Source organism: Eschrichtius robustus, chromosome 13, assembly GCF_028021215.1.
Source record: "Eschrichtius robustus isolate mEscRob2 chromosome 13, mEscRob2.pri, whole genome shotgun sequence".
In the NCBI taxonomy this organism is placed as follows: Eukaryota; Metazoa; Chordata; class Mammalia; order Artiodactyla; family Eschrichtiidae; genus Eschrichtius; species Eschrichtius robustus.
Genome location: NC_090836.1, coordinates 97,719,367 through 97,860,661, shown reverse-complemented (window position 1 = coordinate 97,860,661; position 141,295 = coordinate 97,719,367). Strand labels below are relative to the sequence as shown.

The following is a 141,295-nucleotide window of genomic DNA, read 5'->3' as shown; positions in this document are numbered from 1 at the left end:
AATCCAGAAGGTGTCTCCTCTGTGTCCAATTAGAACATTTTTCATTTGAAAATGTACTGTTGTCCGGGAACAATGGTGTGAGGCAGCGCTGTGCTGCTCCTGAGAATAGAAGCAGTGGAAGGCGTCTGAGAACAGTGGCACCTCTGAGCGGCACCAGGTGTCAGCAGGAAGGACTCTGTAATTAATTTTTAAATTTGCTATTATCATGCGTTTAGGCAGTAGGCTGACGTTTCGCTTGGTTTTGACCTTTAAAAATGTTACAAGCAATATCAGCTTTTCTCCGATGTGAAGGACACTGACCCAGAGGCTATAAAAACCACAGCCTCGTGGATTGGCATCCTTCCTTTTAAAGATTCCTCTCTTTTCCCTTTATTTTACTTGTCATCTATATAAAGCAAACCCACACACACATAACCTTTGTTTTCTGGAAACGAGGTGTATGTTTCCATCCCTTCATTTTCCATTCCCAAAGTGTCTGTCACACCTTTCTTTTGGTGGTAAAATATACATAACATAAAGTTTCCCGTGTTAGCCATTTTGAAGGGTATATTCAGTGGCATGACGTACATTCACATGGTTGTGTAGCCATCACCACCATCCATCCCCTGAGCTTTTTCATCTTCCCAAACTGAAACTCTGTGCCCATCAAACACTTAAGTCCCATCCCTCCTCCCCCAGCCCCCGACACCCACCCTTCTACTTTCTGGCTCTATGAACTTGACTCCTCCAGGTACCACGTATGAGTGGCATCATATCAGATTTGTCTTTTTATGACTGCCTTATTTCACTTAGCAGAATGTCTTCAGGGTTCATCCATATTGTAATGTGTGTCCGAATTTCCTCCCTTTTATAATTTTATTTATTTATTTATTTTTGGCTGCATTGGGTCTTCGTTGCTGCATGCGGGCTTTCTCTAGTAGTGGAGAGCGGTGGCTTCTCTTGTTGCAGAGCACGGGCTCTAGGCGCGCGGGCTTCAGTAGTTGTGGCTCGCAGGCTTACTTGCCCCGTGTCACGTGGGATCTTAGTTCCCCAACCAGGGTTTGAACCCGTGTCCCCTGCATTGGCAGGTGGATTCTTAACCACTGTACCACCAGGGAAGCCCCAGAATTTCCTCCTTTTTAAAGGCTGAATAATATTCCATTGGCTGGATAGACTACACATTTCTTTTTATTTATTTATTTATTTATTTATGGCTGTGTTGGGTCTTCGTTCCTGTGCGAGGGCTTTCTCTAGTTGCAGCAAGCGGGGGCCACTCTTCATCACGGTGCTCGGGCCTCTCACTATCGCGGCCTCTCTTGTTGCGGAGCAGAGGCTCCAGACACTCAGGCTCAGTAGTTGTGGCTCACAGGCCCATTTGCTCTGCGGCATGTGGGATCTTCCCAGACCAGGGCTCGAACCCATGTCTCCGTGCATTGGCAGGCAGATTCTCAACCACTGTGCCACCAGGGAAGCCCCAACCACACGTTTCTTAAATGGTAAAAGACCCTTAATGGTTAGTGGTTACGCCCTGTTTCTCAGTGTAGAAAGTGTTGTCTCTGCACCTGATTTCATTTGGTCCCCAGCAGTGTTTGGAGATGGACGTGATTAGTCTGTCTCAGATGTGAGGAGCCAAGTCTCGGAGACGCTCAGGCCTCGGACCCAGGCCACCCTGATCTCAAATGTAAAAAGCAGAACTTATGCTTTGTTCGGGCTGATGTTCACTTTGCCATTTTATTTCTCTCCTCACATATATTCATTCATCTGAGTTTCCAGCAGGGGCTCAGACAAGGTCAGGGTGTTAATAGACTCTCATCTCAAAAACCTTTTGAGAAAGAAGGAAAAAAACCCACCCCAATCCCAGTGCCTCTGCTGTGATCTGCCAAGTCTAACTCCCAGTCTTCTTTCTTTTTTGTTTCACATCTTTATTGGAGTATAATTGCTTTACAATGGTGTGTTAGTTTCTGCTTTATAACAAAGTGAATCAGCTGTACGTATACATATATCCCCATATCTCCTCCCTCTTGCGTCTCCCTCCCACCCTCCCTATCCCTCCCCTTTAGGTGGTCACAAAGCACCGAGCTGATCTTCCTGTGCTATGTGACTGCTTCCCACTAGCTATCTATAGTCTTTTTATAGGAGAAGATTATGATGATCGTGGGGGAAACACAGCAGAAGGAAATCTCTTATTTGCATTTAAAACCACGCAGGTGAGTCTGGGTCAAGGCTGGGGCAGAACCACACCAGGCCGGGCCAGGCCGGGGAAGCCGGGGAGGTGACAGTAGCTGCTGTTGGCCGAGCACCCGGGGCAGCAGGTCCTCTGCTGGGGCCTTTGGTCCCGTGTCTGACGACAACCCCACAGCCGGGAACATCTGCCCCCATCGTGGAGACAGGCAAGCAGGAAGCGACCCGGGTAAGGACAGCTGCAAAGTCCACGTTCTCCGGCCTCATCCTCAGCTCCTCTGCTGCCAGGCTGGAGAGAGGAAGGTGAGACCACTCCCCAAGTCCACCTTCGGGCAGGGGGACCTGTGACAAAGCTCAGGCTGGGGCTCCTCCCACTGCTGCCACCACGGCAGGGCCTGGGGACCCTCCTCAGGGACAGGACTCCAAATGTCGCCCCACCCCGCCCCACCCTGGACCACCTTCAGGCAGGGAGGTATTGGTGGTGGTCCTTAGCGCCGAGATATTTCTTCGCCTGTTCTCAGTAAACTGTGGACATTTCCTGAGTGCCTCTGCTACGTGCCAGGCTCAAGGCTAGGCACCAAGGCACCAAGATGAAGATGACCTTGTCTGTGACCTTGAGGGGCAGACTAGAGACAGCCGTCCCCTACCTGTTACCATACAGTGGTGCTGGGTGAGGGGCTAATTCTGCCGGGGTGGGGAGGCGCAGCACAGAAGAGATGTTGTTGAGCCGGGTCTACGAGGCTGAGCCCACCAGGTGGAGGCGTGGGGTCCAGGCTCCACAGGGGGCACAGGCTGTGCGTCGTGCGTGGAAAGTCCGTGGTGAAGGGCCGGCTGGTGAGTGACAGGAGGTGTTCTGGGAAGCAGGTGGGTGCACCATCCGTAAGACCCTGAAGACAATGAACACAGGACTTGGGACTTTCTCTTGCAGGCAGTGGGGAGCCAGGAAACATCTGTAGGGGGGAATCAAGGGCTCGTCAGCGCCTGGTGGACAGACACAGGGGAGCCGCTGGGAAGGAATGGGCAGGCTACTCCCCCTCCTCCCCCAGGGCAGACAGGGCGCCAGGATGGCGCCTGTCACGTCGTGGAGGCTTCTGGGGAGCAGATGTGTCCTCAGGGGCTTCGGGCCCTCAGATCAGCGTGTCTGTTAACAGCTGCTGCGTGCCTGGACTGAAAAGTCTCCGCTCACCCAGCTCATTGAGGGCTGGCTGGCTACGTCTGCAAGATACCGCCCGCGGCCGCACAGTGGGGAATGGAGGCTTCAAAGGAGGCAGAAAGGCCTAGCTGGCCGGCCCAGCCTTCCAAGGGAGCTTTGGCATGTCATGAGGGGTGTGAGGCCATTCTTTCCCCGACCAGCCTGCGGAGGATGCTGAAATGTCATCAGAGGCTCATTCCTCTGACATGAGGTCTTTTCTTTCCAAGCACCAGCTTTAGAGGTGCTGTTCAACTTGGCCGCTCTCATCAGCTGTGCGGTCATCGGCAAGCCCCTTAAGCTCCTTGAGCCTCGGTTTCTGTAAGGAATTGACCAGTTTCCTCGAGAATGGTAAGACCTACATCCTCCAAGGTTGGCAGCAAGGGGACACTTCCGGGGGGGATGGGACAACTCTCCACGGTTCACTGATCCCTACTGCCGGCCACATGAACACACGCCCCCGTTAATGCTCTGGTGAGGTGGACACTGCCCTTGAACCCACAGACTGGACTAGGGTGACAGCAGAAAAGCAAATGTGACTATGAAGAGACAGTGAATGGACACAACACAGCCCAGTCTCTGGGTTCAGACGTCCTGTTCTGCTTGAACAAGTTCCAGAGGGAAAGAGCCCCGATGGGCACCAAGTTCTGACTTCGTGACTTTCTCTCCAAATCTAGGTACAGTGACTTCACGTGGGTAGCTTGAAATCGGCCATAGCGGAATTATTTATGCCATGGAAATTGGCCAGCACTACACAGCAGGACTTTTTTTCTTTCTCCCCAAAGAGCTGTTGGTTAAATATTTATTAGTACACCACTGGTTAGTCCCACGTGCCCACTCTCTGACCCAGAAATTCCACCTCTGGGTAAAAAGTAAGAGAAAAGAGTCCAACCATCCATCCAAAGACAAGGGCAGGAATGTTTGAGCTGCCACATTTATAATAAAGCCACATTCATGAATAAACAAAGAGTAGAAATGGGCCGATGTCCACTGGGAGGAGAATGGGTAAACTGAGTCACACCTGTACAATGGATATGCCTCGGAGAGAAAGAGGGGCAAATGTTTGATACACGGCACTCAACAGCATGGATGAATCTCACAGACTTTATCTTGTGTCTCACAGAAGTCAGACACAAAAGACTACATTGTATGATTCCATTTATATGTTCAAGAACAGGCAAAACTGGTATAGAATGATAGAGGTCAAAACAGTGGTTACCTCAGTGGGGGGGGGGGCAGGGTTGGGATTGAGTGGCAAGGGGCAAGGGGGCTCTTCCATATTTTGATATAGGTGACAGTTACACGGGGGTACATATTTGTAAAACTAAATCAAGCTATGGTTTAAGATTTGTGCACTTTGCACGTTACATGCCTTGCAGGTAAAAAGTAAAGACTGTGTGTGTGTGTGTGTGTGTGTGTGTCTGTGTGTGTGTGTGTGTGTCTGTGTGTGTGTGTGTGTGTGTGTGTGTGTGTCCTCCTCCTTCCTAGCTCCCAGGGCATCTCAGCCCCCATCTCCCAGGAGTTCAGACCTTCCTTAAAGCGCAGACTTAAGAAAGATCACCTCCTGAGTTCTGGTATTCTGGAACACGCCGCCCAGGCTCACCTAGCTAGGATGTTCCAAACTCAGGCTCTAAACCTACTTCTTCCACCCAGGATCTGTGATGCTCTGGAGAAGGCAGACCTGGGGCGCACAGCGGAGGTCTGAACCCGCCTGGGGAGGGTGAGGCCGGAGGATCCGGCCCAGAGGACTTGGGGCTGCAGAACTGTCTGAGTCAGTCCTGGGGACTCAGGAGAGAAGGAAGTCAAGCCTTGGGAGGAACTGGAGATGCAGCAGAGCCAGGTGAGGCCCAAAAGTGTGCTCAGCATCCCGCCGGGCCCCTGCCTGCACGAGACCTCAGACGAGTCTCCCAAGCCCTCTGAGACTCCATTTCCTCATCTGTAAAATGGGGATGAAGATTTCACAGGCCTCTTACTTGGATCACAAGAAGTGATATGAGTGCAATACCAGGCAGAGTTTTAGGATGTATGGAAACACTATATGTGCTCAAGAAATATTAGCTGAATATGTTAAATCTAACAAAGCACACCCCCCCCAAAATAGATGAATACTAAATACTCCTGCTTAACCAAGCCCAAGGGTCCCAGGGGTTGGGGGGTGGCCTATTTGTGCAGGAAACTCCCTCCCTAAAGCCCTGAAGAATAAAACGTTCTCATGCTTATCCTGCTTTGCTGTTACTTTTATTAGAAATCATGAATTCACCAAATTCCTCCGGCTGATGCTCTGACCCTATTCCACAGCCAATGCCCAGCTCAGCAGGACAGCTCCCAAGCCCACCCCGCAGTGTCTGCTGGACCTGTAGGGAAATGTCTGCAGTCACCGAGTGGCCCTGGGCGGGGCGGGGCAGGGCGGGAGCGCCGCAAGGAGAGAGCAGCCAGGCCTTCTCCCCAGCCCCCTCCCCTGCTTCCTTCGGACCCCTTCTTTCTCAAGGGCACCAAGTGATCAAGTTCATAATGCCCCAAGCTTCTGCCTGGTGAAGACACCTTTAGAGGAAACAGCAAATCTTTTCTGCAAAGCCTCCACCTCCCAGGCCATGTGCAGGCAGGGCATCGCTTTAGGGCTCAGGCCCCCAGACAGAGCAGGCCACAGACCCTGCCCGGCAGGCCTGGGGGTGGGGGTCACTGATACCATCCCTAGCCAGAGCCAGCAAAAAGGCTCAACCTGCTCTGTGCCGCTCATCACAGAGGGTGGGGTAGGGGGTGCGGGTACCCGTGGCCCCTGAAGCCCTCTAGGGAAGGCAAATGCAAGCTCTCGGTCCCAGCCTCCCAGGCCTGTGCTGCTGGCTCTGGGGTCCTAAATGGCCAAGTCCAGAGCCAGGGCTGGCCAAGAGGCCTGCTCGCCCTGGTGTCTGCTGTGTGTCTGGGCCCTGAGCATCTCGAAGGCTAGCGCAGACTGGGACCAGACTCTCCAGTCACCCTCTTCTGACCGCTGGTGCGGCGCCCAAAGTGCTCCACCTGCTTGTCTGTGTCGTGGGGCTCCTCTAAGTGCTCTTGACCTGTGACCTTCAGAGGAGCCAATGAGATGCTAGGTGGCAGGGCCCAGCGCCAAACCAGGCACATGGCCGTGGCTGTCACGCTCACATATGTCTAGTCTGAGTGCTCGTGTTGGTGCAGTTATTTCTGCTGCCCTTCCCTGGTCTGTGCGCCCTGGGCCCGGCTGCACCACCGTGGCTCAGACCCTACCTGGCTGGTCGGCGCAGGCTGGCCCGTCTCCTGTCCTCCCTCAGCCCCTGCCCTGAGCCCAGGGCTGATGCCGCCTGCACCTGCTGGCCACCCCGTCCTGCACACCCCGGAGGGGGCCGACCCCCCCCCGACTACCTCCCCCAGAGCCAGCCTGGGCCCCAGTCTAAACCAAGGTCACCCCGCCTCTTGTTTGAGGGCAATTTTTTTAAGAATCGTCACATTATTAGCAAGCAACCTTCTCCTTCCTGCCAGAAAGAAGCTAAATAAGTTTGTTGTTATTTTCCATCTTTAATAACTGCTTTTCAAACTGAGACAGAAATAAAATGGAAAAAGCAAAAGGGTTTAGGATCAGTAAGATGTCCTTGTCTGCTTCCCAGCCTTTGCCACGAACATTTCTACACCCACGCGGGGTCACACCCCACCCGCCCAACCCTGCTTTTTCTTACACCATCCTGCACACGCTCTTCTTCATTTCACAATGCCCCTTGCAGTCCTTTTGTTATCAGACCGTGTAGATCGACTTTATTCTCGCTAATGGCTCCTGGGATTCCATGGTATGAATGCTCCATGGTGTATAGTGTTTCGAACCCATTTTGATGGAAATTTAGGTGGCTTCCATGCTGTACTAAATATCTTTGTGTACTTATGCCAGTAATTCCATGGAATAAATTCCCGGAAGTGGAATTGCTGGGTTGAAAGTCAAGGCCTCTGTGGATATTTCGTAGTGACTGCTCCCCGGGGGTCAGCCGATAGCCTGCCAGGTGTCCTGCGCTGGTCCTGCCCAGCCTGCCCACCTCCCCCTGCCCACGAGCTCCAATGCAGGCCTCACAGCCAGGCCCACCCACATTTGACAGTCATTCATTCACTCATTCATCATTAGCTTCTCTGGCCGGCCTCGTGCTAGGTGCTGGGGATGCTACAAGGCCTGGCCTTGGATTAAATCCTCCTCATCGGTTAAGTCTCCTGGAAGCCCTCCGTGCCCTCTTCCTGGCCCTGCACCTCAGGAGGGCAGAAACAGCTCCTCCTGCCCACGGAGAATGGAGCCCGCACACAGAGTGGGGCAGGAACCCCGAGAGGCCAGGAGAGGTGCCCTCCCTCCTGCAGTAAGTCCTGGGGGATCTCCCTGGATCCTGACAGCAGACTCACTAACTCACTTTATTTATACTGGCTCCGAAGAGGTTTGCTCCTGGGAATTCCCTGGCGGTCCAGTGGTTAGGATCCTGCGCTTCCACTGCAGGGGGCCCGGGTTCGATCCCTGGTCAGGGAACTAAGATCCCGCAGGCCCCGTGGCGCGGCCCAAGAAACAACAACAATAACAATAACAAAAAAAGAGTTTGCTCCTTCCGACCCAACAAACCCTAGGGTGCTTCCCTCCTCTGTGGGCCCCTGGGGTGGAGACCCAGCTTCTGGTTCTGCGTCCCCAGCACCTAGCAAGTGCTGACAGTCATTTTCAAGGGCATCCACCATGACCCTGTGAGGGAGCACGTGCCCCTTTGAAATCAGGACACTCAGGCCAAGAGGGTCTGTGTTTTGCCAAGAAATAACAGGGTCATGGTTTCAACTCGGGTGTTCGCTGAGTCCGACTGTAACTGCTTCCCACAAGGATGTTATTGACTCGAATCCAGCAATCCCTCCACTTGTACCAAGTTTCCTCAGAGCTCCAGTCCGACCCCCTGACCTAGGTATGCGCCCTGGATCCCCTGTGTCTTATCAGCAGAGAGGTTGGGAGTTGCAGGAGTACTAGCATTTCTGAGAAATGGAAGGAATGCAGATAACGAGGCAAATGCACTTGCACGAAAGTGCCAGGCTGTACAGCACGGTGCCGCCCTGGGATGGCCCCAAGGGTCCCTGGGCTCCTGAGAGCCCCTGGGGCTGTGCCCCAAGTCCTTTGTGGGCCCCTGAGGAGGAGGAGGAGGTGACAAAACCAGCCCCGCTCGGGAACACGCAGGGTTTACTGTCCCTCAGAGGCTCTTCTGTGTTGGAACAGGGCCCCAATGTGGCTAGGGCTTATATAAGTCAGAAAATTCAAAAGTTTTCTCCCCATGTGACATTTCACAACCTCGCTCCCGCCCCTCCTCATGACAAGAGCAGGGACACTTCCAGGGAAGACAGAAGCATTCAAGGCCCATGTGACCCTTGTCCGCAGGGACCCCATCTGGTCCTTGTCATCCCCTCCTCATGGGCTCTGAGAATCTGGGGTCTATTTGCCCAAGGACATCCTGGTGCCACTTGGGTCCTCCCCAGGCCTTCCTGATGAGAACATGTGATGAAAACAAAATGATGTGATTCTGGGGTGGGTGAGCTGAGGGGACCGGGGCTCTGAGAGCTGAGCAGCCCTCTCCAATGGATAAGACAATGCCGGCTGAGAGCAGCTATAACCGAGTGGGATCTGGGAGAAAAGCCTGCTGGCCGAGGAAATGGGCTTCAGACCCCTTTCACAGGAGCAGAGAGCCCAGCGCTGCTCCTTCCCTCCCTCAGGGCCAGCTGGTCTCCAAGGAGGGAGGTGACAGGGCAGGTCCCAGGAGCCGAGGAGCACGGGGCCCTGGGAGCCCTCCGGCCAGCCTTCTCCCTCAGGATCCCAGCCAGTGCTGGTGCCCGACCTCAGGAAGTTCTGGGCAGCTGTCTTATGCTGGTTTGCAGGTTCCATCTTGGTGAAGTTAGTTTCTATCTGCATCAGAGGCCCCAGGAGTGACAGAGTCAGGTAGCCTCGTGGGCTGGGATTTGGACAGAACTAGTGTTCCTGGAGAGATGGGACACTGGGGTCAGACAGATCCAAAACAGGCGATGCCATGACATAGCATACTGAGAGGGAGTAGGGTTTTGCAGCTCCAGGAGGACTTCCTGGAAAAGGAAATACCACAGACACTTCTTTTTTTTAAAAAAAAAGACTTTTTATTTATTTATTTATTGCTGTGTTGGGTCTTCGTTTCTGTGCGAGGGCTTTCTCTAGCTGCAGCAAGCGGGGGCCACTCTTCATCGCGGTGCGCGGGCCTCTCACTATCGCGGCCTCTCTTGTTGCGGAGCACAGGCTCCAGATGCGCAGGCTCAGTAGTTGTGGCTCACCGGCCCAGTTGCTCCGCGGCATGCAGGATCCTCCCAGACCAGGGCTTGAACCCGTGTCCCCTGCATTGGCAGGCAGACTCTCAACCACTGCGCCACCAGGGAAGCCCCCACAGACACTTCTTATAAAACCGGTAGTCACTCTCCAGCAAAGCCCAGGGAGTTGGGGAGGGGAGAGCATCTAGGCATCCAGGGACCAGCATAAGCAAAGATTTGGGGGGCGGGGGCAACATGAACCAGGTGGGCTGCTGTAGCTAGCATGGAGTTTTGAGACAGGGTACGGAGAGAAGGCTGGAAGAGTGGGCAGAGGGCAGCTGATGTTAGGGAGAGGGAGTCCTGTGCCAAAAGCACTGGGGAGCCACCAAAGGTGAGGGGCTGATGCAGTCAGATTCATTCATGCTTCGCATAGATCCCGTGGGTCAGTGAGGAGGGCGAGTGAGGGGACCCCGTGAGGTCCAGGGGAGAGATGACAAGGGGACCCGGCACAGAGGTCTTGGCGGCAGCAGAAGGACCCCAGAGACATTTAGGAGACAAAGTTCTCGGGGCCTGAAGCTCAGCTCCCTTCAGCTCAAGGCCTGAGCAGGGAGAGCTGGTGGCCTGGGCAGGTCCCAGAACGGAGGTGGGCTTCATCCTGCAGGTGGTGGAGGAGTGGCAATGAGGCGGTCCAGGGCGGGAGCCCAGGGGAGCCCATTACAGCCAGAGCCCAAGGGAGGGAGAGGCCATTAAACGTGTTCACTAATTTAAGATCAAGTAGAAGCTTCTCTAATGATCGCTACAGGCTGCCCCGGAGGCCTGGCTTCCGGAAGTCAGGGTTCTGCTTGTCAGCTCCAGGTAACAGCAATTCCATTCACATATTATAATCTCAGGCCTAAGCATCTGCTTTCACGTTCAAGAGACAGAAAATAAATGGCCCTTATCGTTTCCTTGTATCTGGTGTCACCACCAAAGCTGCACATAGAGGGCCCTGAGCTGCTTTTGTACCTTGTTTAGTAGGCACTTCAAGACCTTTCTCCAGGAAGAAGACACATCTGAGCTGAGAAATGACTCCTAGTTTAGCATAGTCCAAATCCACAGGACCCACGTAGGGGCGCTCACCCCTCCAATTAGAACCGCAGGGCGAGCCTCCAGCAGGAGCGATGGCATCGGTGCCCCAGGGGGCAGGAAGTCAGCAGGGGGGCAGCCAGCCTCTCTCCGGATGACCGGGCGGGGTGTTGCAAGAGCAGGAGAGGAAAGGGTGGCGAGTGAGGGGGGGCTGAGGGCCAGGCAGCCTGCCCGGCTCTCACTGAGGACCCTCGGGGTTACTCCGGGCAGGGTGATGATCGCCAGCCAACAGGGAGGACGCTGTGGTCCAGAAGGAGAAGACACAGCCCCTCCACCAGCACCCGTGGGGAGGCTGGGAGGGCCGGAGGCCTGCTCTGTGATGGGTGAGGAGATGGGGGATCTTAAAGCCACCACACAATCCAGCCTCCTAATTATAGACCTAGGTCCTAGTCTATCTTTCAAAGTAATGAGAAATCTTGTTTGGACGCATTGGCGGTTTTTTTTCTTCATTTTTTATTACTTTCCCCCAAAGCCTTTCCTGAATACAAATCTATATGGGGAAGGGACGTGGCTTAGTGTGCTGTCAGCTCTGCAGGTCCCCTCCGGGGAGGCCGAGCTCGCCCAGGAACCGGTGCTGACCTGAGGGTCTGTTCAGGAGGTGGAGCTGACACTCACACTTCTTTCTTACTCCCCATCTGCCAAGCACCAAGTTTCATGGGTGAATAAAAATCCCACAAGCAAACAGTTCCAAGCGCTGCCTTCTGACAGCAAGAAAGTTGCAAAGACAACAGCAAGGCTGTTCCAGAGTGGAGGGCTGGAAGGGAGGGGAGGCCTGGGCAGGGAGGGGAGGAAAGGATGGGGAGCGGGGGCAGCGGGAGGGGTGGGAGGGGAGGGCATTGGGGGGGCAGGAGGGCAGGCACTGGCTGCTGGGGTCGGTGAGGCCTGCAGGTGGGAAGAACTTTCCAGACCAGGTCCAGGATGGCCAGACTGTATAGGGAAACAGAGGTCAAAGCAAGTTGCTGTCAGGGTGTGGGGACTGTAGAGACCAATCGTTTTGCACGAGGAGGACATCCCTGCTTCACAGCCCAGTGGCCTTATCGGGACCCAGGAAAACAGCCCATGCTGGTGCTCAGAAGAACCTACCAAGGGCCAGGCTGGACCCCTGTGGAAGTGGGTATCAGGCCCCTGACTCCTTTTTCCGGGAGAGACCGGGGGTGGTGAAGCAACTGGTCTCATAACTCATGACAGTGCAAGATGCGTGGCCTCGCACATGGTGGAAGTCAGGGTTCGAACCCTATCTGCACTCAGCAGCTGAGGAACCCAGGGAGGCGAGGCCTCACGGCAGCCTTCTCACGGCAGCAGAAGGGGAGAACTAGTTCCTGCCTCCCCAGGAGGCGTGCTGGAGGCTGGGCGTGAGGGAGGGCTCCCCCTCCGCACCCCAGGCCTGCCGCCCCCTCCTGGGCTCCCCGAGGGCACCCCTGCCCCGCACAGCGCAGCCTGGGCGCTGCATCGGAGCCTGAGTCATGGGTGTTCCCCAGGGCCGGAACCACCTTGGCACGTGGTCCCGCGTGGAAGGAGGGGCGGCACCCTAGGGACCGAGCCACTCAGGGGAGCTGTGAGCGAGCTCCAGGGTGTAGACGCTCCCCCAGGCTCTGGGATGCGGCTGAGAGATCTCTGGAAATGCTCTGCTCCCGAGGATATGGCCACGTGCCGAGGTCCCCATAGGTCCAGCTCCCCTAAACAGAAAGCTGGGCTCTGACACGAGCCTGCGTGGTGGTGGTGTCTGAATCTCCACCCTGCCGGGTGACCCGGGCCCCCCAGGGCGGCTGCTGATGCCTGCCTGGTCCCCCACGGGCAGAGTAGAGGGCCCAGGCCACACCGAGCTTCCCTGTCAGAAAGCTGTCACTCTTTGGGCCCCCATCCCCTCCTGGCCCCAGGCAGCCCCAGAGCTGTGACCCTCCCCTGCTCAGGCGGGGGATGCAGGCCAGGTCTGACCCGCCTCGGGATGGGGGGGTCCAGGAGGAGGGCCGTCGCACAGCCAACTGTGCGTCTGGAGAAGTGGCCTCCCCAGGGCCCCGGGCCTCTCCCCGGGCACCTCCCACGCCCGGTGCAGTAGATGCCCCAGGCTGCTCTCCCTGCCAGAGCCAGCTTCAGCCCCGACGGATGTCACAACCAAGACACCTTTCCTGAAATCGGCTCAGTTTCAACCCGTTACTCCTCATTACTCTCCTGAACGGCTCTGTGTAAAGCTTCTCCTCCTCCACGTTTGGTTCGTGCCCTTCAGAGGTTTGCAACGGGACTCATTTCTTGGCCCCGGGACAGACCATCGTCTCCTTAATCTGACCTCAGAAATCAGCCACCTGGGCATCCCCAGCGGCCCCCACTGCCCCCTCCAACCCCCGAGTCCTCTGGGCGCCTCTCAGGGCAGCACCCGTCCAGACTTCCAGCCCCTCCAGGCGAGGGACCGCTGCCCCCACGTGCCCTGCCCCCTCCTCCTCCCTCCCGCCCCACCAGGTGAGGGCTCCCAGCTGCTCCCGCAGGAGTCCGCCCGCAGGCTGGCAGCTGCCTCTCCTGTCAGCAGGGCCTTCTCCCGGAACCGGGACGTCTTAAGCTTGTTGGGATCAATTGCCCGTGGCGTTCCGCCTAGCCCCCCTGCCAGGCACTGACAGCTTCAGTGGTGGGGAGGAACGAGGGCTTCTCAGGACTCTGAACCAGTCCCTAAGGGACATGGCCTTCAGGGTGGAGAATGAAGCGGGATCTGGAGGAGGAGGGGGAGTAAGAAGCATCCCAGAGCCAGTGACCTTGTATTTAGAAAAAGCCACAAGGCTGTAGGCCCTGGGGAGCCCTGTGAGGGGCAGCAGGACCAACAGAGTCCGGTGCCAGGCCCGGCACACAGTGGGCACTCAAGAAGGCCTGCTGAGGGGCAGAGGAGGTACGGCAACTCTGGTGAAGGGAAATGGGGTGTGTGTGTGTGTAGGGTGTGTGCATGGTGTGTATGTATGGGTTGTGTGTGTGTATGTGTGTCACTGATTTCTTGGTGTGGACAAGTCCCAGCCTTCTCTATCTTTGACTTGAACCCCCATTCAAAGACCCACTGGCTGGAATAGACCCTTTAAGTTTATATAGTGAGCAGTTCAAAGAAAACTGATTGAGCATCTGCTCTGTTCTGAGCAGGCAAATGATGAAAATGCAGCGGTAATGATGAAGACGCAGTCCTTGCTTCATGAAGTGTGTGTGCATTCTGGAAGGCTTCCTGGAGGAGGGGTGTTAACCTTGCAACAGACCAGAGAGACTTGGGATTATTAGACTAGTGGTTCTCAAACTGGGGTCTGAGCCCAGCAGCACCTGGGAATTTTAGAAATGTAGATTCTCAGGCCGAATCGGACACAGATGGTAAAAAGCCCTCCAGGTGATTCAGGTGAGAACCACTGGGCTGGGCCGTGGGAAGACCAGCACCGAGGGAACCAGATCCTGGGAACTCTCTCCTTTGGCCAAGAGTTTGGGGCCTGAATGCATTTTCCGGGCTCCTGTCCAGGTGCTGAATCATCCTGCAGGTCAACAAAGTGTGCACCTGGGGTACGGGCAAAGCAGAAAGCATTTCTCAAAGAATTTGATATTTAGTATTTCTCCAAAGGGCATCAAAATCGTCATCCGGAAGTACCAGAATCTTGGACATTTTGTCCCCCAAATTAGACAGTGTTAGGATTGCTCTACAAAGGCAGTGTAACTTCAGGCTTTCCCACACATGGACCATCTCTCCGCCCCCTGCTCTTGCCCCCAGGGACCCCCTTCCTTCAGGAATCACCTTCCTTTAGATGTGGGTCTCGTGAAGGGCCACTGTGCCCCTCTTGGCTTTCTCTGAAGATGTCTTCATCCTGTTCTTGAGAGATATGTTTACGTGTTACAGATTCCAGGCGGACAATTAATTGACCCGTGTTTTAGTCTTTGATGATATTGGTTTCCAGGCTCCTAGCCTCTCTCACTGCCGTTAAGGAGTTTGCCTTCCATCGAACTGCCATTCACAGGTGGGTCATTTTCTCTTCTCTCGGCTTCTTGTAAGATCTCCTCGCTATTCTGCATCACTGTGACGGGTCCAAGTGTGGTTTTTTGTTAATCCCTTGCTTAGGATTTATTGTGCGCCCTGAACTGAAATTCATGTCTTTTATCAGTTCCGGAAAATCCTCAGCCATCGCCTCTTTGAGTAATGCCTCCCTCTCCTGTTCTTTGTTCTCTCCCTCTGGCCCCCCCAAGTAGCTGCGCATTTATTTCTCACCCCAACCTTCTCGTCTTAGCCTCCATCTCGTATCTTCGGTCTTTCCCTCTGTCCTGCGTTACGCATTCTGGTAATTTCTTCTGCTCCATCTTCTAGTTCCCTGATTCCCTCCTGAACTGGGTCTACTTGCTATTCCTCCCTCCCATCTGTGGAGTTTCGTGTTTCAGTTATTACGTTTTTCATTTCTAGAAGTTCTATTTGGCTCTTCTTCATATCTCTCTGATCACTTTTTTAGCCTTTTCCCCCCCTTGTCTGTGTTCTCAATTCTTCTTTCTTGAAACATTGTTAACTTATTTTTTTTTTAACATCTTTATTGGAGTATAATTGCTTTACAGTGTTGTGTTAGTTTCTGCTGTGGAACAAAGTGAATCAGCTATATACTTATTTTGATTCTAGTTCTGATCATTCAAAACTAGATGAAATCTTTTCATCTAGTTTTGCATGCATGGTTTCTGCTGACTCTGACTCATCATGGATTGTTTTCTCATGTGTTTTGCAATTTGACACTGTGGCCTGATGATATTCTGTAGGCACCCAGGAGGACTCAGAAGACGTGGGTGTGCTCCGGCCATGCGCCCCGGGTCTATCCACCCAACACCACTGTAGGTTAATTTCTTGGCTTGGGGTTTTCTGGACCACTGATCTCACAAATTTGAACCCCAAATGCTAGCGAAGTTCAGGCTAAATTGACACGTTCTCAGGAAGGAATCTTTTTATCCTCATTCATTGCAGAGCCCCGGACAAATGAATGTCCTTGTTATCTTTCTTTGCCAGAAGGTTGGTTCTTATAGCCCACCCTTATGCTGAGGGTACCACCTTCGAGTGTCCCAGCTTGAGACAAGGATCTCACTTCCCACTCCCAAGCTCTCATGAGCTCTAGATAAGATAGTGTCTGCATTGCAGTTAAAACCAGAAGTTCTAGGCTCCTGTTAGCAAACGCCTCAGGGCATCCAAAGGTCCGCATTTGCTTCTTGTTCTGGTGTCAGCTCCCACATCATTACTGGCTCTCAGGAATTTCCCTTACTTTCTTGCCAACTTAGCTATGCATTGAATAAAGAAGTTTGTGGTAACTGAACCTGCATTTTTAGGTGCTATTATAGCAAGAGTGTCCCCCCAGTGCCCAGGGGATCTGACTATAGCAGAAGAGATACTGTTCACCAAACCATTTCTTCTTCCTTTGGGGCTCACACCTAGACCACATCCCCAGCCCCCCTTGCAGCTAAGCATGGTGACATGTCCAGTGGGACCATTTCCAGGTCAGGCCCATGAAAACCTCCCACACGATCCACAGCGGCAGATGGCAGAGCCACAGGATGGATGTGCCTGCATCCCTAATCACTGCTTGAAGGAGAACTGCCTACCATTTCAGATGTTAGATGAACAGGAAAAAAGCCCCTGGGACTTAGGGGTTTATCTGTGACAGCAGCTAGCGTTCCTTAACTAGTCCACTTGTCCACAATTTGCCGGAATTAAAGTCTCACTTAGAACTGTCCCACAGTTTAGTATCACCCACATAATCCTTTCACGCCTTAGGGGCTTCAAGGGTATTTATCTGGCCTGGCTCTCAGGAGGCAGGACAATGGGTCACAGAGCCTGAGGGGCTCACTGGAGTTGCAAATGGGATGATGGTTTGAGAAAGATCCCCCTTCCCTTCCCTTCCCCGCCTTGTCACCGCTATGTGCCACGCCCTACGCTGGCCACTAAGTCCCAGGCACGGCCCTGCTCTTGAGGAGCTCCTGTGTACTGGGGACACAGATGCAGATACAGGCAAGCCTGGGACAAGAAGATGATGGTCGTAGTAGAGTGAGGGGCTGTGATGACTCAGGCAGTGGCCCATTCAGACTGAGATTCCAGGGCCTGGCTGGGCAGCACCTGTCACAGGGACCCCGTGGTCCAGGTCACTGGAGACAGAGAATCAGGCAGGCCTTTCCCTGATCCAAGCAGGCAAGATTCCAGAGGGCAGCACAGCCTGCCTGGCAGGGAGGGGCCCGGGCATGCTCTGGAGGTGGACACATGGCCCAGAGCCAGCAGGACTTCGAGGCCACCCTGGGCAGGAAAACCTCGTTTCCACAGCCCTTAATGACACCTTGCTTGGTCAGCTGGCGACATTGTCGAGATAGCGCCTACAGTGAGACATCAGGCCAGGGGATGGGGCTACTGGACCCCATCTGAACCCCAGTAGCCCATGGACCCCATGGGCTACTGGACGGCTCACAGCCTGGAGGGACGAGGAAGGGCCCCCCGCTGGGAAGCAACACCCCCTCCCCTCCTCTGCCCCTCCCAGCTGCTGGTAACAACAGTGTCCATAGCCCCCCAGCCAATAAGAACACAAGTCAATTTTATGTGTCAATCTGGCTGGGCCATGGTGCCCAGACGCTTGGTCAAACACTATGTAGGTGTTGCTCTGCAGGTACTTTGTGGGTGTGATGACATTTCCAATTGGCTGACTTTGAGTAAAGGAGCTGGCCCTCCATGATGCGGGTGTCCTCATCCAATCCGTTAAAGGCCTTAAGAGCAAAGACTGAGGCTTTCCAGAGAAAAAAGGATTCTGCCTCAGGATTGGAACACGGACGTCCTGCCTGAGTTTTCACCTGCCCTTGGGATTTGGGATTTGCCACCTCCCACAGTCAAGCAAGCTGATTTCTTAAAATCAGTCTCTCAATTCCCCTCTCTTTCTCTCTCTCCCCTGCCTCTCGGCCTTCTCAGCCAAACCACAGTCTCGAGAGCTTCCTGTGCACCAAACACGGAGGGGCAGCCCTTGTCTTTCAGTTCCTGGTGGGTCTCGCAGGGGATTCAGACTCATATACGATGCCAACTCTGACATATCCCAGAGGATGGGATCCCAGACGGAGGTTTGGGGAAGATGGCCCAGTCTGGGAAAAGCCTTGAGGGACAGACAGGCTGAGAATTCTGCACTTTGCTCTGGAATGTCATGCCGGCCTCCCCACATCCATCCTGGGCCTGACTCTCACCCACCCAAAATAAAATGTCTGAGCGCACCCCACACCTGGGGGAATTGTCGGAACGGGAGGGGGTGACGGCAGGGACGGCCCGGCCTGGCCTCGCTCCCAGAAGAGTTTAGCAGACAGAGGAGCCCCGCATACCCGCACCGGGGCTGCAAACTTGCCTCAGGAGATCGATGGTCACTGGGCTGCACCTGCTCAGCGTTCACTCCACGGCCACAGGGAGGCCAGGCTCCTGGGAAACAAAGTGCCACTTAAACACCCATCATCTCCTACTCCCCTCCCGTCCAGAGCTCCACAGGTCATAAATTCCAGAGGGAAGAGGAGGCCGGCACTGGGGGCTGCGGTCACGACCCAGCTGCATCTGTTGCTGCAGATGAAGGCCCCGTGGGAATGGGGTGCAAAGGGTCGCCATCAGCCCAGGGCATCCCTGTCAACCCCCCACATATCCTGCAGCCTGGGCCAGCCCTCTGACCGTGATGGGGACTATTTTGGTCACTGCCCTGCATTCCAGAGAAAAGTGCTCCTCCTCTGCTCCTTCCTTCTCTGGTTACCCCACCTTGGAGTAGAGCCTCTGGGTTTTTAGGGTTAAAGAGCAGTGGGACAGCTGTGAACACAGGTGAACCCAGTAATTAGCTGTTAAGAATACTCAGAAGGGACTTCCCCGGTGGCGCAGTGGTTAAGAATCCGCCTGCCAATGCAGGGGACACGGGTTCGAGCCCTGGTCCTGGAAGATCCCACATGGTGTGGAGCAACTAAGCCCATGCGCCACAACTACTGAGCCTGTGAGCCACAACTACTGAAGCCCACGTGCCTAGAGCCCGTGCTCCGCAACGAGAAGCCACCACGATGAGAAGCCTGCGCACCGCAACGAAGAGTAGCTCCCGCTCGCCACAACTAGAGAAAGCCCACGCGCAGCAACAAAGACCCAACACAGCCAAAAGTAAATTAATTAATTAATTAATTAATTTAAAAAAAAAAAAGAATACTCAGAAGCCCACAGACCACTGGGAAGTGTAGTTCATTTTCACTTACATCTTAAACCCTGTGGATCCAGCCGGAAATAACACAGACCTCGGTGCCGGCTGGTCATAGCTGGAATCCCGGTGCTGCCCCTGACTGGTGGAGGGCCCTGGGCTGGTCACTTCACCGTTCTGAGCCTCCATCTCCTTGTCCACAGATGTGGGGATAATAACATCCTCTTCACCAGGCTGCCATGAGGGTGAAGGGCCACAAGGAAGCGCTTAGCCGGCATCCGGCGCTCTGTGCCCAGACCCCCAGCTCCACCTCTGTCCCTGCTTGGAGAAGCTTGTGGGGACACGGGACATGTAACAACTAACACGATTCCGGGGTGAGAGGCAGGTGGGGGGGTCAGAGAAGGCCGGGAGGGATTTCAGGTGGGGAAGAGCGTGGGCAAAGCCCAAGACAAAATGTGGGCTTTGTAGGCATTTGAGGGGCGTTTCCTGTGCCCCTTGATACTTTGAGAAGTAGGGGCTTGGAGGCTTCATCTCAGGCCAGGGCTCCAGATGGACCGAGCGGCCTCCCTCCTTGTGAGGGGAGGGGCGGGGGTGAGGGCCCCGTGGAGCCCTGGGGCTGTGAGGCCTCCTCACCTCTACAGCAAGTCGCGTCCCCTGTGGGATCTGACCACGTGGGAGTGAGGCCCCAGAAGCCCCCAGCCGAGTGTGGGAGCCGCAGAGGAGAGGAGGCCAGCCTCTAAGGAAGGATACGTCTCCCCGTCCTGAGCTACCTACTGTGCGCCAGCCCTGGTGGAGGAAGCAGGGCCACAGAGGTGAAGTTCATGCTCTGAAGGGTCTCACAGTGCATTCCACAGCTTCTTGTGGCTACAACACGGAGCCTGTGCAGAGCTGCCCTTGAGAAACATAGACACAGTGACCTGATCCCACCTGATGCAGCAGTTTCCATCTCCACTTCAGAGACTAGGAAACTGAGGCCCAGAAGGACGTGACACCTCTAGACTGACACAGCTCAAACCTTCTGAGTACTCGGACCCGGGGAATTCCCAGCTCTGTGGCTTCCTCATTGCATGACCCTGATGGAGGCACTCCCACGTGCCTTGGTTTCCCCATCTATAAACTGGGAATCATCACTGCTTCCTGTGCACTGGCCCTAAGAATGGGATAACACACGTGAAAGAGCCTCATCAGATGCCTAACATAATAAACCTTGATTAGAATTAGTATCCAGACCACAATGCTATTATTCTAATTTTCTCCCATTAAGTACTCTGTATTTGCTAAATGAGTGATTTTTTTTTAACATTTTATTATGAAAATTTCAAACACACAGAAAAGTTGAAAGACTTTTTAGTGAACACCCAGATACGATAACAGTAGAATTCTACTGTTTACATTTCGTAATACTTGCCTTATCAATATCCATCCATCAATCCATCTTATTTTTTGATGCATTTCAAAGTAAATTGATGATATCAGTCCAATTCCCCTTAAATGCTTCATAGTTAACTGTTTGAGAGGTGAAATTTACATACAATGAGATGCACAAACCTTAAAAGTCATTTGCATATAAACGTGTAACACAAACTTGTATCAGAATTAAAGACATGATTATCATCCCAGAAAGTTTCTTCGTGCCTCTTTTCAGGCAGTCCTGCCCCTACTCCAGGGAGGCAACCACTGTTCTCCACTATAGGTTTCCGCTATAGGTTAATCTTCCTGTTGTAAAATTTCACATAATACAGGACATGATTTCATAACACAGTACAGTATGTACTTGTACCAGTTATCTGTGGCTGCATAACAAATTAGTCCAAAATTTAGCAGCTTAAAGCAACAACACCTAAGATTTCACAGTTTCTGTGGGATGGGAACCTGGACACGGCTTAACTAGACCCTCTGGCTTGGGGTCCCCTAAGGCTGCAATCTACACACTGGCTGGGGCTGCAGTCTCATCTCCAGGCTCGGCTGAGGGAGGTCAGCTTCCAAGCTCACTGGAGTGGGGGTGGGCAGGATCAGTGCCTTGGAGGTTGTTGGACTCAGGGCCTCGTCCCCCCGGATATTGGCCTGAGAGTGGCACCTTTCAATCCCTCGTCACGTGGGCCTCTCAAAGGGCAGCCCACAGCATGGCGGCCAGTTTCCATCAGAGCACGGAGGTAAAGGGTCAAGAGAGGGCAAGAACGATGGAAGCCAGACTTTTTGCCGACTGCTCTCAAAGTGACATCCTGGACTTCCCTGGTGGCATAGTGGTTAAGAATCCGCCTGCCAACGCAGGGGACACGGGCTCAAGCCCTGGTCCAAGAAGATCCCACATGCCGCGGAGCAATTAAGCCCTTGAGCCACAACTACTGATCCTGCACTTTAGAGCCCACGAGCCACAACTACTGAGCCCGCATGCCACAACTACTGAAGCCCATGTGCCTAGAGCCCATTCTCCGCAACAAGAGAAGCCACCGCAATGAGAAGCCTGGGCATCACAACGAAGAGTGGCCCCCGCTCACTGCAACTAGAGAAAGCTGCGTGCAGCAAGGTAGACCCAACACAGTCAAAAATTAATTAATTAATTAATAAAAAGAAGTGACATCCATCACTTTTGCCATATTCTATCCATTAGAAGAAAGTCACTGGGTCCAGCCCACAGTCAAGGGGTGGGGACTGTACAAGGGCATGAGTACCAGAGTCAGGGTCACTGAGAGCCATCTGAGAAGCTGCCACCACGGCACCCTTGGGCAAGACACCCAGGGCCTGCCCATCACTAGCTGGGAACGGCCCTCCTGGCTGCTCTTTCTCCAAATGCCCCTCTGGCTCCCGGAGATGACCACAGTGACAGTGCCTGTGTCCCTTGGCGTGGCCTCCTGGGTAGGAAGATGCTCTTCTCCGTGGTTGCAGGTGGCCTGGTTCTTGTCCCAAAGCTGACTGGGGCCTTGAGCTCCTGACCTTTGCCTCTCCGTCCTCCTGGAAGGAGCGTCTGGTGCGGAACACCCCTTCGGGGAGCATGTAGCACGGGGTGCCCTGGGGTGGGGATGAGAACTCCCCCAGCTCTGCATTTAGCTCTCCTTTCCTTGGGGACGGTGCTGGCCATTTTCAGCACCAGCACGGCAGGCTGTCCCCTGATTTGCCCAAGAAGCATGACCCTGGGCCATGGTCACTCAGTGGTAGGACAGGGACGCTGACCTAAGTGCCCTTCCCATCACCTGAGACACAGGAGGTGGGAGTGCACTCAAAATGCACCATGTGAGGAGGAAAGAGCACAGAATCAGGCCCAGGCCGTGACTCAGCCCTCAACCCACGTGGAGACCACAGCACCCTCCTGCCACAGACTGTGAACACAGAGAGCCTGGGGTGGCCGCCTGGCCGGTGATGTGCTTTCTATTATTGCAAGTATGAGGGGGAAACGGGCAGGAAATCAGCAGAGAACCAGAGATGGAGGGAAATAGGACAAGACAGAGAGACAGAGATGGACAGAGAGAGACAGGCAGAGACGATACACACAGATGGGCAGAGGGAGAGGGAGAGCAGCAGAGAAGACAGAGGGACCAGGACGTGAGGCTGGAAGGCCCACGCTAACGGGCTGAAATGCAGTGAACGGGGGTGTCGGCAGCAGCACGGGGGGAGACCTTCCTCCCAGTGCCCTGCATCGCCCAGGGGAGACTCAGAAGCCTCATCCTCAGGAGCTTACATCTGGATCATAGCTGAGTAGACCCCAGGAGCTGCCAGCCTGGCCCCGGCGGGACACAGGGACCCCAGGCAGCTGTTCGGGAGAAGATCAGACCCGACCCCTGGGAGCGGGCACAGCCGGGAAGGCGCTGCAAACCCACGCACACCGGACAGATGGACGGGTCAGTGCAACGTGTGTGGAGGGAGGCTTCCCGGCCCAGGAGCTCAGAGAGGCCCGAAATGCCACTTCTGTGTCCTCGGGGGTTGTCCCCACCCAGGGATTTGCCTCAGCGGTGTCCAGGCCTTAGAGACCCCTTCCCCTCTCCCCACCCCACCCCCCGAACTCGTGAGCCGCATGTGGCCCTGGGACGCTTCGGCCGGGCAGGTGCTCCACACGGCCACCCCTCCTGGGGTCAGACCCCAGTCCCGCCGGAGCAGAGCTCAGGACCCTCTGCTGGAGCAGCGGGGCAATGCCCCCTCCCCACCCACCCCCCTCCTCCTTGCTGGGAGCTCTCTCCTCCTCCCTACCCGGACTCTCCAAGTTCTCCTTTGTGTTTTGGAAATAAAAGTCAGGAAGTCTTGAGCGGCACTCATCTAAGCCGCTCGCCTCCCCTGAGGCCAGGAGGCCGGAGTGTGCTAAAAAGAGAGGAAAGGAAACGAAGACGGGAGAGGAGAGGCAAAAATCTATAGATAATATATCCAAATATTAGCCAAGCCTCACACAAAAGCGAGGAGCGGAGGGGGCAGTAAAATGGTGCGGCTGCTGTGGAAAACAGCACAGCAGTTCCTCAAAAGATTTAACACAAGATTACTATACGACGCAGCAATTCCACTCCTAGATTTGTACCCAGGAGAAAGGAGAGATGTTTGTGCACCCATGTTCACAGTAGCACTATTCACAACAGCCAGAGGTGGAAACAACCCAGATGTCCAACAGCAAATAAACAAAATGTGGTGTATCTGTATTCAGCCTTTAAAAGGAAGGAAATTCTGACACACAGATGAGCCTTGAAGACATTATGCTCAGTGAAATAAGCCAGTCACAAGAAGACCAATACTGTATGATTCCACTTATATGAGCTACCTGGAGTGGTCAGCTTCGTAGAAAGAAGAATGATGGGTGTCGGCAGCTGGGGGGAGGGAGAGGGGGAGTTGGGCACAGAGTTTCAGTTTGGAATGATGAAAAAATTCTGGAGATGGATGGTGGTGATGGTTGCACAACCTAGTGAATGTTAATGCCCCTGAACTGCACCTTTAAAAATGGTTATAATGAAAAGAGAAATGGTTAAAGTGGTAAATTTTACGTTATGTATATTTTACCATACACACAAAAAATACAAAGCTAATTTTTTTTAAAAAGTGAAGAGCTGGGACTTCCCTGGTGGCGCAGTGGTTGAGAATCTGCCTGCCAATGCAGGGGACGCGGGTTCGAGCCCTGGTCTGGGAGGATCCCACATGCTGTGGAGCAACTAGGCCCGTGAGCCACAACTACTGAGCCTGCGTGTCTGGAGCCTGTGCTCCGCAACAAGAGAGGTCGCGATAGTGAAAGGCCCGCGCGCCGCGATGAAGAGTGGCCCCCGCTTGCCGCAACTAGAGAAAGCCCTCGCACGGAAACGAAGACCCAACACAGCCAAAAATAAATAGATAAATTTATTTAAAAAAAATTTAAAACAAAAAGTGAAGAGCTGATAGTCATCAGAGGGTGGAGACCACCTGGAGTTGCAGGAAGGTTTCTGTAGGCAGTGACACCCGAGTTGGGGCTTGAATGACCAAGTGAAGGGCAGGGAGGCGGCGGGGACGTCATAGTGGTCGGAGGGTGAGGACCAGAGCACCAGCAGGCCTCCGGGCAGGGAGCCATGGAACAGGGTGGGGCAGGCAGAGGTGGGCTCAGAGGGCTCGGAGTGAGAACAGATTGCAGGGGCGAGACTGGCAGAGAGACTGCAAGCAGGCTTCCAGGAGGACCAGGGCAGGGTGTGGGCCCCGCTCCACCGCTCTGGACCTGGGCAAGTCACCTCATCTCTCTGATAGGCTCGGCAGACTTAGCAATTAAGAATTTGAACTTAAAGAAAAGAATCTGAACTTCAGACAAACCGCAGATAACTTTAGTGTAAGTATGTCCCCAGTATTGTATGGGACATACTTGCACTAAAAAATTATTCGTGGTTTATTTGATATTCAAATTTAACCGTGCGTCCTGGATTTTATCTGGCAGCCCGACTCTCTGAGGGGTGGCCAGTGCATTTGCATGGCTGTCTACCTCTTGTCCTTCAGGCCCTGGCTCAAAGGACTCCTCCCCAGAGAGGCCTCCCCTGACCACCCCTCCCCTCACTCACTCTCTGTCACATCACCTGGCCGTAGCCTTCTTGGCCCTCGTGGGCTCTAAAACAACCCCACTCATGTGTCTGTTTGCTGTCTATTTTCTGTCTCCCCCTCTGAGATGCAGACCCATCCATGCTGTATCCCCAGCACCTACCACAGGCCTAGCGCATAATAGGTGCTCAACAAACATCTATTGAAAGATGAAAGTGAGGAGCCATCAGGGAGGGGAGTGAGAAGATGTGGGTGACGTTGGGGCACTATGCACTTGCTGATTTTTCATACCTCACCACTCCCGCTGGTGACTTGTCCCCTCTCCTGTGAGGCTCAGGGCTGACTAGGGGACAGAGCTTCCCTGGGCCCAGCCCGCAGGTGGGGCCTGGAGGTCTGCACCGGCCCAGCCCAGCCCAGGCTGGCCGCCCCTCCCCACAGGACCAGCCTCCTATCCACAGACTCCTAGGGCAGCCCTGTTACCATGGCAATGGCAATCCGAGGTCACAGCACTGGAAACCAGAGGATGCTTCCCTCCTGGAACGCCACCTCCAAGTCAGAATCTAATTCTCACTACAGTCATGATAGTGGTTTTGCATAATCGTCCATATATTAGTACCTAACATGCCAGTGTTTATTTGGTTAAAATTCATGGATTCAGGTCTAAATAAAAAGTGCTGATGGCCGAAGTTTTTCATTCTCTTAAAATGTTCTTGGTTTTTTTTGTTTTTTGTTTTAAAGTCAGTCTTTCTCCTTGACAGCAGCTTGCTTTTAATCCCATTATAAACGGGTAAGGGAGAGGAAAACAAAGCACGGCTCTGCTCCCCAGGGCCCCCCACCCGCACCCCAGCCTCAGCAGCAGAGCTGGACGCTAGCTCCCCGGCCATGGAAGGGGCGGTGTGGGTCACCGTCACCCCTGGCATTGCCTCCCTGTGTGACCTGGCACGTGCCATGCCGCCTATCTGGGCCTCAGTTTCCTCAGGTAGAGAAATGAGGGAAGGGCTTAGTTAGTCTTGAAAATCCCTTCTGCTTCCAAAACATACACATGTAGCTGAGACGTGCTGAGGCTCAACCAGGCACCAGGCTCTGGGCTGGGGGAGGGACCGTGGTTGCAGTCCTCCGACTGACGCAGTGTGATGGGGGCTCAGGAAACAGACAAGGACATCGGGGAAAAGCGTTGGTGTGGAGGAGAAGTGGAAGCTGGGGGGCAAAGACATGGGGCAGCCAGGAAGCCTTCCTGGAGGAAGTGACGTTTGAGCTGAGGCCTGAAGTGATAAGTAAGAGTTAGCCAAGGGATGGGGAGAAAGGGAACAGGGAAGTCTAGTGGGTGGGCCTCGTCCTATAGGACACCGGGGAAGAGGCGTGGGGTCGGCAGCACACCGATGGTCTGCACAGTGAGAGAGACTGACAAGGCCTGGAAAGGGTGACGAGGAGGGGCCTGGCCCCAAGGCTCCTGTGAGAACCAGGAGGCAGGGACAGCCTGGGGGCTGGGAGGGAGGAGAGAGTTCCAGAAGGAGGGAGGGTCCTAGTGACAGCTGCCTCCACAGGGCTCAGCAGGGTGAGCTGCGGGGCTGAGGGACGTGGCCCTGGGGGTCAGCAGGGAGGGTTGGGAGGGGATGAACGTGTTTGGATGAGGAGCTTGGGTCGGGGAGCAGGAGGGAAGCAAGTGTGAGGTGGGCCTGATTCAGGCCAGGGTCCCTGGTAAGGGAGGAGTCGAGGCTGGGACCCAGCCTTCCAGGGAGGGATAGGTGTTGGGGGACAGCGATCTAGAGATTTCGGACACGTGAAGTCCAGCAGGTCTGCCTCAAGGGGCTGGAGCAGGGGGTCTCCCCAGGGAGCCAGGGCTTGCTGCACCCTTCGGCCATGAGATCCTAGGCTGGGCAGCCAGACCAGGTCTCACAGGTGAAGAATGAGGCTCAGGCTGGGGCCTGGACCTGCACTTGGCCTGCTCTGTGGACAGCCTGCCTTGCCTCAGTTTCCTCAGCTGAAAATGAGGGTAACACCCCTCTCTGGACGGAGGCAGGCCCGTGGCCGGCACACGTGCACCCGGTGCGTGCACAGCAGCCCTCACCAGGTGTCGCCTCTCTCCCTGCCCCCACTGCTCTATCTACCGTGAGGCCGATGCCCAGGTAGAAAGGCCTTGGAAGGGCTCCCCTCTAGACACCCCGAGCAGGGAAAACATGGTACTCCGAGCAGCAGGGCTGGCAGCTGGGAGCGTCCATGTGGGTACCATGCAGAGGGGCCTAGACAGCTGCAGTGATTTCCCTGTTATCTGCCAGAGCTGCAGGGGCCACCAGAAGGGGATCACAGAGCAGAAACGGGGAAAGCAGGGGCGAGCGGACAGGATCACGCAGGGCCAGGGTTACAGGCCTGTCTGTGGGGTGGCCTCCGCTCACCTTGTTCTCCAGAGTGGGCGGGGCCTCAGAGAGGGAGGTGCAGTGTTGGAGGTCACACGCGATATCCCCGTGTCCCTGCCTCGGCCATGCCGAGACCCCGGTCAGCCCCTGAGGAAAGACAGCACACACCGGGGGGATGGGAGGCCCAGAAAAGGCTGGTGAGGACCAGGCAGGCCCTCTAACCACTAACTTGGCTATTCTGTTCCCACAGCTTGTTGACATCCAAGTGACCAGTCTCTGGACCTCTCTGGGCCCCTGGCCTCATCTGAAGGGCGGCGATGAGAGTACCCTTCCCAGGAACGAAGCTGCAGGGAGCTTAGCCCGAGGCGAGGTTTTGCTGCATGCCCAGCCTTCATCCCCTCCTTCCAACAAGCGCACAGCGGTTCTCCTTGACAGTTCCTCCCTATCCTGCTCTCAGGCCATGATGCAGGTAGGTCACCCCCATCCCTGGATCCCCGAGTTCAGACCTGCCCAATCAGAGCATGGCACGTACCCCAGTCAACCTTTGAGATTCCGTGAACTTTGCCAGACTGTCAGGGAGAAGAGCTCTCTTTCATCTGGGGATAGGCAGACAGGCCCAAAGCCTGGGCTGCTGGTGGCCGCTAGGAGTGGAGGGAAGCAAACGCAGAAGGAAGCAGAGCCCAGAGGTGGAGAGAAACTTCATCCTAGCAACATAGTTGGAGCTCTTGATCCAACTGCACCTGAAGGCAACGCTACCTCTGGACTTTTTAGCTACTTGAGCCACTAAGTTATTTCCTTCTTGTTTCTCACTTTCCTCCCTCCCTTCCTTTCCTCTCTTCTGGCTCTTTCTTTCTTTTGTTCTCAATTTCATTTGAGTTGGGTTTTTGTCCTTTGAAGCCAAAACAGTCCTGAAAATACCTATAGTATGATTTCAGGAACAGTGCCAGGTGAGTAGACTATTACTCTCTGTGACCCTCTCACCCAGGTCCAGCATCTTAGCTACAGAACCAGAGTGCGAGAGCCAGGCCCTGCTTCCTCCCCAGCCCAGCAGTCCCCAACCCATACCCTGGCCATGAGAGGACACTTTCAGGGGTGTCTCTAAGTCCCAGACACCCCAGGCCCCACAGCGTGGGCATGATGAACACATCACCACCCCACCCCCTAGGAAGCCCCCCAACTCTACACCCACCCTGCTGGAGAAAGAACAGCACAGACAACATGGAGAAATTCTGAAATAAGCTTCTGGGTTTTATTCAAAACAGCACTGGTGGCAGCTGCCGCTTGGTTTCTCTATCCCGGGCCATCTGGGCCAGCAGGTACCAGCGCCATCAGCAACTAGGAGGGAAGTTTATTCACACCATAGAAACTGTACAGCGACTGGGAGTGCGATAGTCACAGCAGCAGGGCTGGGTCGAGGGCTTCCAGGAGGAGGCGGCCTCTGTCTCCTCCCTAAACCCCAGCACGGCCCGGGCTCTGCCAGGAACACTGATTATTGCACAGAGACAAAAAGAGCATGTGTATCTGGGCTAAACAGCGGCTTCTAAGACCCCAAGCCCTTACACAGCGCAGCAAAGGGGGCCAGAGGTGGCCCTGGAAACAGAAAGCTCCAGTGGGAAGATTTGGGGGGAAGACAGGCAGACAGGCTGATACTGTGCACACTTCGTCCACTTTTAGGGGGCTGCCTGGTGCAGGAGGAGGCCCAGCAGGGGACAGGAAAAGGGTTTGGCCGGGTAGACTATGCCCCATCTGGTCTTGGGTCCCTTTGTACAGGTGTTGAGGGGCCCACCAGCCACCACTCTGCAGAAGCCTGCAAACAGACAGCTTGGGGTGTCCAGCACCAGGGTCCCCACTCTCCGCAGGGCCAGGCCATGTGGGTTAGGGTAGGTTTGTGCTTTTGTGATGGACAGGCCACAGGATCAGGGAGGGCCGAGGGGCTATTCACCCAACCCTTAGCCATTTGGGCTTTTCCTGGCCAGCCAATCACAGCTTCCCTGGTCTCCCATCGCCTGTAGCTCCCAGGAAAAAGGCCAAGTGCCTGGGGTCAGCATTTGGGACCCTCCAGGAGCCAGCCCCATCTCCCACAACTCCCTCAGACAAAGCTTCTATCTTCTGTGTTCAGCTATTCCCACCTCCAGACACACCCTGCTCTGTCCAGCCCTCACACCATTGCTCAGGCGATGCCTGGATCACTCTTCCCAGTGTCTGCTTGCTCTGGGGTCACTCAGTTCAGGGTAAAAGGATGGCTCTGTGTCAGACTCGCCCAGGATGTGTTCCCTGTCCAGCCACTTCTAACCCGGTGACACCAAGAAAGTCACTTCCCTGGTCTGTGCATGGGGCAGCAGTGCACACGGCTCAGGGCCACCGTGCAGAGTAAACAGGATGACACCTGAGCCCAGAAGACGGAAGCCGCTGACCGGTGTCAGATGCCATCCCTTTGAACGCCAACCCACCCTCTACACACGGTCCTCTCAGGTCCCACTGGCCACCCTCCGGCCCCCAGCACACACGTCCCTCCAGGAACACGCTGCCGTGCGCAGCCACTGTGTGCCTGGCCTCCCCTCCACCTCGATGGCTGGGGCCAGCATGGCGCTGGGAGGGAGGGCGAGGCAGAGCCGGGCAGGCTACCCGTGCCCTCTTCTTCCCCAGACGAGCGGGCGTCCCCCGTGATGAAACCATGGGCGTGGCAAAGGCAGCCAGCGCAAGGCTCTCTGGAGCAGGCAGGCGGCTTGGGACTTGGGGCCGGCCTCCCTCACCAGCCAACAGGCCACCGGGGGCAGGAGGGGACGCGACCCCAGGCCCAGCCAACCTCCCACCCTGGAGGCTCCCGTCCTGGGAGGGAGCACAGCGTCTGGGGATCGCCTTGTGTGTCCTCATGGCGACCCCTCGAAGAGGACTGCCCACCACCACACTTCTGGGCGAGGAGAGGGAGGCTCCAGAAGCGCGGGGGCAAGTCCAGGTCTCAACTCCCCCGCTGCCAAAAGAGGACCGCAGCCAGGCTGTGCCTTCTGAATCCACCCGCTTTGAAACACAGGGTCACTGTTTCACATTCCAGGTACTCAGGTGCTGGCCCCCCCAACGGCACCCTAGCCTCTTTGCTGCCCAGGCCCCGGGGGATCCTGGGGTGGCCCCTTCACCTCCCTGGGCCTTGGTTTCCTCAGGTGTAAAGTGGGCCTGGCAACCCTTCCCCCCACCAGCTCTGGGGGAAAGGCTTTGCAGGCCACATTGCCCTCTCCCTGTGCATGATGCCCAGGCCCCAGGGGGCCCTATGCTGCCCAGAAGACACCCAGAGCCGGTCAAGCAGACCCTCCCCACTTGCAGCCCAGCCCAAAGCCAGACTCTTTAAGGTCAGGGTTTGGGAACAAGGTCAAGGGCTCCTCAGTGGGGCCCAGCTGAAGCCACTGAGACGATCTCACACAGGCAAAGGGCCTGGTTACTCCTGAAGCACAGTGGGTCCCAACTTGCAGCCTTTCCCACCCCATGACCCCTGCGTGTCTGCAGACCATTCCACCACCACATCCCAACCTTCTTCAGACTGACTTCAAGTCCATTCACTGCTCAAAAACCTAGCCTTGACCTCAGCAATATGTCTGTGAAATCATGGGTTCAGTGTACTGTTTTTTTTCTAATAACTACTAAACTAAATGCACAACTAGTCAAATAAAAAAATACCTGTCCATGAACCCATTTGGGAAGCATTGCAGCTCTGGGAAAGTGGGGGTGATGGGTATGAAACAGAGACCCAGAGACAAGCAGCGGGAGGAGGAGGGAGGATGTGGTCTCCAGGTGCCAGGCTGGGCATCACCCCTGCTTAGAATCCTGTCAGATCTGCTTTACCCTGAACTCCATGCAGGGTGGGGAGAGGGGCAGCAGAGCAGCTCAGGGGACAGGGGGTTGTGAGGGGACGGGGGGTACAACCTCCTGGAATGGCCGTGGCTCAGGGTCCACCTGGGGAGTAAAAGGCAATAAGTAACCAGCCACTGACTGCCCGAGCCCAGGAGCTCCAGGGGCAGCCCGAGCAGCACAGACCAGGCGGGTTCCCTTGACCTCCAAGCATCTCATCTGCTTAACGCCTCCACCTTTCCTCCCCCTCCTGCAGCCTTGCTGCCCTCAGCCCCCTTGGGGCAAAGCCACCTGGGCCGGGGACCTCACCTGAGGCAGAGGCCCCTGCCCAGCCTCGGAGCCGCCCTTCCCCCCACCCCTGCCCTAAAAAAATATGACTACTCACCCCTGGTTTTTCTAAAGAAAGACATCTAACTGGTTGACTAAGAGAGTTTGTGTGCTCTGGGGCATCTACAAAGGACTGTCACAACAACTAGACGGTCGGGAACAAGACAGACACCCCAACACCTAGACGGGCGGGATCTTAGCAGCGTTTCTTCTTTAAAGGAAAAAAATGCACCCTGAATTCCACCTCTTCTTCTGGGCCTGTCTCCCCGGCCACGGGACCCTGGGAGGCCTGAGAGCCCTCTCCAAGCTACTCTCAGCCCAGGGGAGACGCCAGAAATCACAGCTGCCAACGCCCCGGCAGGACCTTCTGCCCTGGAGTGGGTCTGGCCTGGGTCCCAAACATCAGGCCAAAGCCCCATCTGGGCCCGGACCCGCACTCCCCAACTTTAGCACTTTCTGGAAGTCATAAGCTCTCGGTAGAAAAAATAAATATATATATATGTCTGTCTCTATGTATATGCATATGTATACACGTATATGCACGGGCAGGACCACGCTGAGCCCATCTGAGCCTCGGCAACCCGGACCCTGCTCCTCCCCCAGCCCCGGCGGCTCAGCGCGGCGCCCAGGTCGCGGACGAAGTATTGCTGTCTGCCCCTGGCTCCTGAGGTAAAGAAGGTGAGACGGGGCGGGCGAGCGGGCGGCGGCCCTCATCTCCTCCCCTGGCTCGCGGCGTCCCCGGGCTGTGGCTCCCCCCGCGGCGGCTGCGGCTCGGGCGCCCAGGGGCCCCGGGCGGCAGCCGGATCGGCCTGGCACGGCGGGTCCTTGCGGCGATCGGCGGCCCAGGAGGGGCTGCGGGCCAGGCCTTGGGACCGGGCGGCGGCGCGGGGGCGGCCGGGGCCGGCGGCCAGGCTGCTGGTACTGCTGAACCTGCGCGCGGGCGGGAGGCCGGGCGGCGGGGGCGGCGGCCCGAAGAGGGAGGTGAGCGAAAGGCTGCTGAGCGTCTCCGAGTGCTCGCTGCCCGCGCCCCCGCCGCCCCCGTCGGCCCGGCCGCCCGCGCCCTCCTCGTCCGACGGGTCCATGGAGTCGTGCTGGGTGCAGCCCGGGCTGGTGGAGCCCCCGCTGCTGTGGCTGCGCTGATGCGCCCGCAGCCCGCGCAGGCTGAACGGGCCCCGGCCCCGCAGGCTCGGGCGACGGCGGGCGGCTGGCGACGGGCCGGCGCGGAGCCCCGGGGCGGGCGCGGGCGGCCCCAGGGCGCGCCGCGGGCTGTCGCTCAGGGTCAGGCTGTCCTCCAGCGTGGTCTGCAGGCTGCCCGCCGAGCTGCTGCGGCTGCCCTCCAGCGACGTGTTGCTTCCCGTGGCCTGCGGGGAGGTCACAGGGGATGGGGGACCGCCCGGTGTCCCGCAGCCCGCCCCTCCCGGTGACACGCGGGCACGCCCAGCCCTCCTTCCAAGCCCTCAGGAACTCCCTCGGATCACACGCGCCATCCCAGGCTTCCCCTTCGCCCTACCACCACCTGTCTGCGCTCCTGGGTGGCCCTCCGACCCGGCCCCCTGCCCCACCCCACTCCCTGACCCTCGGGGACAGTCGGCGTCATCCTTCTCGGACCCCATCAGACCCTGGCCCCCGGTGGCGGCGGCGTAGGCTCCGGGCTCACTGGGGGTAAAAGCCCTTGGGCCCCACCCCACCCCTCTGGGACCTCACTTCCCACCACCCTCCCCCTTGCTCACCGGGGTCCTCCCGGCCCAACCACACTCCCCTACCCCCACCCGCACCTCTGCTCTGGCTGCCGCCTGGAAAGTTCTTCCCGGCTGATACCCAGCCGCTTCACCCCTCACAGCCTTCCCAGCCCCTCCGCGCCCCCGCTCCCTGCACAGCGTTCCTCCTGGCCCGTGTCACTATCAAAGAGACTGTACTTTCCATGCATTTCTTTTGGTGTATCTTCTCTCCTCCCACATCCCTGCAACGCACTAAACACTAAACTGTAAACCCCAGGAGGCAGGGATTCTGTCATCGTGCCGCCCGCTGTAGCCTCCAAGCCTAGCACACAGCCAGGCGCGCAGCTGGGGTCCGCAGTCACCAAGCAAGCAAACGACTGCCTGGGCCCTGGGCCCCGCCCTCCCTCCGCCGCAGGGTGCCTCTCCCGGAGACCTGGTCCCTTCCCCCAGCACCCGCCCACAGAAGAGGGACCTCATGTCCGCTGACCCTAATCACACCCCAACCCCCTCAGAGCTCCACCCCACCCCCTGCAAAGCCTCCCAACGCCCCCTCCTCCCCATCCCCTCAAGCTAGAGCCCATGACCTTCCTTCAGGGCCCCCCCCCCCCCGGCCTGGGCCCGCCCCACACTCTTCTGTCCCCAGATGCCCTAGGACCCGGCCCTGCCCACTTTATCAGCCTCTAGGGCCACCTCCTCCCTCAAGTCTCAGCACTACCCCCTCACTTTCCCAAGTGCCCCCAGCACTGCCGTGCCCCGTGCCTTTGGCTGGGCCCATCCCCTCCTCCTCCACCTTGGACTTAAGGGCCCCCTCAGATGTCCCCTGACAGGGGAGCTCTCAGAGCTGGGAGGTGCCATACCTGCTGAAGGAGGGTGCAGTTGACGCTCGGCAACCGCAGGGACGCCCAGGAGCCCTGCAGGGCAATCTTGGGGAGTGTCCCGGCATCAGCGCCCTTCTCCTGTCCTTTCTGGCTGGCGGCCACAGCAGGGTGGAAGAACTCGGCCGGCACGGGCAGGAGTGGGCTGGAGGCATCCGGGGAGAAGGGGCTCGGGGGCGCTGCTGGGTGGGGGGAGAAGAGGGGGCTGGGGAGCAGGCTCAGGCCCCTGAGGGTGGCTGGCAGGAAGGGGCCACCTAACAAACTGGCTGTGAGACCGTGGGCTCCCTCTCTGAGCCTCGGTGTCCCCTTTGTGAAAGCAAGAGAGGAACCCCAAGCCTGCCCGTGTGAGTCCTGGGAGGGTGGGCACTAAGCAAAGGCACAGGTTCTGGAGCCAAGCAGACCCAGGCTCAAGGCCCCCTGGGCTCCTTCCTCTGTGAAATGCGGACCAGCTGCCCACTTCGAGGAGTGGAGAGAAGGCTCTAAGAGCAAGAGGCAGCTGTGGAGCTCCCAGCCCCGTGCAGAGCAGTGCTCTCTGTGACAGTCACCCCCCCAGGTCCTGACACCCAGGAGGTCTGGCCAGGCCTGGGGGCCCCCCTAGGACAGCAGGCAGGATGGCAGAGCAGACAGAGTGCTGGGGATGGAGAGGGGCAAGGAGAGGGCAAGGGGGAAATGAGAGCTGGGGCCGGTCTGCGGGGGCAACCTCTGTCCACGGTCCCCTCAGTGCCTTCCAGGATGAAGATGGAAGCTTGAATGTCCCCAGGTAGGGGGATTCCTAATGTATGTCTTACTATTTAAGAAAAATGCTAATGAATGGTTAGGTAAAGAAGATGGGATTTCGTTGGATCAGAACAGCTCTTGGGTCCTGTGCCCCAACATTTGTTTCAGGAAGTCTGGGGTCTTGGCCCCTCAGCCATCATGTCCAGTCCAGAGGCCGTCAGCTTTAGGGAAGGTCCTCAGAAAAGTCACTCCACCCCCAGCTCCTGGAAAGCGCTCAAGGCCAGGCCCCCCAGAATAGTACTTGGGGTGCGCTCAGGGTCTGGAGGCCCCTCTCCTGCTGAGCTCACCCCTCTGCCCCCTTCCCCAGCCAGTGCTGTGAAGCCAGATCCCATCACCCTCCAAGGGGACTGGAGGTGAAGGTAAGTCCATGATGGACCAGTCAACTGAGTCCTCAGTCCTCCCGCCCAGAGCCCAGCCACAAGCCCAAAGCGCTAACAGAGGATGCTGAGGGCGGGGCTTTGTATGAAAGGGCTGTTGAGGACAACAGGCTTTCTGTTGTTCAGCCACCTTGTGTGACGATCTGTGGGATAAACACCTCTCGAATTCAGCTCTAGGAAAACCCTTCAATAATTAGGCAGCTTTCGTTCTGCTTGATGAGCTGTGTGCCAACGTGTTTCCTCTTTCACCACAGCTCCTGGGACACTCAGCGTGAATCTTCCACTAGCCTAGACTTCTGGTATAATTATGATCTCATTTCTCTGTATTGTTTGACTCCTGATCTTCTGTCATTGTTCTATCAGGCCTGAGATTCCTATCTTTTATTATCAGTTATCCATCTGGTTCTTTCTGGACTCAATATAATAGTCTAGGCAAAAATACCAAGGAAAAAACTCAGCCCGCCCCCTCTGAAGCCAACACCCGAGATCAGGGCTGTGGGGAGCGACGGGGCTCCTACCCCTCACCTTGGCTGCTCTCGTGTTTCAGCCAGGACCGGACGGGGTTGAATGGGATCGACTCCATCTCACACAGGAAGTTCTCCGGGCCCGACGAGACGGCCGTGTTGGATAAGGGGAAGAAGCATTCACCCAGGTCCCCTACCCGCATCGGCTCAGGCGGGTCCGGCTCACCCTACGGAAAAAGAGAGGTGAAAGGGGCAGGATGGTGGAGGGGGGACAGCCTGCCACAGCTGCTTTCATGGCCCTGCTCTTCAGCCCTTTGCTTGGTCGCTCTCACTGCCTGGGAAGGCCTTCTCGCCTCCGCCACCTGGCCAGCAATCATCATCTTCCAAATCCTGGGTGAAAGGGCCCCGCCTCCAGGAAGCCCTCTCTGATGTCCCAGGCAGGTAGCAGTTTCCCACTCACTCCCCTCATGACTCTGAGATCCTTGAGGGTCTTCCTTGTCTCTGTAGCCAAGTGCCTAGTTCAGACCCTGGCCAGTAAAAAAGCCAAGTCTAGGCGGGTAAAGGCACCAGAAGATTGGCCAAGCGGCTGCAGGGCCTCCCTGTGAGCATGACCCTGGGCAGGTCCCTTCCTGTGGCTGAGTCTCCGTTCTCACAGCCATAAACGAGAGAGTAACCCCTCCTTCTGGGGCCTGGCACCCAGAAGCTGCCAGCCTTCCTTCCTGGCACTCCCTGGGCCCTAACCCTTCTCAACCCTGCAGCCCAAGGCGACCTCTGCACAGTAAGCTCCTCAAAAGCTGCCTCAATGTCCCTCCCAAGGCAGATGAGCCCCCTACGAACTGTTCTTTGAGTCCTAATAAAACAGCACCCATCTAAGCCCAACGAGGCCCTAGAAACTGTGCACCCCAACATCCTGTGTGGAAAACAGTGCAGGGGTGCAGGAGATACAGGAAGGGGCTGGGGATGGGTGGCAGGAGCTGTAGGAGCTCTCAGCTGTCAGGGAGGGGACAGGGGGGCAGGGAGGGGCTGGGAAGATCCACTCCCCCCATCCCAGCCTTCCTGGAGCTGATGGAGGACAGCCCTGGGGGGCAGTGGTGCCAAACCCAGGCTGCCCCAGGAGTCAGGGGTCAGGGGGACCGAGGCTCTCTTAGGGCAGGGCCACTGCACCCCAACCTCAGGCCAGGGGCTCCCTCTCTCATCCCCGAGCTGGGGCAAGAACAACTTGGCCTTGAGGTCACAAGCCAGGTGGCAGACCTCCCCTGCCCGGGTCTGCAGGATCAACACAGTGGCCCTTCGAGCCCTCCTGGCCTCCTCAGACTGACCACCTCAAGGGCAGAGGTTGGGGACCAGCCCCAGGGCTGGCTTCCCTGCTCTGCCTTGCCCGGCTGTGTGACAGGACAAGCTAGCTCACTTCTCAGAGCTCTCATGTCCTCACATGTGAAATGGAGCCACATTATCCCTGCCACACAGAGCTGGGGAATGGACACACTGAGTGCAAGTAAAGTCTGGCACACAGTAGGTGCTTGCACCTGTTTCAACTCTTCAGCCTTACGGCCCCCTTGTAAGTTTGGTCCACCAGGCACAACTCCCATTAAATGGATCAAAAACATCCAAGGCTACAGTGAGTGGCCAAGGCCACTTGGATGCTATGATTGGAGCCCTGGCTGGCCTCGTTGCTGTGTGACTTCAGGTAAATCACTCCACCTCTCTGTTCCCAGCCCTCATCTGATCAACAGGAGATGAGGGCCCAGCACACAGTGGGTGCCACTTAAATGGTGAGCCAGGAAGGAGCAGCGTTCTGGCACAGCAGGCAGAGGCCAGGCTCAAGGACAGATCCGCCTGCCCAGGAGCCCACTGGGCGCTCACCTTGCTGTCTCTGGGGCCGGGTGGGCAGACTGCGGGGTCCTCCAGACTCAGGTCATCGCCAAGCAGGATGGACGAGGACCTGTCTGAGTTCAGGGAGAAGGCCTCTGTCTCGGCCAGCTGCACCTGCAGGGAGAGGCGGCAGCGTCGGGTCACCCCTGGGGCGGGGATGGGGCAGTCCGGTCCTCCAGAAGGACGCAGGGCAGGGGTCAGAGAGGACCAGAGATCTGAGCATGGACAACATGTCCACCCTGTGAAGGGACCCAGCCTGGGCAGCGGGTGGGAGACGACACGAGGGTGTCACAGCCAGCAGAGTGCCAGGCCTGGGCTGGGCCGGACAGCAGGTGAGCTGCCGTGAGCTGTGAACCAAAGCTGGTCTGCTTGCCCCCAGGCCGAGTGCCACTCGAGGCTGGCTGGGTCTGACTCACCCGTGGCCCTGTGCAGGCTACCTGTACGTGCAGAGGTGTTTGCAAGCCCGGAGGACCCTGGGGAATTTGAAGCCACTTCAGGCTAGGGGGGTTCCCAGGGGCTGGAACACCCCTGGGGAGGAGCTCAGGGCCCCACTGGGGAGAGGGGAGAGGGCCCGCCTGAGCCCGCACAAGACAGGCCCAAGGCCACTGGACGCCCTGGGATGCCCATCCGGGAAACTCTGCCTGGAGTTTGTCACAGAAAAGGCAAACTGCACCAGAGGTGACACATGGGCTTCCTGCTGGCCCCAGCAGCCCACCACCAAGATGGGCCCTGTCTGAGCACCCACTGTGTACAGACACAGAGAGGGGCCTCGCAGCTCCTGAGGCCACGCCACAGGCCTGCACTGAGCGGAGGGACAGGCCAGCCCAGGCTCGGGGAGGCAGGTCTGCCACAGCCCCCCGGGGCAGCGTCGGACAAGTCGGGCCAGCCAGGCCTCCGCCCAGAGCCGCTCTCCCCTCCGGCTGGCCCCCCACCCCGAGGCCCCAGCTCCCTCCGGGGCTGCCACTACCTCCTGCTTGTCGTGGTGACACTTCCCGCAGCTGGCCGGCGAGGAGTAGTGGTGGAAGATGGAGCCGGACAGGTTGTCGATGATGGTCAGCTCCCCCTCCAAGGAGTCCTTGATGATTAAAGAGACGCTGTCCAGCCACAGGTTCTCCTAGGCGGACGGGGACGGGGTGGGGACAGGCGGGATTATCGGCCGGGTCGGGACGGCGGGGTGGGCGGGCACAGCTGCCCTCCTGGTTCTCTGCCCGTGGCCTGGGCCCGACCCCTCATCACAGGGTCGCCCCTTCGGTGGAGCTGAGCAAGTGGGGCCCGAAACGACAGAGCTTTCTGCCCGAGGCCCCCGGCCCAGCTGCCCTCCCGGCCCTCGGCGACCCCGCTGCCCTCTCCGGGCCCCGCCCACCTGGGCTGGCGAGTAGCAGTTTCGGATCAGGCGGCCCTCGGCGTCGCCCGCGCTACGCGCCCCTCCTGGCCCGCAGCCAGGCACATGCGCCCCCGGGGAGCCAGCGGGTGGCCGCGGGCCGGGGCCCAGGCCGTGGGCCATCTCCAGCTCGAGCTCGGCGTCCATCTCGGCGTCCTCCTGGGCCTCCTTGTTGCTGTCGTCCAGGTGCTTCATGAGCACGGCCACCACCACGTTGATGAGCACGAACTGGGCCGTGAGCACGAAGCTGACGAAGTACAGCGGCGACACGAACTGCAGGCTGCTCAGGCAGCTGCGCTCGTCATGCGTGCAGTCCCGCAGCGTGTCCTGCGCCCGGCGGGGCGGGGAGGCAGTGGTGAGGCCCGGGGGCCTCCAGGCACAGGCCTCATCTCTGTCCTCACGAGCCCCTCCCCACCCAGTCCAGGCCAGACCGCGGGCCAGAGGCGGGGAGCCTGCGCTGGGTGATGGGCAGTGAGGCCAACGCCGAGGGCCTGGCACCTGGAGGAGTGGTGCCCGGAGCCCCTGGCCCTGGCCATGGGCCCCCAGTCCCCTCTGGCCCTGGGCGGAGTCCTGTCCCCTAGAATCTGAGCACCGACCCCAGAGCAGCACTTAGGGGCGGACAGAGACGCTAGCCTCATCTCCACCTCACTGTGCTTCAGGGTCCCGGGCAGGTCCCTCTGCTTCTCTGTGCCCTGCACCCTCCTCCCGTGTGCGATGGGGCGCTGGGCAGGCAGAGGGCCCGGGAGCCCTGGCTGTCAGGATCCGGAACCCAGCCCAACTCTCCCTCCCCAGCCCACCCACGTGTACCTTCATGATCCCGTTCCAGTTGTCGCCAGTGGAGACCTGGAAGAGCGTGAGGAAGGCCATGCCGAAGTTCTCGAAGGTGGCATGCCGGCTCATGCCCTCACACGGGTTCTCGTCATTGCACACTGGAAGGAGAGTGGGGTCAGCCCGGGGCGCCCTGCACTGCTGCCTCTCGGCCTCATCTCAGAATCCCCACGGCAACCTCAGAGGTGCGTGCGGACTGTGCCCAGCCCACAGATGGAGAAACTGAGGCTCGAGGAGGTGGCACACAAGCTGGGACTCAAATTCCGGTAAGCCTGGCTCCTCCCTCCACCCAGGTATCAATTCCTGAGAGAGAGGATGGGGTGGGTAAGGGCCAATGCCCAAGGGAGCCCCACTTTCTGGAGTCGGCTGGGCTGGATGTGGGCTGTGTTGCCCTTGGTCTGTGCCCCGGCCACTCTGCCTGCTGGGGCGGCACTGGCTCTGGACGGGCACCGGCAGGTGGAGCCAGAAGGGGCAACCCTGAGAGGCCAGACAGTTGGGGGGCCCCAAGTCGGCGGTCCACTGCACAGGCCTGGGTGTGCCTGCGGACCCAGGCTAGCGTCTCTCAAAAGCTCCTATTCACACTGGGAGGGGCATGTGGATGGCTGAGGGTCGCCCATCCATTCCCCCCCAGGCTTGCTCTGGGGGCATCTCCCCAATACAAAGACCTTGACGGGACAGTCTGGTGGGGGAGTGTGTCTCAGGCCTCCCCACCCTGCCGAGGCCCTCCACCAGACCTGTTCCACGAACCCCTCAACCCCAGGCCTGCTTCAGGCGTCACTCACCCAGCTTCCCAAAGAGCTCCACTCCCAGGGCAGCATAGATGAAGAAGAGCAGCATGAAGAGGAGGCCCAGGTTGCCCACCTGTGGGGACAGCAGGTGGGACTGGGCAGGGCCTGGGGAGGTGGCGGGTGGCAGGCTCCAGGCAAAGGACCAGCCTGAGGGTCCGGGCAGCTGTAACATTTCACCAGGCCCTGTGTCCGTGTCTGCCACCCCCGCACGACCTCCTGGAGGGCGGGCCAGGTCCGGCACAGAGCACAGGACAATAATAAAACACATGTGGAGCCTTTGCTGTGAGAGGCCCAGTTTCAAGCACTCCACATTCATTACTGCACACAGGGATCTATGAACTCTCTTTTACCTGCATTCTTCAGGTGAAGAAACAGATGTACTGAGAGGTGAAGTACTTGCCCAGGGCCACATCGCTAGTAAGTGGTAGGACTGGGATCAAGCCCAGCAGGCTGGCCCCAGGGTCCATGCACACAGTCGCTACACCTGTGTGTGGTTAGTACCATCCCACAGATGAATGGAGAGAGAGAGGAAAGGAAGGTGCAGCAATATTGCCACCCCCTCCACGAAGCCTGCCTGGATTCCTTCAGGCAGACCAGGATGCAGTCTGACAGCATGAGAGTAACTGGTGTGTCCCTGTCACTGTCTCTGCCAGTCTGGGAAGTCCTTGAGAGCAGGGACATGGCTGGATTAATTCAGATCTGCTTCCTCAGGCCAGCACGGGCCCCGGCCACAGAGCGGAGTGAACATAGGAATCATGCAAGACTGGGGGCCCCAGAAGCCTCCTGCAAACGCAGCCACCCCCATCCCACAGCTCCTGTGGGAGAAAAACACTGTAGATTCCAAACCTATTTCAAATCTATCCATAGTCCAGAGACCGCCTTTAACTCGTGTTATGGATGAGATAAGGCTCAAAAATGTTCCTGCCCTAGAAATGAAGTATCTCCAAGAACCCTCAGAAGACCTGCATGAATAGAATCCGAAGATGTTTGCATTAACTGCTGAAAAATAAACCACGTTAATCACAGACTCCTAATGCTTCTCTGCTGCAGACAAGGGTTTCCTTCCGATCTGTGCTACAATCACACCAACAGTGTCTGACTAATTAAATGATGCTTGTTCATTAATGAAACAAGCACTCATTGAGTACCTCTGAGGCCAGATGTGAGGCCCTGACTGCCGAAAGGAATCGGCAGGGCCTGAGCCTCAGCGCAGCTTCCCACCCTGTGCGGGCCCAGGTCAGCGTTTCTTCGACCTCACCTTTCCTACCAGCTCCCCCTCTTCCCTGCCCTCAGCATCTCCGAGTCTGCATGGCTACAGCAGCCTCCTCAACGGCCTCCCTCCCTCCAGCCTCTCCCTCAATCCATTCTCCTCACGGTCACCAGAGCAACCCTCTTAAAGGCAGCTCTGCTTGAGGCCTCCCTTATCCAGACCCTCCCGTGGCTCTCACTGCCCACAGGACAAAGCCCAGGTTTGCTGTCTTGGCATCTAAGGCCTGTGTGATCCTGCCATGCGGACCCCCTCCCAGCCTGATTTTCCACCCCGACTCCAACCACACAGAAAACAGACCCCATTTGCATATTCTGTTTCCTCTGCAGGGAAGACCCTCTCTCTGTCTTTGCCTGGAAAATGCCTCCTCCCCACCCCTCAATACCCAGATCATGGGTCACCTCCTCTGAGAAGCCTTCCCTGATGCCTCCTCCCTCTGAGTGCCTGAGGCAAAGCCTGGAAGGATGGGGCTGAAGTTTCATTTTCATATCACTTTACATAGAACCGAGGAAATGTCCAGGGTCAGCTAGTAGATGGTGAGGAGTAAGCCCCTCACCCCAATATCACACGGTTCTTGGCACACGCATCTCTTAAAGTATAATTACTGTCACGTGTCTCCTACTTGAGGCTGGGACCTCCTAGGCATCTCCACGTGCCCTGTGCCAACTCAGGGCTGGCCTGGGAGCCACCCTAGGATGCCCAGGGGTCAGAACAAGGGGAAAGGGGGAGGGGCAGGGGCAAGGAGGCCAGGCAGGCTGGGGGCACACACTTGCCACCCCCATTTCCATCCTTAGCAGACTCTTACCTGGCACTGCCTATGATCCAGGTACTGTTCAGTGCTTTATAAGCTTTAACTATTTTAAACCTCACAACACCTCTTTGAGGTAAGCGCTGATATCATCCCCCATTTCACAGGCAAGAAAATCAGGGCACGAGAGACTGAGTCACACACCCAGGCTCTCACGGGGGATGAGGCTTTGACCACAGGTCAAAAGGGCTTGAGTCTGGGCTCCCACCCACTTCCTGTCTACACCCCACCCCCCCCAAGCCCAGCATTCACCCTCCGTCTCCCATGTGACAAATTCCTCTGAAGAGATTTCATGTTAGGAAAGACCACAGCTCTCTGAATGAAGGCCCTTGCTTTCCACCCAGACCTGCTGTAAGCCGTGTCACTTTCCCTTTGCAGCTAGGCTGCTGGGAAGCTCACACCAACCTCAGAAACAGAACTCATTAACATCCTTCGCCCAGGTTCCTGAGAGAATTAGCTTTGCTTTCACCTGCCCCGGGCTGTTAATCTTTTATCCTCGTTTTTAGCATGCTGTATCCGTGCCTTTTTCTTTGAGACACTTAAAGTTCCTTAAGACTAGGTGAGTCATAATGAATAAATGAATGTATATGAGGCTCACCTCAGAGTGAGGTGAGACCACACTGAGGGGAGGGAGAAGGGGAGCCATCAGTAGTCAGGACAGTCGGGGAGGGGGAGCCTGGGACTGCAGAATTCCGAGGAGGATGAAAGATGCACCCTCTGTGGCCCTGACCCACCTCCCTTCCGCTCACCAATGTGGGGGGCTTTCCTAACTTCCCAGGGTTCTCACCCAGGTCAGGGTTCCATGCTGTCCCCTCCTAGAATGTCATATCTGTCACCTCTCCATCCACATCACCACCTCTCCTACCAAGCCACCTTACAAGGTCAAGCTCAAAGTGCCCTGACGCCTTCCCTGATTCCCCAGTGTGAGGGCCTCTCCCCACACCGCCCGGAGGCCTCTGTCTTCTCCACCAGGCTGGTGGCTCCCGAGGGCAGAACATGGGTGCTCAGCGGCCAGCCCAGGGTCCGGTACACAGCAGGCATGGGCAAGCGCTTGGCGAATCAGGGAGAAAGAAGCAGAGGGGACCCCGCCCATCTCTCACAGCCCCTGGCTCACATTTGCTTCTCTGGAGGTGGGACTCTGCCCTGAGTCCGGGAAGGTCTGGAGAGAAGGGGAGTCAGGGCCCATGCCCCCCAGGGCCCCAGAGAGGGTCCAGAGGAGCAGCTCTTACCTGGGGCAGAGCTTGCACCACGGTGTCCAGCAGGGCCCGCATCCCTGTGGCCATCTTCAGCAGCTTCAGCACTGTGGGTGACACCCAGCCCAGCCCACTCAGCCCGGGCCAGTGGGGACAGGCGTGTGCACGTATGTGCTCGTGTGTGAATGCAGGAGAGTGAGAAAGTGGAGGAGCGTGAAATCAAGGATGACAGCTCTGCGATGCCGTACTACAAGCACGTGGGTTCAGCTGAACAGGGCGGGGCGGGGGGGTGGGTGCAAAAAAACATGTGTGCCCAAGGTCGGGGCATCGGTGTAAAAAAGTCCAAGAGAAGGGGGGCAGGTACAGTGGGAATGGAGGGACATTAGGTGTGTGAGTGCGTAATTCACCACGATGAGGCCACGATGACCGACGCGTGAGTGGCCCTGGGGTCTCTCCCTTCCCCTCTGGCTGGAGAGGGCCCCAGTGTTACTGCTGAGTTTCTCCACTGGCCCCCGCACCACTTCAGAATCTGGGGGCAACAGGCAGGGCAGGTGGAAGGGTGAGCACTAAGGCAGGAGCTTTTTGAAAGAAGTGTGAGGACAGCCGTGGGGAGAAAGGGAGGCTTCCGGGAGAAGAAAGAGGATTTCAAGGAAAGTGCGTCCCAGGCAGTGTTGGAGAAATGCTGGTGAGGACCCAGTGTCTTCCCAGCTGCACTGGGTTCCGTTCAACCCAACCTGAGACTGGACCGCAAGGATCAGGGTGTTATATGGAGGGGGCGTGCAGGGTGCAGTACAGAGCTGTCAGGACGAGGGTGCGTGTGTGCCCACGGGATGGTGGGTTGAGTGCGTATCAGGTATGGGTTCCTCCTGGCTCCTGTTCCCCTGCTCAGCAGGAGGCCCATGCTGCCCCGCAGCCCTCCCCCACCTGTCCCCACCCGGTGCCCGGCCCGCCCCTAACCCCGGGCAATGCGCAGGACCCGCATGATGCGGATGATGGTGGGGTTGATGGGCAGCGCCGCGTTGATCTCGATCTCCTCCAGCGTGATGCCCATGACAGACAGCAGCACGATGGCCAGGTCCAGCTGGTTCCACCTTTGCGTCCAGGCAGAGGAGGGCAGGAGTGAGAAGCAGGGTGAGAGGCACTCGAGGTTAGATACGCCCCAGCTGGGAGGAACTTCCCAGCTCTCCACCCTCCTGCCATGGCCCAAGGGGATCCCTAACAGCCCCTCCAGACCCCAATGGTTCCAGCTCCTTCTCTGCCCCCCACAGCCTCTGATCCCTCAAGCAAGAGGCTGACCAGGCTAAATGAACATCTCTGGCCTCTGCAGGGAAAGAGGAATGGGCTCTGACTCCTAGGTCTGAATCTTGAGCCAGATGCTCCCCCTGTGTGGCCTTGGGCTAGTCCATCAACCTCTCTGGGCCCAGTGTTTTCCCTCTGAAAAGAAGGACTAGCATAAGGTATGCCCTGCTCTGCCTGTGGGGTATGGAGGACCCACAAGAGATGAGCTGAGGAGGGCTTGGCAGAATGCCCTGCACCCATCAGGGCTGTAGGCAGCACACACCTGGGGTCCCTGGCCATCAGTGCCCAGACACTTATTGGTTCCCCTCCTCCAGCTGCTCCAGGCTTCCCCAGAGGTCAGGACTGCTTCCCCATCCTGTAGCCCACTCTCTGCTGCCCCAGCCCAGCTGCTCACCGGTCCTTGAAGAAGCGCCTCAGACCAAATGCCACCAGCTTCAGCACAGCCTCCAGCACAAAGACAGTGGTGAACATGTAGTTGCAGTACTTGAGGGCTGTCTCCAGAGACTGCAGGGGCAGCAAAGAGAAGCATGATCCAGGCCCCATGACCTGTCCCCCACCTTACTCCAGCCAGAAAATCTCTGCCTTTTAAGGGGAAAATTTACTCCATGCACATTTAATGCAATGATTTACATATCTACTTTTATGTTTTCCACCTTACTTAATGTGTATGATTTACTTTACATTGCTGTTTTCTTTTCCTTATTTCTGCTGGCTTGGTCCAATTGCCACTCTATGGAGGCAGTATGGGGTAATGGTTAAGGGTTGTGGTTAAGAACCAGACTGCCTAGATTTGAATCCAGACTCAGCACTTACTCCTTATTCACTGTGTAACCTTGGCAAGTCACTTGACCTCTCTGGGACTTAGTTTTCTGATCTATGAATTGGGGATGATAATAGCACCCACCTCAGAAAGCTGCTATAAAAATTAAATGAGGTAATAGCCCAAGACCAGACAGAATAAATACTTGGTAAATGTGAACTATTATTATTCCATTTCTTCATGTTAATTTAGAAGTTCTACAATTACTGTTCCATTCCACCAATGGTTGCCTTCCTTTTCCCTGCACTCATAATATTCCTCTCCTACCATTTAAAATAAGATACTAATTCCTCATCTGGAGCCTCTGCTCTCCCCTCCTTCCCCGACTCCAGTAAGTCTTTAAGAAGACTTGCCCCTACGTACCCCTCACGTGTCCCTCAAGCACACTGCCTGCAACTAGCTGGGAACTGGTCACCTCTCCTACTGCAGTGTTTGCCCCCAGTGGTCCTGCCCCTCCCCCAGGCTCCATATGCCCCATTGTGGTGGAGCCAGCTGGCAGGCCTTGAATGCAAATCAAAGTTCCAGTCCTGCCTCCACCACTCACTGGCTGAGTAACTTGCACATGTTTTACCTCTCTGAGCCTCGGTTTCCTCATCTACAAAAGCCTCCCCCAGACACACCTTAGGATTGCCGTGAGGATTAGAGAGTTAATATCCGCAGTGTGCCCTGCAGAGTCACACTGAACATACCACAGCTACTGTCACCCATGTTCAAGGCTGGGTCCAAATGTCATCCCTTCTACCCTCACCCCCGCCCCACCCCGCTCACCAGGACCGAGTGACCTTTCCCTCTCACTCATCTGTCCTACCAGGCCCTGCGCCTCCTGAGCATGGGGTCGGTTCAGACCCTGCCCGACCCCATCCCTGGGGTGGGGTCTTGCTGAGGACCCAACCCCACCACGTGACCTCGGGCCAGGGGCCAGGCCAGGCTCACCGTGGGCTGATTGTAGTGCTCCAGGGACATGGTGACCACATTGAGGCAGATGATGAAGGTGATGAAGATGTCCAGGTAGTGGCTGGTGCACATGGAGTGGATGAGCAGCCGCGTGGGACAGTAGGTGGCATAGTAGGGCAGCCGCTGGGCCTCTGCAGGGGGTGTGGTGAGGCAGGGGGCAGAGCGGCACAGACCACAGAGGGTAGGGGCCAAGGTGGGGGCAGAGCACACGGAGGGAGAGGTGGAGGGGAGGGAGGAAGCAAGGGGGAGAGGCGCCAGTCCACACCAGGCCCTGGGAATCAGTTAGGTCTCCTCCCCCAGGCCAGGGCGCCTTGAGGGAAAGGGGTAGGATGTGAGGGAAGGTGGCAAAGGGGGCACCGATTCTCCCCATGGTGCCCATGTGGGGGGTCCGGTCTGCTGGGAGCAGGATAGGGATCCCGCAGCTCGGGGCGGGGCATCAAGGCTCTGCCCTTGCCCTCTTCCTGGACTGAGCTGCCAGGGCCTCATTCAGGTGGGCAGTGGGGTCACCATCAGACTCCGGGTGGACACCGAGAGGAGTCAGGTCACCTGGACAGGTGGATGCTGGGGGAAGGGCAAGGCCAGGGGCCTGGGGGCCATGTTCTCTGTTCCGTTCTGGCTCCAAAGGCCCAGCAGCTGGGGTCACGCCCCGGCCTCGGCCCCTGAGCCCCGCCCCCCACATCACCCACTCACTCCGGCGTTTCTTCTCCAGGCGCCGCAGCCGCTTCTCCTCGCGCCGCCGCGCCTCCTCGGCCTCCTGGTGCTGCCGGCACTTGTGGAAGTTCTCCACCACGACGCCCACGAACATGTTGAGCACGAAGAAGCTGACGATGAGCAGGAAGGAGATGAAGTAGAGCAGCATCCAGGGGTTGTGGTTGGGCACGGGCTGCGGGGACCAGATGGGGCTGAGGGAGGCTGGTCGGGCACCGGGGGGGCCCACTGTGCGGGGCGCGCCCCACCTCGCCGAGCCTCCGTGCAGTGGGGGCACCGGCAGCAGCCTCCTGGGCAACTGGGAGATTTGAAGGAGGCAGAGGTAGGAAGTGCCCACCCTGCTTGGCACAAGTATGGTGCTCAGCAAAGAGAGCCCTCCCCTTCCCCGCCATCTGTCTTCTTCCTCTCACCCACCATCTATCCATCCCCCAACCACTTATTCATCCGTCCACTCGTCATCCGTCCATTTATCCAACCATTCATCCACTTATTCATCCATCTAGAAACAAGGCAGGCAACAAAGCAGCCAGCAGAGGAGAGAGCGCAAGCCTGATGGAGTCTGTGCGTGCGTGCGAGTGTGTGTGTGTGTGTGTTGGCAGGGGTGGCAGGCAGGAGGGTACAGACTAAGAAGTGGAGGAGGATGTCTCCACGTGCTCTGTTCCCCCCACATCCCCAAGCCCCACCTCTACCTCCAGCTCTAGAGTCTACGGGGTGAGGCCCAAGAGGCCAAGAGCCCGAGACTGCTTACAGGCCTAGGCGCTACCCGCAGCCCCGATTCCTGCACTGAGTGGGCCCTGTCATGACCAAGAGCAACTCCCTGCTCCTTCTCCCATGACCCCCACAGCCATGACACTGCCAACCCTGGTCAGCCACGTGTCTTGCCTAAAGTCCCAGCCTAGCCCCAGAGGGGGTCCGCACTCTCAGGGGGATCTTGGGAGCGAGGGTTCAGGCCTCCTCTCGGGCCCAGCCTCCTCCCTGACCCCTTCCACCCTCCCACTCCCAAATCCATCCTCACCCAGCAGCCCCGGGAAGTTCCCGCAAGCTCACCTCGCTATAACCCGTCCACTGACACCCACTGCCCTCAGCTACGCTCCACCCCCCGGCAGCATACGCAGGTCTTCCTGACCTTCCCACCCTGCTTCCCCGCGCCACCCGCCTCCTGCCACTCTCCCTCCACCTCTAGCCCTGGCCCTGGCCTCAGGACTCCCTGAGCACGCCACTGTCCGGCCCAGGCCTGCACCTGCCGTCCCCAGAGCTGGCTGGCCCCCGGCCTCCTCCCACACACTCAGTTCTCCACACACGGGCTCTGCAGCCCTCCTGGCGGGGCCAGCTCGCAGCGCTCGCCCTGCACAGAGCGGGTTTGTTGAGGCAAACAGAGCCGTGACTTACACCAGCCAGGCAGCGGCCCTTGTGGGGCAGGGTGCAGGCCAGGGCGAGGAGGGGCGGGCTGTGGCTGACAGTGGGAAACACCAGCTTCAGACCCCGGGGCCCCAGAGACACCGTGTCCCTCCCCCACTGCCCGGCCCGGACCTGGCCCAGCCACGCCCACCTGCTGGTCCACAGCGACCGCGTCCAGTCCATTGTACATGATGTTCACCCAGCCGTCCTTGGAGGCCAGCACGAAGAGGGACATCAGGGCCTGGAACACGGGAGGAAAGGGTACAGGAGCAATGGGCGCGGGCAGTTCAGGCTGCATCTGCCCCCGCCATAGCTCTGGGAGGCAGAGGGACACAGAGGCCTTCCCCAAGTCCAGGGCAGAGCTGTGTCCTCAACCGACAAACCTTTTCTGAGGATGCACTGTGTGCCTGCCATATGCCCTGCAGGCACTGCTGCAAGAGAATGAGCACGGGACCGGGAGTCCTGGGCTCCGGTCTCAGCTCTGAAATTAACTGCACAAGAAAATTCATGAGGTCTTTTCCTCTCACCCACATAATGGCGCTAACACTTCAGTGACTGCCTGCCATGCTGGCTGGGAGGGTCAGCTGAGACTTTAAACTGGAAGGTTCCTGACAAACATGTGGGGCCCTGCCACCATCACTCCAAGGTTGCCTCTGGCACCTGAAAACAGGAGCTTGTCAGAGAAGTCAGGACCAGCCCAAGCTCTGCCTCTCACTGGCTGTGTGACTTGGGGCAGGCTCCTTAATGTCTCTGGGCCCCAGCTTCTTTGCCTGTAAATGGCAATAATTGCCCCAACTAACAGATTTTAGAAGCAGAGGTGATCCCCAGGAGACAGCCAGCCAAGGCTCCTATACAGACGGCAGGCCGAAGCATCCTCAGGATAGGTCTCCTGCCCTGAACTGGCCCCTCCTTCCTACCCACCCAGGGCACAGACCCATCCTCTTCCCTTCCAGGCGGGAATGGTGCTGAGGGCTGCCCAGAAAGGGCTCAGGCCCAGGAGGATGGCAGGGCAGGGGACATAGAGGGAGCCCTCCCTGCCAGGCAGGCACACGAAGCCCTCACACACCAAGGGGCAAATGTCCCCGTGAGCCCCTGGATCACAGAGGCCTGCAGTACAGAGAGCCTGGGACCTTGGAATCACAGACCTGCTATCACTGTCCCCAATTACAGACGAGGACACGGAAGCACAGCGAGGGTCAATACCGGCCTGAGGGCACACTGCTGATAAATGGCCCTACAAGGAATCCAAGGCTTCAGGCCATGCTGTAACCTCCCACATGGCTCTGCAGGCTGACAACACCCTACTCAGGGGCCCCAGGGCATCAGCCTGGCATCAAGCATGCCCAGAACGGGAGAGAGCTGGGGACGCTACATAGGAGCCAGGCCTGGGCCTGGCGCTGAGGTCAGGGAGGCAGGAACAAGATCATAAAGGGCCCCCCGTGGCTTTCCCTCAGCCTCCTGGAACATCTCTTTTAAAGCATTGTCTTAGGACTTCCCTGGCAGTCCAGTGGTTAAGACTCCGCGTTTCCAATTCAGGGGGCGCGGGTTCGATCTTTGGTCGGGGAACTAAGATCCCACATACTGCGTGGTGCAGCCAAATAAATAAATAAAACTTAGAACAAAATAAAAAATTTTTAAATTAAAAAAATAAAACATTGTCTTACCAACCACTGAGTTGTAAAAGAACTTGAAAATGTACTACTTCTGCAGAATCTGGAGGGGCGGGGGGTAACTGGGACCCAGTTCCTGACCCCATTTCCCGACCACTCGCTGCCCCTCTGAGGCCCCACAGCTCCTTTCCCAGGGGCCCCGGGGAGTGGAATCCCTGGTCATGGGGATGAGCGCTTCAGTGGATACAGTTGGACGGTCCTCAGCAGAGAGGCCCGGGCCCTGGGCCACCCAGAGTTGGATCCGTGCTCCCTTCCTGTGTGAACTGGGGAAGGCACTCCCAGGCTGGTCATACCCAGCCACCTAGGTGGGCCCTCAAGAAACAGGAGCAGTTTGGGGGTGGGGAGAGCTCTTTGGAGGCAGCCAGCTGGGGGCTCTCATCTGGGACACTACCCAGATGGCCGAGCCTGGAAGGCCCCCAGGAGAGGGGACCAAGGGCAAAGCAGGAACTGGGCAGGGGCCTGCCTGCCAGCTAGAGTAGGGACCAGAGGAGATGGGTGATGGGAGAAGAAACCCACCCTGGGCCAGGAGCTTGATACACTTTAATCTCTGCCACAGCCTGTATGGTGGCCTGTAACATTCCCATTCTACCAACAGGGAAACTGAGGCTCAGAGAGGCCACACCTACAGTAAGTGGCAGAGCCAGGATTCACACCTGGTCTGACTGACTCCAAAAATGCCTGTCAGGGACCCCCGGGTAGGGGGTGGGGGCCAGGAACCAATGTCCACTAAAGCACTTCCTAAATGCCAGGCACCTGCTGGACACTCTGTATTCAGGGTCCCTAAGCCTCACGCTACCTGTGAAGTGAGTTCTACCCCTACCCATTCTGCAGAAAAGGAAATCAAGGCTTGCAAAGCAGAAGCCCTGGCAGGGGAGGACTGGAGCCTGGTCTGTAATCCCAGGGCTGTCGGCACCAAAGAGCTGTCACCCCCGCCCCCCACCGGGGATGGGTCAGGTCAAGAGCAGAAGGGGGCACTCACCTGGCCCAGGTTGTCGAAGTTGTACTTGTGATGGACCCAGCGGTAGCTGGCGGCCACGCAGTCGGAGCGGTTGGTGATATTGCGGGTGTCTATGCCCAGACAGTGGTAGAACTTGCCCTTGAAGAGCTGGGGGTAGGGACACGGGTCACGGGGTTAGTGACCGTCTTGCCAGTGCTCCCAGGGGGTGGGGGGGGAGCGCAAATCAGAAGAGGGCCCCGCCCCTCGGGGTCACTTCCTCCTTGTACAGCCTGAGCCGACCACTCCACCCCACTGTCTCTCCAAGTCCCCCAGCATGAAGCGAGGCTGCTCGCATCCCATCTCACAAGTGAGGAAACTGAGGCCCAGCGGTGTTAGGCAATTTTCCCAAAGTCATTTGAGGTTTAAGAAGTAGCAGAGCCAAGCTTCACACCCTGGTCTGTCTGATTCTTAGCTCTTCCACAGACCCCAGAGATCAGACACCAGTACCCACACTGGGGACTCGGGCAGTGACTCCACGCGAGAAAGTTGCCTGTACATCCCCGAGAGACAGAGAGAAGTAAGGGGACCCTCTCTAGGGACCCAAGCCCTCTCTACGTCAACTGCCCGGAAGGGGCAAGGCCACTGTCCACACAGGGTCCACACCAAGCCCGTTCTGCGCAGGAGGCCACGCTGTGAATCTCTCAGCAACCCCAAAGGACACCTGTGCATGGGGTTCCTCCAAACCTACAGCCCCAAACACAGGACCAGGTGGGGAGCCTGGGGGCCTCAGCACCGGGTTCAGACCCTCAAGAAATAGGGTCTCAGCAGCAGCTCAGACCGCAGAAGGCCCAGGTCATTCTGGCCGCCCCCCAACACACCCTGCGATCTGCCCCACTCCTCGCTGTCCAGCCCTGAGGCCTCATTCTGTTCCTGGGCTGGGCCCCAACCCCAAATCTGAGTCAGCTCAAGGCCCTGCCTGGGTCAGAGACCCTCCGTAACCCCTACCCCAGAGAAGCCAAGCCCCAAGTCCTGAGCTGCCATTCCAGGTCTCTCCCCACTCGGCCCGGCTCATCTCTCCATGCCAGCCGCAGCCCCGGGGCTCTCTCTCCACACGTGCCCTGCTTGGTCCCGCCTCCCCACACGCTGCCCATCTGCTCCTGACACACCTTCCCCCCACCGTGACCTGCCCAAACCTCCTGTTTTTCAAGGCCCAGTGCCAAGGCCACCTCCTTCAGGCTGTTTTCCCCACTGTCCCCAGCCCACCCCTGTGCTCCCATTTACCCAGCCTGCCTGGCAGTCAGCCATTTGGGCCGTGTCTGTCTCCCTCCCTGGAATGGGAGCTAGCCGCTGGCAGGGACCATGCTCCACCAGGGCCACCTGGCACAAGGTCTGGAGAGCTGGGCAGGAGTGTGGAGCCTCTCCCCCGACTACAGAGCCCACCCCGTCCCCTGCCCAGCCTGGGTGCCCCTCACCTGCACCCCCAGGATGCCGAAGATGATGAAGAAGGCACAGCAGATGAGGACAATGTTGCCGATGGGCTTGAGGGAGGAGATGAGTGTCTCCACCACCAGCTTCAGGCCAGGGGCCCGGCTGATGACACTGCAGGCAGGAAGGGGTCAAGGGTACCGTTAGCCGTCAGCCAGGCCCGAAAACAACCCCTCCTTGGCCCAGAGTCACCAGAGCAGAGGCTCCCAGGCTCCAGATCTATATGAACAGCAAGGCACTGTGTTTTCACCCCAACCCCTTGGGATCCACACCACACCCTCCTCTAGGTATTAACGCCCAGAGATGGCAGTGAGCCACCAAGGACACACAGGGAGTGGGTAGCAGTCCTGGGGGCCGCCTTCAGCCCCCGCCCTCCAGCACCTGCTCCAGGCTCCTCCCCCAGGAGCAGGGCCCACAGGCGTGACCCTGGCCCTGCTCAGCTGGTGCTCGGCACTCGCTATGGAGGACTGAGTGGGTGTGGATGGCCGGAGTGAGGGGTCCACTTAGACCCTGGGGGCTTCCTTGGACAGTGCAGGGATCCCCCATCCTCGGATGCGAGGGTCCTCACCGCAGGGGTCGCAGGGTGCGCAGGAGCCTCAGGACCCGGAGGACCCCCAGGATCTTGGCTCCCCCGGCCGAGGCCAGGGACACCACGATGTCGATGATTGACACGAAGACAAGGAAGCCATCCAGCACATTCCAGCTGCTGCGCAGGTACGCCTGCTCACCGAAGTACAGGCCCAGCGAGACCACCTGGGGGAGGGGAGATGGGCGGGGTTAGCTAGACTCCTCAAGAGGGTGGAACGAGATCAGCTGGGCGAGGGGCCCCGCCCCCTGTTCACCCACCTGAAGCCCTCTCCCCATGGCCAGGCCCCCCCCCCCTTAGGCGGGACCCCTGCCAGAGTCAGGTAGGTGTGGGAGAGCCGGGAGCGGGTGGGCTGGAGCGGACACGTGCCCTGCCACCCCCTCTGAAGGCGGGCTATAGGTCTCCCCCTACCCAGGGAGCCACTCCCTGAAGCACCCCATTCCCTCCTCCCTGCACATCTGGTTAACCCAATTCGAAGCCACGTGCTCCGGGAAGCATCCTAGATGGAACTCTCCCCCTGTGCCCTGCACCTCCAGCAGGTACCTCCACGACACTGGAAATGGGTCGTGAGCTCCTGGGCAGTGGGCACGAAGCTGACTGCATACCGCCTTCCCCAGTCCCAGGAGCCCAACCCAGGGGCTGGGACCAAGTGGGGGTGAGCCTCCAAGGCCACCTGCGGAATGCTGTTGAGGGGCAGGTGAGTGACAAGCTGAGCGGGGCTGGGCCAGGGCCTGGGGCCCCAGACAAGGGGGAGGAGAGGTCCCAGGGGAAGCCAGGTACCTTCAGTGTCATCTCGCCCACGAAGATGGCTGTGAAGATGTAGTTGGACACAGTGAGGAAGATGCGTTCCTGAAAGAACAGGGAGGTGCCATGGATCCAGGGTCGCCCAGGATTGGTCAGCCTCTGCCTTCAGCCAAGGGGCACCCAGGAGAGGCTGCCACTTCACGGTCCAAGGAGGCGGCCCCCTCTCCAGAGGCAAGCTCCCGGCCACATCTCCCTCCATGGCATCCGGTCTCGCTGGGCTCTCCAACCCTCTCAGCCCAGCATGCTGTCCCCCAGCAGGCCCTGGGGACCTGTCCCTCTGCCTCATTCCTTCCACCGCCCGAAGGCCCCAGCCACTCACGGTGCTGCCGGCCTCAATCTGGGGCCGCTCCAGGGCGATGGTGATGCAGTTGAGGAAGATGAAGGCCAGGACGACATAGTCGAAGAGCTTGTGGGCGATGATGGTCTGACACAGGACCCGGCACCTGGGCAGGGTGGGCAGGGGGCCACATGAGTGTCAGTTTGCCCCTTACCCTGGCCAGGAGGAAGGCACCAGGAACACATGAGAACCAGGATGGCCTAGAGGAAGCTGACCCTTCTTTTCTCTGGCCACACAATAGGTGGCGGCTTTAGGTCTCTGCTCAGGATGCCCACCTGAAGCCACCTCTGCTGACCACCCTGCAAGCTCCTGGCACCACAGGGTGAAGGGCACCCGCCTAGCCCTGGCACTCAAAGCTTTCCAAACACTGGCCCAAATCTCTAAGCCTTGTCCTCCAGCTGCGTGGACACATCGTCTGATACCCTCAGCTTCTGCCCCCAGGCCTTCCCTCGGGCTGCTCCCTCCACCTGGACCAGCCTCCACCTCCTTACCACCCCTTCTTCATCTACAGAATGCTGTCTGCCTCCAAAGCCCAGCACAAAGGCCTCCTCCCCCAGGAAGCCTTCGGATGCCCCCCTCCAGATGGAAGCACCCCAGGTTACTGGAAGATTTATCCAACCCGGTGCCCAGCACAGGATGGCCTAGACTGGAGGAGATGCCCCCACACGAACCCCTCCCTCCCCTGCAGACCCTCCACTACAGGGCCGGGAAGGTCCTCTGGGGTGTGGGAAACCACCCGCCCGCCCCCCTACCTCCCCACCCGCGCCCCGCCAATGGCCCTGCTTGGCTTGGCAGAAATCTCTCCCTCCTAGATGTGTCAGCCCCCTACTCTAACCCCACCCCGAGCCTGGCCCTGCACACCTGTTCTCGGGGGAGAAGAGGTAGACAGACCAGTCCTCACGGACTTCGCACCAGTCAGGCTTGTAGACGTCAATCATCTTGCGGACGCGGAAGCACAGAGTCTGGCAAGGGGAGGACGGCGTGCTGGCGGGTCAGCGCTGCCCAGAGCCGCTCATCTCCACCCACCCTGGCCATCCAGCAAAGTGGGGCCACTGGATGACCTCTGAACTCTCCCAGCAAGACCAGAACCCTCGCCCCACCCAGGGCGGTCAGGGAGGGCTTCTCTCCCAGGGGCGGGCCCAGCTCAGAGGTGGGAAGTTCCGGCCCCGCCCCCTGTTCGTCCACCTGAAGCCCTCTCCCCATGGCTAGGCCGCCCCTTAGGCGGGACCCCTGTCGGTCCCTCCCACTCCAGCGCTGCCCCTCGACCGCTCCCCGTTGCGTCCCAGCTGACCTCCTCGTGGTCCCCTCCGTGGCCCCTAGAGCCTCGCGCACTCACGTAGTCCATCTCCTCCTCGTCCTCCCCGCGATCCCGGCGGTCGTCCATCTTAGTGAAGACATCCTTGGCGATGCTGGGCATCCTGCCATTGCAGTCCTCGTGCCCGGGGGCCGGGCCTGCCGCCCTCCAGGCAGCCCGTGGGTGGGTGCCCACAGCGGGCACCAGCTCGGCCAGGTCCACCGAATCTCTGGTGTCGAGGGACAGCGTCCGGCGGTGGTGGCGGTGACGGTGCGCCAGGTGGGGACCATGCTGCGCTTGGTGGGCGTGCGGGGCGTGCAGGGGCGCGGCGCGCAGCGGCCCCTCGTCCCGGGCACCCTCGCAGGCCCGGGCGCCGCTGCCGCGCTCCGCCGCCGAGAGCAGGGACTCGTGCTCCGCCGACGGTGGCTTGTGCTTGAGGCTGTTCCAGCTGGAGCGACGGCTGGCCCAGGCCCCACTGCGGCCCCACGGCCCGTGATAGGAGCTCCGAGAGCTGGACTGGGAGGAAGCCCGGGGCTCCGGTCAGCGCCACCACACACACCCACGGTTGTGACTGAAGGGAGCCTGCACACCCGCTGAGGCCCAAAGAGGGCTGCCCACCTGGCCAGTGGGTGACAGAAGGGGCTAGACCCCAGGGGTCCTCTCCCTGCTCTGCCTCTCACTCCATCCACATCTACAGACACATGGGCACCTCCACTGTGTGGCTATGTCCCTCCTGCCACCTCCCTTCCCTTGATAAAGGTACAGCAAGTCACGGCATCTTCCCATTTTACAGGAAGGGAAACTGAGGCTCAAGAAGGGCTGTAACTTGGTCATGGTTACAAAGTGTGGCAGTGGCAGCGGCCAGATACAAGCTCAGCTCTGCCCAACCCCAAGGCCCAGCTCTTAACCCTACACATTGCTGCTAAGACAAAAACCCAACTCTCTACACCAGACCCACTGGCACTACTCATTCATTCATTCACTCATTCCTTGTTGCCAGGTCCTGCTCTGTCCCTGGGCACCCAGGAGTGCAACAGACATGGTCCCTGCCTGGTTCTGGCTGGGCAGTCTGGTGCCCTAAGCCTAGGTACCAGTCTGAGGCTGGACTGGCAGACACTTCTTCTCAGGGTCCCTCAGCACACACCCAGCAGGGAGCAGCCATCCAGAGCACCCCACGAGGACTCACCAGGGAGCGCTGGTCGTAGCTCACCCTCCCCAGTGACATGACACTGCTCTTGCGGGAGCCCAAGGCCATTAGCACGGGGTCTGGCTGCAGCGAGAGGCGGGGGGCGGATGCTGCAGCCCCAGTGGGGCCCAGATGTCCACCCAATGGGAGATTGGGGTCCAGGTGCCCGTTGGGGGTCATGGGGATTGGGCAGAGCTTGGGATCTGGAGGGTTCGGATAGAGACAGAGGGAGGAGCAGACAAGAGGACAGAACAAGAGCAAAAGAAGCCATGAGACAAAGAAACAGACAGGGACAGTAACAGAAATGAAGAGTTTTTCTGGAGAGACCTCCTCCACCAGGAAGTCCTCCTGCTTGGACCCCATCACATGTGCCTCCCCTCTGCCCCATTTGCAAGGCTCTCAGCTTTATTTTTGGATGAGTGGATCCCTTGCCTTCTGTGTTCAGGGCCAGCTCCGAGCTTCACCCAACATAGGAACCTCACTCCCATGCCCAATGCAGGAAGAAGGCAGAGCCTGGTTAGCCCGGTTACTGAGAAGGACACAGCATGGGCTGGGGAGGTTTCTTCCAAGCTGCACAGTGGTGCTAAACAAAACCCAGGCATCCTGAGGCCCAAGGCTCTTCGCTACAGGCCAGCTGTATGGAGGGGTGAGGGTGGGCTGCATCCACCCCTGTGGCTAGAATTCAGGAGAGCCATGAATGTCACTGACCTTGGAGATTTAGCAATTCTTTCAATTATAAATGTAAACAACAAACCATAGAGAATGAGCAGTCCTGGAGCCTTGGCGAGGGGAAACCAGATGCTGTGCCCTCTGCCCACCTAGATCTGGGGAAGAGTCCTGGCCTCCTAGGTGACGAGTGGAGGTCCGTTTACCTCCGCCACTGTCCAGGCCCTCCTGGAGCTTGTCAAACTCCTCCATGTTGGATGAGCTCTGGTCCTCGTCCGAGTAGGAGCGATTGGCGTCGCCCTGGGAGACCGTCCCTCACATTGGAACGAAAGTCAGCTTAGCCCTTCCCTCCCTCCTGAATTTTTCAATGGGTGTTTTCACACTCCCCCATTTTACAGATGGGGAAACTGAGGCTCAGAAAAGGGAAGCGAGAAGCTAACAAGGACCTAGGCCACAAACCCACATCTGCCTGATTTTAAGTGTCCCCAAAGCCTCAGAAAATGAAGGAGGCAGGATCCAGAATCCCAGATCTTGGGGACTTTAGGATCTCAGAGATGGAGAAGCCTAGGCCTACACCCCTGGGGGAGAGGCAGGGATCCTAGATGCAGACCCCTCCCCCCACTTGCATGCTTCCTGTGATGGGAAGCTCATCACCTCACTGGCAACCCCCTCCTCTGGAGACCTGTCGCCTGCTAGATGTTTGAATCGCAGTCCTCCTCCATCCAGACCACCCCCCGCCCAGTCTCGTGCAGGCCCCAAAGGGGTGCTTCCTCCACCAGGGCCACAGTCACCTCCGCCTGGAAGCCCTCCACCAGGATGGCCACCAGCAGGTTGAAGAGCACATAGTTGCCGAAGGTCATGAGGGCAACGAAGTAGAGGGAGGCCCAGGGGGAGGTGGAGGCCATGCCATTGTAGAGGACGACGTTCCAGTCCTCCTGGGTAAGGATCTGTGCGGGGAAGGGGGATGACAGCTCAGCCCCTGAGTATCTCCAGGCCCCCCAGCCCACCGGGTGCTCTAGGTGCAGGCACGCCGCAGCCCATGAGCACCTAGAGCACCCTCTCACACACGCTCGGGCACACCCAGGGTCCTCGAAAACCATGGCCCTAGCTGGGGGCAGAGCCGCAGAATCATGCACGTGCGCGTGTGTGCGCGCACACACACACCCCCACACACACACATATACACACACACACACACTGCTCTTCCTGCTGCCCGGCCTGCCCACACCCTCGAGGCCTACGTCACACACTCCTGCCCTGACATGCGCTCCCCACTGACCCGTGCTCCCTCCTGGCTGCTCCCCAACCCCATCCTCTCAGCACCGTATCCCACCACCCAGGGCACAAGCCCACCCTGCCTTCTCCCCTTGTTCCTTCTGCCCCCACCACACCTGTGTGTACACACCCACTCAACCACGGCCACAGTACACGGGAGGAAACAGTCTCAGGGAAGAATCCTAACCCCACAGTCTCAGGGCAGGAGCGAGGGGGCGGGGACGGGCGCCAGGCAGTCAGTCCAGCTCCCAGAGCCAGCGCTGCGTCAGCCTGGCCACTGGAGGCCGGGGTTGAGGGGCCTCCTTGCCAGGCCACTGCTCTTCCCTGGATTCTCTGAGGCTGGGGGCACCTCCAAAAAGTGATCCTGGGAGAAATCCCTTCCCCAGACACCCATGGACACATGCTGGGGCTCACCTGGAACACCGTGACGATGGCCCACAGCAGGGAGTCAAAGTTCTTCCGGTCAGGGACTGTGTCTCCCGTGTCCGTGCGGAGGCTGAATTTGCAGCCAAAGATGTGCATCCCAAGGATGCTGGGGGAGAGACAGAGGTGGCTCAAGGGACTCACACACACCGAGCTCTCTGCCCACCCACCTTGTTTCATTCTCAGAACAACCCACTAAGATGGGAGGGGCCAGTGTTGGTCCCATTTTACAGACGTGAACACAGAGGCTCAGAGGGGCAGTACTCGCCCAGAGCCATAGGGGATTAAGTGATGGTGCCAGGATTCGTATCCAGGTCTGGGGTGTTGCCCGGAGAAGCTCAACCAGCCACACTCCCCAGGTTCCTGCCCACGGGCCTGGCAGGCCCCACAGGTGTGGCCCCAGGGTGGGCGGGACTCACCTGAAGATGAAGATGAAGAGCATGAGCAGCATGCAGAAGGTGGCCACGTTGTCCATGGTCTTCATGAGCACCACGAGCTGCCGCCGCAGCGCAGGCATGAAGCGCACCAGCTTCAGCACCCGCAGCAGCCGGAAGGTCCGCAGCACCGACAGCCCGCCGTCCGCCTGCCCCACAATCTCCCAGATGCTGCGGCCCGCCAGGCAGGGGTGGGGAGGGGAGAGAGGCAGGAAGGGTCAGAGGGAGGCCGGGAGGAGACGAGGGCAAAGGAAGAAGGAGAGGCCAGGTGGGCGGAGAGATGGACAGCTTCCGTTCATTCACTCATTCATCCAACAGGTATTGTTTCACAGGTCACTGCATCTCGTGGCACCCTAAAGCCAGGGCTCTGAACCTGGATTCCATGGACCACCCCCCCCGCCCAAGAAGTCTATGGCCCATAAATATCACTGACCTCTTTTTGAGATTTAACATTCTTTTGATTATGAACGTCAACAACAAACAGCAGAGAATTAGCACTTCCTATGACCTTGTGGCCAATCGAAATCACTCATATTTTTCTATCACATGACAGCCGATACAGATGTTTCCAGATATTATTTATGCTCATCCTTTCTTTGGAATGATGGTAGTCACGGACCCACTGCTAGATCTTGCTATTTAATGAATTAATCCAGAAGTACATATATTGCTAAATCACAAATTTTCAAATATTTTGATAACTGCATTTCAGTGTAATTAGCTTCCTTTGATCTTATGTCCTTCATTTACTGTCTGGGGTCAGTGCATTAAATCCCCCTCCCACCCGGCTCTGTTTCTAGGCCCACAGGCTAGGGGCGGGGTTGCGGCGGGGGCGGGGGGGGGGGGGGGGGGGCGGCACCTGATGATGACAATGATGCTGTCGAAGATGTTGTAGGGGCTCCGCAGGTAGTCAAAGAGCCCGAAGGCGGCCAGCTTCAGCAGCATCTCCAGGGCGAACATGCTGGTGAAGACCACATTGCAGATCTCCAGGATGTTGGTCAGCTCCTCGGGCTGTGGGGGTGTTGGGGAAGGGATCGGGGACCCGGTCAGGCCAGAGGGCAGCCGGGACACCCATCAGCTCTAGAACCTCCGGGGAGGCCCGGCTCTGCCACCCCCGGCTCCATGACCTGCAGGTCAGTGTCCTCGCCGGAGCTCCATCCTCCCCCTGCACTTGGCCTCAAGAACCTTACAACTCTGCCTCATCTCTGCTGTCTTGAGAGGTCCACTGAGATGGGAACACACGGGGCTAACCTTCCACAAAGTTGGCAATGATGCTGGTACTGCACGCTAAGGGCCACATTATGATACCCATTTTACAGATAAGGAAACTAAGGCTCAGAAGCCAGCCAGAGGTTACATGGCTAGACACAGAGCAAGACAAGAAGGCAAACCAGGGGCTGCGGAAACCCCGTTTGCCCACGACCCTAACCCATTTTGGGAGCACGTGCAGGACCTGCCCTGTGCACTTCATAGGCGTCATGCCACTTAGTCCCTCACAAGAGCCCATTATGCATATGAAGAAGCAGGTTCAGAGAAGGCCAGCCCCCTGCCTGAGACTGCACGGTTAGTAAGGGGCAGAGCCAGGGTTTGAACCCAGGCAGCCTGGCTCCAAGTCTCCACCCTTAACCCCTTCCTGTGCAGACTTCCCTACACAGCCTTCCCCCAACCTCGTTCCTTCCTTAGCAATGGCCATCTCAGGATTGTGGGTGGCTGGAGACCATCTGCCCTGTGAAGGGAGGACAGAGACCGTGCACCTACTGTGCGCCACCACGGCTCCCAATCCACCTGACCACCTGGTCAGTGGGGCTTACTTCGCCCGCTTCTCAGAGGAGGACACGAAGGCCCAGAGAGGTGAAGGGTCAAAGTCACCAGCTGCTCAGAGGGAGACTGGCCCCTCTGGCCGCAGACCCAACCTCTGCCCCTGGAGCTGTTTACCTGCTGGTTATTAGCAGTAGGTGACACCCCTGCAAGTGGGACCACCCAAGGAACCCCAGTGTATGAAACAGGCCACCCTGTTGGCCACGACTGGGGGTGGGGTTCCAGGTCCTCCCCCCAACAGCCCGGGCCTCAGTTTCCTCATCCAGAAAACGAGGGGATGGAGTAAGATGAGGGCCATACGAGGCTCCAGCCCCTTCTCTCCCCGCCCCTCCCCCAGCCCTGGCCCCGCCAGGACTGGTGAAGTTCCTGGTCTCTGCTCACCCTGAGCCAGGTTGTTCCCGCCTGAATCACGGAGAAGGGAAGGGCCATTTGTTAGGCCTGAACGTGTGCCCGTGTTGAGCTCGACCCCAACACAATTACTGACAGTCAATCTGTGAGGCCACTGTTAGCAACTCCATTTTACAGATGAGGAAACTGAGGCTCAGAGAAGGGAACTGCCTTGCTCAGAGCCACCCGGCAAGGCTGTGGCAGAGCCACCAAGTCAGACTCCAAACTGCTCTCCCGGTATCCACACCCACACCTCCCCAAACTATTCCATCCATCATCCACTTGTTCTTCACTGCATGCACCCCACAGGTCTCCCAAGCATCTGTCAGGGGCTGGGCTTGTGCTACCCAGGGTGGGCGGTGGTGAATGAATCAGCACATTCTTCCTGCCCTTGAGAAGTGCAGGCTCCGCTGGCAAAGCCCATCGCTCAAGTTAACAAACCACTCAGCAGTGATAAAAACAGAGGGAACTAGAGGGTGGTTTGGGGGAACAGGGCAGTGGAGTCAGGAGCAGCTTTCTATAGGAAACGATATCTCAGCGAGACCTCAAAGCCGAGAGGGGGAGTGGGTGACAGGGAGAAGAGAAGGTTGTCCAGGCAAAGGGACCAGCCCGAACTCGAACTCGGGCTGGGAGGCGGGAGAGTTCCCAGCATCAGCACCGCCCACCCCAGCCCAGCCCAGCCCCCGCACCAAGCAACAGGGCCTCAGGCGCCTGACTTTGATTCCACTTGGGCCAAAGGGAGAAGAGAAAAAAATAACAACCCAACCCTCCCGCTTCCCTCCTGGTGCCTGGGAAATCTAATAAAACTGCCAGCTCCTCTCAAGGCCAGATAAAAGGAGAAGGCACCATTTCCACCTGTAATTACATCTGACTCACAAAATGGTCCCAAAAGGGGAGTGGGACCCTGAGAGAGGCCCCCAGTGGGGGAGGGGCTGAGGCCCGGCATCCCTGGCTGAGCCAGGGCCCAGATGCTACTCAGAGCCACCAATTTCCTAGCCTTTCAAAACAGAGGTGAAAGATTTGGACGCTGACAGGCCGTAATGGCAGTCACCCTGCTCTGGGCCACACGCACTGCACACACACTCCCGCCCACCTGCAACTGATGCGGAGCCCGCAGCTTTGCTCTCCCCAAAAGGTAGGTCACCCACTCGCTCCCCTCCTCCCTCGCAACAGCTGTTTCTCTAGTCAAGCGCACACCTGTTAATCTTTTTCTAATGGACCATCCATCACTCCTGCGAGCATTTTTCTGAGAGAGACAGCGAGTGGGAGAGAGAGATTGACAAATACAGACACGGTGAGTGAGAGACCAAAGGGGGAGGTACGTGGAGAGGGACAGGGCAGCCACGAGGGAGATGGACAAAGAGACACTCGAAAGAGAGGTGGACCGATAGACAAATATAGACCCAGGGAGTGAGAAGCAAACGCAGGGTGTGGAGAGACAAGACAGAGAGAGAAAAACAGAGATAAACACATAATGAAGGACCAAGATCATGACACTGTGAGTCAGAGACAGAGCCAGAAAGTGAGAGAGAGCAGGCAGACAGACAGACAGACAGGCAGAGACTGCAGAGAGGTGGCTGGAGATGGCAAAGACCCACCCCATGGAAGAGGAGGTGCCGAAGGGCAGAAAAACCAGGTTAAGCCAGAGGCAGGAGGATAGAGGGCCGATGAGGAGGGGCTGCAACCTGAAGGTGAGGCCAGAAGCAGAGGGAGACGGGGCAGGGGCGGGGCCAGCTCGTCCCTGCTGGACGCCAGGCTTGGGAGGCCCAGCTGCCCAGCCTCTGGTCATTTCTGCAGGGCCAGATAAGGGCCCAGCTGGGCAGGGGTCTCTAAGCTGCCCCCAGGAACCCCTTGAGCCCAACATCATCCTCATGATAGCAATGGCAGCTGGTGTTGAAAACACCTCCCATGTGCCAGGCGGTGCTAAGCACTTTCCACGGATTATCCCGTCTAAGCTCAAACATTACCCTATAGTATCCCCATGTTACAGCCAGGAAACCTGAGGCTCAGAGAGAAGTGACTGTCCCTGGCCACAGCCAGGCAGTGGTAAAATCCGATCTCAAACCCAGGTCTCCTCCCTCTGGCCCGCCCCACCTCCCCGTGGCCTAGGTGCCTTCATCTGCACTACTTTTCCGACTTCAGGCTCCAGTTCAGCACGGACATGTCACTGGCCTGCTTACAAGCCTTCCATGGCTCCCCACTGCCCTAAGGATAAAGCCAGTCTCAGGACCCTTCCTTCATGGACTGACAGCCCCTGGCCTCTTGGGCTGTCTGCCCTGCCCCGTGTGCCCATCCTCCTTTCGTAGGGATGCCCATGCTCCTGGTGCCTGCATCTGCCCCTCCTTTGTCTAATGAAATCCCTGTCGTCCTTCAGGATCCATCTCGAGTGCCATCACCTCCAGGAAGCCTTCCCCAACTGCAGTTCATGTTGGTGTCTCTCTCCCCTAAGTCCTCACAGAGCTGGGGAATGTCAGGTACTAAGCCACTCCATCTTCCTCTTCCCAGAGTCGCCCCAGATCTGGCTTGGCAGTGACTTGATGAGACTGCTGAAAAGAGAATAAAGCCTGACCCTCTTTTTGTTGTCCGACGTGGTGAGCATCCTCTAGTTCCAGGACAGCCTTGTGCAGCTCCGGAGGAGTCATGGGCCAGGACGGGCGAATGCTGGGAGAGGGAGGGGCTGAGAGAGCCTGCCCCCAGGAGCAGTGCCTCCCCACCCACCTCCCGTCGGCTTCCTGGAACCTCCGATTCAACCTCAGCGTCTCAGCTTCTCACCACGTCACGCTGGGCAAGCCAGTCCGCCTCTCTGAGCCTCGGTTTCCCCGTCTGCCCAGTGGGGACAAGACACTCACCCCGCCTGCCCTGGGGGCTGCCGAGAGGATCACACCGGGAAGATATGTGACAGCAAATGATGACAGAGAAATCTGGCTGCCCAAGCCGACCCCGCCCACCTGCCTGTCACGCAGCCTCAGTCACAGACTGTTCTGGGCCCACTCCCCTCCAGGGCTATGCCGACTTCAGCACCATCTGACCACCCCATGGGTCACACACAGGCCACTGCCTGGCTGACCCCCACTTTCCCCTGTCACCTCCTCCTAGGCCGGTCCCTGCAAGGAGTAGCTGTGGCCACAAGGAACCTGGTGACACTCCCTTGTGATTTTGGCAGCCGTGGCCACCTAAAGGCCACGGGCAACCACAGTCTCACCCCTCGTTCGAGCACCTGTGACCACAGAGGCCGGGGTGGCCCCACTTCACAGATGGAGCAGGAAAGCAATGCCCAGGCTCTGTCCTGCCCTCACCGCCGGCCCCCCCGGCCCCCCACCCGGCGGCCACACCAAGCTCCCTGCCGGCAGGGGCCGCCACGATGCCTCCCTTCTGCGGTCACTTGCTCTGCGGGAGGGGGGCTGCGAGCGTTCACCGGCCTCTCCTCCCGCTCCCCCCCTTTTCTCCCTGCCCCCTGGCAGCCCTGGGCCACCTCTCTCTGCAGGCACCGCCTCAGCGGCTGCCCAGAACAACCTCAGGGGCGGAGGGCTTCCTGCCAGCAGCGTCTGGGAGCTAGGGGCGTGGAGCAGAACTTCCCGCGCCCCCCACAAGCAGGCCCTGCGCAGAGCTTGGCCAAACAATGGCTGCCACTCGGAGCTGCTTTAAAGAGAGTATTTTTAAAATTCTCCCTCCCCCTCACTTTTTCCTTAATTAATAATTTTTTGAGGCTCCAGACGGCAGCTGGTAAACTTACCCCAAGGGTGGTGGTGTAAGGCTCCAACAAAAGATTCACAAATCTTTCCTAACGAGTGGGCACCTACGATGCGCCAGGGTTCTTGATGCATCGAACCCTCCCAGCTACTCTGGGAGGAGGGGGTCCGTGTGCCCATTTCCAGATGGGGGACACTGGCCGAAGGAGGCCAAGTGACTTGCCCAAGGCCACCCTACCAGTCGACAGCAGAACCAGGGATGGAGCCCAGACCTGGGGCGGCGGATTGCAGCTCTCTGGCGGTGGTCTTCAGAGTGCGGCCGGGGTTGGGGGGCGGAGGGGGGATGTTAATACCTGCCTTGAGGATGGTTGTGAGGACTCAATACACCAGGCTGGCTCGGGGCCTGGCGCTTAGTAGGTGCCAGGGAGCCGATCCCTATGACGGCAAGGGCATGAAGTTAGGGCACCTGCTCATGGATGAGGAGCCAGGGAGGATCCTCTGAAGGGGCAGAGAGTGCCTACTGAGGGCAACCCAGTGGGGGGACCAAGAGGGGTCCCACGGTGCCAGAGAGAAGAGGCTCCCCCATCGGGAGGCTAGAAAGTTTGCCCAAAAGGACGTGGCAGAAGGAGTGAGGGGGGACAGGCCAGGCAGGAAGACCCTGAGGAGGCTTGGGCAGGGACCATAGCCTGGCCTGAGGCTGGGGCTGCAGAGAGAGGGGGAAGCTGGACCCAGAGGATGGAGCCACCCAGGCCACCGTGTTTTGCCGTGGAGGGATGGCTGAGAAGGCAGGAATCAGTAGTACACTGGTAAACGGGCCTCTGAAAAATAGCCCTGATTTGCAGCGTATGTCAATTTCCACGGTGTAAATACTCCCACCACGGCCAATTTCAAGCTACCAACTGTTTATAAGGATGGGCTTGCGAAATCCTTGAGTATGAGGAAATTGGCTCTTGCGAGCTGCTTCCACAAGCCGCTGGCAGGGGTGGGGCTCAGGCCCCGGTGCAGCAGGACTGTGACACGCGCCCTTGGTGCTGCCCCACCCAGAAGCTAGAGCCAGCACCCCAACAGCGCAGGCTCCCTGTGGGGCCTTCCCCGGGGATGCTGGGCCAGGCAAAGGCCAGAAGGCTGGACCCTAGGCGAGGGGGTCCAGCCTGCCTGTCTCACCAGCTTTACCCTGCAGAAAGCCTCCCCAGCCCTCCCCAGAGACACTTAGTTAAGCCGGAATAAGTGGCAAACAGGCAGCTCCGAGCAGAGCGTGGCGGCAGCCCCAGGGGTCGCATTTAAGTGAATTGAATGAAGCCTGTGCCTGGTGAGCGAATGAAGAGGGAAATGAGAGTGTGGCCCACCACGGGGCACGGGGCGGGGGGTGGGGGGGCTGCAGAAAGAGGGCCACGGGGAAGCCAAGGAGGCGTCGAAACCCTAAACTCTGCGGTGGTGTCAGTCTTGCCACACAAAGATGTGGGTTCAAATTCGGCCCCTGACTGGCTATGGGACCTTGGGCCAGTGACATCCCCTCCCTGGGCCTCAGGGTCACCAACTGCCAGATGGAGTGCCTCATAGGAAAGGGGTGCAGGTTAAGGGAGGGACCCCACCTAGCAGCTGGGGGACAGTGGGAGCCAGAAAATGATGTTTTTCCAAATGGATCCAGGGCTGGACTTGTCCAGGCTGTCACCCGGGGTGCGACCTATGGATTGGGGACATCTGTGCGGACCCCCCAGAGCCCTCCATCCTGTGTCCCCACAAATACCCTCTTGTACACATCCTCCCTGTGCTCCTGCCACTTCCCAGGAGCCATGCCCTCCTCCATGTGCTATCCCCCCTTGGGGACCCTTTCTCTGAACTCATCTCACCTGTGAATCCCCAGCAGTACCCCCGATGGCCTAGGGGGCCTGGGACACACCAATCAACGCAGCCAACACCCTCCCTGCGCCCCACGCACCCAGAGCTGAAGACAGAAGAAACCACAGGTTTGGCCAAGAAGGGAGATGGGGGACAGCCTTTGCAGGGCAACCCTGGGGCCCCTCAGTGCCACGGGGCTGCGGTGAGGCAGGGAGTAAGTGGGGGGCGGGAGGGGCAGGAGGGCGTCCCACCTGCGGAAGGTATCAATATGTCGCAGGTGGAGCACGAAGGGCCTTGAATGTCAGTGGAAAGGTCTGCATTTTGTGCCAAGGTCAGTGGGGGCTCTGGAAGTTTGGGGGCAGGGGCACTCCCAGCCTCTGGAAAGACCACTCCAGCCATTTTGGAGAGAAGAGGCAGGAGGGTCACATGGAGAGGCGACAAATGGAAGTTAGGACTCTGCAGGGACTGGCGGGGGATGGGTTGTGGGGGACCTGGTGTCCACGCTGAGAGGCTCAGAGGGAAAGGAACCACATCCCCCTGTTCACACCCCAAGGGGCCATTCGGTCACTCGTTTACCCTGAGCTCCGCCCCCTCTGTGCCGGGCCCTGGGCTGGGCACTGAGGTCACGTGGCTGAAGGGGACCCAGGTGAGGGGAGGACAGACAGACAGCGGGTGTTCGACAGGCCCGGGCTCACCCGTGCCGGGCCCCCCCGGGCCCCGCCCCCCGACACTCGCCTGCTGGTGGTGCTCAATGCCCATGCTGACGGTGTTGACCAGGATGGCCATCATGATGCCCCGGCTGAAGTACTTGCTCTCCACGATGCCCCGCAGCTTGGCTCGCGTCTCCCGCCACACGTCTCCGCACAGCCAGGCAGCCCCGTCCGCCTGCCCCTCCTCGTCCTCGTTCTCCAGCTCCGAGGAGGCCCCATCCTCACTGCTCCGGGCCCCGTGCCCGCCGGCCTCGTCCTCGCCGCCGCCCGAGCCCCCGGAGCCCGAGCCCTCCTGGCCCGAGTTGCTGCTGCCCAGGCCCGAGGGCCGCCGGCCCGCCTCCTGCTGGCAGCGGGGGCAGCTGGCGGGGTCGGAGGCCAGAATGGCAGAGATGGGCTGCACCAGCGTGTGGAGCGTGGAGCCCGGGGGGCTGTGTCGGGGGCACGGCTCTGGAAAAGAAGCCGAGGGCGGGCTTGGTGCCTCGGGTCCCGCAGGAGGCGGCCCCCGCGCGCGCTAGGCCCGGCCCAACCTGGGTTACCACTCGCGTGTGCCCACAGGGTCTGCCTGGAACCCGCTAGCCCTGCCTGGAGGCCAAGTGGCTCGTGGTTCCTGGGGAAGCAGCTTCACCCTCTGGGCTTCGTTGGCCCCCGAGGAAAAGCGGGGACCGGGAGCACCCACACACCGGGGCCATGGGGCGGATTCTGTTGGTTAATACGCGGCATGAGCCCAGAGCGGTGTCCTCGCCCTGTCACTTCCTGCCCCGTGGCCCCAGGTCGGTCACCGAAAGACCCTCCAGGAACCCCAGGCCCTCCCCACAGTCCTGCTTCAGGACATCATGGAGCTCGGAAAATGGCTGAAAAGGCCGTCGTGGAGGGGAGACACCCCTCAGAGGAAGCCAAGGTGGCCTCGGCATTCCTCAGTTCTCCTGCCCGTGTGGGGGGCCTATCACCAGGGAGGAAGGGGGCAGGAGCCCGGGCAGGGGCAAGCCCTTGCTCTAGAAGCACCACCCCCTACGACTCCCCCCCCAAACCCTGCACAGCTGAGTCAGGGTTAACCCCGGGAGGGGCAGGAGCTGTCATCCCCCGAGCTGCCCAGGGAGAGTGCGAGAGGCCGGGCCGGTCTTGGACCCACGTCCTGTGATCTGTGAACCATTTCAAACAGGTGTCAGAGAGGCTCTTTCTGGATAGTTTGGTTCCTTCTTTATATTTGTCTGTGTTTTCCTAGAATACGCAGGTTTGGCTGGCGTAGCAAAAAAATAAATAAATAACGTTAAAGGGAAAGAAAAACCTGTAATGTCCACCGTTCATTTCCACACTTGCTTCTGAACACCCCCCTACGTCTGGACAAGGCTCTCTGACTCAGTCACCCTCTAGACCGGTAGGGCGGCCAGAAGCCCAAGGGTGGGCCACCTCAGTGCTGGAGGTCACGGCAAAGTCCTTCCCAGCCCAACTGAACATGGGGCTGGGCCCCCTGACACTTGTTTCCCAAGGAAGGGAGATGGGGGAGGCACGAAGGCCCAGGGCAGGGGGCACGGCCTCCCTCCAGAAGCCTGTCTAGGGCTTCTCTCCACGTGGTTTCCACGGAGAGGGCGATGGGCGGCAGCAGGAAGCCCTGAGCTGTAAACACCCCTCTCCGTGTCATCCAGAAACACGGGGTGCCAGCCTTGCCTGACCCCAGCTCCCCTGTCCACGTGCTGGGCCAGCCCACGGGCCACCTGGAGCCTCCTCCAAGACCACGCCTGGACGGCTGGCCCCCAGGGGCGGCTGGGCGGCAGCTCCGAGGATGAATTCTCCAGCTTGCCTCCGAGAACCTCAGGTTCCCAGAACGTGAGACCTGCAGGGGCAGGGCCTGGGGGTGGCTGGCTCCCACGGCACACGGCCTCATCCTCGCTCCACGGCGGGGAGCCGGGCCGTCCACCGTCACAGCTGCGCCTACTCTGGGCTGATGCCGGCTGACTTCCTTGTGGGCACCGCCTGGGGGCAGGACTGGGCCTGGGGTGGGGCCCACCTCCTGTGGCCCTTTGCCTCCTCTTATGGGAGCGGTTCACGTCCCCCTAGAGGTGGGCTCAGCAGAGCCTGCAACTCTGACGTCCCCAATGCCGAGCTTTTGTCACTGACACGCTGTGTGACCTTAAGTGACTCCCTTCATCCCTCTGGACGTTAGTTTTCCCATCTGAACACTGAGGCTAATATTACTCACTCTGCTCCCTTCGCAGGACTGTTTTCTAGAACAGATGAGAAAACGAATGGAAACCCCTTTTTAAGCCTACGCTGCTAACTCTCTGGAACCGTCTACAGTCGAGCAGGAGAAACGGCCCCAAGGCAGGAGCAGATCACAGTGTTCGTGTGTCCCCAGCACGCCCTGCCTCTCTCTGCAGGGCTGGCCGCGGCCCTCTCATTCCAGCTGCCCGACATCGCTGCTCAGGTGTGCTAGCAAGCAGGCAGGCGGCCACAGGAACCCATGGGGGATCAGCGGGGTGAGAATGGAGACAGGCTGCAGTGGTGGAGGGATTTTATATATAGTTTCACAAGACTACGGACAGGCTATTGTTCATTCTTTCGAGCGTGGCTCCCAGGGCGGAGCCCGAGTCCCTGTGCCCACATGGGATCAGAAGAAGATTCCTCCAGGGCAGGGCTAGGTCCCCCAAGCACAGGGCTAGCCCAGGCCAGGCACCAGCAGGTGGTCAGGAAAGGGGGGCAGGGAACCCAGGGGTGTGGATTGGAGCTGCCAGGGGAAGATCCGGGTTCTGAACTTGCTGGATACCTCTGCTTGTGCTGGGAAGACAGGGCACGCTTGCAAACAGTGCTGTTTCTGAGTCCCCAGCTAGAGGCACACGAGGCCTGCGCGGGGCACCCTGGAGGCCAGGGGAGGTGGGCCACTTACTGTAGTGCCTGGGCTCCTTGACGTGGGGCCCGGGCTTGGTGGAGCCGGGTGCCCCCGGGGCCTGGCGCCGGCTCTGCAGGGCCTGGTAGAGGCCCAGGGCCCGGCGCTTGGCCTTGCGCAGGATGTGGCAGACGTACTGGAAGATCTCCTCGTAGCAGTCACCAGGCTCGGCGTAGCTGGCCACCGTGCTGGAGGACAGGTAACGTTGCCGCTGCTCCAGCATCAGTCGGTGCTCCCGCTGCTTGGTCTCCGAGAACTGGGTCGCTATGACAACGAGGCACAGGTTGATCATGAAGAAGGAGCCCACCTGTGACCAACGGGAGGAGAGGACAGGGACAGAGGGGACGGTGGGGTGAGAGGAGGTGGGGGCAGGGGTGGGAGGGTGGGAGAGGGAGACGGAGAAGGAGAAAGAGAGACGGGGAGACGGCGATGGAGGTGGAGGGACGGAGGCAGGGCGAGAAGCAGAGGGATACAGAGGCCGAAAGGAAGACAGGAGGAGGGGCAGGGGCAGATCCCAGACATGGAACAGGGAAAGAGACAGCCAGAGACAGGGAGGTACAGACAGACAAGGGCAAGGAGGGACACCAAGGGAGAGTGAGACAGGCTCAGAGAGGACAGAAACGGAGGGTGTGGGAGGCACAAAGTGACAGGGGCGGGTGGAGACAGGGAGAGAGGAGGGGAGGGCGGAGCGCCCAGAGAGACGGAGAGGCACGGGCACAGATAGGGACAGGAAAAGATCGCTCAGGCCTTGCTCTGGGAAGAGGCCGGGGCTCAGGACAGCGGTGGCCCAGGCAGCTCCCCAGGCCCCCCTGAGGCCTGCTTCCAAGCCCTCTCCCCTCAGGCCCCTAGGCCTTGGCCACGGCTGCCCTCCCACCTGGGACATCAGCGCTGAGGGCAGGGAGGGAGGCACAGCCCCCCTCAGGCTACGTGGGCCCTGAGTCCCACCCCAGCCCTGCCCTCACTGCGGCCTTGACTTTGGGCCTCCAGACAAGAAAAGAGAAGCTTCCCTCAGAAAGGGCTTAGTTGGGCGTCTTTATCCGGGCTCGGATGGGGTGGCGGGGAAAGGCTCCCCGGCTAGTGCTAGAAATTCTGCCACCTTGAGTCCCAGGGCCCAGCTCCAGGGGCCACCACAGGCAGAAGAGCCCCAGTTTCCAGAGGCAGCTCCTCCCAGGCACACGCTAAGCCTTGAACAGACTCTCGCCTGCCAGAGGGAGGGGGCAGCGTGTGTTTCACCCTCCTCCAGGCTGCCTGCCAGGAGGTTCCTGTAGGCCGCAGCCCCGGCCACTGATCCCCCTTCCTTCCTCTCCCTCACAGCATAGCTGGGGAGCTGGGGCTCAGGAGGTGGGGACGGGGACGGGGGGGCTTCCTGGCCCAGAGGACTCTGGGAAAATCCCCTGCCTCTAAAGTAAGAAGATGCCTCACTCATTTGCTCTCTCCGCATTTCCTGGAGACCCGCTCGGCAGGCGTGTGTGAGGGGCACGGGCCCTGCCCGCTGGGAGCTCACACCTGGCGGCCTCTACCCAGCCCGCCTCTGTGGCTGCTGTCCCTGGGTAACTAGGCAGCTCCCCATCCCCTCTGCACCTCCATTTCCCCATCAAAAACATACGGCCCGGACGAGCTTAGGACTTCTGCAATCAGAAGGAGCCCTGGGGACCTGCGTGCAAAGGCCGAGGACCCCTCACCGGCTGTGTGGCCCAGGCCAGCCACCTCGCCTCTCTGGGGCTCAGAGTCCACACCTGGGAAACAAGCAGGTGACCCTGCGTGGCCAGGGTTGTGAGGGTAACAGAACGGCACGGTCACTCAGCCTTTGCTCGCTGGATGCGTCCCAGCACCTGGAAAACTCACCATCCTCAGCCTCCTGCCAGCACCCTTTCTCCCGTGACAGGGCCACCCGGGGCCCAATAATCGCAGCAATAATAGCAGCAGGGCACATTTATTGAGCATGTACTGCATGCCAGGGGCTGTGCAGCCGCAGGCTCTGTCTCCTCTAACCCTCCCCAGGGCCCGTGAGGCAGGTGCCGTTACTGTTCCCCGCTTCACTGTGAGCTCAGGGAGCTAAGGGTCCTGCCCAGGGTCATGCTGGGTGTTACCAACCCCGGATTCCACCCCTAAGTCCATCAGGAGAAGCAGATGAAGCGTCCTCCAGCCTCTCTCTGGAACTCAAGGCTCCTCTCGCAACCTCGGTGGTTCACAGTCCCCCCCACTGCAGGATTCTGTCTGGCTTCAGGGTCTCTGTGAGGCGTCCCCTGCCCAGAAGGCTCTTCCCCCTCCAGCCTTTAAGGCTCAATTCCGGCATCACCTCCTCCAGGAAGCCTCTCACTTCCCCTATCCCTTCTCCAAGCCGGGTGAGAGGCCTCCTGTGGGCTCCCTCAGCCTCTTGGGCTTCCTTCTGTGATGGCTCCTAAGATGCAGTCTGGTACCTGTCTGCTGTAGCCCATCTTCCCCCACAAGACTGTGAGCTCCCAGGGGGCAGGGAGGGCCTGACTCACTGCTCAGTACCCAGCACGCGGCTCAGGGCCTGGCGCAGAGCAGGCTTCCCTGAATGTGCTAGGGAATGAACAAGCCAGTGGATGGACGGCAATGCTGAACAAAGCCTGGGTCCCTCTCTTTCTATCTAGGGTGTCTCCTCATGGGTCCAAGGCCCCAGCACCCCCAGGAAGGCATGGAAGCTAAGCCAACAGCGGGGGTGTCTCAGGTCAGCTTGTCCTGAGCCCCCAGGTCAAAGTCCCAGCAGCCCAGGATGGGGTGCTGCCCCGAGTCCCAAGCGTGCTCTCTCCCACGGCCAGGAAGCCAGAGATCCCAGCCCTGCAGCAGCAGGGAGCCAGCAGCGACTCTCCCAGGAGTGAATCACCTTGACATCTGGGGACTGTGCTATGGCTGAAGCCGCAGTCAGGCATGACAAAGTGGACGAGCTCGTTCTGGGGAGACTGTGCAGGGGAAGGTGGGAGGGGCCGGCCAGACAGGGGGCCCTCTCTGGGGGCGGAGAGAGCACCCCTTCATCTCCAGGTCTCCCCCACAAGACAGAGCTGCCCGAGAGCTGGGAGTCCCTCCGAGAATTTCAGGGAGTTCTACCAGCTCACAACCAGGCTCAGCCTCCCCTCCAGACCCTGCCCGGGAAGCAGCCCCGGGCTTCCGTTTCACAGCATCTCATCTTCCCGCCCCAGGAAACGAGGGAGGTGCTGGAGCCCTTGAGAAGCTTCCATCCTGAGGCTGCATCCCTGCTATGGCCATAAAAGAATGTATTCCCAGAGACTACGAGGCAGAGAAACACGCAGGAGCAGCGGGTGGACTTAAACGCCCAGAAATGAGAAATGAAGGCAATCGGGAGTGATGGAGGCCTCCACAGCCACCCCCGATGAGCTCCCTCAATCACCTGCTGCTCGGCTGCATTTAAAAACTGCCCCTCCTGCTCTCTCCCACTCAGCTCTCCGGGCTCTGAAGGGGCACCCTGGGGACTCCCAAAGACCCCCGCCCCCACTCTGGGGTCCCCTGGCCCATGGGTCCTTGAGCTTGCCCAGAGAGCCCCAGCTCCCCTGACACTTACTATGATAAGCAGGATAAAATAGATGAAGTTGTAGAAGGAGTGAGCATCCATCACGTAATACATGATCTCCACCCAGCCTTCCAGAGTGATCACCTGCAGCCAGGACAGAGCAGAAGAGGAGAGAGAGCGTGAGGCGGCTGAGCCTCCAGAAAGGCGGGCAGCAAAGGGAGTGCCCCAGACAGAAGCCTCGCCGCGTGCCGGGACACTCTACACACGTCCCCTCTCGTACTTCTCCCAAGGGCTCCACCGGGCAGCCATCCTCATCCCCAACATGCAAGTGAGGAAACTGAGGCTCAGAAGGTCAGGACACTTGCCCAATGCCACACAGCCAGGAAGGAGTGGACCAGGGACTTAACCTGGCCCCTCTCGCTCCAGAACCCCCCACCTTCCAGTCTTCCACACCAAGGCAGGAGGACTGGAGGCAGGGGGCCCTGAGCCGCGGCTCCAGCTCCCCACCCCGGGCCACTCTCTGAGCCTCGACTGCTTCTTCAGTGTGTGGGATTAACAGAGCCCACCTGCCAGGCAGGGCTCTGTGCTGGCGCAGCTCAGGTGAGCCCGGGAGGGGGGCTGTGAGAAGCCTGGTGTGACTCTGTCCCCCATGCACTTTCCCAGAGAGGAAAGCAGAGGAGCCTTGGGCGAGACGAACGCTGGGCCCCCCCAGCACCGCGGTCTTGTTCGCTCCTGGCAAATGCACAGAGCATTTGCCAGGTCACTGCCACCCACCCTCTCGTGGCCGAAGGGTCCAAAATCACAGCTGCCGGGCTGTGATCACATCACGCCTTGCAGCTCGGAATTCTGTGACCCTGCTGCTCCCCAGAGCAAAGCGTGCCAAGCAGACCGCTCAGCGGCTTCTCAGCCACCGCCCTCTGCACCTGCCCCTTCCTGCCTTCTGACGACAGCAGGAAGGCAGCCTTGACTGAGCACTCACTGCACACTAGGCTCGGCTCGCACCATCTGGTTTATTCTTCTCAGCCACTCAAGTGTGGGGGGGGGGAGCTGTTATTACCCCCATTTTAGAGATAAGAAAACTGAGGCACAGAGACATCAGGCAATACACCCGAGGGCCTACAGCCCTTTCTTCGAACGTCAGTTGCTCTGTCTCTAACATGGGCATGATAGTGCCTGTTGTGCCAGCAGGACGGGTACATTTCAATGACATGGGTGGCAAACCCCCAGCACAGAGCCCCGCCTGCCAGGTGAAGCTGCTCACCCCACCCCTCCCCGGCCCCAGCCCCCAGCATGGCGGCCGGTGCCAGGCCCGAGGGCCCCACCTGGAAGATGACGATCCAGGCATAGCCGATGTTGTCAAAGTTGATGGCGCCCTTGTGGGGGTTGGCGCTGCCTGTGCGGCACACGTTGTAGTAGCGGTTCCAGTTGACGCAGAGCCCACTGGCGTTGAGGTCCTGGCGCCCCGCCCCGAAGTCATAGACGTCGTCCTTGGACAGGCAGCACTCGCGGCCCTGCTCCTTGAGCGGGGGGATCTCGTGGCAGCCCATGATGCCGTTGTCCCCCGACAGGGAGCAGATGAAGGGCATCTCGTCGTCCTCCTCCGGCTGGTAGTAGGGGGGCAGGGCCACATCCCCTTGTCTGTCCACAGGTGATGGTGGGGAAAGAGGAGAAGGGGAGGGGTCACTGCCACACAGCATGGCAGGACTGGCCCAACATGCCACCATCGCCTCCAGGCCTTCGCACATGCTGTTCCCCCTGCCTGGGACACCCTTCCCCACCTCTGCCATGGTCACAGAAACTCCCACCTGCCCACTGTGGGCAGTTTCAGGGTCCCCCCACCACCACCAAGAGGGAGCCTTCCCTGGGGGAGCCTCAGGGAAGACTGGGCCCTGCACTCACCCCCATTATTGCTCTTGGGGAAAATGCACCCAACTCCCCTGGGAGGCTGGAGCTCTTTTAGGGCAAGGACTGGGTCTCAGCATCCCTAGTACCCACACACTGTTTGGTCGGCGCAGAGTAGGTGCTCAATATACAAATGCTAAATTTTACTGATGCAACAGATTAAGGTAAGATACCTTCCTGCCCCACCCTCTCCCATCTATGTCACCTTGGGCTGGTCACTTCCCCTCTCTGGACCTCAATTTCTTCATCTGTAAAACAGAGATGACAATGCCTGCCCTGCCCATCCCGTAGAGCTAATCTATGATTCACTGCAATCCCAATCAAAATCCCAACATGTTTTTGTCTATGAAACCTGGCCAGATGGTTCTAGGATTTATATGAACGGGAGAATAGTCAATACAATTTTTTAAAAGAATAAAGATGAGTGGAGCGCAGCCCTACAGGAGAACAAAATACTCTACAAGTACGATTATTATTACAGTGTGGTATTGCAACAGGAACAGAAAGATTTGTGGAACACCACAGAGCACAGGGACAAACCCAGGTATAAAAGAGAAATTAGTATATTATAGAGACACCTTTTGCGGTCCATGGAGAATGGAAGGACTAGTCAGTAAATGGTGTTAAGACATTTGCTATCCATTTGGAAAATAAAAAAGTTAGATCCTTACCTCACACCATAAACATGTCTTGAAGACATGGTATCAAAAGGAAAAAAGAATGTCTATTATCTCATCATTAATTGTTTATATTGATTGCACACTGAAAATAATAATATTTTGGATATATTAGGTTAACTAAAATATATCATAAAATTTAAAATAGTAAACTGGTGCATTAAAAAGCATAAATGCAGCAAAAATAACCACAAAAACATCACAAGAAAATATGACATATTTTTGTTAACTCAGGATAGGTAAGGCCTTCTTGTATAAGACACATAAAATCCAAAATCTATAAAGGAAAAGGTTGACAAGATTGATTATATACAAAATTTCTATGAGACAAGCAATAGTATACAAAATAGGCAAACTTTTTCCATAAAGGGCCAAATAGTAAGTATTTTTTTGCAGACCACATGGTCTCTGTCCCAGTCATGCAACTCCACCATTATAACATGAAAACTGTCATAAGAAACAAGTAAACAAGTGGGAATGGCTGTGTTCCAATAAAACTTTATTTACGAAAACAGGCCGGAGTTTGCCATCCCCTGGGATAAAGTATTTGCAACGTATAAAACAGATAAAAAATAACCATCTAAAGCATATTAAAATCTCCTATAACTCAATAAGAAAAAGAACCCACTTGGGGGGGGGAAGGACAAAAGAATGGAAAATTCACAGAAGAAATCAAAATGGCCAACATACAGGAAAAGATGCTCACCTCACTAATCACAGGAAAATACAAACAAAAATAACAGTGAGATCATTTTACATCCATCCCAACAGCAAACACTTCAGGGCTGATAATATTGAGTATGGGGTGAGTGCAAACACGCTAATAAAACACTACTGGTGGGAGTGTAAGTTGACATGACCTTTTTAGAGGGCAATTTGGCAACAACATCCATTAACAATTAACATGTGGACATCCAACCCAAATACATATGGTCCCCTGACAGTTTAATAAAGGCACTACTGCAATTCAGTGGAGAAAGGATGGACTTCTCCATCAGTGGTGCTGGGACAATCGGTCAGCCATATAAAAAATGAATCTTGACCCCAACCACAGGTCGTACTAAAAATTATTTGAAATGGAATATAGACCTAAATGTGAAAGATAAAAACAAGAAAGCTTCTAAAAGAAAACACTGGAGGACAGTTGGTAACCTCGGGTTAGGAAAGGATTTCTTAAACTGGATACAAAAAGCATACTAGGAAAATGATTGATATCTGGTCTTCATTACAACTGAGAGCTTCTGTTTATCAATCAAATGACACCATTAAGAGAGTGAAAACAGAAAAAGAACAAAACGAAAAAAGAAAAAATTTTTTAAAAGAAAAGAAAAAACAAAAACTATAAAGGAACAAAAAAATTTTTAAAGAAATAAAAAACAAAAAAACAAATAAAAAATATTTTAAAGAGTGAAAACAGAAGAAAAACAAAAAGAAAAAAAATTTTAAAGACAATAAAAGAAAAACAGAAAAAATATACAAAAGAACAAAAAGAATTTTTTATTTAAAAAAAATAAAAAACAAAAAGGAAAAAAAAATTTTTAAAGAAAAAGAACAAAATTTAAAATATTAAAAAAAAAAAGAGAGAGTGAAAACAGAAAACTTAGACTGGAGTCAAATATTTGCTATATATATATATATCCACCGAAGGACTCAAATCCAGAATATAAAGGTCCGCTACAAATTTATAAGAAAAAGAAAGGCAATCCAATTTTAACATGGCAAAAGACCATACAAACACTTCACAAGAAGATACACCAATGGCTGATAAAACACACGGAAAGGTGCTTATCACCACTAGTCATCAGGGAAATTCAAATTAAAACCACAATAAGGCACCATTGCACTCTCACTAGAATAGTAAAAATTAAAGGACTGACAATTCCAAATGTTGCTAAAGGATGTAGGGCAACTGGAACTCTTAGACTTTGCTAGCAAACATTTAGTGCAACCATCCTGGAAAACAGTTTGGCAAAACCTACTAAAGCCAATAAACATATGCACTCCCTTAACCCAGCAATTCCACCCCTGAGAATTTACCCAAGAGAAGGAATGGCCATATCCACCCAAAGACTTGGACAAGAATATTCATGAGCCATAGAGCCAAAGAACAAGAAACCACCCAGATCAACAGGAGAACGGAAAAACACATAGTGGTATATTCACTCAGCAGAATCCTCACAGCAGTGAAAAAGAAGGAGGGACTTCTCTGTGGTCCAGTGGGTAAGACTCCTCGCTCTCAAAACATGGGGCCGGGTTCGACCCCTGGTCAAGGAACTAGATCCTGCATGCATGCTGCAACTAAGAGTCTGCATGCCACAACAAAGATCCCCCGTGCCACAACTAAGACCCGGTGCAGCCAAAATAAATAAATAAATAAATAAATAAATAAATAAATATTTTTTTAAAAAAGTAAGTAATCTAGAGATGATTTTTTTTAAAAATGAAAAAGGAAATACACAAGCAACAACTTGGATGAACCTCACAGACACTGAGACAAAGATGCAGACACAAAAGGTAACGGCCTATGTGATTCCATCTAAAGAAACCTCAGAAACAGGCAAAGGGAATCTATGGTGATAGAGATTAGAATAGTGGCTACTTTGGGGTGAGGGGGAAGGTTACTGGGAAAGGGCAGGAGGGAGCCTTGCTGGGGACAGTAAGTTTCTCAGGGTAGATTTACAGGGATGTACAACCCAGGTAAAACCTCACCGAGCACTTAATAGCTGTGCCTGCTACTGAGTGTAATTTATACCTTAACCAAAAAAAGTATTTTAAAAAAATGGACACGGGGGCATACCTCGTTTTTTTTGAGATTTGCTTTATTGCGCTTCTTACAAATTGAAGGTTTGTGGCAACCCTGTATCGAGCACATCTATCGGTGCCATTTTTCCAACAGCATTTGCTCACTTTGTGTCTCTGTCACCTTTTGATTATTCTTGTAATATTTCAAACTTTTATTATTATTATATTTGTCATGGTGATCTGTGATCAGGGATCTTTGTTGTTACTATTATAACTCACTGAAGGCTCAGATGATGGCTAGCATTTTTTGGTAATAAAGTACTTTTTAATTGGGGTATGCTCTTTTTTTAATACTATTGCACAATCAATAGACTACAGTATAGTGTAAACATAATATGCACTGAGAAACCAAAAAAGTCATATGACTCACTTTATTGTGGTGGTCTGGAACCAAACCCGCAATATCTCTGAGGAATGCCTTACATTTTGGCTAGGAATTATGAGTCTAGCCATTGATCACAAAGATCGCAAGCATACACAATGCTCCCTGCAGGCTTGCATGTAAGAGCAAAAACTTGGAAACCACGCAAGGTCCATCAACAGAAGCTGGCTCGCCAGCTTCTTATTCATTCGTGGAATAAGAAACACTGATGAAAAACACACTCAAGACACGCTGCCAGAGCAATTCTCATTTTTAAAACCTGTCCGGGGTGTAAATAGTCGTGTGTGTGCATTAATGCCTAGACAGAATCCGCAAGAAGGGACCAGATGCTTTGCAGAGGACACCAGACCAGGGCTCAGATTCCGGGCCCTGCCACTTCCTAGCTGGGTGACATCGTCCTGATACTGTGCTCATCAAGAACACTGCAAATGACCATCTGGGGTCTCCTGAGGGGCTCATGTGCCTGGCAGGCTGTTTCGTGCACACTCCCTGGGGGGCAGTCACGGCAGGCTTTAGAGTCAGGGGAACCCATGTTCTAATTCTGTCTCTCACTTTGCCAAGCTGGGTGCCCTGGAGCAAGATTCTCCTCTCTCAGCCTCAGTTTCCTGGTCTCCACCTGTTATCAAAAGTCAAGCATCACCTCCACGGCCCCTGTCACACAGGAGCGCTTCATCCTTGCTAACCAAGTAAATAAACTGGTCTAGAGATACCCAACAACCAAGAAACTAAACTCACAAGTGACATAACTTCAGACAGAGAGAGTGCCAAGAAAATCAAGCAGGATAAGGCAATAGAGGGTCTGGGGGAGTGGGGTGGTGAGGGAAGGCCTCCAGGACGAGGCGACATCGGGGCTGAGCTGGGATAATGAGAAGGGGGCCATGTCGGAATGACCTAGAGAAAGATCCATATGGGACGGAGGGGCCTGGATGAGACCTGAACCCAAAGCTGAGAGCTCATACCTACCCGTCTCCATCTTTGAAGGCCAGACCAGGAGAATCAGGGTCGACCTCTCCTGCTGCCCCGGGCCCTGACTCAGGGGCCACCTCTTCCAAATGACTGACACAGTGAGGGCACCCCTGCCCCCCACGGGGCTCTTACCCACAAGGGTGCCCCGTCCCTGATCTACCCAGGTACCCTGCTGTTCACGCCCACAGTGATGGGCGGGTCAGTCCCTTCCCCAGGCTTCCCCCTGGCTCTCCAGCTTATCTCCATCCCCACAACCAACAGTCAGGCCAAGAGGGAGGCCCAGCCCACGCCTGTGCAGTGTTCCCAGGGGCAGGAACTGTCCCTCCTGCAGTCCTCGCTCCCCAGGGGCAGGAACTCCTCCTTCTGCGGCGTCCTTGGCCTGAGCACGGGCTGGGCAAGAGCTGCCACTTGGATGTTTGTTGAGTGACAGGATGAATGAAAACGCTTTTTTACTTCAGTCTCCCTGGGGCCTGGCACACAGCAGGAGTGCACTAATGCATATTAGTGAAACAAAATGAAAATATAGTCATGTCCAGATACATATGGGCATGTATGCACACTGAAAGACGCTGCTTATGCCTTGTCGCTGAGATTCTGTAGATGTCACATTTCTCAGACAACTCAATGCAACTCCTCCAAGAGCCAAAGCTTGATTTCTGTTTACATAGCTTTGGACAATCATCTCTCTGAGGAGTTGCTCACCCCACTGCTTTTAGACGCAAGTGGGCCACATGTGAGCTGACCTTTCCCTGATGACTCAGAGTCACTGATAGGAGTGTCTGTGCTGTAATTAGAAAGCCAGGTTCCATGTCTGCTTTGAAGGTTTTCTGTCTCTTTGGTCCTTGTTGTCATCACTTCTGCTTGGATCTTAACTGCCCTTTCCCCTCTTACCCGACCTCCTTCTCGTTTGCTGTTTCCACTCTTTTGGTTCCAATTCCCAAGTAAGTTAAAACTATGTGTTAAGTAAGAGTCACTAGGTACTGAATTAGCAGCTAAGGGCCTATCTTGGACTGGGACTTGGTGACACCGATTTTGAGAGCTCAGAGGACTTCTGTGCTCATTCTGGTGTCCAGCCATTCATGAGAGACCTCCCACCAACTCACCTGGGCACGTCCCTTAATCTCTCTGCACCACTGGAAGTAAGGACTGGGACCAGGTCTCGATGTGGAGACCTTCCTAGCCCGGAAACATTCAGCGCCACTGCTCCCCCAGCTAAAGCTGGCCAGGAGCCTGGGGCAGGGGGGTACAGGGTGGGGGTGGGACTGCACTTACATGGTGACGTTCTCCCCCAGGAAGCAGCGGTTGCGCAGCAGGCCCGCCCAGAGCTGCACGCCGATGATGCCAAAGATGAAGAAGACGAAGAAGCAGAGCAGGAGGACATTCCCCAGCATGGGCAGTGTGTCCAGAAGCAGGTTCACCAGGATCCGCATACCTGAGAGAGGGAAGGGTGGAGGGATGGGCAGACAGGGGCAGAGGTCCCGGAGAGGACAGAGGGAGAGCGGGGTTAGAGCAACAGAGAGGGGCCAGTGAAAGGAGAGGCGGGACATATGGGCAGGGGCTCCTTACTGCCCTCAGCCTGCTCAGTGGCCACCAGACAGACTTCCTCCTTGGTACCCGCCCCTCCCCCCAGAGGCCATGGAAATGGCTCTGGGCCCCACGACACTTCCACTAGATTCTGGGTGAATAGGCAGGCATTTATGGAACACCTTTTATGTGCCAAGTGCTCTTCTGGGTAATGCACAGATATGATCTCCTTCGTGAGGGTGGTAACATTATCCCTATTTTATAGAAGAGGCAACTGGAGGTTCCTAGAACTGAAGCTACTCGCCCAAGGTCACACAGATAGGAAGCAGCAGGGTCTGGATTTAAACCAGGTGTCCTGACACCAAGTTAGCACTCTTTCCACAACCCCCAAGTACCCGAAGGCCTAGGACTGAGGCCAGCTCATCTCCCTATGCCCAGCACCCACCCAGGATGGGCACAGTAGGTGCGTAATAAGTGTCCTTCATCTCCGGGGCAGTCAGTGGTTCCCTGACCTTGCCAGGACACATCAGTACCAGCCAAAACCACCCTGCTGACCCGCCCACTGCATGATGGAACCAGGCAGAGCTCTCAGAGCCACCTACAGAAGGACCCTGGCCAGCCGAGGGACGCAGACCTGGCCTGGTGCCAGAGGAAGAGGACTTTTCCTTTCCTAAGAAATAGCTGCAACGAACAACCCAAGCCAGAGGCAAAAGAGGAGAAAATGGGGAAATGGGAGTGGAGTTAGACATCCCCAGGGAGGGTGACGGGGTGACTTGAAGGGTGCTTCAGGCAGGCATGGGAAGGGGGGCAGAACATGTGTTCCTGGGGAGGTCTGACATCCTGAAATGCCTCAGGTAGGGTAAGCCTGTGGAAAGCACATAGCATCTGATTTAGAGAGATTCGGGTTCAAATCCTCACCCTGCTAGCCTCTGGGACCTGTGGGACCTGAACCAGTCCCTTCCCCTCTTGGAGGATAAGGCCCCTCAGCAGAGGGGCCCAAGAAGACAACAACCACTCTACAAAGATTCCCCAGCTCAGGGCCCACACCCAACCCGCAGCAAACTCCGGGGCTCCCACCCCACAGAGGAAGTGGAGAAGATGCTCAGCTTCCGGCACTGCTCCACACACTTACCACCCTTCACGTCTGTCTCCCCATCCTTCCCTTCTGCCCCTCCTGCCCTGGGCTGACCCATCTGCACCCTCCATGCCCCCTCTCTCCCCGCGGGCTCAGTACCCCAGCTGTGAAAAGGACCCAGCTCTCCCAAGTCTGGGTGACATCACCTGCACAGCTTCAGTAACTGTCTGCATGTCACCCACTCCCTCCTGACTCCTCAAGAAGATCCAGCCAACCCAATCACTGGAGAATCCGCAGGAACGCAAGCCCCAGACAGGTGGGTCACCTCTGTAGTTCTGCCCAGCTCCCTTTCCCAGTCCTATGAAAACAGCACCAATTCCCCCATGCCAGTCCTGTGGTTTGGGTGGGCTGACATGGAGATCACATGACCTAGGCCTGGCCAATCAGCATAGCTTGTTCCTCTAGCCTCAATGATTGGTCCAGGATGGGGACGTGACTCCCTCCAGGACCAATGAGAGTCTACACTGAGACTTCTGCTGGAACTACAGGAAAAGAGATGCTCTCTTTCTGCAGAAGTTACAAGCTGGGAGGAGTTAAGCCTGGAGCTGCTGGGGCCATTTGCCTCCCGGGAATAATGCCTGCCTGGGGTTGAAGCCAGCCCAAGGAAAGCAGAGCCCAGGACAGAGAGGGAGTGATTCCTAATAACACACTCTACAACACAAATCTGGGCATGTCGTCACTTTGTATGAAAATTGCTGGCATTCTTGTCAGTTACAGAAGCTGTGGTTTGTGGACCCCTGGCAGGTTGGGGGAGGTCCCTGGAAGGACTACAGAAGGTCCATGAACCTTATGGAATTGCTATAAAGTATGCAGGTATGATGCCATGAATTTTTCTGGGAAAAAGGTCCACACAAATGTCTGTGGCCCCAAAGATTGTCAAGAGCTGGTGGGTCACCCTTGAGTGCACACCCCCCAAGATCCTGTGATTCCTGTGAACCCTGCCTACCTCTCTAGCCTCATCTTCCTCTCTCCCTCCCTCTGTCCCCAGTGTGCACCCTATGTCTAGCAATATCAAATTATTTAAAGTTCCATAAAGCTACCATGGGATTTCACACCTCCATGCTTTTTTACTCATGCTGTTCCCACTTTCTAGAACACTCTTCCGCCTCTCTTGTGCCTGGCAAACCTCTATTCAGCCACCACAGCTCAGTTAAGGATCTGCTTTCTCTCTGTGAAGACTTCCCATACCCTTTCTAACCCCATCCCTCTCTCTCCTGCTCTGGGCAACCTCAGCACCTCTGACCTAGCCTAGGATGTACAGTTGTGCCATGTACAGTTGTGCAGGTTGCATACTGCACAACCTTGGAGGCACCATTTACATCAACATCCAAACTTCTTCTAACCCTAGTGTGTAGTCATCTGTTTACCCTCCTGTCTCTTCCACTTGGCTCTAACCTCCTGGGGGCAGGGCCTGTGTCTGTGTCACCTCAGTGTTCTTGGAACCCAGCAGGTCCTGGCCCAGAGCAGAGGCTCAGCCAACATTTATTGAATGACTGCTTGTGAATGAATGATGTGCTAAGTCATAGGGAGGGAGTGGAATGTTGGAGAGGGGAGGATGGAAGGATGGTGACAAGGAGAACAGTGGCCCTGGCCAGATTTTTATTTATTCCAGGGGTGATGGCTGAGGCAGTTATTAATGAGGGTAATTATTTGGGATTTGCATCACGAGCTCTGTATGGAGTGATTTCCAATCAATAATTAATGCCCACCCCCATCCTCCCTCCCCACAAAACTAGGTCAGCCTCCTCTTGGGAAAGGCAGTGGGGCTCCCTTGCAAGCTCCTGCCCTCCAATTGAGAGCAAGCCAGGGTGAGTGAAGGCTCAATATACCCCACCTCGCCACATCTGCCCCCCCCCCACTGCAGGGTAGCCAGGGGGTGTGCAGAAGAGGGAAGCGAGAAAACAGAGCAAGCACCCTGCAGTCCATCCAAATGTTAAGTCAGTTGCAGGCCTTTCTGACGCCCCATCATTCATTCACTCATCAAACACTTATAAATACTGCTGCATACCGGGCACAGTGCTGGGCACGTGGGGAAACCAAAATCCTCATTTTTTTATGCCCTCATTTTTTACCCCTGCTGGTAGAGCTTTCAGTCTACCAGCAGGGGGTCAGGGGACCACAGTGTTGGGGAAAGGGACCATGCCTGGGCAGTGAGGGCAGCTCTAGGCACATTCCTGGAGCGGCTGACTCGAGCTGGGCCCTGCAGGATGCCAGGAGCTGTGGCAAAGGCACAGAGGGGTGACCATTCAGAGAGGGCATCCAGACTGTGCTTGGGGGTCTAAAGAGAGCGGGGCTCTCTGTTAGGTGGCTGGTCAGGGTGGTCCATGGGCAGATTTCTAAACAGGCCGAGCGCTTGATCAGCTCTGGGCTTTAAAGGGGAAGGAGTAATCCTGGAGGACAGGACAGAGGACAGGACAGAGGCAGGAGGCAAGCACGGAGGGCCAGGTGGCAGCTGTGAGAAGGGGTGAGATCAGAAAGGCCTGGAGGAGGCGGCTCCGCACCGTCCCAGCCCCGCTTCTCCATGCCTGCTCCCCGGGCCCAGCCTTTGTTGCTCAATTAATTACATTTCTCAGTTCTCCAGGACATTGAAATTCTGAAACGCTCCTGAGAACCTGCCAGGCTGGCTTCCCTGAATGGCAGCCCGGTCCCTCCTCCCCTCCTGCCACCCTCTGCTGAGCTGGGCCGCAGCTCACTTCACAGCCCCCCTGGGGCCCGGGGAGTCCCAGGGCCACTGAGCCACCACATAATTAGCTAATTAGGGACTCAGAACGAGTTCATCACTTCCGCACCAGGAAACAGGGGCCACGCGATTAGGGAGCCAGGGAGGACCCCGCGAGAGCCCAGCTAATCCTCCTTTTATGCCCACGGTCAAGTAAGTAATTAGCTAAGGCAAATCCGATGGTTCCACTCTGCCCTCATTTCCCCTGGCACTGTGTACGGGAGAGAGAGAGAGAGAGAGAGAGAGACAGACAGAAAGTGAAACAGAGAGAGAACTGTAGACAGAGAACAGAGATGGAGAGAAAGAGAGACAGAGAGAGACTGCCTTTAAGACCCGTCACCATCTGCCTCGGACCGTCCTTCCTGCTCATCTCCCTCCACACCGTCCCCCAGCCAAAGCCTCCTCCTCCAGGCAGTCTTCTCTGATTCTCACTCCCAGATACTTAGGAAGGCTTCCTGCGTCTAGTTCCCCCATGGCTCTCCTTTCTCCTCTCTCAGGATGAGCTTACCTGGTTCTGCTCTCTTAGTGTGACTTTTCAGGCCTTCAGCCTGGGGTGGGGACCAGGTGTGCCTTGGTGAGGGCAGGCTGCAGGCTACCCATGAGTGTGGTTGAGGGCCCTGCTTCCCTAGTTTAGAAGGGAAAGAGGACCCCGGAGTCCTCAGAACATCCAGTGTAGCCCCTATCCTGATGAGCACCCGGAGCATCAACCCACAACAGGACATCTGGGTCCCAGTCCTGGCTGCGCATCCTTGAAACAGAGCTTGCCCTCTCTGGGCCCCAGCGGCCTCATCTACAGAAGAGGACGGTGGCTCCTGTCCAGCCTCAGGAACACCCCAAGGCCAGGACACCTCAGAGTGGGGTGCCCCCAAAGTTAGAAGCCTCCAGCAGCCCAACCACACCCCTGGGGAAAGTGTAAATCCTCATCCCAGCTGCCTCCCATCCCCCACCCACAGGCCCCACAACCAGGCTCCAGTCTAGCCCCCAAGCCTCACACCCCGCGTCCTCCACGCCGCACCCAAACCTGCTGCTCAAGCCAGACGGCGGATGCGCCCGGCACCCCGACTCCCCACCTCTGCACACACTCTGCCCCCACTCACACCGCCCGCCACTCTCTGCCATAAGGGTTCCTTTGCTATTGTGCTGCCAGGGGCAATGCCGGGTGCACTTCCCACGGCAGGACGGGGTCCATGCTGGAGCCAGACTGACCCACTTCCAGTCCCTGGGAAGCCCAGGTTCTGGGTCACTGCCGGGCCCTCAGAGTCGCCCAGAAGTCCATCTCTCCTCCACTTTTAAAACTCAGCTGCGTGGTCACCTCTTCTGGTCCCCAGGCTGAGCTCGTGCTCCTGCAATGAGCTGCCACAGCCCCATCCTCCCTCCATCGCAGCACTTGTTACACTGTCGGCCTTCATCACAGCTCTGCCCTCCTCTCCCCGCCGGAAACCAGGAGGGCAAGGCCCCCCAGGGGTGTTCTGCATCCTCCAACCCAGCCCAGGGCCTGGCACAGCGTGGCCCCTCCAAGGAGGGCAGCTTGAACGAATGTAGGACTTATGGTTGAGTGGATGGATCTGTTCAACAAATATTTAGTGAGGGCCTACTACGTGCCAGGCACTGTTTTAAGCTCTAAGGATACATCAGTTTAAAAAAACACACAAAAGGGACTTCCCTGGAAGTCCAGTGGTTAAGACCCCTCACTTCCACTGCAGGGGGCGAGGGTTCCATCCCTGATCCGGGAACTAGGATCCCACATACCACGCGGCACGGCCTAAAACACAGAAACACACACACACACACACACACCCCAAATCCCCTGCCCTTGTGAAGCACACATTCTAGGTAGGGGTAGGGAGAGACAGACAGAGAAACAGCAGACATAATAAGTAAGTACATTTCCTCATTTGTTGGGTGGTAAGTGCTATGAACACAAAAAGTAGAATGGGGGAGGAGATGGGGAGGGCCAGGCTGGGGCCGGGGGTCAGGCTGGTATAAAATGGGGGCCAGGAAAGGCCACACCAGCAAGATGCATAGAGCAACTGTGTGCACAGCTGGGGAAGAGCTCTCCAGGCAGGGGGAACAGCCAGGGCAAAGATGGGAGGAAATGGGGCTGCCTGCAGGTGAATGTGAAACTCGGGCTTCGACTCACTCTGAGTGTTGTGGGCAGAAGAGAGACATGGTCTCCCGGCTGCTGGGGAGAAAATGGACGGTGTGGGCCAGGGAGGAAGAAGGAGGCCCGTTAGGAGCCCCAGCCTGCAGGATGGTCTACAAACACACCTGTGTGACCCTGGCACACGCGGACGCATCTCTGGAAAGGGGGCCGGGCCTGTGGGCTGCATGGTCAGGAGGGTGACAGTGGCCACACGGTGGCTGCTTCCTGAGGGCACCCCCTGCCTTCCCCTGGGACAGAAATGGGGAGCACTGAGGGGGCGCCCAGGAAAGATGCGGCCCCTGCCCGGTGCCCTCCCTGCTGAGATTGCCTGGGCCAGACGCTAGGCTTCCTCCGTGACTCTCCAGGGTGGGGACCAGGCCTTCCATCCACCTGCTCCTCTCCATCCCACCTGGCCTGGCCCAGCCATCGCTCACCTGCCATCCTGATAATGCACATCTGGCTGGTCCAGATGACATGGCAGTGGAGGGGGTCGTGGCTGGGTTCAGGAGACATTTTGAAGGTTGAGCCGAGGGGTGGGATGTGGATGCGGGCGGTAGAGAGGAGCCCAGGCATCTCCAAGGTTGGGGGCCTGAGACTAGAGGCACGGAGCAGCCCTCAGTAAAGATGGGGGTCCGCGGGGATGGGTGGAGTCTGGGGTGCGTGGCGTACACCCATGTGAAGTCGCTTCGTAAGATCTCAGGTCCAGGGCTCAGGAGAGAGGAGTATGGCCTGGAGCGTGACGTGGGTAGCATCAGGGTAGAAATGGTCTCTAGGTGGCATTTAAAGCCAGGAGCTGGGGGAGATGGATGACAGGTGGGCAAACTGATGGAGCTGCTCAACCTTTTCGCCCCTTCTCGCCGGGGACCTCCCCAGACCAGACCCTCTGCCCTAAGGGAAGCTGGGCAGCAGCGAGGCAGAGGGCCCTGGTGGCGGTAGGGGGCCAGGAGGAAGATGGGGGTGTGCTTCCTGACAGGCATCTCCCCTGGAGGTCCGGGGTGCTCTCTGCAGACGGGAACGGTCTGCCCACATTAGCGGGGCCGCTCCGCCAGGCCAGCTCAAGCAGAAAGAGCCGAACTCGCACCAGCCTCTGCCAGGGGCACAGCCCGCAGCCAGGAGGAGGGGAGCCAGGCCCGGGGCAAGGGGCGCCGAGGCTGGGGTTGGCCTGGGGGATCCCCTCTCTCCCTGGTCTGGCCAGGTCAGCGGAGGGCGCTGAGCAGCCGGGAGAGGCCGTCTGCTGCTCCTGCCATGGCCAGTGCCAACTAATCAGGGGCACAGTGGGTACCGGGAGGCCGGGCCAGGCAGCATACGGCTGGGCTGCCGAGGACACAGCTACTGGCCCCAGCCCAGCCTGGGAGGGGCCTGTGGGCTGAAGAGGGGCCTCAGTGCCCACTCCTGAGATAAGAAACAATCCCCAGGCAAGGAGTCTGCAGCCCTGCACCCTCCACCTCAGGGGAGGCCTTGGTTTCCTCCCCAAGGCTGTCAGGGCTCACTCCCTAGAGGGTGGGCCTGGCCCTGTGCCACTGAAGGTCCTCCCCCCACTGGGGCCCCTGCTGCCCTCTTATTCATTCTTCAAACGTCCTGTGCCCCACTCCTCTCTGAAGCCTCCTCAAAGTACGTCGTTGGTGGCCTTCCCCTCGGCCCTGATGCTTCCATTAGAGCACACGTCCCCCGGCCTAGAGCTCCTGGCTTGAGTGTCTGCCTACAGACACGGGGCTGCATCTGAGTCTTCTCCATGACCCCACAGCTGACCCAAGACCTGGCCCCGTTGCCCCTTAGTGGATGCTACTTTGGATGAACAGATGATTGGATGAATGGATGAATGAATGCATACACAGTGCCTCTCTCCCTTAATCTTGTGTCCTGTCCCCGAATCACTCCTTCCTGATTTGTAGAATAGAACTTGACCCCGGCGGAGGAGGTGACGGTAGGGGGGCTACCTTCACCCCACCCCCACCCCAAGCATCTCTCCTCTCACAGTCCCGGCTGCTCTTTTCTGTTCCCAAGCCAGGTTCTCATCAGATGTTCCAGCCAGATGCTCCCCCGCCCACCCCCACTTCTGCTGAAAGGCAGCAGCCCTGGGGAAATTGGGCCCCTCCACTGCCTCTTCTCTCTTCTCTCCCCACCTTCCTCCTTCCCTCCTTTCCTTCCTTGGGGGCTGCCAGACCTTTCTTCCTCAGGGCAGCTGGGGGACCCTTGTGGGATCCAAGGACAGACAGTCTGAAGTCCAAGGTCCTGCACCCCAAGTCCCATTAAACACACGTACAGAGTAGAAGTGCTGAGATTCTCATGCAAGCTCTGTTTCAAGGTCCCCCAGCCCCACTGCCAATAGATGAGGAGTATGAGACCCCCACGTGATCAATATACGGTGTTTGCACCTTCACTGGGCACCTTCTAGGAGCAGATGTCATAAGGATGTTTTGCTGCCCCACAGCCTAGCGAGGAAGGGCTGGGACCCCATTTTATGGATGGAGAAACTGAGGCCCAAGAGGTGGAGCCACTGGCCAGGATCCCAGGCACAAACCCTGGTCTAACTGCTCTGGATGCAGCAGTCTGTAGCCCCAACACTGGGACCCTCTCTCTGTGAAAAGGGCAGGGATGGGGCAGTTCACAGGGCACATGTTCTACACCCGGCGCTGCAGACTAACCCACATGAAGGTGCTGTGTGCCATCCCCCTTGTGCAGACAGGGGTCCGAAACAAGAGAAGAATCTTTCCCCAGGTCCTGCAGCTAATTAACACAGGACCAAGCTTTGAATGCTGGCAGGGTGACTCAGACACCACGCTCTGCACTAACCATTGCGCCATCCTCCTTCCTGCCCTGACTCATCCACCTCGGGCTGCTTGGGGCCTGGCACCACGAGAACTCTGCGCCCTGACAGTGAAAGGCGTTCAGAGGTCTGGGGCACACCATACTTGGGGGTAGATGGGAAGAGAAGGGGCCTTGAGGGCATTACTTCAGCCCACGGGGCCTTTCTACTTTGACCTTGGATGTGGGCAGGGGTCTTTCCTGATGCCCTGCAGATGGAGTGGGCGGCTGAGATGCCTACACACTAAAAGGAAAGGAAGGAGGTTGTGAAAAGGAGCAAAAAGCTCTGGCCAGCTGTGTGGCCTTGGGCAGGTTACTCAACCTCTCTCTGACTCAGTTTCCCCATCTGTAAAGTGGGCATCACAATGGTACCAACATCCTAGGGCTGTTATGAAGGTGAAATGATACAGCCCATGTAAAGCATCTGATAAATTTTAGCCATTTATCATTATTAGGAAATCCCTAGAAGATGTGGAATGCTCACCTCCCACCTCCCCATGACATGCAGTCCTCTGCCCAGCCCCACCGTTCCCAGGACAGCCCCTCCTCTCCACCTTGGCACATGCAATTCCACTCCGTCTGCAGGGACCACCCTCCCCAGCCCTCTGTGTCCTTGGTGAGCATCTCCCAAAACCAGCCTCTGCAAAGAGGTCCTGACGCCCCCACCTTCCACCCCCAATGCTCCCAGCGCCTTCTTCATAATAGTAGCACCTATTGGCCACTTACTGCATACAAGGCTCCGTGCTAAGCGCTCTTCACACATGAGGGCATTTCATCCTTACAAAACCATATGGAAATTGGTATTATTAACCCCGTCTTATCGTTGGAGAAATAGAGGCCCAGGGTCCCACAACAGGCAGGTGAAAGGACTAGAACCGGGGCCTGTCGGCACAGAGTAGATCTCCAGTCCTGCCTGCAGCTGGGGCCGGACAGGAGCCTCACCCACAGCACTGTCAGCTCTGCCTCCCTGTCCCTGGGCCCTGCCCAGCCCAGCCCCATCCCAGAGGCCCCTGCACAGAGGTGGCTTCTTGCTGACCCAGGGGTTGTTAGTTGGATGGGGCTCCAGGAGGTGGGCAGGGGCCCAGGCGAGGCTCAGCATCCCCAGCAGCTGCCCCCGAGCTCCCCAGGCCTCCCTCCCAACCCCCTCCACAGACTGGGCAGGGGTGTGCAGTGGCAGGGTGCAGATGTGGGCCGGCAGCTCAGACTCAGCCGGCTCAGGCTTTAGCAGTAACTGCCCTAGTTTCTTACTGGAGAAAAAAGCACTTTTCATATTTAAATGGCTTGGCCAATGGGCTTTGGGAGGCACTGAAGCTGACTGAGGGGTGTATAGGCTGGGTGAGGCCTGGAGTCCGCTGGTGCCAGGAGGGGGCACTTTCAGAGATAATCCAGCCCCATCTTGCCAAGGCCCAGAAAGGGATAGCAACTTATGAAAGGTCACACAGCAAGGAACCAGAACCCAGCCTCCTGACTGGCAGTCTAGTGCTTCTTCCCTCCCTCCCCAACCTTCTCCCACGCACTATCTCCTGCCCTTTATCCACCAATGGTTCAGTGGCCAGGACAGACCTGGCAGGAGTAGGGTGGAGGCACATATTTTTAACGAGGTTCTGTAAAGAGCACCACGACTCCCAGGTGCCCCAACCATCCTGGACAAAGTCAGAAACACACATCTAATCAGTCCCTCCTCCTCCTTTGTGCAAATAGGGAAACTGAGGCCCAGAGACACCCAGGGGCTTCCCAGGTCACAAAGCAGGCTCCCTGCAGAGCTAAGAAGCAGAAATTACATTCCCTGACAACCCAGCTGAGTCTTCCTGGTTGGTCGTGTTTTTAAACTACTTTTTAAACTACAGGCAGCCACCCCCCCTCTCCACAGCTTTGCAATTAATAACCCATAATTTCACTTAGCCTAGTCCCAATTCTCTAGCCTGCCATCTAGTGGCCAAATTGAAAGCTACAGGCTATTGTTGAAAAGAAAGAGTCCCAGGGCAGAAGCGTCTCTAAAGATAAATAAATGGGAGGATCTGGAATGTTCAGGGAGACATCTAGGAAAAAAGAAGGTAACCAACCAAAGTTCTCAAAGACACACTTCTAAGACTCTGTGCCCCGCCCCATGCCACTCATTCCCCAGTGACTCTGGGCAGAACTCCTGGCACCTGGGAAGGACGCTGCCCCTTCTGTAAATGAGGGTCTGGATCAGAGGACCTGCTCCGACAGCCTGAGGCTCCTGTTAATCAAGTTGTTCATGAAGATGGATTTATCTTAAGGTCCCTTTCCAGGGGGGCGCATCGGTTATATTTTGGATCCGGGAGGGTTGTGCTTCCAGGTTCTGAGAAAGCAAGATTCGAGATTCATTTGTCAGCTGAGAGGCGGAATCAGCTCAGAGTGGAAACAGAACTGCCCACCTCAGGCCACTCTGGGCCTCCCAGCGAAGCCTATTAGAAGGAAAGAGGCCCCTAAGGAAAGACCCGAACTCCTCTCTGGGCCCTTGGGGCTACCCAGCCTCCAAAATCGGAACCTCCAGGAGCGCAGGGCCCAACCCCGCCCTTCTCCAGAGAAGTGAACGGACTGGCTCTGGGGACCGGGAAGTGACCCCTACAGCCAGGAGCTGCAAATGAGCTCCTCACGCGGGCTGCGAGAGAGGGCGAAAAGGGCAGGGAGGAGAGGCACATGGGCCCACACCCCACACACGTGCACACCCCGCACACGTGCACACACATATACATACAGCACATGGTCTCTCATAGAGACAGAGACCCTCACACCCACACGCGCGCACACACGTGCACAGGTGTACAGAAACCCACCCAGAGAGGGAGGCCCATACCCTGTGTGTCTATCCTGTGTGTCTATCCTGTCTGCCCCCCACCCAGACCATCTCTTCTGAAATGTCCCGTCACATCGCTGCTCCCATGCCTGTCAGATCCCGAGACCTGACGGGAGGTGCAGGATGCAGGATTGTGTACAAACGCCCCTGTGTGACCCCGACACGTGCGGACGCATCTCTGGAAAGGGGGCCGGGCCTGTGGGCTGCGTGGCCAGGAGGGTGACAGTGGCCACACGGTGGCTGCTTCCTGAGGGCACCCCCTGCCTTCGCCTGGGACAGAAATGGGGAGCACTGAGGGGGGCGCCCAGGAAAGACGTGGCCCCCGCCCAGTGCCCTCCCTGCTGAGGTTGCCCAGGCCAGACGCTGGGCTTCCTCCGTGACTCTCCAGGGTGGGGACCGGGCCTTCTGCCCACCTGCGCCTCTCCACCCTGCCTGGCCCGGCCACGGCTCACCCACATTACCAGAGCAGTCCTCTGTGTCCACTCCTTCACTTCTGCCAGGCGTTTCTAAAACACTCCCTTGCCAGGTCAATCCCCACGCTCCGCTGGGTCTCAGCTCAGACTCCACCTCAGGCCCCCAGTGCCCCCCACTCTGCCCCTCCCTGCACCCCCATAAGCTCCACATGCCCGGCACCCTTCCGTCTGAGCACTGACTGCACAGACTCGATAAACTTGGCCAGCGGGTCCACTTCACACCTATTTACTGAGCGCTTTCCACACACCAGGCATAGCTCTGGGCACTGAGGGAACAAAGTCTGCCTTGTGGTCAGTTTCCCAGTAGGAGGTGGCACCTGAGAGAGAGGAACATGCACCCCTGGGGAAGGTGGGCTGGTTAGAAACAGGCTGCAGTTTAGTCCCTGCCACTAACCTGCTGTGTGACCTTGGGCTGGTCATGGCCCTCTCTGGGTCTCAGTCTCCACATTTGTTAAAAGGGGTAAAGGTGGTTTTGAACAAGGTAATCTTTAAGGAGACTTCTAGGCTTGGTGGCAAGTGGGAAGGACAGAGACAGTCTGCCACCTAGGATGGCCTCTCTGGATGCCCCTTCCCTGCCCCCGAGGGAGTCTCCCCAGGACAGTGGGAGGGGCAAAGGTGATACAGCTGAACTGCTCCTCCCCCCTCTCCCACAGCTTTGGTTCTCACCGCTCACCCCCAGCCCCACCCCCGCCTCTCAACCCCTCCCTCAGGACCTTCACAGCAACTCTCAGGGGCCCCTGGAGTTTCCCATTACGTCAAGGCTCATGTGTGGGGAGGTGACCTTGTATGTGCGACCTTGAGACCCCAGCACTCCAGGACCCTCTATGTAATTCACCCAACCTGTGCCAACCTGCCCTCCCAGGTCACCTTGCTCCACAAATATCCCAGAGTACAGCCTCCACTGCCCAGCCAGGCCCGTCCAGGCTGACCAACACGCGCTGCGAGCCCAGAGTCAGGCCGGCCCCGCAGGCACTCACAGCGGACAGCTGCAGAGAGGTGGGCAGGGTGAGTGGCAGGGACCCCCAAGGCCCCAAGCCTGGGTATTGGCAGAGTGGGGTCAGTGGTGACTCTGGAGGAGGACGAGGTGCCAGGAGCCCTCTCACCTTCTGCAGATTGGGAAACTGAGGCTCTGGCAGGGAAGAGAAGCAAGGGGTCAGACAGAGCCAGGGAAAGAGCTGGGCTTAGGACAGACATAGCTCTGCTCAGATCCCTGCCTTGCCCCTGAATTGCTGTGTGACCTTATGCAAGCCACTTAACCTCTCTGAGCCTCACATAGGCTGTTCAGAGGGTTAAGTCAGCCAGCGACATGTCAAGATCCTGGCACACAGGTGGTGAGTAGATGCTCATAAAAGTTCCTGACCTTCCCCATCAGGGCTGAAGCCCCCTGCAGGCAGGGCCCTCCCCCTCTCCTTCCCTGGATCCCCATCCCATTCCAGACACAGGGCAGCGGAAAGGGTCAGGAGACCTCGTGGGCAAGTAACCTCAAGCCTCCAAGTCTCAGTTTTTTCACCTCAGTTTTTCGTGAGACTAACCCACCTCCTGCCAGGGAGACTGTAAGGCTCCGAAGAAATCACAGAGATGAAAAGCTTTGAAAGCTTCATGATTCTGGGCAGGTGTCAGCGTTTGTTGTTATCAGATAACCTCTCTCAATACTAGGTGGGCGGACAGATGGACGGGCAGCCGGTCAGATGGGGGACAGGGTGGGTGGACCCGTGGGGGATGAACCTATGGAGGGGGTGAGTGGGTGGGTCGGGAGCTCGAGCTCCAAGTCAGCACGAGTGGGGGGTCTGGGAGCCCCTCCCCGGTGGAATGCTGCACGACGCCCTCCCTCAAACCGAGCAGCTTCTTTTCACACACCTGCCACCTTGACAGCCCCCCACAAGGAACCTTGTCCCCAAAAAGCCAGCACTTGCTGCAGTACGAGTCCTTTGGGGACCCAGAGGCGCCAGGGCCACCCCACAGCATCTTCAGGCCCAAACAGTGCCCCTTGAACCCCTGGCAGCAGGGCCCACGTCTGTCCGGTCACTGAAGGATCCCGTGGCCCAGCACAGGCCTGGCATGGGGAGATGCCGGTCAGTCTCTGCTGAGTGAGTGAGTGCCCTGGGGCAGGGCAGGGGGCACCAACTCACTGGGCACACGGTTGATGGCTTTGAGGGGCCTCAGGACGCGCACGGTGCGGATGGCCGACAGGTTGATGTTCTGGAGGTCCAGGGAGTACTCGACCATCCTGCGAAGAGAGGGGAGAAGAGTGAGGCCCGGAGCACGAGGGACAGCAGGGCCACGGCCGGGCCGGCCACGCCCACGCCTGCCTGGACGGGGTAAGACAAGTGGTCAGAAACCCGGCGAAGCCCCAGTCAGCCCTCTGGCCTTGGGCCGTCTCCTTGGGCCTGTCTCCTTCTCTGTAAGCAGCGCAGCTGACATCCGCCTCGTGGACTGCCCTGAGGATCCCGGTAGATGCGGCCAGGGGCACAGGGAATGGAGGAGCAGAGAGCCTGGGGCCCCACTGCATGCCCAGCACTGTGCCAGGCGGCTCCGGCCCCCGCTTCCAGGGCAGCCTCTGAAACAGGGAGGATTCGCCCCATTCCTCAGAGGGGAGAACGGAGGAACCGCCGAGCGGCCCCCAGGCTGAGCCCAGACGGCGACTGGACACCACAGACACAGCAGCAGCAGCGTCTGCGAAGATTCTGCTGAGGGCAGAGGCCGGAGTGGAGCCCCATTCCCTCCGTCTCCCCAAGTCCCCAGGGGCCCCCCAAGCCGGGGTTAGACGCCCAGATTTATGAAGAGATGAGGCTGTAAGAGAGGTGACACCACGTGTCCCAGGTCACCCAGCAAACGGGTAGAGGCTCAGGCCAGGAGTCGCACCAGTTCTGCCCCTCTCCACCCCCTCACACCCATCCCCCACCCCCCAACTCCCAGCTGCGCTGCCGGCTCAGCGAGGCCAGGCGCCAACTGTACCTGGCCTGCAGGAATAATCCCTCTCTCCTGGGCACACCCACCCAGCCAGCCCCGGCAAGGCGCCCGGCTCCAGCCTCGCAGGGCCCACTCCCGGCCTTTCTCCCACTGTCCCTTCTGCCGGCAACGCCTCCATCATCTCTGTCCATTGAAACCTTCCTCGGGTTCTGTGCAGATGCCCCTGGAGTCCTGGAAGTTTCTCCACACCTGTGTCCATGATGAACCAGGCCAGTCTAGGTGCTACGGACCCAAGAATGACTCAGACCAGCCCCTACCCTCAGGCGTCCGCACTCAGGCAGGGGAGAGACCGAAAAGCAAAGACAGCACTGGAGCCCTCACCACTGCCCTGGTTCTCATCCTCGGGGCCTCACCAAACAGGTCCCCCTCCCCTTCCAGTCTGCCTCCTCCAGGAGGCCTCCCCAGATCTCCAGGGGAGGCAGATCTCCGGTGTCCCCTCTGTAGTTTCCTGCACGTCCGTCAGATCCTTCCTGCTCAGTTGCTACCTGCCCCCCCGTTTCCCCCTCTGAAAGACAGGTCCCAGGGGCCTGCAGCCCCAGCCTGACCCCAGACGTCCCAGTCACCGGACCTGGGCCCCCCACCCTGGGACTCCGGCACTGCCGCCAGCTCCACCTATCACCACCATCAGCAGGAAGTGAAGGCTTTTCCTACACACCATGCAAACCTGCCCAATTGTTGTGGAGCCATCGCCCCCTCCCGCTGCTTGAAGTGTAATTGAGTGAAAGCTCCGTTTGCCTGAAATGCCTCCATCCATCCCCCAGCTTTCTGGGGCACAGGCTCCGGCTCCCATGCTCGTGTGCTCTCTCTCTCTCTCTCTCTCTCTCTCTCTCTCCTTTTTCACACACACATATGCAACACAAAGTCAAACGTCTGCACACAACCATTGGTGCGCACACACATACACACTCACTCCTTGGACACCCTCACCCACACTCACTCCTACCAGGGCCCAAATTCAGATGAAGGGACGTGACAAAAAAGGTGACAGAGACCTAAGAACTGGAGACGGAGACCAGGGGTCCAGAGGAGGGGGCGGTGGGGGGGGGGGGGCAGGGGGACAGCAGCCAGGCAGAGAGGGTGAGGGCTGAGGCGCCCAGGGGCAGGGGGTGATCTGGGAAGGGGGCGCCGAGGGCGTGGAGCGACGTAAGGATTCCGCGCGTGGGTGAGCCAAACTGTCATTTTCGTATTCGGTAGAAAGAGCTCTCCAGGCAGCCAGGGAGATGTGTGTGATGGAGGCACTGCGGGGGCAGCACACACGGGCCCACAAACAGGCTCTCACGCTGGCGCGCACACGCGCACGTGCGCACGCACACACACACCAGGCCTAGGAGAGCCACCCCATGGCAGGCAGCCCCTCCCCCAGGCCCCAGCCTCTCAAACACAGACCCTCTTCCTTCTGCCTGGTCCTCTCCCTCCTGCCAGTGGGCTCGCTTTATGCTTTGCTGGGTGTGCTGGAGGTGGGAGATCCCAGCCCACGCCAGACTGAACCCACCCAGGTACTACGTCCCAGGAGCCCCTGGGCACACCTGCCGAGATCCATCAAGTGCCAGCGCAGGACTTGTTCCCATCCCGTGAAGTCTCACCACAGAAATAAATAGATGCTTCACAGACGATGGGTGGACAGAAAAGCGAATGGTTTTTGAGGGCCTCTTGTGTGTGTTACCTGCGTTAACCTGCTCGAGCCCCCTCTACATTTCTCAGATCCCACCTCATCCCTCTCCCTGCTGCCCTGGACCAGGCCGGGCCCACGGCTACAAGCCACACCAGGGCCTGCCTGCTGCAGGAGCCCTCAGGACAATCCTGCCTGGTCCCTGACTCTCCCGCCCCACTCTGCCACACGGGCTCTGTGCCCCTCCATCCCCCCTCAAGGAACCCATAGCCCACCGTCTGGGACTACTGGTTCTAATTAAGTGAGGGGCACCCACCATGGGCCCTGCCCCAGGATAGGCTGGGAGGCAAGAATGGGAAACTACAGATGCGCTGTGTAGTCAGGCCCCATGGTGAGGATTCAGGTTCAGCTTCCTTTCTCTAAAATAAGTGTTGGGGGTTGGAGGCGGCGGCCTCTGGGTCCTGAGTGAGATACAACTTATGGCTGGGTGTCACCGAGGCCCACAGTTACCCAGAGTTAGTAAGCTTTAGGGTCTGAACGCCTCCTAGACCCCACCTCATGGGAGGCTGATCTGACTCTTGTCCCCATCTCTGAAGGGGACTAAGCAGCCACAGCCTGGCAGACCCAGAGCAACACAGTGACCCAGTCCCTTCCCTTCACCTCTGACCTGATCCTCTACTGCAAAAATTCCCCCTAAGAATTTATCAGCTGCAGCCCTCAGGGTCCCCACTGAAAAACCCTCAAGAGAAATTTCCGGGAGAATTTAGTGTCAAGATCTTAGCTCTGAGCTTCCTGGCAGTTGAGTCAAAAGGAGAAATGCGATGAGTCACTAAGTTCTTAGCAGCATGAACAACCTTGGCTCTGGGGGGTTCTGTTTGTTTGTTTTCTGGCTGCACCACGCGGCTGGCGGGATCTCAGTTCCTAAATGTTCCTCCCAGGTCCTAACTCTCTCTTCTATATTTCATGAACCCCTCAGGGTGGTGGGGGAGGGTGTCCTGCTGCAGCCGCATCTCCCGTCTGGGGGAGCAAGACCAGCTGGAAATGCTTTCAGTGATAAGGAGCAAATAGCAGGTGCGCAGTGAGGAATCCAGGAGTTCCCGTTCCCTGAGGGGAAGAGGATAGAAAGCTGGACGTTGGAGGAGGACGGGGAGAGAGGGGCTGAGCGAGTAGCCGGGAGGTAGGAACTGCGGGTTTAAGTCTCTGCCCCGGCATCACGCTGTCCTGACGATGACCGTGCACCAACAAGCCCAACGCGTGGGACAGTCGCTGACAGCTCCAGCACCCAGGCCTCTCTGCTGACAGCTGCAGCGGCCACCTGCTTCCTCTCCACACGGCCCATCCTCGGTTAGTCCAAACTTCCTAAAACTCGAATCTAGGGACTTCCTTGGTGGCGCACTGGTTAAGAATCCGCCTGCCAATGCAGGGGACACAGATTGGAGCCCTGGTCCTGGAAGATCCCACGTGCCGCGGAGCAACTAAGCCCGTGCGCCACAACTACTGAGCCTGCGCTCTAGAGCCCGCGAGCTACAACTACTGAGCCCCCGTGCCACAACTAACTGAAGCCCACGTGCTCTAGAGCCCGTGCTCCGCAACAAGAGAAGCCACCGCAATGAGAAGCCCACGCACCGCAACGAGGAGTAGCCCCCTCTCGCCGCAACTAGAGAAAGCCCGCGCGCAGCAACGAAGACCCAACGCAGCCAAACAAGAAACTCGAACCTAGCTGTGTCACTCCTGGCCTTAAACCCTCAATGGCTCCCCATTGCCCTTCAAGGCCCTGCAGTCTGGCCTCGGCCCCCTCCCCCCACCCCTTGCTCCTACTCCATGCGCCTCGGGCAGCAGGCCAGGCCCACCGAGCTCACCAAACGCGATTCCCTGCCCCCTTCCCTTTGCGCGTTGCCTGTCCTCCTCACTCGTCCCTCAAGACGCCCTCCTCCGTGAAGCCCTGCTCAGGCCTCCCTGCGCGGCAGGCTGAATTCAACCCTCTCTGCTCTGGCTCCTTCCACGCTCTGTTCACACCTCCTGTCTAGTTTGGGTTCCCCCAAAGCAGACTGAGCCGAGGTTTTGGGAGCAGCAGTTTATCTGGGGGTGATCCCAGGAGGCGCAGCCGAGAGGGAAGAGCCAGCGAGGGGCTGTTCAGGAGTAGGTTCCCCTGCAACTGGGGTGCAGTCCCAGCAGGGACCCCGACGGGCTGTGTGCCGCAGACGTGGACCAGCGAGGGCGGGGCTGCAGCATTATCCATCGACTGACCGGCCGGATGCTGGCCGGGCACCCCTCTCCTCAGACACACCCCGCTCCAGCCCCGCCACGCAGAGCCGGCGCCCGGGAATCTACGCAGCATGAAGAGCGCCTGTGACAGAAGCAGCCACCTTCCGCCTCCTTCCTCCCCCTCCCCCCTGGGTGAAAGCTAAGGCAGCATCCCCCACCTCCAAAAAGAAAGAGGGTGAAGAGGGCCGCTCTGCGGGTGAATAACCACCCGGCTGACTTCCCTGAGGCCCCAAGTAAGGCATCACTTGGCGGGAGTGAGAAATTAATCCCTAATTACACAGTTACTTTATGGTGTGGCTTCAGTGCTAAAAGTCTAAAAACAAAATCAACAAAAACCCCCACTGCCTCCTGCCAGCTCCCAAGTGCCTAATTAGGTAAGTACTTTTGCTTTAAAGCGAGCACTCTCGTCCTGACATCACCCCAGAAGGAGGCTGACTGCACCCAGCTCCCGGGTGCCACGTCGTCTGGGGAGAGGGGCTCGGAGGTGGCCGTGCTGAGGTGGGGACCGTGCCGGGGTGGGCAGGAGGGGTGGACATCTGCTCTCCAGGGCCCTCCCCACGGATTCCTGCTGAGGGGACACCCGGCCCCACTCCCAGTTCCCCTGGCTCCCGGGACAGGCCCAGAGACCCAGGCCTGGTCAACCAGTGGACAACCATCCCCCGGCCACCACGACTGGCTCAGGATGGGCCATGAGGGGCAGCCAGTCCTTGAGCTGGGACTGCAGGGAAGAGGTGCTCTCCCCAGCTAAGCCACCGCCAGGAAACCCGGAGGCACTAATGGCCATCTTGCCTCCGTGGTGGCCCGAGAGTTTTGCCAACACAGAGGACGGCTGAGGCCAGAACTGGAGAGAAGCAGGATCCTGACCATATGGTTCGAGCACTCCCTCCAGCTGCACCCGAATCGAAGAGCTGCCCTCTATTCTTCCCAAGCACGTGAGCCAGTACCTGCCCTTTGGGCCTCGGGGGTCATTTGAGTTGGGTTTCTGTCACTGGCAACTCAGAGTCCTGCTGATTCAGAGGGGTTTCTGGAGCACTCACCACGTGCCAAGCACTTCACACCCCTTCCCACGGCGCCCCACGCAGATGAGGAAGCTGAGGCTCAGACAGAGCCCAGGTCACCCAGCTGAGTAGTGGGGGACCCAAGAGCTCTGCATGACCCCTCCTCACCTCATCAGTCATCAGGCCAGGCATAAGCACCTCCCACAGCTGGCCAGGCGGCCAGTAAGTACCAGTAAACTGGATCAGCAGCGCTTGGAGTAGAGCCAGCGTCCGTGGGGGCAGTGCTGCCCAATGGTTAGAGCATGGAGCCTGGGTTCCCAGCTCTGCTGCTAGTATGTGACCTTGGGCAAGTCACTGAATTGACCTCATGGGGGTGTGGGGAGGCTGGAATGCGTTCACATATGGGTTCAGTGCCTAGGACAGGGCCTGGCACAAGAAAGAGCCAGCTATTATCATATCACAGCCTCATTCGCTGCCTCGGTTCACACTGGCCCACGAATCACATGATGCCTGCTTAAACCCTTCCCTGGATCCCACCTCCTGCCGGGGAAAGCCCCGGCAGTAAGGGCCTCCGGAAGTTCTCTGACCATGACCTCAGCACTGCCCACCATTCGCCCTGCAGTCCAGGGACACCCACCATCTCAGTTTCCCAGAGTGCACCATGCTGTTTCCAGCCGACGTGCCTTTGCACTTGCCAGTCTCTCTACCTGGAGTGCCCTTCCCGGCTGTCCAGATCCCACCCCCAGGCAGAATTGAACTCTCCTGCTCTGGGTCCCACTGTGCCTCTACTAGGGCACCTCTGGCCCTGAGGGGTGCTGTCGTTGCCCCTGTTCCTCAGGGGCTAGCCCTAGTCCCCAGCCCCCAGCCCCCGGCCCAGGGCCTGGCTTGGAGGCAGCTCCCTTGCCAGCTTGTCAAACAAATAACTTGAGGGACAAGATCAGAAAAAAAGAAAGCTTGGAGCTGACAAGAAGCACCATAAAATGACTGAGACTTAACATCTTTCCAGGAAATACCCCTCCCAGGAGATGATTCTTGTGTGTTGCTGATAAAAATAGGGTGTTTCCTCAATCTTTACAAGGGACCCACGGGGGCTTTCTTAAAATGTAATGTAAGATGTAGCTAATGGAAAGGAAGCTGAGATGCTGGAAATGGCAGATCATCTGTCAGGAGGAAGTTCTGTGATGACTCAGGCTTGTGTTGCTTGATAACTAGACCACCAGCCTATGCTACTATGCTGGTACCCAGCACATAGTAGGTGTTCAGTGGAGGGAGAGAGGCAGGAGATAACGGAAAGAGAGAATTAGGGAGTGATAACATTAACCCTTGACTTTGGCCAGCGTTTTATGATTTATGGGTCACTTTTACCCATATATCCGCACACAAATCCTATGAGACCAGAAGAACAGGGTTTCTTTAGCCCGCTTGACAAAGAAACTGATGCGCTGAAACCAACTCAGGCCAAGTTCAGAGTCAAGGGGGAACTGGGGGCCACAAAAGAATTTTGGGGACCTCAGCAGGAGACCCTGCACCTTCTCTCGACAAGGCTCCACTCAGATGACAACACTCCAGTGACTTTACCTCTGGGGAGAACTGCCAGATACATACAGGACGCCCAGTTAAGTTTGAACTTCAGGCAAACAACAAGATATAATTTTTTAGCATACATCCCAAATACGCCTCCTGATGAGCCTCCGACAGAATTCAGCTCCCTTACTCCAGGGTAGTCTTGGCACCACGGTAGTTGGGCGCAGCTGCTGGAAACCAGACAGAGATTCTTTTGGCTCTACCACAGCTTGAGGGAAAGGTCCCTCTTCCGAGACTCACTCCACATCCTTCTGAGAGCCGGTGAGGCTGCCCAAGTCCTCCAGGGGAGATGGACTAGAATATTTTGGCCTCTGGAAAGGTAAAATCCTTCATATTGTGAGTGAGCATGGGCTCTGGGGATGGTTGTACCTGAGCACCTCCCAGATCTGGCCCATACGGGCTGTGTGACCTGAGGCAGGCTGCTAATCTCTCTGAGCCTCCATTTCCCCATCTGGGAAATGAGGTTAACAACCCCAAGTTCTCTGGACTGTGGGGATGTAAGAGAGCCCAGCCCAGTCAGGAAACTTTAGTTCTGGTAACCCACCTAAGCAGCGGTGGTTTGTGCCTACCTAGAGCACCCTTCTCTGCTTGTAGGGTAACAGTCCTGGGATTTTCCAACTCCATCCTCCCCACCCTTAGGCCACTTGGTATGAGAGAGGTCGACCCCACACCCAGCGCCAGGGGAAGGGTCTTGACCTAGGTCTGGCCAATCAGAGTGCTGCCGCATTTAGGCTACAGTGATTGGTTCAGGGATGAGCACATGCCAATCCAAGCCAAGGAGGCTCTGTTCCGCCCTTGCTGGAGTGGCTGAGAAAGCAAAGGTGTCTTTCTGTTGAACCAGGGGGAGGAGGCTGGGCACTCAGGCCTGCACGCCACCATCCCCCCCACTGAGAGGAAAGCTGCCAGGGATGGAGGTCGACACAGAGGAATCAGAAGAGCTGTGGGACGGGAGGACACACTGCCTGGTGACATCTTTCAGGATTCTGGATTAAGCGTGTCCTGAAGTCAGAGACCCCTCGACTTTCAGTAAAGGAGATGATAAACTCCCTTAAACAAGGTTCGGCAGGTTCCTGTCCATATAACTGAGAGAATTCTGAATGATTTATGATTGACTAGTGTCTGGCTTGTCAACCTGTAGCCTGAGAATCTCTGGTGATTTACCCCCTGCCCCGCCCCCCATGACATCTAGCATCCTGTTTCCATGGAAACGGACCAGAGCAGTGATCATCACTCTCTCCCTCCCTCCCACTTTTCTCCATATGCAAATGAAAAATCATCCACACCAGGATTCTCCCTGGAACCTTCCCAGGTCCACACCCACCCAAGGGCCAGTTCGGCTACAAGAAAATGGCCCCAGATCCCCCAGCTCTGCAGTGACTGGGCACAAAGATACAAAACAAACATGTCATGGAGCCTCTCCGCCATGCTGGCTCAGGGCGAGGCTCCAGGGACTCCAGGTCGATGGCTCAGCCTCAGCCCTGCCCCGCAGCACACAGGCCTTGGAGCAGACAGACCTGTAGAGCCCAGGATAAAGCAGGGTGTAAAGTCAGTGGCAGAGCCAGGAGGATGCCCTGGGCCTGCTGACAGGTGGAGTGCCTCCCTGACCCAGAGATCATGCACACAGAGCCATGCAGGAGGGAGGCCGGCAGCAAAGGCTTCTGGAAACAGCCCAGTGGTGACTCTCTGATGCTGGTAACCACAGCGGGCCTGCTGGCGGGCATGGGCCTCTGTGGAGCTTACACAGGTTGGTAATTGACTTTAGATTTCTCAACAGGTCATGTGCACCCACAGTCAGCCCAGGTAGTGCTCCCAAGGCTCCAACCAGGACTTGGAGACATGGTAGGGCCACAGCTTTGGCCAAGAGCAGACGAAGAAACTCAGACCCTAGGAGAGGCGTGTGGCAGACTCGGAGAGTTGCCCACCCGTTACGCATTCTCCCTTCTTCCAATCTCGCCTGGCCCCAGGGAAAGATTCTTGGTTGATTTACCCAAATTCAATGATGTTTTCTATTTTCCTAGCTTCCCTTGCAGCTAAGGATGGCCATGAGATCCAGTTCTGGCCGAGCATGCTGGGACAGGGGAAGGATCTAGAAAAGAAAATGTTGTTTTCCAGATCCAAGTAGACAGGCACGGCTGGCATAGCCCTGTCTCCCTTCACCCTTCCTGCCTTCAGTGCAGACACGACGCCCACAACTTCAACAGCCACCTTGTGACCATGAAAGAAAGACCTGGAAAATCACAAGGACATCAGCCCCCACATAAGAGAGCCATCACTGGTAACCACTGACCTCAGAACATCGTGTTATGTCAGACAAAACACCCCAGGATTTGCACAAGTCACTGTTGGTCATATGTTCTGTTACTTGCAGCCAAATGCATCCCTGACAAATACACCCAGCAAGTTACACAGAACCAGGATTTGATCCCAGCCCATGGAGCCAAGCTGCCTGGGTTCAACTCCTGACTCTGCCCCTTGCCAGTCCATGACCTCGGGCAGGTCACTCCCTGTCCCCGTGCCTCATCGGTGAAATGGAACTGACCGGAGTCCCTCCCTCGCAGAGCTAGTCTGCAGATGAAGCCAGATAACGCACAGCATCGGGCCCAAGGTGCGTACTCAGCAAACAGTAGATGCTCTTATTTTTATCACCTGGATAATGCCTTTCAATTCAATTCCCTTTGCTTTTTAAAGTCCCACTGATGGGGCACTTTGGACAACAGGAACTCTCAGCAAGCAACCACAGAGGGGACACGTCTGCCTGATCTTCCTAGAAAGCCCTAGTCCAGGGATAAGGAACAATTCTTACTGACATTTTGTTTCCCGAGAGCCTGTAAGAGTCAGGTTGGAGAAGCTGTTCCCCACGCGTTCTCGGGAGAAGCTGTTTCCAGGGTGGGATAGATCCTGGTCCAGCCTCTCCTTCTCCCTCCCTGGCCAAGGCGCAGAGTTCCAGACGTTACCGCTATTTGTGTTAACATTATTAACGATGATAGAAAGTCTTACAAGGAGTCCCCACTGTTCCGTTGACACAGCACATCTGCTTGTCATGAGCATTAATTCAGGTCCTGGACACAGATCAGAGATGAAGCCCTCCCCATGCCTCTCCCCCTTCCTGCGGCTTCCAGGACTGGGAATCGTGCTCTCCACTTGAAGCACTCCCAATGAGGGGCTCTGTGAGGGTCAAATGAACTAGACCCACTTGCATCAGGGCCACCGGGGCATTTGCATGTAATGCAGATTCCTAGGCCCTCCGTACCTGCTGGGTCTAGATCCCTTGGGTGAGGCCCAAGAATCTATATTTTAACATGTGCCCCAGTAATCCCGTCACTCTCTGAATTTTGAGGAGCACTAAGAAGGGGTACCAGGCTGCACATATGTTTGAGGACTGGGAGGTTGCCCACTCCTGATCTGCTCACGCTCAGCCCTCAGCTGCTCCAGTTTCTACACCGAGGTCCTTTCCAGGATACCATCATAGTCAGAAGCTTTCAAGGGACATCAGACTCAAGGCCACTACTGTTGCCTGCACTCTTCCAAGGCGGGGCCCACACCAGCCATGCCCTTGGCAAGGGCTCTGGCTCAGCCTCATTCTGGAAAGGTCCCTACAGCCCAGCCATAGAGCCCTGGCTCAACCCCACCACAGACACCAGTCATCAGAATTCTTGGAGAAGGTTTTAACAGAGGCACCCAGGCCCCTCCCCACAGACGTCAACGGCCAGTTCATGTTGTTGGTTAGGGGAGGCGGTAGTATTACCAGCTTGATACAGCAAGGGAGATATACAGATAAAGAAAATCTCAAGTTCAACAAGAATGTCATTCAATATTTCACGGCCTCCTAATGGACTAAGGCAGAAAAGCGTAGCTTAAACAAGACAGTGAGGTCGGTTCAACTATTACCCATGGATTAGTGGGGCTTTGTCACACACTGGAAGAGAGTCTCTAGTGAGGTGTCACAGGGCTCACTGTCCTGGGCTGATCAAGCACAGGAAGTAAATGTAATGAGTGACTGAATCAAGACTCCAAGATATCACTATAAGATGAAATTAATAACAATAAATGCAAAGTTTGGTATTTGTGGTTTCAAAAAAAAAAAATCAACTGTGTTTAGTTCCAGGGTGGGAGAGACCTGGCTTGGAAAGTGAACACGACCTAGGGGTGGTAGGTAGCACAGCCCCTCACAGGTCACCATGATCCCACATGACCCTGGGGCAAGGGCAGTCCCTTCTCTCCCCCATAAGTCATCATTGGAAAGTTGGGGTCCTGCTCCCCAGCCAGGGACCAAGACAGCCTGAAATATGTCCAGCAGGTGAGGCCACCCACCTGTCCTTTGACAAATGGTGGGAGGTGCTGGGGAGACTCAGGGAGGATATGAGCCGCCTTCCAATTTGTGAAGGCTGTCATGAGTCTGTCGGGAGGCACCTGCCCATGCGCTCCAGGCCCCTCTGTGCGATCAGGCCCCTGCCCCCGTCTCTGGCTTCATCTCTCAGCACCCATCCATGCCCCAGATCCCTGCCCCCACCCCCTGCCTGGTCAGCTCTTGCACACACCCCTGCCCCCCCGCCCCCCGCCCGGCCTCTCTTCCTCAGGAAGCCGTACACTAACCCTCCCCCTCCATCTAAATCAGGCCCCCATTCCACATCCTCATGGCCCTTCTATACTTCTTTGCAACAACATTGGTCCCAATTTAGAAGTTATTTGGAACTTTATTATCTGTTTCATATCCATTTTCTAAATCGGGAGCTCCATGAAATCACAACAGCATCTGTCTTGTTCCTCTCGTGTCCCCGCTGCACAGCACCTGGCATGTAGTAGGTGCTCAATAAATGCTGATTTTTGTGAATGAATGGTCCCATCAGGTGGGAGCTACAGGAAGACAAATTTCAGCTTCGTGAAAGAACTTCCTAGCACATTAGGCTGTCCCAGTTTGCAATCGACTGACTGCCTTGTGAGTTACCCCCAGTGGCAGCACACAAGCAGGGGCCGAATGGATGTGGAGGTGAAGGCTCTGACCTCTAAGGAACCTTCCAGTACAGAGGTTCTGTCTCCTCCATCACTTGAAGAGGGAGCCAGTAATTTGGGGAAGAGGAGGAGCAGGAAGGAAGAAAACATCCTCGGGATGGCAGGCCGGTTACTCGGGAAACAGGACATTTATAGCTGCGAGCTTGGGTGGGACTGGGCGGGGGGTTGGGCTCTGGAGTCCAGGCTTGTGGCTTCCCATCCTGCCCTCTGCACCCACACCATCCCTAGGCACAAAGGACAGGAAGGACCCAGGACAGGGGTAGGTCTGGGTCACCAGAGTTCCCAGCATCCCACACGGGGCTGTTCATGACTCACAAAATGTCTTCATTGAACCCACCCCCTAAGCCAGGACTGGCTACGTAATTTGCGGGGCCCAGAGCTAAGTGAAAACGTAGGGCCGCTTGTTCAAAACGTATTAAGAATTTCAAAATGGTGAAAGCAGAGCATCAAACCAAGCATGGGGCCGTAGGAGACTCCATATGCACCCAGCCCTCCCTGACTCCCAGGAGGATGCGGGCCTGTGGACCCCACCCCCTCCCACCCCCACCCCAAGGACCAAGGGAAGACATCAGATGGAGACCTCGCCACAATGCTGAAGCCAGGCCAGCACCTCACTCTGCTCAGCTTAGATCTTCAGCGTCTTTATTTATAAATATGAGCAGACAGTGAGGGGGAAATCACTAAGCAATAGAGGAGACTCTTCAAGTCAAAAGGGCAGAGTGGGGGCACCTCCCTGGCGGTCCAATGGTTAAAAATCCGCCTTCCAATGCAGGGGACGCGGGTTCGATTCCTGGTCCGGGACGATCCCACATGCCGCGGGGCAACTGAGCCCAAGCTCTAGAGCCCGCAAGCCACAATTACTGAGCCCACGTGTCACAACTACTGAAGCCTGTGCGCTCTGGGGCCTGTGTGCCACAACTACTGAGCCCACGTGCTGCAACTACTGAAGCCCGTGTGCCTAGAGGCCGTGCTCCGTGACAAGAGAAGCCACCGCAATGAGAAGCCCACACACCGCAACGAGGAGTAGCCCCTGCTCACTGCAACTAGACAAAGCCTGAGCACAGCAAGGAAGACCCAGCACAGCCAAAATAAATAAATAAATAAATCATGCAGTACTGACTTAAAAAAAAAAAAAATGACTTCCCTGAAACAGGAGTTAAGAAAAATTATCCTAAAACGTGGAAATACAGCAAAGGGAAGGCAGTATTTCTCACAATGTCTTTTGGAGCATTATTTAACAGACCTATCTAAGGATTATTTCATCATCTAGGGGAATATACCTTTGTTTGATTCACTCTTTACCGTTAATTAACTGTCTGGCTGCTGTGCAATTACATGTAAACTCGGAAATATTTGTAAGTGATTTCTGAGAGGGCAGACAGCAGAAGCGAGAAGAACTACAATCCTGCAGCCTGTGGAACAAAAACCACATTCACAGAAAGATAGACAAGATGAAAAGGCAGAGGGCTACGTACCAGATGAAGGAACAAGAAAAAACCCCAGAAAAACAACTAAATGAAGTGGAGATAGGCAACCTTCCAGAAAAAGAATTCAGAATAATGATAGTGAAGATGATCCAGGACATTGGAAAATGAATGGAGGCAAAGATCTAGAAGATGCAAGAAATGTTTAACAAAGACCTAGAAGAATTAAAGAATAAACAAACAGAGATGAACAACACAATAACTGAAATGAAAAATACCCTAGAAGGAATCAATAGCAGAATAACTGAGGCAGAAGAACGGATAAGTGACCCGGAAGACAGAATGGTGGAATTCACTGCTGCGGAACAGAATAAAGAAAAAAGAATGAAAAGAAATGAAGACAGCCTAAGAGACCTCTGGGACAACATTAAATGCAACAACGTTCGCATTATAGGGGTCCCAGAAGGAGAAGAGAGAGAGAAAGGACCCGAGAAAATATCTGAAGAGATTATAGTGGAAAACTTCCCTAACATGGGAAAGGAAACAGCCACCCAAGTCCAGGAAGCACAGTTGAGTCCCATACAGGATAAACCCAAGGAGAAACACGCCGAGACACATAGTAATCAAATTGGCAAAAATTAAAGACAAAGTATTGAAAGCAGCAAGGGAAAAACGACAAATAACATAGAAGGGAACTCCCATAAGGTTAACAGCTGATTTCTCAGCAGAAACTCTACAAGCCTGAAGGGAGTGGCATGATATACTTAAAGTGATGAAAGGGAAGAACCTACAATCAAGATTACTCTACCTGGCAAGGATCTCATTCAGATTCGATGGAGAAATCAACAGCTTTACAGACAAGCAAAAGCTAAGAGAATTCAGCACCACCAAACCAGCTCTACAACAAATGCTAAAGGAACTTCTCTAAGTGCGAAACACAAGAGAAGAAAAGGACCTACAAAAACAAACCCAAAACAATTAAGAAAATGGTCATAGGAACATACATATCGATAATTACCTTAAACGTGAATAGATTAAATGCTCCAACCAAAAGACACAGGCTTGCTGAATGGATACAAAAACAAGACCCATATATATGCTGTCTACAAGAGACCCACTTCAGACCTAGGGACACATACAGACTGAAAGTGAGGGGATGGAAAAAGATATTCCATGCAAATGGAAATCAAAAGAAAGCTGGAGTAGCAATACTCATATCCGATAAAATAGACTTTAAAATAAAGAATGTTACAAGAGACAAGGAAGGACACTACATAATGATCAAGGGATCAATCCAAGAAGAAGATATAACAATTATAAATATATATGCACCCAACATAGGAGCACCTGAATATATAAGGCAACTGCTAACAGCTATAAAACAGGAAATCGACGCTAACACAATAATAGTGGGGGACTTTAACACCTCACTTAAACCAATGGACAGATCATCCAAAATGAAAATAAATAAGGAAACAGAAGCTTTAAATGACACAATAGACCAGATAGATTTAATTGATATTTACGGGACATTCCATCCAAAAACAGCAGATTACACTTTCTTCTCAAGCCCGCACAAACATTCTCCAGGATAGATCACATCTTGGGTCACAAATCAAGCCTCAGTAAATTTAAGAAAATTGAAATCATATCAAGCATCTTTTCTGACCACAACGCTATGAGATTAGAAATCAAAAAAAAAAAAAAAAAAAAGAAAGAAATCAGTTACAGGGGAAAAAACGTAAAAAACACAAACACATGGAGGCTAAACAATACGTTACTAAATAAGCAAGAGATCACTGAAGAAATCAAAGAGGAAATCAAAAAATACCTAGAGACAAATGACAATGAAAACACGACGATCCAAAACCTGTGGGATGCAGCAAAAGCAGTTCTAAGAGGGAAGTTTATAGCTATACAAGCCTACCTCAAGAAACAAGAAAAATCTTAAATAAACAATCTAACCTCACACCTAAAGGAACTAGAGAAAGAAGAACAAACAAAACCCAAAGTTAGCAGAAGGAAAGAAATCATAAAGATCAGAGCAGAAATAAATGAAATAGAAACAAAGAAAGCAATAGCAAAGATCAATAAAACTAAAAGCTGGTTCTTTGAGAAGATAAACGAAATTGATAAACCATTAGCCAGACTCATCAAGAAAAAGAGGGAGAGAACTCAAATCAATAAAATTAGAAATGAAAAAGGAGAAGTTACAACGCAGAAATACAAAGCATCCTAAGAGACTACTACAAGCAACTCTATGCCAATAGAATGGACAACCTGGAAGAAACGGACAAATTCTTAGAATGGTATAACCTTCCAAGACTGAACCAGGAAGAAATAGAAAATATGAACAGACCAATCACAAGTAATGAAATTGAAACTGTGATTAAAAATCTTCCAACAAACAAAAGTCCAGGACCAGATGGCTTCACAGGTGAATTCTATCAAACATGTAAGTGATTCCTGCCCAATATAAAAGATAACCCCAAAGGTTATGTCTTATGACCTTATAAGGCTGTTAACCAGCTTTGATTCTAACGGCCTCTTATCCCCATATTTTTTCTCCAGTGCCTGTCTTCCTAATTCTGCTGATTACCATCCTGCTGGTTCCTCATTAATGAGTGGAGTAAATCTGATACATGTTCCTTCTAAGATTTGTGTGAGGGTAATTTTTTTTTTTAACTTTTTGGAAATTACACTTTGACTTCAGGATCAGGAAAGGACTTTTAAGAAGGCTGATTTGTATCTATAAAGAGATACGAGTGAATAATGCGTCCATAAAAATAAGCTGCTCTGAAAAATAAATTCAAGAGCCAGAAGCGATCCTGGGAATTAAAAAGACACAGAGGAGAGGAACGCTTCCATTAAGGGCGGTAAATAGAGAAAAGGACATCGTTAGTGATTCAGAAGGCCAAGTCAAGGAATTCTCTCCAAGTACAGATGAAATCTGTGAGAGAAATGAGGAAAAATGCAGAGAATAGAGGAGGGAAATAACCAGTTACTGGGAATTCCAGGAGAGAGCAGAGAAGAATGGGCAATCACCAAAGAAGATACAGAAGATTTTTTTTCTGACTTGAAGGAATACATGAGTCTCGAGTTCCAAAAGGCCCCACAGGGAGCAGTTCTTCACTTACACCTGCCCTTGTGAAATCTCTGAATTCTGAAGGTGAGGAGAAAACCTACAAGCTTCTAGCAAGGAAAAAGCAGGCTGTCTCCCAAGAAAGAAGAACCAGATCTATAGTGGCCTCAGCTGCAGTACTATGGTGTCGATTTGGCTGGTATCATGGGCAGGGTTCTGAGGGAGAAAAACTATGACTCTAGAACAGTACAGACAAAAACTGCCCTTCACCCACAAAGATCAAAGGAGTATATGTCCAGACAGGCAAGACTGAAAAATGACACTATCCAAGCACCTTTTCTTTTTCAAAAAAATCTACTTAAGGATGTCCTCCAGCCAAACCGAAATGAGAATGAGAATGGAGAATTTGACAAAGGGGTGACACAGCTCCCAGCATAGGGACCCCAGCATTAACTTCTAGTTTGGTCTAAATCATCACTGATAATGTGGTTGTGAAACTGAATACAGCTCTTAGGGAAGGATACTCAGAAGAGCTGCCACATTTTAAAGAACACCAGTGAGCGAACCACTGCCCTTCAGGACTCATCTGTGGAATTCAGCATATACTTGGGGATAACAACTCCCCATCTCAGCCATGTGCCTGGCCACCCTCCCTGCCCCTTCTCAAGGGCATCACACACGTATGCTGGCATGCACACATATGCAAATGTCCATGCTCTCACAGATCCTGACACGTGTATACACTCACACACACACTCGTGGGCCTCCAGGCTTTTTGTCTCCCCCCGCTCTCACCTCTGACATATTGACCATTACTGGGCATGGTTAACACCTGCTCGTCCTTCAGCTCTTGTGTGTGTGTCACCTCCTCAGGCAAGTCCTCAAGCTCCCGAGCCCCCAGCCTGGCCCAGAAACGCTCTCAGAAAATCATAACACTTTCCCAGAGCTCTGGTCTCAGCGTGGGGCACATTCACCCATGTGGCTGCTGGATGCCTCTTTCCAGACGGTAGTTGGGAAGGACAAGGCCTATGTCCGGATTTGCCATCCTCCATACCCCACATCGAGGACAGCGCTGACACTTAGTAGGAGCTCAGTCAATCCCTGGCTGTTGGACGAATGTGTGAATGGGCCACCAGCCTGGTTTGACCCAGGAAAGCAAGGACAAGGCACAGAGCAGAGTCCAAAATGCTCCAAACAAGCTGAGTTGTCACCTGGCCTCTCTCTGACTGTAGCTTAAGTCTTGGCAGAAATAACCGCAGTTTGGAGTCAGACAGTACTTGAGTCTGTGCTGGATCTCTGACTTGCCGAGTGATCTAGATTGATAATAATAATAATAATAGCTGGGATTTCCCTGGTAGTCCAGTGGTTAAGACTCCATGCTCCCAGTGCAGGGGGCCCAGGTTCGATCCCTGGTCAGGGAACTAGATCCCGCATGCCACGACTAAAGATCCCACACACACAGCAACGGAGCTCCCATGTGCACAGCCAAATAAACAAATAAATATTTTATATAATAATAGCTAACATTTATTGGGTGTTCACTTTGATGTAGCTACTATTCGTTAAATTATCTCCATTTCACAGATGAGGAAACTGAGGCTTAGAGAGGTTAAGTGGCTTTCTCAAGGTCATAGTTAGTATAAAACAGACCCAGTATCAGCTGACAGTGCAGGAAGACACACGATTTACCCGAATGGGGAGGTATGAATGTCTGTCTGTCCAGGCCATTCAGGGAAGGGACATAATTCCTTCCTTTGCAGGCGTCCAGGAAGGACCCAGACAATACCACACAGCTTCTTCAATATTACCAAGAAGCCCCAGGGATTATTCAAATTATGTCTGGCATGTACCAGAGGCTAGGACCTGTCTGATATGGTCTACCTACCCTGCCATGACAATGAAGAAATCCAGTCGGTTCCATGTGTCCCCAAGGTAGCACTTCTTGCCAAAAATGCCCAGGGCCACCATCTTGAGCACCATTTCCATGGCAAAGAAGACAAAGATGAAGTCATCAAAGACCTGCAGGGGCAGGAGGAAGGCAAGAAGCAAGGGACAGCATGAGGTTCTGGAGCAGGACCCAGGGTCAGAGCCACGGTGTGAGGTGGGAACATGGGCACGGACACGAGGGGCCAGGGAAAGACCTGGAAACTTCTTATCCTAGGCAGGGAGAGAACCTCAGAGATCCTTGTCCAATGGAGTCATTTCACAGACTGAGGAGACTGAGGCCCAGAATGGGGAATGAGCTTGCCCAGGGTCATCCAGCCCACTCTTTATTCCCTAAAAGCAAGCGTAATGACAAGGGACCCAGATGGGATTGGGGCAAAGGGGATCTCCCTGATAATCGCCATGCACTGGGCTAGACACCTGACCTCTTCAATTCTCACGATGGCCCCATGAATGCTCCCATTTTACAGATGAGGAAACTGGAGCTCAGACTGTTTAAGCGACTTGCCACAGGTCACACAGCAGTGAATGGCAGACCAGAAATGACACTCAGGTCTATCTGACTCCAAAGCCTACATGGAAGGAGCTCTCTCAAAACAGGCCTGACACCCCCAGTGGGCACAGGTCTCGGTGCTGCCTTCTTCCACTCAGAAAGGAGGCCCCAAATATGTCCCTAGTCATGGGCTCAGGTGAGTGTGTATTTCCTGACGATGGGGCCTGGGTGGAATTCCTCTTCCCAGGATCAATGAGGGCTACAGTCAATTCAACAAATGGGCGCTGAGCCCCTTCTGTGGGCAGCACATAGACTGGGTGTTGGGGACACAGAGGTGAGTGCTCGGTAAACTCACCACCTGGTAGGGAAGCCAGCCTAGTACCCACTGAGGCTAAGTGGTTCTAGCTCTACCCAGGGCCCTGGGGCTCACTGAGGAGCATGTTACCCACTTGGACCCCAGACCCACCCCAGAGATTCTAATTCTGCAGGTTTGGGATGGGTCAGGGGTCTGGATCTTTAACTAGTGCCCCAAGGGAACCTGAGGCCGTGGGCTGCTTGGGAACCACTGAGTCCTGTGGGAACACAGGAAGCAGAGGGCAATTCCTCCCAGGAGGAATCTGACTTTCTCAGGGGGACAGAATTGGATGTTTCCACATCTGTAAAATGGGTATAAACCTAACACCCTGCACTATGGGTGTACATGTGCCACAGGGACCAAACGTCAGGCCTCCATCTGGAACCTCGGTGAGATAAGAACAAGAGAGGTCCAGGAGGCCACTCCTAAAGGTACAGACAGAGTTATGGAGCTGGGCCTTTATTCCATGAGCACTGGGAGCAAAGGGCAGGCTTTCTGCAGGGAGTGTCCGGTCACCTGTGCTTTACTGGATGGGGGGTAGGGGTGGGGAGAACAGGAGGAAGCTGGTGGTGGGAGATAAAGGGGGTGTGGACTAGGGCAGAGACCTCGAGATAGAGGGGGTGGAAGGGAAACGGGTAAGACCAGCTGGGAGTGAGGAAGAAGAGGACAAGAAAGAGGGCAGGCCAGGTGGTGAAGATGTGGCTGGGCAGGGTGGGGCGGGGCATGGCATGAATGGGCGGGGCATGGCAGGAGGGGCGGGGCATGGCAGCCGGCCTCACCTGTAGGATCTTGCAGCGGTCTGACAGGCAGTCCATGTCGTCGCACGGCTGGTACATGCCAAGTGTCACGCAGTTCAGCAGGATCACCAGCATGCTGATACATTCAAACCACGTGCGCACCAAGTCAAGGACGAAACAGTTGGGGGACCGTGGTGCGCCACCCACCACAAACACAGGACCACCCCATTTCCCTCCAGGTGCCTCCCCTGATGGGTCAAGGCCCACATTTTCAAAGACCTTGGCGACCTTGGAGCCAGCCTACCCCTCTCACAACAGACAGGGCCACACGTGCCAAATCCACCAGGGAACCCAAACCCCACCAAGCCACCGCCTGCCAGGACGCCCCACCGCCTTGCCCCAGCCTGAGAGTTGCCCTCAGACCCAGAAAGGGAGAGGTCCCCAGAGGCCCAGCTGGTGGGCCATCTCCGGACTACCCCAGCCGCTCTGTCTCTGACCACCTCCCTCTGACTGTCTTTGCCTCCCTTCTCTGACCACCCTTCGTCTCCACAACCCACGGCCCCTCCATCTCTGTCCGACCCCTGGAGCTGAAGCCTGCAGAGGGCCCACCCAGCATGGCTGAGATTGGCTGGACACCCTGCCCTTCTCTCCTCTCCTGTGGCTGCGTTACAACTCGTGACCAGACTCAGGCACGTTCTGTGCCTAGGCCCTCCCCAGTCCCTGCACCAGGCGGGGTGGGGCTCAGCCTCCTCAGGCCTGTCCAGGCAGAAGGTCTCCTGCAGCCACCAGCCTTGGGCAGGGCCTCAGGGGCACTGCTTGGGCCCAGATGAGTGGGCTCCCCAGGCCAGGCCGCTCTCCTCACTAACACCCTCCTGCTTTCTGACTGGTTCCTGCCCAGTCTTAGAACACAGCCGACTGATGTTCAGCCCACCCCTCCCAAGCCACCTAGAGTCCTAGAACCAGGGGGGCCAGAGCTCGAAGGGACCTGAGGGCCTGGGTCATTCACAAGTTATCTTGCTGACATGCTCATGGTCTTTATCCACAACTAGAACCGACATTCCAGGGGGACGGGGGGTTACATTCACAGCCCTGACAGGGACAGGCACTAGGAGGAGTTCAGTAAATGTCTGTTGTGATTAAGTAAATCTCTCTAGGCACTGCCCACTCTGACACCCAAGGATTCTTGAGGGTCCTCAAATGAAAGCCCTGGCCCCTCAACTTCAAAGCCCTTGCCCTGAGCTCAGATGTAGCTATGGAGGCCAGACCCTTAGCCAGACCCCATCCAGCGCAGGGGGCGGGGAGTACCTCTTGCCTGATGGAAGACTGACCTGGTTTCCTTGGCAACGAACTCCTTCCCATCCCCGGCCCTTGCTCAACTTGGGATGCTGCCTTCCCTCCCGCCTTCCCCTCAGACCCTCCTCGCCCCAGCCCTGCTCCTTCCTGCCTCCCCAAACCTCTGTCACTCTCCTGCCACAGCCTGTAATTAACTTCAGTCGCTGCCAGGGCCCCCTTCTAGCCTGAGCCTCGCTCCAGCAGCAGCTTCATCATTAATTAAGTTTTTTGAAGTTCAAATGTTCTAATTACCAGCGCACGTCCCCCACCCCCTTGCCTTTCCCCCCTGCCTGTTGTGCTCGCTCTCCTTCCAGCCACCTCTTCTGCTCCCTCTGCCCTTCCCGCCGGTTTCATGTTCAAAGTGCACTTGGCAGGTGTCTCCCAGGAGCCTGGCACTCCCACTTCTTCCTCACCAAGGCCCTGAGCAGTGGAGGTCAGCAGGCCCATTTTACAGATGAGGAAAACTGAGGCTTAGAGAAACAAGGGGCCTCTCCCAGGTCACACAGCTGGAAAGCACCGGTGCTGAGATCCACAGCAGGCCTGCTCTCCTCTATAACGCAGGGCCCATCTCTGCCTGTGTCTTCACCACCCGCCCCCCGAGGCCTCAGCCCATCCTCAGCATCTCTCACCTGGACCCTGCACAGCCTCCCCGATAGCCTCCAGCTCTGGTCTCTGCCCCTCCAATCTGCCCTGCACACAATCCCCGGGCACTTGCTGTGTGGCCAACACTATCCGAGCTCTTTGCAAGTGTTATCTCATTTAATCCTCCAGCACTGTTATAAGCCCCATTTACACATGAGGAAACTGAGTCACAAAAGGGAACACAATTTGCCCAAGGACCCCAGCTGGGAAAAGGCAGAGCTGGGATACAAAACCAGAGCCTGCTTTTCTTGCCCCCAAGCTATTTCATCACTGCCAGATTCATCTGGCTGAAGCAGAACTCTGATTATACCTCTCCCCTGTTCAAAAACCTTCCATGGCTTCCCATCACCTTCCCTGGCCTGACACTCAAGGCCTCCTACATTCTGACCTCAATGAACTCTTCTGGCCTTACCTCCCACCAGCCTTTGCATGCATTGAACTTCTTGCTGTCCCCCAGCATACGCTTTGCATGTATTTTCTTCTACCGTCTTTCCTAGGCAAACTCCTACTCATCCTTCAGGAGACAGCCCGGGTCACTTGGCACCTCTTCTTGAAGCTTCCCTTGAAGCACCTTCCCCACTCACACAGTGGTGGCTCAGCATCCTCTCCGGAAGTGCTCCCCACCCACCTGGTCTAGCTCATATCACAGTCATGAACTTGGCCGTAATCACGACTACTGCACGCCAAGCCCCTAGGGGTATGGCCCTAACGCTCATCACAGCCCACTGGGGGCAGGTGGAGAAACGGTCTGGAGAGCCGGAGTGACCTGTCCAAGGTCACACAGTCCGTGAGTGGGTCTGACTTAGTGGGTGCGGGCGCCACCGCCACGGGGGTGCCTCTGTGGCTCATCCCTTGAAGGGGCAGATGGAACAGCTTTCACCTCTAGATTGCTCAGCTTCAGACACTCAGAGATGGACAGTCTCAGCCCTGCCCCGAGGCGCCGGGGGAAATCCCAGATGGCACAGCCTGGGCCCTTTCCAGGAGCCCATGAGACTCAGAAGTCAGGCCAGAGCTGGCATCACTGCCCGTGGTTCCTGACACGCTCCCCACTGGCTTAGGGATCAAAGGCACCGGCCCTCCTTGAAGTTAAACCAGACCACATGGTGTGGGATCGGAGAACGTCAGAGGGAGTAAAGGTCGCGGGCTGAGCAACTTGGTGGCCTGGCCCAACGCCCAGTGTTGCCATCATTAGTCACAAGCACTGAGGAGCTCCAAAAGCCATCAGGCAAAGCTCCCGGGTTCTGGGACAATGTGAGGGAGGACAGAGGCCCAGAGAGGGTGGTAAGGGATTTCTGGGGAACAGGGCAGGCAGGGGTCTGAGTGCCAGCTCCACGAGGTCAGCGGCTTGTCAACGGCCCTGCGTTACCTCCCACAGAGAGGCTCAGGGCCCCCGTCCGGCACCTGAGGCTCTGCAGTTAGGACCCTGCCCCCTTACCCACTTCATCGCCCAGACTTGCATCCCTCTCTGGGTGACCTTTGTCACAGAACAACCCCAGGTCCTCAGAGAGCCCCTGATCCCATCCCCCACTGCACAGAGGGGACACAGGGGCAGAGAGCATCCCAGCAACACGGCGAGCCTGGATCAGAAGTGACCCTCTGACGAGAGACTCCCCGCCCACAGGGGTCTGTGACCCACGGCTGGATTCCAAACCCTACCAAAACCCCACATGTCCCCAAACGTCCAGGCTCTGCGTGTGTAGCAGCTACTAGGCACAGGTCACCACCCCACCTCCCAGCTCCGCTCCTGCCCCCATCTCAGCCCCACCTCCTGCCAGCCCCGCCTTAGGAGCCGGCCCATCTCCCCGCACCCCATGCTCTGCTCCCCTGCTCTGCTCTCGGTGCCTCCTATGGCCCTCAGAACTGGGGCCTCAGAGCCCAGCAGTGAATTAATGCGCACCTACTGAGCGCCTGCTGTGTGCCCGGCACCAGGTTAACAACAGCGATAATGGTAACAATGGCAAACACATCTCAAGTGTTCTTCAGTGTTTGTCTGCCAAGGAGCTTTCTAATCAAACAGCATGTATTATCTCATTTAAACCTTACATGCCAGTCCAGGCCCTATTCCCGGGGCCCCAGAACACAGAGCCCGCGTAGCCACGGACTGAGGACCGGGGCCTGTCATCTGTGTGCAACAGGGGAAGCCCCGGTCCTTGTCAACCTCTTCTATAACAGGGTCCAGAGTTTCCCATTCTTTGGCTTTGGGGGGAAAAAAAAAGCCACCTCACCAGCAAAGGACTGAAAATCCCAGGCTGCTGTTATGTGCTGATTACTTAACATGACCTTGAGTAAGAATAAGAGATTCCATCACAAACCCTTTAGACAATGGCTGTCTTCCAAGTGCTGAACGTTCGCTCACAGCCTTTAAATACAATCAATCAATTCAGGCCTGGCAGCGTGGAGAGTCGCCCTGCAACTTCAGCCAACTCCCCCCAGCTGGCAGGTACTATTGTTATCCCCATTTTACAGATAAGGAAACTGAGGCACCAGTGCTGGCTCCAGGGCTCCAGCCACAGCCACCCAGGGTCACGTGGCTGGTATGTGGCAAGGGCAGGATTTGAACCTGCTTCTGTTGACTCCAAACCCCCTGTTCTCGGCCACATGCTCTCTGGCCCCAGGCACAGGGCCTGGACTGGCATGGGCTCTGTGGAATATTTGCTTTTCCCTTCTCGCCCACATTGGCTCCTCCCGATTGGGCCTGGGTCAGCAGTGCGGGGTCAAGAAGGGGGATAGTCCACCCCCGCCGTGGCTGGGAAGGAAGGACCTGTGCGCAGGAGATGGCAGGAGGGGAAGCCAGTGAGGAGAGGGTGCTGGCCTCAAGGCCCCCAGTAAGAGCCGAGCTAGATCAGTACCATCTCCACCCCATGCCTGGCTGCTGTCTTAAGAAGGCCGGGGTGTGATCTGGGAGGACAGGGTCACCAGGGGAGCCACAATGCCAGGGGCCCCCTCAAACCTGCCACTTCCCAAAGAGCAGAATGACCAGCTGGGCAGTGTCCAAAGCCCCAGCAGGCCCCTCAGGGCAGCCTCCCTCTCCAGGAGCCAGAGCCAAGGCCTGCACAGTTACCATGGCAACCACCGCCCTCCATCCTGTAGGCCCAGCTGACAGTCATGGTTTCTGTAATTTGGGGGGCTCTGGGAAGGTGGGCGGGGGGTGGGAGTGCTGGGTTTGGCTGGGGCAGCCAAGTTTGTGTTAATTTTTGTCAAATCTGAAATCAGATCCATTTCCCAGGGTGCACCTCAGTTGTCTAAATAAATCAAGTGGAGGAAGGGGGCTGGGAGCTGCATCCTCCTGGACCAGGGAGGCAGGGAAAGTGGGCCAGCCCCTATACAGGGTCCCTCCCATATACGTCCCCAGGGAGTCCAAGGATGGGCACGCAGGCCTCGGCCCTTCACAGACCAGGGCCTGAGGTTCCAGATCCCTGTTCTTGGGCCAGCTCTTTGATCCTCCGAGGCCAGGTGCACAAGCATCCATGGAGCACCTGCTGTATACCTGGCCTGTGCATCAGTGTACTGAGATGAACCAGGCTCACTCCTGCCCGGGAGATATCCAGAGTGCTTCCGTGTTCCAGGACCCGCTGTGGTGTGAGGCCACGTCGTAAAAGTGGTTACCATTTTGAATGTCAGCTATGCTCCAGGTCCTGGGCTTTAAAGAGGATATCCATTCGCTCATTCATTCATTCATTCGACTTATCTCTATGAGCAGCAACCACTCTGGAAAGCTGCTTGGCAGCATTTATTAAAACAAACATAAGCCTATGCTAAGATCCAGCTGTGCCACTCCTCGGTCCATACCCCAGAGAAATGCCCAAATAAGTCCACAAAAAGGCACGTGCGATTCTTAACAGCCCCAACCTGGGAACAACCCAAGTGTCCATCAATAGGAGAATGAGTCGGGCAGGAGATTTCAGCTGGGGATGATTTTGGCCCCCAGTGGACATGTGGCCATGTCTGGAGACATGTTTGGTTGTCACAACTGGGGTTTGAAGGGTGCTCTTGGCACCCGGTGGGTGGAGACCAGGGACACTGCTCAAAACCCTACAATGCACAGGGCGGCCCCACTGCAAAGAATTATCCAGCCCAAAATGTCAACTGTGCCGAGGCTGAGAAACTGTGGTACATCCTTTCGATGGAATACTACCCAGTGATGAAAAAGAACAAACTACTGCAGCAGCATGGATGGAGCTGCCAGGCATAACGCTGGCAACAGGAGCCAGATGCGAAAGAGCAAAGAGTGTCCGAATCCAATTACACGAAGTGAAAACCCAGGCAAAGCAAACCAATAGGGAAGGAGGTCAGAATGGCAGTAACTCTGGGGGTCCATCGCAGGTGGGGGTGAGGGAGCTTGCGGGGCTGGAGATGTTCTTCTTGGCCTGAGTGGGGTCACAGGAGTGTGTGTATATGGAAAAATGCCTTGAGCTGGACATTAAGATTTGTGAGCTCTACTGCAAGCACACTTTATCTCAATAAAAAGTGTAACAGAAAATGATAAAGAATCACAGCTATAAGGAAAAATAAAATGCAACAATTAAAAAAACACAAGCACCCGCTGGGGCACCAGCTGTGATGGACCCCCAGGGCACCTTCACCACAACCCTGCAAGAGAAGGGTGCCATCCTTGTTTCACAGACTTGCCCAAGGCCACAACAAGGGACAGAACCAGATTTGAACCTCACACCATTCCATCTTTCTTTGTTTAAAGATTTGTTCTGTCCAAACCCACGGCAGCCTTGGGAGACAGGCATGGCAGACATCATCACACCCACTTAACAGATATGAGAATGAAGGTCCAGAGACTGCAGGACTTGCCCAAGGTGTCACAGTTGTTGAGCTGAGACAGAAAATTGTTCCACAAAATGAAGAGACCTGCTGGGCAGACGATCCTAGGCCTCTCTCCACTTACATGCCTCTAGCAACAGGGAGCTCCCCACATGACACACAGCCCTGCCCAGGCTGATTGGTTCTGGTTATAAGCTATGGAGCCTCAGTGGGCTGAGATCCCTTAGAAGGAGTGAGCTCTCCCTTCCTTGTCCCTGCCCCCCAGCCCACTTCTTAGAGCCCCTGTAATTTGACAACTCATTGAATTTGGCCAGTCTCTGATTCCCAGATGCCCAGCAGGCCTCCGTGCCCAGTGCAGACAGCTGGAGTGGGGGAGGCAATGGTGAGGGAACTGGGGCCGTCAGCTTGGAAGAAAACCCGGGGCGGATGGTCCACAGGAAAGAAGCTCCAGCCAAGTACACTCTCCAGACGTCATACCTCAGCCATCGCTGAAGAGAAGGGCAAGGAAGGCCCCTGGGGGGCCAGGGTCCCACTGTCTGTGAGCTGTCCCAGCCTCAGGAGCCCATCCACAAAGAAGGTGCACTGCAGGGGAGCCTCCTGGAGTCCTAGGCAGCGGGTGTGGATGCTTCCCCTGGGCCCTCCCAGCAGCTTGGACGTCCCCCTGACGACGGTGTGGTCTGCCCTGGCCTCCCGCCCCCAACCAGGCTGTGCTCTCCAAGGGCAGAGCATATCCGACCCTCTCTGTGCCCAGAGGCCCACCTGGAGCGGCAGCTCAGGGGTATCTGCAGCCTCAGGAGGGAGTGAGGTCCCCGTCACCTGGAGGCATCAAGGAGGCTAAGGAGGGACTTCTACACCAGAGGGATCTGCAGCCTCCCTCCCCACCCTGAACTCCCCCTCCTCTCCTTTTTACCATCCATCACTCACTATTCATATATTCAGCCCCTCTTCACTGAGGGTCCCCTCTGTCTGGCCCACATTGGCTCCGGGAACCCCACATAAAGAAGACATGGTCCCTGCCCTCCAGAAACCATGAGCAAACACTCCGTGGAGACACAGACGGAGAAGGTGAGGGCTGGACAGAGGGTGATGACAATCTCCCTCAGCCTCCTGGGGGCCTGTCCCCACCACACATCTCCTCTGCCTACCCCTGATCACCCACGTACACACGTTCACGTGTGCATTCCCATGGAGCCCCGTAGCCCCTCCCGCAAGTACACACGCTAGCTCGCTAACTCGCGTGCACACCATCCTCCACACCCCCCAGGCAGCAGCACTGGCCACGGCCGACCCACTCTCTCCCTGGGGAAGCTCATGAGCCCTTTCTCAGAATAATGTATTTAAGTGCAAAATTGTTCTTAAAAGAATGCTTAGTATTAGAAAGGAAGGAAGCCAGCTCTGTTAAAATAGTTGTCAAAATATTTTTTAGAAAAACAAATTTGTGATGGGGGTGTGTTTCGTTATCAACACAACGAATAACCAGAGCTGGGGCGGGTCTGATACCGTCTGCCTGGGAAGCAGGGATGAATGTCAATGACATTCCGAGAGCTCTACAACGACCATGTGGCACGGAAATATTAAATATTGGTGACCGCTACTGGTGACAGTCGCAGGAACTGCCAGTAACCCCACCGTGCTTGGTTGCCTCCATTCATAATAGATAGAAATGCTCCATTTCAGTCAGAAGTCAGTGAAAACAAACATGCAACTTGTCCCCATCTAAGTTCACGAACCTTAGTTTAAGACCCTTGTTCTAGAAACTTTCTCCTCCTGGGCGCTGGGGACACCACAAGCCCCTGGGCAGATGCCCTTCCTGCTTCGGGGACTCCACCCCTTGAGTGCTGGCCCTTCTCAGGCTCCCCAGTCCCCGATCTCCCTTCTCCATCCCCTGACCCCACACCCTCTCCCAGAGCCTCGACAACCGTCCCTGGGCTGACCAGGTCCTGTCTGGTCCAGCCACAGGCTCACTCCCTGCTGAACTGGCTTCCCGGACACTGCTCTGGGACGTCTCTGGGAACCTCAAATTCATCAGATCCAAGATGGGATAGGTCCTCCTCTCCCCAGACCACCAAATTCTCCCCTGAACTTCCCACCCCCATGAACAAGGACCCCAACCACCACCAATCCTGCAAGTCGTCCAGACTAGAGCCCTTCAGAGCCCACCCGCTCCTCGGCACCCCACTGCCCCAGGCAGGCTGCACTGTCTCACCCCTAAGCCCGTGAACAGCCTCCCCCTCCAGCCCTGCCTCCTCTGCCACATCCTCCACGCAGCAGCCTGAGGGCTCCTCCAAAACCAAAAGCCTTCCATGGCTCCACTGCCTTCCAGAGAATTTCCAAATTCCTTGGCTCGGCATTCCTTCGTGTGAGGGCTCTGGGCCGGCCTCGTCTCTGTCCATATAACCTCCACCTCCAACCTTGTTTACTAGGATGCACCTCATTGAAGGCTTTGCTGCACACCTACTATGGGCAGGGCTGAGGGTCAAAGCTAAATCAGAGACAGGCATTAATGGAACATGGCACCTGTCCTCAAGGAGCTCACAATCTAGCAGAAGGTGAGGAGAATAAGTCAGGTACAAAAGGTCTTGTAAGTAAATAGTACAAGGAGAGAGTGATGGTGCCCAACACAGGGTTGAGCTGGGGATTCAGCATCTGCCAAACAAGTGAATGGATGAATGGGTGAATGGATTGACAGATGGGTAGGTAGGAGGGAGGGGGTGGGGCCTTTGGGTAGTTGGATGAATGGATGATTGAATGGGTAGATAGTTGGGAAGATGGGTGAATGAATGCACGGTTGTAAGGGTTGGGTGGATAGGTGGGTGGGTAGGCAGATAAATGGATGCAGAGATGAAAAGATGGATGCATGGATGGGTGGATGGATGGATGAGCGGGTGGGTGGATGGATGGATGAGTGGGTGGGTAGATGGATGGGTGGGTGGGTAGATGGATGGATGGATGAGTAGGTTGGTGGGTGGATGGATGGATGGATGAAGTAAAGAAAGGCAGGTGGGGAGATGGGTGGGTGGGTGCATGGGTGAATGGGGGACAGATGGATGGGTGGGCATATGGGAGGGTGATTGGGAATGTGACTCTCTAGTAAATGGCAGCTCCAGGACTCAAACCCAAGTCTACGGGACCACAGGAAACCCTTCCGGTTGGGACCCAGCACCGTCCTCGACTCCTCTTTGAGTGATTCCCACCCTCCGTCCCAGCCCTCCTCCTCACAAGACCCTCAACTCCGTTCTTTCTCAGAGCTTCAAGAGATCTCAGGGACCACCTAGGCCAGCACTTCTGAGCCTCAGCATTATTGACATTTGGGGCTGGATAATTCTTTGCTGTGGGAGGCTGTCCTGTGCGTTGTAGGATGTTTGACCTTTATCCACTGGAAATCAGTAGCACACCCTCCCCAAGCTGTGACAGCCAAAAGCATCTCCAGACATTGCCAAATGTGGCCCGAGGGAAAAATCACTCCCGACTGAAAAATCACAGTTGATACAGCTGAACCTTCCCTCACCAACAATTTTAGGGATGAGAAAAGTGAGACGCAGACAGGAGGAGTGACCGGCCTGAGGTCACAGGGCTTGCACGTGGGCTCGGCCTCTCTCCCCAGCCCAGCGCCTCCACATTCATACAGCACCTCACCACCAGCCAAGCCTTCTCCTCCTGCTTTCTCATCTAGATGAGCCAGATGGAAACCGGCGCCCAGAGAGGTCCAGTTGTTTGCTCAGTATCACACAGCAGTAAGCACCCATGTCAGGATTTGAACTTGGGGAGAGATGAGGGAGACGGGGGAGCAGAGCACAGCTCCACAGGGCAGCTGGGGGCGGAAATGTGGAAGGCAGCCCTATAGGAGAGCCGGAGGGAGATGAGCAGGAAGACACTCTGGCTGATTAAAAAGACATCGATTTCTCTCCAAGGGAAACAAACAGGGCCATTTGTCTCCCCACAGGACCGTGACGCGGTCTGAGGGAGGCGACAGGTCAAAGTTGGCCTCTGACACGAAGCTGCAGCCCAGGCAGGACGGACGAGTAAAAATCCAATCACGTTTTAAATGCCCCAGGAGGGGGCTGACTCTTCATTAGCCAGCCCTCTTTCTAATCCTCCTGCTGTGCATGGGTCACAAGACTTCCCCTGGTCTGGGCTCTCGGGCTTCACAGGGCCGGCGCACAGGTCGCCCCCCAACCCGCCTCCGCCACCGCCAGCCTGGGTGGCCCGCATGAGCTGGCCTCGACTAGCAAACGGGCGATCTCGAGGGGGGCGCTGAGCTGCACCCGGCGCACGGGAGGCCCTTAGGGGACGCAGCGCCCGCTCCAGCACAGCCTTCCAGAAGCTGGACCCCGAACGTCCTTGCACGCTCAGTCTCCACTCCTGTCTTCTCCCCACCCACACCCCAGGCAATAATCAGCAGCCCTGGTGACCCCAGCCTGGCTTGGAGCCTTTGACCAGGCTGTCTCCTCAACTGGGACGCCATGCGCCTCCGCCCACTTCCCATCAAAGTCTCTCCTGCCCTGCTCTTCCTCCACCGACGGCTCCTGCTGCATCCCGGGTCAGGATGGGCTGACCGCTGCAGCCTCCTGGTGCCCTCAGCCCCTCAAGGTCCCTCTGCCCGGTCTTTACCCCGTTTTTCTTCACTGGAGTATGATTCGGGTGCGGCTCTGCCTCCCCCATCAGGCTGGGGACTCCTAGGGGTCACTGCGGGGTTCCAGGCCTGGTACACCGTGGTCCCACCCAACATGGCTGAACAGCCCTGGGGGCTCCTCCGCTCAAGTCTGGAACAGTGTCCAACACTACTGACGCTGGGCTTCGATAAACACTTGTTGAATCAATCAGTCAATCAATCAATCAATCAATCAATCAATCAATCTTCATTATAGGTGCCTCCTGCTTGGTCTGCAGACCTTAATCTCTCTCCCTCAATCATCCTCCATTCTGCTCCAGGAGGAACCATTCTAATAAATGAAATTACTCATGTCTTATCCCTGCTGGACCCCCTTCAATGGCTCCCCAGTGCCCACAAGATGGAGAGCAAGCTCTAACCTGACACTTCATACCCTGCTATCCAGCCCCTGCCTCACACTGTTACAGCCACACTAAACTCCCCACTGTTCTCTACACTATTCCCTCTGCCTAAAATACCATCCCTCAACTGTTCTCCTGGAAAACTCCTACTCATGCAGCAAGACCCAGGCAAAATGTCCCCCCTCCAGGTAGGCTTCACCAATGCTCCCAGGTTGGGTCAGGGGCAGCTTCTGCACCTGTAGCTCTCTTTTTCTTTCTTTTTTTTTGGCTGTGTTGGGTCTTCGTTGTTGCTCACGGGCTTTCTCTAGTTGTGGCGAGCAGGGGCTACTCTTCGTTGCGGTGCGTGAGGTTCTCATTGCAGTGGCTTCTCTTGTTGCAGAGCACGGGCTGTAGGCTCGCGGGCTTCAGTAGTTGTGGCACGCGGGCTCAGTAGTTGTGGCTCACGGGCTCTAGAGCGCAGGCTCAGTAGTTGTGGCGCATGGGCTTAGTCGCTCCGCGGCATGTGGGATCTTCCCAGACCAGGGCTCGAACCCGTGTCCCCTGCACTGGCAGGTGGATTCTTAACCACTGCACCACCAGGGAAGCCCCCTGTAGCTCTCTTTATATATAAATCTCCAGGTGACAGTACCTGAGATTGCCCTGTGAGTCAGGCTCTCCCTGGCCCAGCCAGGCTCCTCTAACTGGCCGTCCAGTCTACCCTGCTGACCAATGAGCGTGCAGCATCCACTCTGACCACCATGAACATCCCCAGGGCACAACTTGATGCTGACTTTTAGTTCTGAGAAAAACAACCTTCTCTACACCAGATGGAGGGAAACGGACAATTTCCCAGACATGTGTTGCTTCTTCCAGCAACACTTGCCGTCCGTCTGGGCATTCCGCTTGGGCCAGGGCTGAAGGAGGAGGGGACACCTTCTCCGAAAGAACCCCTTCCCTGGCTGCGAGCAGGCCCTAGCCTGAGAGTCCTGGGCTCCGGTCTGCCCTGGCTTTGCCGACTGCTCAACATGTGACCTCAGGCAGTTCACGCTCCCTTCCTTGGCCTCAGTCTCCCCAGCTGTAGAATGGGGAGTTAGCACACTCCCAGCCCTGCCACTGCAAGGGAGGAGCTGAGAGTATCTGAGAGGTCATGGCGAGTGGGAAAGTACTTTGTAAACCGGAAAGTGATGAGCAAGCCCATCCGTGCCAGGCCTGCGCGTTGGAGGCACAGAGTAAAGTGAGAGCCACAGGTCCAGCCCTCTGGGGCCTCACGCCTGGAGGAGGAGACAAGGCCAGCAACAAACAATTCCCTGAGGCAGGAGGAAACTAAGATAGGGAAGGACTGATAAAAGGCTGAGAGAGCCTAGAGAGGAAAAAGCTGAGATCCAGGAAAACTTCCTGTAGGTGTCGGCCAGGAAGCTGGGGCTGGTGGGGCTGGCAGGATTTGGCACCATGGAGATGGGGGAGAGGGCATTGTGGGGGCAGACCCAGCAGAAGCAAAGTCAGGGAAGCAGGGGTGTCAGGAAACACCAGCAGCTTGTTTGGGCTTCAGAGCAGAGTGCGTGAAGGGAAATAGCAGAAAGGCAGCTGGAAGCCAACGAGGTGGATCGTGGAAGGCCCTGAATCCAGGCTAAGTGAAACTATTCTGGGGGTGACAGAGAGCCGCTGAAGGTGTTTGAGTGAGGAATGAATAAGCAAACAAATGGAAGAAGGCAGGCAGGGAGGGAGGAAACAGTACCTGACAAATGACAAAACGCTTCCATACTGGGAGCCCCAGGACACCCTGAGGGTGAAGGCGAGTGGGGAGGAGAGAGGGGGTCCAGGGGAGAGGCACTCATCCGAGGTTGCTAAGCTTTAGGCTCCTGGTCGGGTGTTCTTTCCACTGTTCAGGGAAGAAGAGGAGGGTGACACCAGCTGTCAGTGGGGCAGGAGGGGTGAGATCCCGGGAGCCACCTGCTTAGACAGGAAGAGGTGGAGGAACGCAAGGCCAGATTTCCCAAGGGCCCAGACACCGGGAAAGGGCTCAGGACAGGAGGGGTGGGGGTGAGATTAAGGCGGACTTCCTGATAGTCAAGAGCCCTCAGAGGCCCTAAAGGTCCTTATCAGGAGGCCCAAGGCCCCGTCTGGTGCAGCAGGACTGAGACGTAGCCGCCAGAGGCAGGGGGATGGACTAAATGACCGGAGCAGGGGGAGCAGGGTGATGGGAGAGGGGTCTTCCTGCTGGTGACGGCCCCGTTTCTCTCCCCATGGTTAGGGCTTTTCAGGTTTTTCCCCCTCTCACTCCCCAGCCATCATGCCCTCTCCCCACCTTGACCCTGCAGGAGCCAGCACATTCCCACCCTTGCTAGCACCACTCTCCCTGGCAGCCCAGCCCACAACCTTCTCAGACCATCGTCAAAGACGTGGGGCCCAGCTCCCCGCCAGCCTTCAGGACCCTTGTCCCGAGCCAGGGCACCCGAGCCACCCTAAGCCTGAAAGCTCCATCATCAGCTCCAGTGTGCACACAGCTGCCACTCTGCACTTAACAGTTTGCCCGGTCAATGCTTGCCCTGGAATTCTCACTGAACCTCCTGACATTCCCAACTGGGGGGGGGGGGGGGGGGGCGGTGTCGCAGAGGCTCCCATTTCACAGATGAGCAAACAGAGGCTCAGCAAAGACAAAGGCCTCTCGGCCAAGAGCCAGGAGCAGGTCATCATTCACACTCAACCAAGCCACAGTCCCGGCGGTCACCTCTAAGTCCTCTCCTTCCAACACCAACCCCAAAGCAGCCACACCTCCACTCGGACCCCCCCTCTCCAGGCCCCACCAGCACCCTGGGCCACCATCATCCCTTGTCACCATCCCACAGGTCCCCTCTAATGATGGTCTCCTGGTTGACGTCTCTCCAAGGGAGCCAGAGTGACCCTCTCCTGCCCAAAATGGCCATAGCTGTCCTCTGTACGTGCCTGGTACACGGCACACACTCAGTAAAGGCTTGTTGACCGAGCTCATGAATGGGTGAGTGAAGGATGGATGAACAAGATCCCTTTCACCCCCAGAACCAACACACTGAACCCTCACAATGAACAGCACAAGGCTTGGCACCGCAGGGCTATGATGAGACCCTGGGCCCTGCCCTCTTCCTGCCCAGTGACGACCCAGGTCAGAGGGTCTGCAAGGCGGGGGTCTCAGCCAGGTGGACTTCAAAGCAAGAGCACCCACAGACCCCATCCTAGCGGCAGAGGGTCCCCCGGCAGGGGACCAGAAGCAAACAGAAGTGGGACAGAGCGGCAGATGAGAACCAGGACCACAGCCATGAAAGCACAGAGCGATTGAGCCCACAAACAAGGAACACGGAGCCCCGTCCCCACAGACACCACTGAGATGTTTCCTGACAAAGGCGGCAGGGAAATGGGCACCCCAGGCAGCCTCTCCTGACTTCACTGCCCAAGTATCCCCAACCTGCAGACAGGGAGACTGAGGGCAAGAGAGGGGAAGTGACTTATCCAAGGTCACTGGCAGCTGGCGGCTCCCCGCTCCCGGGCCAGGCTGGCGCCCTCCCCCTGCCCAGCAGAGAGACAGCCTTCACAGCCGACCGGCTTCCACCGTGCATGGCTGGTTCGCGCCACGGCAGAAGCGCTGGCTCAGCGCTGGCTGGCGCGGGGGACACAGCAGCCAGGAGCATGCCGGAAGGCAGGGGGCTGCGAACTCCTCCAGGGGGCAGCCCCTGGCAGGGCACAGTGAGGTGGCTGCCGAAGGTAGACACTGGAACCCAGGAAGACCCTTGCCCGGCCACCCGGGACTGCAAAGCAAACGTCCCCAGTCCGGTGGAGTGGGGAGAACCCTGTCTCCAGGCTCCGCAGGGGGCAGCCGTGTCCTGGATAAAAGCTGAGCCTGGGGATTCAGAGAAAGTGAGGATTTCACGCCAGCTTTACCACATCCTGGCTGCACAACCTGGATAAAAGTTACTCAGCCTCTCTGAGCCTCTGACAGCACCTACCTCTTGGGGTGGTTATAAGGATTAAAAGGTGATACTTCAGGCAAAGCGTTCAGCACAGGAAGCGCCAGCTCTTGTTATTATCATTCCTGAGCCCTCCTCTGTGCTGGACACACGGCTGGGTGCTTCGCAGGAATCATCTCTAATCATCTTTAATCGTCCCATTACAGAGATGAGAAAACTAAAGCTCAGGGAAGGGAAACTAGAGTGAGTACAGCCCACCACTGGCCCTTCTCCCACATGCAGCCAGTTACACGCCTAAGAAAGGCTCTCAAAGTCTAATCTAGGGTGGAAAATAGGTTTCCAACTGATTAGTCATGCTGCCACGGGTGCCCTGCTGGAGGATGCTGTTATCGATTAGCAATGTCTGCACGGGTAAGGCATGGGTACTAGCAGCGAAACTGGCACAAATGTACCTAAATCACAGAGATAGAATCTGATTTTCCCTGGAAACAATGTCCTCTGAAGGCATTATGTTCTATCTAAAGATTTTATGCCCAATGTCTTATTGAATCTACCACGAGCCGTGTTTACTCAGCTGTATGTGAGGGCTCTGTTCACCTTTTGGGCACAGGTAATAAGAGTGATAACCACACGTGTGGCAGTTCTTCGAGTTTACAAAGATCCATTTTCGCATTATGTACTGCTTTGGTCTTCAGTGCCATCCTGTGAAATGGGTAAATACCACCCCCGTTTGACAGGTGGAGAAACTGGGGATCAGTGAGGCTAAGAAACTGGCTTATGGTCACACAGCAAACAACAGGCAGAACCAGCCCATGGGTCTGTCTCACTCTGGTTCCCAATGCTTTCCACACGCCACCTACCCATGAGTCAAACAGCACCACAGGGAAAAGAAACAAACAAACAGCACCACGGACCCCTTGACATTTCAGACCCAGGGTCCTCCCTGCTGAAACCCTGCTGACGGTGCATGTTCAAGGCCCAGGCCAGGCAGGCAGGGAGTGGTGCTGACATTTGGATGTGCGGACCTTTCCCACCCCGGCTCACCAGCTCGTGGAGGGTCCCAGCAGCCTTCTGGCTCTCCAGTGAGTCAGGCGGTGACTCAGGGCCTACCTCTGGGCTGGGTAAGGAGCTGAGTCAGGGAGCACCAAGCTTCAAAGGGCAGCTGGCTCTGAGCCAGGGCCCCTCAGCTCCAGGGACACTGGCGCTCAGGACAGTCTGTCTGGGGCAGACCTCCCACACTGCCCTGCCCCCTCCCAGGCCTGCTGGTCCTGATAGCCATTCCCGCTGGCCTGACCCTGATGCCTACATGTCCACCCACGTTCCTTTGGGTTCTTGACGGGGAGCAGAATCCTGCGACGTCTGGAAATGCGAAGGGTCATTTTTGGTTGTCACAATGATTAAGGGCCACTACCTGCCAATATGTAGGGACCAGGAACACCAAATGTCCTGTACTGTGCAAGACAGCTCAGACCACAAAACACTGTCACACCCAAAATGCCAACCGTGCCCGCATTGAGGAGTTCTACGTTAAGCACTGCCCCCTCCCTGAGCTCCCTCCCAAGGACGAGGGGCGGGAGGGAGGTTTCTGGCCAAGGAAGAATCCTGGGACCCTCAACACCTGATCAATGACATCCCCCTCCCCCCCACCCCGCCCCAAGACCCGAAAGCCCAGCCTGAGTGCCCCATGGTTAAGCCTCCGCTCCATTCACTCCTGGAGACCCAGCGAGGACACTGCCAACACGCCCCCAGCGAACACTACAGGAGCACCCGTGGTGCGCCAGGCACTGTGCTGGGTGCTGGGGTCCCGCAATGAACAAGACAGGCTCGGTCTGTGTCCTGGTCACCTGACAGCACCCTGGAGGAGGCAAGTGTTAGATTCAGAATCACATACTGGCTAAAACGGAGGGGCTAATAAAACGGAGGGGCTAAGGGGGAATCACAGAGGGCTGCCCAGAGGAGGTGGCACTTAACTGTGATTTGAAGGATGCAACAAAGGACCTGGCCAGGTGAAGAGGAAAGGAAAGCATTTCAAGAGGAAGAGCAGGTGAGAAGGCCCTGAGGCCTGGAAGAGCTTGGGAAGCAGAGTGAGGTAAGCGAGGCAGGGCTTAGGGGGCTGGTTAGGACTTTGCTCTGCTCCTGCAGGGCAATGGGAAACAGTAAAGCGTCTTGAGCAGGGGTGACCCGAGCAGACGAGAGGCAGCAGGTGGGTACAGAAGAACTGTAGGAGGCAAGGTGGGTGGAGACTCGCCCTGCGTGCTGGGGTCAACTGCCTCCGGTCCAGGCCCCTGGGCTCCCCGTCAGGCTCTCATCACCCCTGTAGTCACCACCCACCAAGTGGCTCAGTCACTGGGAGCTGGGCCACAGGCCAGGGTCTGGCTTAACTCTTCCTCCTCAGTCCCGGTGCAGACCTGAGGTTCACACCTGAGGGCTTCCTGAGCCAGCGAGACACTGCACTGACCCCCACAGTCATCCACAACTTCCAGAACATTCACATCAGCAGGACCCCAGGTCCTCATCCATCCGAGCTCCACGGCCCGAGCAAGGTGTCCCCTGACCCAGCACGTGAGTTGGCTCACCACCACCAGAGCCCTGAAGCCTCAGTCCAGGCCTCAGGCCTCCTGACCAGAGGGAACAGCCGGGCCCCGGGCAGGACCCAGACAAGCCCAGGCCGCACAAAGGATATGGGTTACACACCATCTTGATGCACCAGTTCCGGGGGCTGGTGGTCTGTCGCAGGCAGAAGAAGGCAACGGGAGCCAGGTCTGGGTGAGGGACGTCTGGATTGACTCCGTCCAGGGGCTCCTCCAGGCCTGGAGGGGAGGGAGGGGGGCTCTGGGGCCCGGGCTGCTCCGTGACTCCTGGCTCAGCTGCCCGGGCTGCGGCAGGGGAGGAGGGCAGTGGGGAGCTCTCGGCCATGTCGGCGCTAAGCAGGGAGCCCTGTGGAAGAAAAAGAGATGGCACTTGGCGGGGGACAAGCTTGGCACCCGTTCTGCGACCCGCCTCCCCCGACAGAGGGACACGGCTCAGACAGCCCAGCCTCAGGCCCCTCGGCCTCACTCTGGCTGTGAGGATTAGGAAAGAGCTGGTGGTCCTGGGGCAGGTCTGGTCAACCTTGCTGAGCCTCAGTTTGGGGAGATGAAAAGTGGGGAGAACAAAACCTTCTTAGAGTGTAGTTGTGATATTGTTGTGAGTTGTTGGTTGGTTGGTTGGTTTTTTTCAATGAGACTAGAGTTGTGTATTTATTGCATCATTGAAGTAAAGAAAATTTTCAGGAAAAAGGTGAAAGTGATCGTAAAGACAGACATTACTGCCAGGATGATGTGTGTTACAAAGCAGAGGTTGGGGTGCCGTGGGACCAGATACTAGCGTACCTGGGCAAGCCAGGATGGAATCAGGGCAGACTTCCCCGAGGAAGTGACATCTGAGACGAGACTTACGGCTGAGCCCAGAGGCACCCCCACCCACTGCCCCACAAAGCTGAGAACCCAGAACCCTCACACACCAACCTCTCTGCTTTACAGATGGAGAAGCTGAGGCTCAGAGAAGGGACACGATGGACACAGCCAGGTAACAGCAGAGACAGAGCTCCACCAGGGCTGGATTCCTGGGTGTGCACCTGGGCACCCACCCACGGCAGCACTAAGAAGGGCCCCGTGCTTGGTGTAAAGCCCGGCTGTCCCCAACTTGAAATCCTTAATACTTTTTGATCAAGGGGCCCACATTCTCATTTTGCGCTGGGCCCTGCAAATCACGTAGCTGATCGTGACTTCAACACAGAGGTACTCTGACATCCTGGCCTCGTCTAATGCTCATGACAACCCCAGAAGCCTTATTAGGCCCATTTAGCAGATGGAGAAACTGAGAAGGGAGGGGCATGCCAAGGCTACACACTGAACTAGGGCATGTCTAGAGGCCAGAAGCCCAGCACCAGCCCACCAAATTCAGTGATGACTGACTGTGGCCTTGCTTAGCCCCCTCCTCAGCCAGCCAGCGGCAGGACCCGCCCCTCCGCACCTCACCCAAGAGGTTACCAATCCCTGAATCCTCACCCACTGGGGTATCTTGGGCCCTGGCACCCTGGCAGTGCCAGGCTGGGCACTAGGAGTAAGAGATCCCTGGCACCCACCCGGCTGCCGCCCGCGGCCGCTGGGCAGTCAGCTGAGCCGCCCAGAGCTGATACATTTGGACATTTCTCTGGCTCCTGGGGGCAACAGGCGGGAGATGGCGCCTCCTGCCACTTCAGCCGGCTGGTCAGACAGGCAGAGTTTTCTCCTGAGCTCAGGGCTTTGCTCTTGGCTCTAGAAAAACAGCCACAGGCCTTACATAAGCTCCCAGGCACCTCGGTCCTCCACTTGTCAACCACTGGGCGGAAAAACATCCTTCCCAGGGTTGCTGCAGGTCTGCTCACCGCCGTGCCAGCCCAAGTCCACCGCTCCCCGCACTGGCCCTCGCTCCCGCCAAACTCAACCTCGTCAGGTCCCAGGGTGCCGGCTGCCCCACCTAGGTCTCTGCTCACAGGGCTCCCTCTGCCGGAAGCACCCTCTCCCCATCTCCCATTCACCGTTCTCCCAGGCCCTGACGATTCATTCATCTGTCCAACAATTATTTCCTGAGCACCTACTATGTGCAGGCACTGGGAGGGCTCTGGGGTTAGGCTGGTGAAGAAGCCAGACTGGGTGCCAGCCCTCATTCAGCTTTCACTCCAGCAAGGGAAAGAGGCACACGGGTCAATTCATTTCTCTCTCTGGGTTTCCATAGCTCTTATCACCACCGAACATACCGTATAATTTATGTATTTATGTATTTATGATCCAGTGTCTGTCTCCCGACCTGAAAGGAGGCTGTAAGAGAGCAGGGACTGTGGTCTGTTTCGTTCACTGCTGTATCCCCCAGAGCCTGAAACAGTGCCTGAAACATACTAGGTGCTCAATAAGTATTTGGTGAATAAATAAAAAGTGCTGGGAAGTAAATAAACGAGGAAGAAAGGTGGGAGTGGGGAGAACCCACCTCGCCCTCTCTAAAGAAAGACCTTTAAGATAAAAACAAGAATCAGAGGTCACCAGCCATGGGTGGGCTCGGGGAAGAGCCGTCCAGGTACCAGGAATGGCTGGGAGCCTGGAACGCCCAGTGCATTTAAGGAACGGAAACGAGACCAGGGTGGCTGAACAAGGGGCAAGGAGGGGGGATGAAATTGAAGAGTTTGGCAGGGCCCACTGTGAGCCCACGGAAGGAGCTCGGGCTTTCGTCCGAGCGCAACAGGAAGCCACAGGAGGGTTTTTACGCAGGGAGTGGTTTGCTCTGGTCTCTTTTTTTAGGCCATCCTTCTGTGGGCTGAAGGGAGACAGGGTGGAGGGGCAGGGGTGAAGCAAGGACGGCCAGAAGGAGACGGGAGAGATGGGCTGGGCTGGGCTGGCCTGGGATGCTGGTGGAGGTGAAAAGAAGGCGGTGGATTTGAGGTATTTTCACAGGCAGGAGAGCCTGGCCTCGCCTTGGCCCCAGTGCCGCCCCACCCAGCTCTGCCGAAGTCCTGCCTGCAACCGCAGAGGTGGGAAGGGCTGCTGTGGCCTCTGGGACCACACAGAGCCGCCTCCTCTCCTCCCTCTCAGCTCCATCCACGTTGTACTAACTTGCCTTTTGCCTAGCTCGGCCCTGTTTAAAGCTGTCACACTGTGCTGTCCTTTGCCCTCACACCTCTCCCCACATGCTGTGGGGCTCCTAGAGACCATGACTGCCAAAGCCACCAACCCACTCCCCAGGGCCCACCCAGCCTCCACCTCCCCAGGGCCCACCCAGCCTCCACCTCTGACCTGCTCCCCAGGGACCACCCAGACCATCTCCCTTTGACCTGCTCCCCCGCAGCTGCCCAGGCGACAGCCTTCTGGCCTGCTCCCCATTCCCAATTCCCTCTGCTCCATGCCTGTAGCCCAGCTCCTGTCCCCAGCTGCCCATGTGCCCACAGCGGAAGGCTCTTGGGCATTCGGCCGCTGGGGCCCCCTGGGCTCCAACCTGTCTGCAGATGGAGCCTCGGAGAGAGCAGAGGACTTGCCTTAGGTGGCAGCATTGGTGGATTCCAACTCAGGTGCATCTGGCCCCAGAGTCTGAGCTGCTTCCACAGCCAGAGGCTCCTCCCCCTAGATGCTCTCCGGGGGGCCCCGCAGGCAGTGGTGTCGTAACTTGACTGGCCTCCACGAGCAGGGGCAGGAGCAGGACCCCACTGTGTCTAGAACACCCTCCCCCCCACTCCTGACGCCACTGGCCTCCTGGAGCCTCAGCCTTCCTCTCCGTTAAGCTCAGCCTTCCTCTCCTGCCTCCCTCTGCAGGCCCCTGTGAAGAGGCAACGTAACCTCGATGGAAAGGCTCTCTAGGACCCATGAAGGTGGCTGTCCAAGTGTGTATGGGGCCAGCTGTGCCATCCCCAGGGGCTGCCACCCCAGCGCTCTCTTTGCTCTCACCACCGTCACCACCACCAGAACTGCCATCACCGCCATCACCATCATCACCATCATCTCCACCGTCACCACCACCGCCACCATCATCACAGCAACACAGAGGCTCTGACTGAGTCTGACCCTGTACCAGGCAATGGGCAGAGGGCTCTCTATGCATTGTTTATGTCGATTCCCAACACAGTCCCATGACGTACAGACCATGATTATTCCTACTTCATGGAGAAGGAGACCGGGGACCAGGGAAGTCCGGCAGTGCCCGAGACCATGCAACTAGTATAGGGCAGAGTCAAGGCCCCAGTCCAGGTCTGCAACCCCTGAGCCCAAGCGCTGAACCATCATAGGCACCACTTTGGGACAAGGAGAGGTGGCCCTGGAACCAGCCCTTCCCCTCCCACCTAAGTCACCAGGCAGTGCAGATATAGATGCTGGTCCAGCCAAGACCCCCAGTGTGGGCAAAGACCCTCCAAGTCTTCCCAAGTCTATGGGGAAATCCGCCTCCCAGAGCCTTTAGAGTGTGGTATGGGGAAGCCTTGTGTCTGCAGAGCTCAGAGTCCTGGTGGAGAAGGACCTGAGGCCTGGCCTGGTGACCCCAGGCCGTGTGCGTGTGTGTGCATGTGTGTGTGTTCACAGGTGCACACAGGCAATAAGCAACTTGTTTATCCCTTTGTCAACAACCACACATCAGCTAATGTCACAGCTCGAAGAACAAGCTACAGATTCACTCCGGAATTCTAGAATCCAGGAATCTCAGAATCAGAATATCTTAGAATCGCCCAGGACCTTAGAGGCCCAAGATATTAATGACGGTCACCTTACACTCTATAGTGTGTGTTTCAGAGCACAGGCACGGGAAGCCGTGACCTGTGTCAGAGTCCCAGCTCTGACACCAGCCCACCTTGGCACATGGCTCAGCCTGGCAGGGACCTTGGATACCCTGTCTATAAAATGAGAGTGTCGGCTGTCCCGTGGCAGGCTCGCTGGGAGGATGAACTGGGGTAACACATCAGCACCTGACCACGCCACCAGCCACTAGGCCAGCACACAATGAGCCCGTGATGGTCTCCCACGCTTGTGAGCGCCATCAGCCACGGAATTCCAGAACCCTGGAATGTAGGCATCCCAGAAACACAGCGTCTGGTTTTAGACCCTGTGGGCTCCAGATCTTTACACAGGGAATCTCTGAAAAGACTGGGACCCCTGAAGTGGCCTAATCATCACCACACACATTCACCAGCACAAAGATCACACAGTCACACTCACACACACCCTCACACACACAAGCACACACAGAGACATACATACAATTACACACTCACACGACACCCAGTCACACAGACATCCATCTTACTATCACACTCACAGACAGACATGATCAAACTCACACACAGACACACACTCACAATGACACACACTCACACACAGACACATACAACGTTTACTCACATAGACATGCACTCACACACCTCACACACTCATTATCACAGACACACAGACACACACCACAGCATCCACTCACACAC

The 141,295-nt window shown here is 56.6% G+C and overlaps 1 protein-coding gene and 1 non-coding gene across 2 annotated transcripts; one reads left to right on the top strand and one right to left on the bottom strand.

Moving 5' to 3' along the window:
- Window positions 1–32,098: 32,098 nt before the first annotated feature.
- On the bottom strand, window positions 32,099–136,242 carry CACNA1I (calcium voltage-gated channel subunit alpha1 I). The gene is made up of 36 exons (XM_068559602.1): window positions 136,010–136,242; window positions 117,692–117,803; window positions 116,006–116,139; window positions 97,308–97,405; window positions 82,831–82,990; window positions 76,152–76,467; window positions 74,881–74,973; window positions 71,337–71,643; window positions 68,481–68,902; window positions 60,872–61,023; window positions 59,998–60,183; window positions 59,570–59,687; window positions 58,672–58,827; window positions 58,087–58,180; window positions 57,215–57,417; window positions 56,071–56,544; window positions 55,596–55,696; window positions 54,717–54,840; window positions 54,374–54,442; window positions 53,576–53,760; window positions 52,995–53,121; window positions 51,565–51,690; window positions 49,067–49,156; window positions 47,500–47,692; window positions 46,789–46,940; window positions 45,430–45,539; window positions 44,694–44,827; window positions 43,773–43,843; window positions 40,463–40,541; window positions 39,660–39,781; window positions 38,835–39,179; window positions 38,439–38,585; window positions 37,463–37,585; window positions 35,661–35,826; window positions 33,964–34,160; window positions 32,099–32,749 (listed from the first exon to the last, which is right to left on the bottom strand). The coding sequence occupies exons 1-36, from the start codon at window positions 136,240–136,242 to the stop codon at window positions 32,099–32,101; spliced, it is 6,570 nt and encodes a 2,189-aa protein (XP_068415703.1).
- Window positions 115,469–115,541, top strand: TRNAW-CCA (transfer RNA tryptophan (anticodon CCA)). The gene has a single exon. It is a non-coding gene; the product is annotated as a tRNA-Trp (tRNA).
- Window positions 136,243–141,295: the final 5,053 nt, after the last annotated feature.

What these genes read in the sequence shown, in the direction of transcription:
- CACNA1I (XM_068559602.1), bottom strand. Translation starts at nt 136,242, where the DNA reads ATGGCCGAGAGCTCCCCACTGCCCTCCTCCCCTGCCGCAGCCCGGGCA. An exon ending in CGGTCGCTGTGGACCAGCAG is followed by an intron (nt 47,693 to 49,066) that starts GTGGGCGTGGCT and finishes TGGTCCCCGCAG; the next exon opens with CCCGTGCCCAACCACAACCC. An exon ending in GGAGCTCTTTGGGAAGCTGG is followed by an intron (nt 39,782 to 40,462) that starts GTGAGTGACGCC and finishes CTCTCCTTCCAG; the next exon opens with TGTGCAATGACGAGAACCCG.